Here is a 144,179-nt window from a genome sequence, read left to right as displayed (position 1 = left end):
TTTATTAAGTACCATTGAGACCGCAAGTTCTGTTGCAAAAAGGGCAGAGCAAGTGGCTGACCAGTAATGGAGTGCTCAGTTATATTCATGGGCAGATTGGGCATTACTTATTTTTTTTTAACTCTGACAGTCTGCATCCACAGTGTCAGAGCTGCACTGGATCTTCAGCTTGAGGGCCGCCCTTTCCAGCAATACAGCTGCACATGGGCGCCTCCTCATAGGGGGCGCAGTGCGGCCATAGCCGGCATCCAGGTTCTGCCTTTGCCCTGCCTGTGTGGCTGCATCATTCCCTAACAAAGGAATGGTCCTACAGGGCTCCCGTAGTCATGAGAGAACTGAGGGAGCAGAGCAATGCTATGTAAGTAAAGTTCACAGTCAGGGCTCTATTTATTAACATTATTTTTACTAAAATAAAGTGAAAAAGGGTGTTTTCACACCCTTTTCACATTATTTTAATTTCACCTGTAGTTATTACAGGGCAATTGGAGTAGAATTAGTAAAATTCTACTCCAACCCCCAGTATCACTTATTTTTAGTAAAGCAGATCGCATTTCCCATAATTGTAATGGGAAATGTGATCCGACCATAGTTACTAAAAATAAATTGTAAAAAAATACCGGGGGAAGCCCTGTGATAATAGGTGGAGGTGGCGTTCTCCAGGGTCTCCCCCGGTTACCGGGCTCCCACTCTGCTCTAACGGGGAGAGCAGAGGCGGGAGCCGGTACCAGTAATCAGCTATGTGGTCTAAGCAGACCGCAAGCTGATTGCTGTAAAAAAAAGAAAAAAAAAATTAAACATTTTTTTTTTTTACTTACCTGAATCCAGGGACCAGTGATCGGGCCTCCGGTGATGGCTCCTCTCCGGTCAGCTGGTCTCCCATAGTACACTGGGGCCCGGTCATCAGGTGATCGGACCCCAGTGCAGTATGGGAGATCACCTGATCGGGAAGCCCGGAGAAGATCACCGGAGGCCAGGAGGATGCAGGTAAGTGTAATGAAGGGAGGGGGGGTCGCGGGGGGTCCGCGATCGCGGGGGGTCCGCGATCGCGGGGGGCGGGGCTTAGCCGGGGGGGGCTTAGCATCGGTGGGGGGGTAGTAGCGGTGGTCGGTCAGCGCATGCGCGGGCTCTTAGTCACTGTATTTTTTCCGAAAATACCGCGACTAGAGTGCGGATGGGATCCGCAGGGACAGAGCTTTATCGCAAGCTCTGTCCCTGCAAGGGATTTATAGTAAATCCCTGTGATATTGCCTTAATTCGCAATGCGAATTCACTCGGTAATATCACACTACAATCCGCATTCAATATGCGGATTGTAGTAAATAGAGCCCTCAGTGTCCAATTCACCCACCTAGCTTCCAATGGAATCCCATGTGAACCCTGCTGCTCAAAAATCCTGGTCCCTATCCTAAAACAGTGAGAGCAGAATTTCGTACTGCAGGGGTAGAGGCAGCTGGCAACTAATGACGTCATCCTACTGTCAGTGCTCAGAGGAGCAGGGAGGAAAGAGAGAGGGTGAAGGCACTAAGGCCCTGATTCAGAGCCGGACGCTCTGACCAAAGCGCTCGCTCTGAATCAGGGCCCTCCTCCATTAAAATGGAGCGTCCTCCTGGACGCTCGTATAGCTGTGGGTCACCACCCACAGCATATACGAGCGTCCAACAAGATGGTCGCAATGGTCTTGACCATCGCGACCATCGGACTTGCGAGTGAAACCCTGTGGTCGGGTTTCTCAACCACAAGCCCTGGAGTGATTTTGGCTCTATCAGAGCTAAAATCACTCCCACTGACATCACTAGTGATGTCAGTGGGGCCGGCTTCAGACGGTAGGCGTTCCCATGGGAACGCCACCGTCTGGCCGCCACGCCCCCGGCACGCCCACCAAAGGGGGCGTGCTGTCAATCAACATCGACAGCACGTCCCCTTTGGTGCGAGACCTGGAGCGATGGAAAGTCCTTCGCTCGCCGGGTCTCGCGCATGCGCACGACGGAGCTCCCTCCGTCGTGCGCATGCGCAGTGGGGAACATCGACCCACTTGCGAGCGTACTGCCGCTCGCGAGTGGGTCTGAATGACCCCCTAAGAAGAGAGGAGGGCAGAAGCATTAGAAAAGCCCTAATGTACAGTAAGTACATTAAAGCAGGAGACATACCAGGGATTAATAACAACCTGAGTGGGTTGGGTGTGTGTGTGTGTGGGGGGGTTTGTGGTGTTGGAGTATAGGTATAGTGGAGAGTACAGAGGCAACTTTTATATGAATAGATATGAAGAGGACAAGTAAAGGTGGACATTATTAGAGACATTGTAAAAATAATAGTAAATCCTGTCTTTGTGTGTATATAAAAATAAATATATATATATATATATATATATATACATTTTTGAGGATGGGCTGAAGCGCAAGGATGATTAGAAACACTGTGACAATAGTAGTCATCTATACTGTACTTTTACCCATGGGCTGCCTATGCACAGGTATGCAGGGGGTATACTGGTGTGTAGAAATGTGCAAAAATGTAAATAAGTAAATGAACGTTTCACATAACAAGAAGAGTGATTGTATTTAATGCGTAAAAATTGGAGGGGGGACTCCAGAAATGATCGCACACAGTGGTAGACCTGGGGCCGGCCCTGTGTATCAGGGGGATGGGTGGGGGGTATTCTGTGCTAGAGGGAGATGATAAACTGTCTGAGGTGGATCTTCTGTGCTAGGGGGAGATGATGATCTGACGGGGAGGGGGATCTTCTGTGCTAGGGGGAGATGATGATCTGACGGGGAGGGGGATCTTCTGTGCTAGGGGGAGATGATGATCTGACGGGGAGGTGGATCTTCTGTGCTACGGGGAGAAGATGATCTGTCTGGGGGGGAGGGCCTCCTGTTAAAGGTACAGCAACATCAAGGACGGACAGCACACCTTATTTTAAAAATAAAGTAACTTTTAAAAAGGGAAAAATATATTCTTGTCTGATATCCCTATCATGACTACCCAACCTCCCTTGTGTATTGGTGAAGAAGACCCTCTGCTTCCTATCTCTACTACAGAGTTGCAGTTTGCTGAAACATGTACAGTACTTCTGTTGTATGAACAAGGATATATGCGATATGTAGCTGTTGCACAATTATAGCCAACCTTCTTTATTTAACTCAGCTAGCAAGGTTTCTGTAGATATGTAGTTGCATAGTTATATACATATGTGAGCATGCTTTAGGTATGTGTACGGCTTTTCCCACGGGACCACGCCCCCTTAATATTTTTAGTTTCAGCGAGCACAACAGGACCCCTAGGGGCGCCCCAAAAAATATTCGCTTACCTAAAAAATTGGTCTCGGGCCGGCCCTGCCCAGCTGGCTCCTGTGTGTTTTACACAAGCAGCCTGGCTGCCTATCAGTACTGCCTGGCCACGCCTTAGCCTCTCTCATGAGAAGAGAGGCCAGCGGCCAGCATCCTATCAAGGCTCCACTCAGCGTACAGTCAGAGTGAGGTGAAGTGGCGCAGGACCGCAGGTGACAGCGTGGCCGCGGTGAGGGTAAGTTGCGGCGGGGATGGGGGACGGTCAGAGCAGTCTTTCAGCCTGATCACATCCTCTCCACTCTCCACTCCCCAGGCTGTGAAGTGTCATGTTTAAGTTTCATTTCACAGCCTGGGGAGGGGGCAGAGTGGAGAGGAGACAATCGGGTCTGGCTGCAGTCTAGGGGGTGGTGATCTGTCTGTGGGGGAGGGGGGGTCTGATATACTAGGGGTGGGGCTGGAGAGATGATGATCTGTCTGTGGGGGAGGGGGGGGTCTGATATATTAGGGGCGGGGGAGATGATCTGTCTGGGGAGGGGGGGTCTGCTATATTAGGGGCGGGGAGATTATCTGTCTGTGGGGAGGGGGTGCTCTGCTATACTATGGGTGGGGGAGATGATGATCTGTCTGGGGGAGGGGGGGTCTGCTATACTAAGGGCGGGGGAGATGATCTGTCTGTGGGAAGGGGGGTCTGCTATACTAGGGGTGAGGGAGATGATCTGTCTGGGAAGGGGGGTCTGCTATACTAGGGTGGGGGAGATGATGATCTATCTGGGGAAGGGGAGGTCTGCTATACTAAGGGCGGGGGAGATGATCTGTCTGTGAGGAGGGGGTCTGCTATACTAGGGGTGGGGGAGATGATGATCTGTCTGGGGGAGGGGGGGGTCTGCTATACTAAGGGCTGGGGAGATGATGATCTGTCTGGGGATGGGGGTCTACTACCTTAGGGGTGGGGGAGATGGTCTGTCTGGGGGACGGGGGTCTGCTATACTAAGGACGGGGGAGATGATGATCTGTCTGGGGATGGGGGTCTGCTACATTAGGGGTGGGGGAGATGATCTGTGTGGGGGAGGGGAGGTCTGCTATACTAAGGGCGGGGGAAATTATCTGTCTGTGGGGATGGGGGGGTATTCTGTGCTAAGGGGAGATGATCTGTGTGTGAGAAAGAAGGGCTATTCTGTGCTAGGGCAGGAGGATGCCACTGAGGAGACGCAGGAGGATGGCACTCGGGAGACGCAGGAGGATGGCACTGTGGGTGGATGGTGCCGGAGAGAATTGGGGGTGGCACTGGAGAGGCATAGGGAGATAGTGCTGAAGAAACACACGAGAGGGGATAGGTTGGAGACACACCAAAGCGGTGGTGCTGGAGACACACATATAGCACGGTAGGAACGCTGATACTATTAGAAGAAAACATTGGGGCACAGTAATCATCAGTAAGATAACAATTCTAATGAAACCATATTACTGATGCAAATGGTACCAAAAGAGCAAATATATTTTATTGATATAAAATTGTTTGATATGGTAAACCCACATTTATTATCTGGTTGAACCTTTGTTGCATGATAATTACATTGGTTTTATTGGGACACATACAGGCGGCTTCCAGACCATGGGATCTCGTGCGTGAATAGCAAATACCAACTCAAGACACTGCCTGTCCAGGGAGGATCAATTTCTTCAGAAATTCCCCATTGCAGAGAAATCATATAGGTAAGAAACTGTCATTCACATGCTCGCTGTGCTTATTCACTGGAGAGAGGGACTGTGGGCATGGCTATCAGCTCCTGGAGCGGTAGGCATGCCCCCAGTATGACTATGACTGACACAGGGGGATTGGCTTGCAGACATGGTGTTTCACATAAGGCCCACCCCTTTCCACAAGGCCACACCCACTTTTTCGGTGCGCGCCTTAGGCGCGCACACCGAGGGCCACTTTCACGTTTTTTTCCAGGGCCACTTTCATTTCCCAATCCGCCCCTGGTTATATTATATATAAACAGGACGTTGTCAATCTTGAATTGCAAAGGCAGATGTTCATTGTGCATGGACTTGATAGCTATTTTGAATGTTTGTGGCTGGATGGTGTGGAGCTGATGTAAAATGTTTAATGCCATTGTCTCGCTTTAACTTTTTGAATTCCGTGAACACAAATTGTGGCCCATTGTCACTGCATACTTGCTCTGGTAGACCATTTCTGGCAAAGATGATTTGCAGAACAGCAAATGTAGTGGATTCATCTTTATTACCTCTGGCCATTTTGAATGAGCGTCCACTGCAAAAAGAAACATACAATCCATGAATGGACCAGCAAAGTCAATATGTACCTGCTACCATGGAGATGATGGCCATTCCCAGGGCTAAGGGAATGGCCATGGTGTAACGGGGCTAAGGGCGGTGAATTTTGAACACTTTGGCATCCTTCACATCCTTTTGTCAATGTTTCGATTTGACTATCGATTCCTGACCACCACACGTGGCTTCTAGCAAGACTCATTTTCACTGTGCCCAGTTGACCCTCATGTAAATTTTTCAAAACTATGTTTCACAGTTTAGGTGATATTACCACTCTGGAATCACACATTAGAGTTCCTTGATAAACAGAAAGTTGATCTCTCCTGGCCGAATATCCATAATATTGAGTATTGCCATGTTTTGACAAACTTTTGATAGTTAAGTCCATTACTTTAGATAGCACCGCGTCTTTCCATGTTTCCCGATTGATCATGTCATTGGTAATAGGTAGCTGTTCTATTAACATATTGTGATACACTTCCAGTGGGTCCCTTCCATTGTCCTCCCCACTTTGGGACAATGGGGAAGGTGATAGACCATCAGCATTGCCATGTTGTTTTGTTCCTTTAAACTCAACATTATATGTGTGTAATACTTGTCTACCTTTGTTTTTCTCTCCCAGGGAGAAGCAGGAGGGTGGTGACGGGGGCGGGGCCTAACGATTTGCATCATTAAGCCCTGCCCCCTCACTGCAAATTGTCGGAATTGCCCTAAATTTAAATAGGGGACGGGGCCAAATGACACGATTCATGAAGAATCGCGTCATTAAGCCCCGATCCCTACCTGCGATCGTCACAGAAATTCTCCCCATTCTGCCCACTTCACTAGGACGTGGGCAGAATGCGGGAGAAATGCCTACTCTACCGGGGGGTTACCAGAAAAATCGGGAGCCTCCCGTGACTCCGGGAGAGTAGGCATGCATGATGTGTGTGCACCCAGGAATAATGACCAACGTTGAAGACGAGCAGCCATCATGGCTGGGACTCCCTTTTGAGGGTTAAAAATCGATAGCAATGGTTGATGATCAGTTTTAAGTGTAAACCTTTGTCCATACCAATATTGGTGACATTTCTTTACTCCCCACACTAGACTTAAGGCCTCTCAATCAATTTGAGCATAATTCTTCTCTGCTACTGTCAAGGATCGTGAAGCAAATGCTATTGGTTTCTCGCTTCCATCTCTCAGTTGATGTGACAACACTGCTCCAATGCCATATGGTGAGGCATCACATGCCAGTCTGATGGGCAGTTTTGTGTCAAACTGAGTAAGGACTTTGGCCCTAATTCAGAGCCGCTCGTAAGCGGCCGCTCGTTCATTCTGACCGATGTTCGCACATCTGCGCATGCGTACGGATTTTAATACGCATGCGCGAACCAGTCAGTGCGGCCGAAAACCGTTTGTTCGCTATATAGCGAATGCCTGCTATTTTGAGTGACAGAGGGAGGCGTATGTGGGTGGTAACAGGGGAAGGTGCTTGAAAACGGGGGAGTGAAATTAGATCGCAGGCGTGCTTAAAGGTCAAAACGGGCGTTTTAAGGGAGTGCATAATTAATACAGCAGCGTCATTGACCACGTCACTTGTTTTTTTTTTACCCCGAACTGCTCGCAAAATAGCGGTTGAAAAAACCAGCCACAAGAATAGCGAGCAGTTCATACGCTGTTCGATGTACTCGATTAATCTAATAAATAGCGGACATGACGTAGGATGTGAGCGGCCAGGGGGCGTATTTTTCAAAATTACAACCGCAAGTTTTGCTCGCTCGTTCAGACTTAGAGGCGTGAACAGACCGCAATTAGCGAACGGTTCATTTGAATAGCCACCCCTTGTTTTAGAACGAACGACCGCAAATAGCGAGCGGCTCTGAATGAGGGCCTTTATCAGATGTAATCAATCTTTTTGTTTTTGAGAATGCTTTCTCACAGTCTTTTGTCCACTTTCAACTTGCATTTTTCTGTAGTAGGGCATTCAGTGGGTATAGTACTGTGGAGATGTCTGGTAAGAACTTGTTATAATAATTCACTAGGCCCAAGTAAGATTTCAGTTGTGACACAGACTGGAGTCAGGGTGCTTGTAGTACTGCCTCAATTTTATCAGTCGACTTGTGCAGGCCCTCTTTATCAATTATATGTCCACAATAAGAAATGCTTTCTTGGAAAAATGCACATTTGTCTTTATTACTCCATATTCCTGTAGTCAGGTTAAAACTCCAAATTATTTAAATGGTCCACGTCATCTTTGTCTGTTACAATTATGTCATCCAGGTAACATTGTGTGCCTGGTATTCCTTGTAGGACTTGATCCATTGCTCTCTGCTATAGTGCTGGGGCGGAAGATGTCCAAACACAATATGGTTATATTGTAATAAGCCTTTGTGTGTATTGATGCTTAGATATTTCTTGGATGCATCCTCTATTTCCATCTGTAAGTATGCTTGAGCTAGGTCAATTTTTGAGAAGCTGTCGCCCCCTGAGAGAGCTGCAAAGATGTCCTCTATTTTAGGCAAAGGATACAGGCCCTGATTCAGAGCCGGACGCTCTGACAGAGCGCTCGCTCTGAATCAGGGCCGTCCCTCCTAGTTTTTGGAGCGGCCTCCTGGCCGCTCGCATAGCTGTGGGTGACCACCCACAGCTATAGCAAGCGGCCAAAATGATGGTCGCGGTGGTCAAGACCATCGCGACCATCGGGCTTGCGAGGAGACCCTGCGGTAGGGTCTCGCTGCCGCAAGCCGTGGAGTGCTTTTGGCTCTATCAGAGCCAAAAGCACTCCCACTGACATCACTAGTGATGTCAGTGGGGCCGACCCCAGACGGTAGGTGTCCCATGGGAACGCCTCCGTCTGGGCAGCCACGCCCCCCTCACGCCCACCAAAGGAGGCGTGCTGTCAATCACCATCGACAGCACGCCCCCTTTGGTGCGAGACCCATAACGACGGCTTGGCCGTCGTTATTCGGACCTCGCGCATGCGCACTTGGGCAACATCGACCCACTTGCGAGCGGTCAGCGCTCGCGAGTGGGTCTGAATCAGGCCCACTGTAAAGTGTGTAGTACTGAATTTATTGTCATTTTGAAATCTCCGCAAATCCTGCTTTGTCTTTCTTTACTACCGGAACTTTAGGCTTAGCCCATTCACTCCATTCTACAGGGGAGAGTATACCAGAGTCTTCCAGTTTCCCTAATTCCTCCTAAACCCCTGGTCGGATAGCATATGGTACTGTTCGAGCTTTATGAAACTTTGGAACGGCATGTGGATCCAACTCTATACTGGCCTTAATGCCCTTTAACATTCCTATCCCTTGTTGGAAGATGGGTTGTGCAGCAGCTAACAATTTTGAAAGTCCTTTAGTAGCTGCGTCACTTTTGGATACGTAAGTTGTGGTAGGCTGAATCATGTGAATGGACTGCCAATCAAGTTGAATTTTCCTTATCCATTCGCGACCCAATAGCGATTGGTCCACCCTGTGGAAGTACGTATAAATGCAGCTTATGGGTATTGCTTTTGTATTTCACAAACACTTTTATTTTTCCCAACGGGGACACAGGTTCGCCTGTGTATGTGCGGAGTGCTACTGATGTTTTCTTTAAAGGAATCGCAGCAAACAGGCATTTGTAATCACTCGCATTTATCACTGACAGAGCAGAGCCTGTGTCTAATTCCATTTTTAAGTCAATACCTGCTACTTCTAAGGTGACCCAAATCACTTGGAGCTCTATTGTTGCTATAGAGTGCACCTCTAGGCTGCCTAAACCTTTTTCTGTCCCAGTACTATCAGTAGAATCTGACTCATTGTCGGCTATCTGTTATGAATCTCTGGGAAGATCCACAGTAGAATGGTTTATCAGGAATAGAATGCTCATAATATAGAGGTGTGAATCGATTGATAAAGAAGCTTTGAAGAGTCAATTGATAAGGAAGCTTTGAAGAATTGATTGATGAGGAGTCAATTGTTAAAGAAGATTTGAGGACTGGAGTGTACTAGATTGGAATGTGACCTGAAGACCAAGTTGCAGCCATGAGAGCTGAAGTGCACTTGGCTGAAGTTGTGACCTTGTGGCCAAGTTGCAGCCTTGAGGGCTGATATGAGCTTGGCTGGGATGTGGCCTTGTGGCCAAGTTGCAGCCTTGAGGGTCGATATGAGCTTGGCTGGGATGTGGCCTTGTGGTCAATTTGCAGACTTGATGGCTGATGTGTACTTGGCTGGGATGTGGCCTTGTGGCCAAGTTGTAGCCTTGAGGGCTGATGTGTACTTGGCTAGGATGTGGCTTTATGGCTAAGTTGCAGCCTTAATGGCTGATATGTACTTGGCTGGGAAGCGACTGAGACAGCCTTGATGAAATAACTAAAGTTCACTCAGACTCAGCAGTGTGACTAAAACAGTAGTAAAGGTAGGTAACAAGAGTCCACTCAGATGCAGCAGTGTGACTGACACAGCAGTTAGGTTGAGAACAAGTATTCCAGTCAGACATGGCAGTGCGACTGAGACAGCTGTAAGTTAGTAACAAATGGTCCACTTGAGCACTGCAGTGAGGCTGAGACTGTCGTGATGAAATAGATACAAAGTTCCCTCAGATGCCACATTTCGGTAGAGAATGGCAAGAAACACGCTAGACAGGAGAGACTGGAACACACCACGAGGATGATACCACTCACGGAACCGGAAGCTACGTAATGAACGCTATAGCCGGCATAGGTAAAATAGGAGAGGGATCCAATCCAGACAGGACAGAGATGATGGAGCAGCCAGGTAGAGTGACAGCTCGGCATCCCGGTCTCTTAGCAACGGGGCTGAGAGAACTGCCCGAAGCACTATTGTCAGACAAGACGCAGCGGTGGCTTGTGACACTACCTTATGCACCTGGGGTGTATATTTTCTCCCATATTTGCGGAGAGTTGGGAGTTTTCCCCAACTGGCACACCCTTTCAATATGGCCTCTTTGTCTACATTTTCTACACACTTTGGACCTCATTCAGAGTCGGTCGAAGCGGCCGCACGGTCGTACGGGAAAAGGGGCCGGATATGCAAATGATTCCCTAGCAAGTTGTGTCCCTAAGTTCGGATCGGTACCTGGCCGACCAAGGGGAGGAAGCGGTCGGAAGACAAAAAAATACGCCCCCTTCTCGTACGCATTGCACGTCATCTCCGGGCATATAAGGATTAATCGAGACCATCGGAAACCATCGGAACTGGTCGTAGAGCTTAAGGTTGACCATACCCTCTCTTAAGCTCTACGATCATGTCAGTGTAAAAACCTCCCATGTCACATGTGCCATGACGCTACTTTGTTAATTATGCACTCCCATAAACCGTATGCACTCCCATAAAACGCCGTTCGCATAATTAGGCACGCCTGCGTTTGTATCTCCACTCCCCCGTTTTCAAGCACCTTCCCCTGTTACCACCCACAAATGCCTCAATCTGTCACTCAAACTACCGACCTGGCTGTGTTCAAGGAGAGAGAAATTTCTGATTGTAGCGGCTAGTTTGCGCACGCGCATTGCGAACTTTACGCATGCGCAGTATAGCGAACATCGGTGGCGTACGACCGTGCGGACACTTCGACCGACTCTGAATGAGGTCCATTGTCTTTAAACCATCACTGACTGGCATCATGTGAGGACTTCCCACAGCAGACACAGGACTGTCTCTGATTCTAATGAATTGGATTAGTGGTACATTCTGGTCCCATTTGTTGTCATTTTGATGCATCCATGGTTGCAATCTCCATTGAAATAGCTATGGATAGTGCCCACTCTAAGGTCAGTTTATGCTCAGCCAGCAATTTCTTTTGTATACTTGCACTTGTCACCCCACAAACTAAACGGTATCTGATAACAATGCTCCAAACTCACAGTGCTCAGATAACTTTCTTAGTTCAGTAACGTAATCTGACACACTTTCACTTTGAGTTTGATTTCTTCTATGAAACCTTAATCTTTTAGCAATAACTAATGGTTTAGGATGTAAATGCCTTTGTAAAATGTCCACAATGTCAGTGATACCCCTTTTACACCCACTTCAAAATCCCGGATTGATGCACATGAACGCGCATCAACCCGGGAATTTTGTTGGTGGAAACGGATCAACCCAGGTCCAGTGATCCAGGGATCCGACCCAGCTGCCTTGCAGGGTTGAGCACGGGTCATTCCGTGTCACCCTGCAGTGTAAACAGCGCAAACCAGGTCATGATGATCCGGGTCGAGCTGCATGCCACCTAATTGGATGGCTTCAGTGGTGCTTGGAGATTACATCATCTCCAAGCATCCACTGCTGGGCCGACCAGAACGGAGCAGTGCACCCCTCCCACCCTCTGTGCCTCTGGACCACTTCGGAGTAAGGTAAGGGGGTTGCAGAGGGGGAGGGAGGGTAAGAAACTCTGCTCAACTGCACCGGAGAGCCGATCTCCAAGCGTCCACTGCCAGGCCGACCAGAACGGAGTAGCGAACCCCTCCCACCCTCTGTGCCTCTGGACCGCTTCGGAGTAAGGTAAGGGGGTCACGGAGGGGGAGGGAGGGTAAGAAACTCTGCTCACCTGCACCGGAGAGCCGATCTCCAAGCGTCCACTGCCAGGCCGACCAGAACGGAGCAGCGAACCCCTCCCACCCTCTGTGCCTCTGGACCGCTTCGGAGTAAGGTAAGGGGGTCATGGAGGGGGAGGTAGGGTAAGAAGCGCTGCTCACCTGCACCGGAGAGCCGATCTCCAAGCGTCCACTGCCGGGCCGACCAGAACGGAGCAGCGAACCCCTCCCACCCTCTGTGCCTCTGGACCGCTTCGGAGTAAGGTAAGGGGGTCACGGAGGGGGAGGAGGGTAAGAAACTCTGCTCACCTGCACCGGAGAGCCGATCTCCAAGCATCCACTGCCAGGCCGACCCGAACGGAGCAGCGAACCCCTCCCACCCTCTGGACCGCTTCGGAGTAAGGTAAGGGGGTCACGGAGGGGGAGGGAGGGTAAGAAGCGCTGCTCACCTGCACCGGAGAGCCGATCTCCAAGCGTCCACTGCCGGGCCGACCAGAACGGAGCAGCGAACCCCTCCCACCCTCTGTGCCTCTGGACCGCTTCGGAGTAAGGTAAGGGGGTCACGGAGGGGGAGGGAGGGTAAGAAACTCTGCTCACCTGCACCGGAGAGCCGATCTCCAAGCATCCACTGCCAGGCCGACCCGAACGGAGCAGCGAACCCCTCCCACCCTCTGTGCCTCTGGACCGCTTCGGAGTAAGGTAAGGGGGTCACGGAGGGGGAGGGAGGGTAAGAAGCGCTGCTCACCTGCACCGGAGAGCCGATCTCCAAGCGTCCACTGCCGGGCCGACCAGAACGGAGCAGCGAACCCCTCCCACCCTCTGTGCCTCTGGACCGCTTCGGAGTAAGGTAAGGGGGTCACGGAGGGGGAGGGAGGGTAAGAAACTCTGCTCACCTGCACCGGAGAGCCGATCTCCAAGCATCCACTGCCAGGCCGACCCGAACGGAGCAGCGAACCCCTCCCACCCTCTGTGCCTCTGGACCGCTTCGGAGTAAGGTAAGGGGGTCACGGAGGGGGAGGGAGGGTAAGAAGCGCTGCTCACCTGCACCGGAGAGCCGATCTCCAAGCGTCCACTGCCGGGCCGACCAGAACGGAGCAGTGCACCCCTCCCACCCTCTGTGCCTCTGGACCGCTTCGGAGTAAGGTAAGGGGGTTGCGGAGGGGGAGGGAGGGTAAGAAACTCTGCTCACCTGCACTGAGAGCCGATCTCCAAGCGTCCACTGCCAGGCCGACCAGAACGGAGCAGCGAACCCCTCCCACCCTCTGTGCCTCTGGACCGCTTCAGAGTAAGGTAAGGGGTCACGGAGGGGGAGGGAGGATAAGAAGCGCTGCTCACCTGCACCGGAGAGCCGATCTCCAAGCGTCCACTGCCGGGCCGACCAGAACGGAGCAGCGAACCCCTCCCACCCTCTGTGCCTCTGGACCGCTTCGGAGTAAGGTAAGGGGGTCACGGAGGGGGAGGGAGGGTAAGAAACTCTGCTCACCTGCACCGGAGAGCCGATCTCCAAGCGTCAGACCCAGGACTTTGGTGTAAAAGGGGTATGAATGACTTGCTCACTGGCTTCTCAGGTGTTGTTAGACTGTATGTTTTGGCACCCATTACACTGAGTAAGACTGCTACTTTCCTGTCTCCCTGCACAGAATTTGCATTACAGTAAAGTTCCATTCTCTCAATATATATAGCACAGTCCTCTATAGTACTATCAAAAGCAGCTATTGTGCCAATATATCCTGACATTTTGCCTTTATGTCCTTTTTCCACCCTTCCTTAGAGAAAGAATGATATAACTCAGGGCTTGACAATTTTTTCTAAAATCTAGGAGCTAGGATCAAATTGTAGGAGCCAGACCACCGCCCCCCCAAAACAAATTACAGGAGTGAATAAGGAGCACTGCTCTGTGTGTTATACACACTATACTAGTCCACTAAATGGTCACAGTTGAATGGATACAGTAAAATAGAGGCCTCTCACTGCTCTGCACAGCTCCCCTGCTCCACCCTCCAGTAATAATAGACCACATTTCACATACAAAAATGGTGCCAGAAAGTACAACAAAACCCCCCTCCCCTCATGGTCACACCACTATCCCTCTGAAGCCGCTCCGCAATCCCTGGCAACGCATAGACCCTACTACCGGAGAGCTTTATGCAGCCGAAGATAGAAGACAGTAGACAGCCGGGATGTACAGGAGGATCAGCGTAGACTGGGACAGACAGCAGGGATCAGAGCAGGCCAGGATGGACAGGAGTCAGCAGGGGCCAGGATGGACACAGGCACAGCAGTCACCGCAGGCAACACTCAGCACATGCACTCCTGTGCATGATATGAACACCGCAATACTATAGGCACGAATCAGTGTTAGGTGACTCGATACACCCACCTCCCTAGCCTCTCTGTCAGTGGCAACTAGAGTGAGTGACAGCTCCGCCCCCTACACTGCTGATCCGACCTGATTATACTTCTCCTCTGAGTCAGATCAGCAGTGTAGGGGGCGGAGCTGTCAGTGACTCACTCTGAGTCACACAGCTACAGCCAGGGCTCGAGGAGTGCACTGACTCAGGAGGAGAGTCAGTGAGAGCCCTGAGCTGTAGTGCGGGGCTGCAGGGGGCGGAGCTGTCAGCGACTTACTCTGAGTTGCTGGCTCCCCTGCTGGCTACAGCACTGCACTACCTAAAGAGTCGTGTCTCGAGACACTGACTCGAGACACTTCACTGAGTTGAGCCATGTGGCTCAACTCAGTGTAGTGAATCGTTCTGCCCATCCCTAAACCAAAGACAAAGACACAGAATAGAGATTCATACGCCAACTAATACACACAAAACATAATATCCATTGTAACCTTCCACCGGAATTCATACACAGCAATGAGAACTATATACACCACGCCGCCCACCTGAATCTCATCTCCGGGGCTTCTTTCAGAGAGGACACTACAAAAGTAGAAATGTATGAAGTACAGGTGAGGCAGAGTCGTACATATTATAGCATCTACATTTACAATCAAAGCATACCTCCCAACTTCTCGGTATGGTAAGGAGGGACAGGGCGCACGCGTCCGAAAAAGGGGTGTGGCTTCCAAAAAGGGGTGGAGCCGACTGAAAACGGGGTGGAGCCTCGCGGCTTCCCCCCCGTTTTCGTCACTATAGGGGGTGTGCTCAGAGATGCTGGACAGCCCCCCCCAGGCTCTCAATACGCTAGTGAACAGATGCCGTGCGATACGCACGCCATCTGTTCACCTTCTGCACACCCGCTGCCCTGCTAGGCAGAGCAGCGGACGTGCTCTCCCCAACTTCCCCCCCACCGCGGGACACTGCGACCCGTGGGCGGGACACCGGGACAGTCCCAGAAAAACGGGAAGCTGGAAGCGGGACAGTTGGGAGGTATGATCAAAGAGTCGACTCTGGGTTTTATGGGGGCATTCTCACTGATGCAAAGTTCAATGAGGGCGTGTCAATGTAACTGTTCACTATGGTCGTAAGCATAAATACGTCTGTTTCCAGGCGCATCTTTTGCACCTAACGTAGGGATAAGCGAGTGTGTTCTGAGAAGGGTGATGACTAACAGCAAAAACATTCATACATCTTAAGATAGCACATCTTTGTAAAGGATGACTCTAAGGCACAGGTTCTCAAACTCGGTCCTCAGGACCCCACACAGTGCATGTTTTTCAGGTATCCTCACATAATCACAAGTGGAATAATTAGCTCCACCTGTGAATCTTTTAAAATGTGTCAGCCAGTAATGAATGCACCTGTGCTCCTGCTGGGTGATCTGGAAAATGTGACCTGTGTGGGGTCCCGAGGACCGAGTTTGAGAACCTCTGCTCTAAGGCAAGCCTGGCCAACCTGTGGCTCTCCAACTGTTGTGAAACTACACATCCCAGCATGCCCTGCCAAAGTTTTAGCATTACCTAATAGCAAAACTGAGGCAAGGCATGCTGGGACATATAGTTTCACAACAGCTGGAGAGCCAAAGGTTGTCCAGGCCTGTTCTAGGGGATAAATTTACTAAGATTTGAGTCTGATCAAATTTTATTTTTTTTAAACTCGATTTGCATCCCCTAAACTCGGGTGATTTCCCCGTTTTTAAACTCGCAAATTTACTAAGAAGTAAGCTTAGCTGAAAGTGAGTTGACTCCGGCTCCTGACAGTTCCCACATGGGCTGGTCAGTGAGTCAGGAGCCGGAGACAATCAGTGGCCGCTCTACAGGTAGTGGCCACTGATTGGCTGCCGGCTCCTGACAGTTCACACTGATCAGTCAGGAGCCGCTAATGTAAGTAAGTATCTGGATCGGGTGGTGTTTTTTTTTTTTGCCAAGACCCCTGGATGCTACGGAGACCAGCGCGAGGACGGAGGGGAGTATAACATTTTTTTTCAGGTACTCCAAACGGGTTCGACCGGACAAGTGGATGTGACCAGCTGGCACAGGTAAGTATGTATGTGAGTGAGTGAGGTAGATAGGTGTGTAATAAAGTTTTACTTTAAATGGTGTGTGTGTACTGTGTTTATTTTTAACTATTTAATTTACAGTGGGGTAAGGGGTGCCAGCAGCCAGCTGGTACTTGTACTTCCACAAGTGCCAAAGGGCAGGCATGCCAGCACCTGTAGTTTCACTGTAAATTACAATAGTTTTGAACTCTATAACACATTATTACCCCCCCATACCCACCGCTCCAGGGGTGTGGGAAAGAGCCCCGGGCTTCCGCCTAGGCCTGGGGTTTTAGGGAAAGGGGGAACCCTTCTTGCGGGGTCCCTTCCTCCCCTGAGATCCCCGGCTTGGGCTGACCGACTTGGAGTGTTAATGCTTTGGCCCTGGAGACCTGGTGATAGGGTCTCCTGGCTGTGGCATTACACCCCGGTCGGTTTGGGTCTGGTGCTGGTTTTAAATATAGGGGGACCCCTACGCATTTTTTTTCATCCTATATTTAAAACTAGTATTGGCCCTGCAGCCAGGTGCTGGTTCCTAAATTATGGGGAACCCTACTCATTTTGTTCCCTGTAATTTTAGTAACCAGCACTGGCTGAACAGTCCGGATGGTGGTTATGCTTTTTTTTTTTTGGGGGGGGGTCCTACGTAATTTTTTTCTAGAAGATAATAGCTAAAATCTGATTGGTTGCTAAGGGCTACATCTCCACTTCTAAAAACTCACACTTCATTCCAGAGCAGTTGACCTTTCACGTGGGAGGAATTATCACAGTAGTATTTCAATAGTGTCCTTGTATTACTGGGTGACGTCTTCTCAATTTTTCATCAGAAAGCTCTTAGGGAGCCTATTTATTAAATGTTTTTGCAGAAAATCTTCTGAAAACTGCAATTTTCAGAGGATTTTCATTTTTTTTTTAGTACACCCATTATGAATTAATAGGGTACCGCAGCAAATATTGGAGATGTCCATCTAGCTTTGGCCACCAGAGCTGTCCCCACAGGTTTTTATTGGGACTGTGATATTGCCAAATGTATCCAGCTCCAATCAGTAATACTTTTAAGTTTTAGCCTACACATTTGCATTATTTAGGAGAAGGATCAATAACTGATCAATTGTACATGATGGCCACAGACGAGCCATAAGTCCTCCAGGTCTGAACCCGGAAGTAAAGTGATTACGTAAATGATCACTTTTTAATACTTTGCCATGAAGAATAATTTCTTATTGCTGCGAAATGCAGTGGTAAGAAATTACATTTATCTTGGTTAAAGTGTGGCTAATGATTAATCAGCCCCCTAGGATTCATCAATCCTGATGAAGTAAATAGAGTGATGGGAACCATAGACTTAAGTGTGGAGCAACATGTGTATTCCATAATTCACGTGAAACTGAAGAACATGACATGTGAATGGCCCTGCAGATTTCATGAGAGGATAAAGGGCCCATGAGGAGAATAAACCTGAGGCGCATACTGTACGGTACTAAATTGAGTGAATTCAGAGACATGAACGAGTGTATTGATAAGATGCTGTCTATATTTCAGCAATTGACATCTGTAGGAGTTTAAGTTAATGACAAGGAAGTCGCAATGGTGATGTTACAGAATGTAATGCCTGACTTCGATTTCTTAGTAGTGGCTTTTGAATAAAGTGTGACTAAGCTATCAACAGAGATCATGAGGGCTAAACTATTGCAGTTCCAGGAATGCATACCAGTTGAAACAAATGCTGAGAGTTCTGCATTACAGACAAGGAATACCAATAGAACCACAGAAAACAGACAGAAAATAACCTGCAAGATTTTAAATCCTGCTGCCAAAAGTCCACCTCAGGATCACCACACCTCTTACACTTTTTAAACAAACAAAATGAGATGGCCAAAAGGCGCCGAATATGTGTCTCTACACCCTCTTTCAAAAAAGAGAAAAAGACATAGACAACATGGTGTATAATTCCACTACGACATCTGTTTTTAGGCTGTTTTTGATGATTCCTCACCTGAATACAGTGAGGGAGTGTACATGTAAAGGTATCTTTACTTTTGTCTTCTTCCGATCCCCTTTGTTTTACCCACTGGATCTTCTCCATATGTAACCAAAGAAAACTGATCATGGTGTTTAAAAGTTTCAACATTTATTAACAAACAACAGATAATAAAAAATTACTTTGTACTAGGGGTGAGCGGGTTCGGATTTCTGAAATCCGAACCCCCCCGAGCCCCCCCGATCCGAGTCCGATCCGAGTCAGGCTCGACTTTTCCCGCCTGACTCGGATTCTGAAATCGAGGCAAAACGTCATCTTCCCGCCTTCCGAGTCTCGCGGGTTTTGGATCCTATATAAGGTACCCACGTCGGCGCCATTTTCTCACTCGGCTGTGGACAGTGAAGAGGGAGGGTGGGAGTTAGGGCTGTGTAGTGTAGTGTAGTGTAGTGCTGCTGTTGTCCACTACTTCAAAGTCCATAGGGGCTGGCTGTGTTGTGCTGTGCTGCTGTTGTTAATAGGGGCTGTGTCCACTACTTCAAAGTCCATAGGGGCTGGCTGGACTGTGTTGTGCAGTCAGTTCTCCATAGGGGCTGTGTCCACTCCAAAGTCCTGTGCAGTGTCCCAGTCCTAAAGAGGTGCTGTAGTGTTGTCCACGGGGTGCTCTGTCCATCAGGGGTGCTCCCCCCAAGTGCTAAAAATATAATATATTTTCTGTGTTTGTGAATTGTGTGCGCAGTAGCCGCACGTGCATCAACAAAGTAGTGCCAAGCGTGCGCCTGTGTCATAAGTAAAGGGCCGGCTGGCTTGACCGTTAAAGGGTGCTGTAACCCCCGAAAATACACTCCAGTCCAAACCAAAAAAAAATTATTTTCTGTGTTTGTGAATTGTGTGCGCAGTAGCCGCACGTGCATCAACAAAGTAGTGCCAAGCGTGCGCCTGTGTCATAAGTAAAGGGCCGGCTGGCTTGACCGTTAAGGGTGCTGTAACCCCCGAAAGTACACTCCAGTCCAAACCAAAAAAAAAAAAATTTTCTGTGTTTGTGAATTGTGTGCGCAGTAGCCGCACGTGCATCAACAAAGTAGTGCCAAGCGTGCGCCTGTGTCATAAGTAAAGGGCCGGCTGGCTTGACCGTTAAGGGTGCTGTAACCCCCGAAAGTACACTCCAGTCCAAACCAAAAAAAAAATTATTTTCTGTGTTTGTGAATTGTGTGCGCAGTAGCCGCACGTGCATCAACAAAGTAGTGCCAAGCGTGCGCCTGTGTCATAAGTAAAGGGCCGGCTGGCTTGACCGTTAAGGGTGCTGTAATCCCCGAAAGTACACTCCAGTCCAAACCAAAAAAAAAATTATTTTCTGTGTTTGTGAATTGTGTGCGCAGTAGCCACACGTGCATCAACAAAGTAGTGCCAAGCGTGCGCCTGTGTCATAAGTAAAGGGCCGGCTGGCTTGACCGTTAAAGGGTGCTGTAACCCCCAAAGTACACTCCAGTCCAAACCCAAAAAAAAATTATTTTCTGTGTTTGTGAATTGTGTGCGCAGTAGCCGCATGTGCATCAACAAAGTAGTGCCAAGCGTGCGCCTGTGTCATAAGTAAAGGGCCAGCTGGCTTGACCGTTAAAGGGTGCTGTAACCCCCAAAGTACACTCCAGTCCAAACCAAAAAAAAATTTATTTTCTGTGTTTGTGAATTGTGTGCGCAGTAGCCGCACGTGTATCAACAAAGTAGTGCCAAGCGTGCGCCTGTGTCATAAGTAAAGGGCCGGCTGGCTTGACCGTTAAAGGGTGCTGTAACCCCCGAAAGTACACTCCAGTCCAAACCAAAAAAAAAATTATTTTCTGTGTTTGTGAATTGTGTGCGCAGTAGCCGCACGTGCATCAACAAAGTAGTGCCAAGCGTGCGCCTGTGTCATAAGTAAAGGGCCGGCTGGCTTGACCGTTAAAGGGTGCTGTAACCCCCGAAAGTACACTCCAGTCCAAACCAAAAAAAAAATTATTTTCTGTGTTTGTGAATTGTGTGCGCAGTAGCCGCACGTGCATCAACAAAGTAGTGCCAAGCGTGCGCCTGTGTCATAAGTAAAGGGCCGGCTGGCTTGACCGTTAAAGGGTGCTGTAACCCCCAAAGTACACTCCAGTCCAAACCGAAAAAAAATTATTTTCTGTGTTTGTGAATTGTGTGCGCAGTAGCCGCACGTGCATCAACAAAGTAGTGCCAAGTGTGCGCCTGTGTCATAAGTAAAGGGCCGGCTGGCTTGACCGTTAAAGGGTGCTGTAACCCCCGAAAGTACACTCCAGTCCAAACCAAAAAAAAAATAATTTTCTGTGTTTGTGAATTGTGTGCGCAGTAGCCGCACGTGCATCAACAAAGTAGTGCCAAGCGTGCGCCTGTGTCATAAGTAAAGGGCCGGCTGGCTTGACCGTTAAAGGGTTCTGTAACCCCCAAAGTACACTCCAAACCAAAAAAATATATATTTTCTGTGTTTGTGACTTGTGTGCACTGTGGCTGCACGTGCATCAACAAAGGAGCAGCGCCAAGCGTGCGCCTGTGTCCCATAAGTAAAGAGCCGGCTGGCTCATTTCTTAAAGGGTGGTGTAACCCACAAAGTGCACTACTCTCCAGCAAAAATAAAAAAATATTTTCTGTGTTTGTGTGCGCTTTAGCCGCACGTATATATATCAATATAACATAAATGGAGGACCAAACTTTCTCTGATAAAAATAAAATAGGGAAAGATCAAGAACCACTTCCTACTAGTGCTGTTGCTGCTGCTGGGAGTTGTTCATCATCCCAGAGAGGAAGTAGGAACATCACTACTTTTACTAAACAATTGACCCTCCAACAGTCCCTAGCGATGAGGATGAAGTACGACAGCAGTCATCCTGAAGCAAAACGTATAACTGAGGCCTTGACTGCTATGTTGGTGTTAGACGTGCGTCCGGTATCCGACATTAGTGCAGTGGGATTTAGACAATTGATGGAGGTAGTGTGTCCTCGGTTCCAAATCCCGTCTAGATTCCACCTGCATCCTCAAAGCAGCAGCGACAAGCGTGCGTCTGTCTGTTAAAGGGTGGTGACACCCTCAAAGTGTGCTACACAAACAATTAAAATATTGTTCTTTTTTTTTCTGTCTTTGTGAAATGTGTGGGCTGTAGCCGCACCTGCATCCTTAAAGCAGCAGCGACAAGCGTGCGTCTGTCTGTTAAAGGGTGGTGACACCCTCAAAGTGTGCTACACAAACAATTAAAATATTGTTCTTTTTTTTCTGTCTTTGTGAAATGTGTGGGCTGTAGCCGCACCTGCATCCTTAAAGCAGCAGCGACAAGCGTGCGTCTGTCTGTTAAAGGGTGGTGACACCCTCAAAGTGTGCTACACAAACAATTAAAATATTGTTCTTTTTTTTTCTGTCTTTGTGAGTTGTGTGGGCTGTAGCCGCACTTGCATCCTCAAAGCAGCAGCGACAAGCGTGCGTCTGTCTGTTAAAGGGTGGTGACACCCTCAAAGTGTGCTACACAAACAATAAAAATATTCTTCTTTTTTCTGTCTTTGTGAATTGTGTGGGCTGTAGCCGCACCTGCATCCTTAAAGCAGCAGCGACAAGCGTGCGTCTGTCTGTTAAAGGGTGGTGACACCCTCAAAGTGTGCTACACAAACAATTAAAATATTGTTCTTTTTTTTTCGGTCTTTGTGAAATGTGTGGGCTGTAGCCGCACCTGCATCCTTAAAGCAGCAGCGACAAGCGTGCGTCTGTCTGTTAAAGGGTGGTGACACCCTCAAAGTGTGCTACACAAAGAATAAAAATATTCTTCTTCTTTTTTCTGTCTTTGTGAATTGTGTGGGCTGTAGCCGCACTTGCATCCTCAAAGCAGCAGCGACAAGCGTGCGTCTGTCTGTTAGAGGGTGGTGTAACCCTCAAAGTGTGCTCCACAAACAATAAAAATATTCTTTTTTTTTTTCTGTCTTTGTGAATTGTGTGGGCTGTAGCCGCACTTGAATCCTCAAAGCAGCAGCGACAAGCGTGCGTCTGTCTGTTAAAGGATTACATCGGTGACAGCATCCAAGTAGGCATGTCAGACAGTCCGTACCTGTACTGGCAGGAAAAAGAAGCAATTTGGAGGTCCCTGTACAAACTGGCTCTATTTTACCTGAGTTGCCCCCCCTCCAGTGTGTACTCCGAAAGAGTGTTTAGTGCAGCCGGGAACCTTGTTAGCGAAAGGCGTAGGAGGTTGCTTCCACAAAATGTGGAGAAGATGATGTTCATAAAATGAATGATCAACTCTTCCAGGGAGACCAGCCTCCAGAACGTACAGAGGGACCTGTGGTTCCAGCAGGGACGAATTAATACTCTGTGAGGATGAGGATGTACATAACACTGAAGAGGGTGAGGAATCTGTGGATGAGGAGGATGAGGACGACTTCTTGCCTCCGTAGAGCCAGTTTGTGCAGGGACAGATTAATTGCCAGCTTGTTTTGTGGGGGCCCAAACGAACCAATCATTTCAGCCACAGTTGTGTGGCAGACCCTGGCGCTGAAATGATTGGTTTGTTAAAGTGTGCATGTCCTGTTTATACAACATAAGGGTGGGTGGGAGGGCCCAAGGACAATTCCATCTTGCACCTCTTTTTTTTCTTTGCATTATGTACAGTTTGGGGCCTAGTTTTTCAATGCCATCCTGTCTGCCACTGCAGTTTCACGCCTAGATGGGTCACGTGTTTGTGCCGCCCACTCGTGTCGCTTAGCATAGTCATCCAGCTACCTCGGTGCAACCTTTTGGACATAAAAACACTATTGTGAGGTGTGAGGTATTCAGAATAGACTGGAAATGAGTGGAAATTAAGGTTATTGAGGTTAATAATAGCATAGGAGCAGAAAAACCTACAAATTCTGTGATTTTAGCTGTTTTTATGCTTTTTTTCAAAAAAATACAGATCCAAAACACAAAACCCAGAACCCAAAACACGGAAGGGTGGTTTTGGCAAAACCAATCCAGATCCAAAACACGAAGAAAGATCCAGATCCAAAACCAAAACACAAAACACGAAAAGTGGCCGGTGCACACCCCTACTTTGTACCATAAAAGGCCTTTCCAGAAAGGCATGGTATAAGATGTAATGCATACAGCAGAGAATGATACCCAGGTAAATCACCTCACTGCTACCGTCCTCTTCACTGGAAAAGGTCACAGAAGATTCCAAACAGCACTCCTCCCCCACCAACGCGTTCAGACACACTGGACCTCATTCAGAGCCGGTCGCACAGAGCGTGCGGTCGGTCTGAATGAGGGGAGGACGTCTTGAATTTTCAAGACATCCTCCTTTGCGGTGGTAAGGCTGTGGGTTAACACCCACAGCCTTACGACCACCTAAGGTGATGGTCGCGATGGTCAAGACCATCGCAACCATCTGGGCTTACGACGAGACCCTAGGGTAGGGTCTCCCTTGTCGTAAGCCCCGGAGAGCTTTCGGCTCTGTCTGAGCCGGAAGCTCTCCGCTGACATCACTAGTGATGTCAGTGGGACCGCCCCCAAACGGTAGGCGTTCCCATGGGAACGCCCCCGTTTGGGCTGCCACCCCCCCGGCCCGCCTTCCAAACAGGGCGAGCTGTCAATCAACATCGACAGCTCGCCCCCTTTGGATCGAGACCCGCTACGACCGGCGCTGTCGGTCGTAGCGGGTCTCACGCATGCGCACGCCGGCACCGTCATGCGCATGCTCTGTGGGGGGCCATCGACCCGGTCTGAGCGCATCGGCGCTAACGACCGGGTCTGAATAACCCCCACTGTCCTTTACTAAAAGGCCCAAGTACAGATATTTCGTATTTCACAAAGTGGGACACGAGTCCTCTGAATGCAAGCTGGAATATACAAATTCCACGCAGCAAAAGAAGCGTGAATCGGCCTTATGTGTCATAGACAGTCGTAAGAAAGATTGCTGGTACATGGACTAGGGTGTCACAAGGCATTTAATTTGCAATCAAGAATGGTTTACATCGTTAAGCACATGCAACCATATAACAGTAGGGACTGGAGACCAAGTCCTTACAGTGAAACCATAGTCACAGACATCCAATATGTGTTATTCTTACCAGTTATGGGGACAAACCTCATTGCCATGGAAGAAAGGATTCAAGGTCAAGTTCGCAGAGGGCAAGTGTGTTGTGTGAAATAAAAGTGAGACTGTGATGGCAACAGCAACCCAATGCCAGCAACTGTACATCCTAAATAAAGAGCAGTGTTGTGTGTGATGGTGGCCTCTAACTCAAGCCAATCTATGGAGCTGTGGCACAGTCAGCTAGGCCATGGGGGGTATGATGACATTCAGAAACTCCTTGATGAAATGGTAATGGGAATAACCATGAGTGACACAGAGAGACTGGCATGTGAAAGTTGTATAATGGGTAAGCAAGCCCTCCATTCTTTTAATTCAATAATTTTTTATTGAAATTTTTTAACATACATCCAAAACAAAAACAGAATATACAGCAATTAAGCAGGATTAAATATGGAAAATAAATATAGATACAATGAGCAAGTGTGTAATATTGCACATAATAGTATATTATGGTATTGAATAACAGGTTATATGGAATACTCCTTATCATATATATTTAGAACAAAAGGGACTTGAAGGCGCCATTCGAGCACATAAATCTGGAGATGAGAGAAATACAGTATTCAAAATCAAGTGATACATACAACCTGCCGCAACTAGCTTAAACATAAAATTGCATATCAAAATACTGAGTAAGATCAAAATAATAAAACATCCACATCTACCCAAATATCAAAATAAAACCTATATCCCTAAAAAATAAAAATAATTATTAAAACAACCCCTTCCCTGGACCCCCCACCCTGTATAACCTAACCCCAACTCAGGCATACTTGGATCCCTAAATACCCCCCAAACACACTAAGCTACACTAACTACCTAACCCTCCCCTCCATCCAGAAATACAGGATAACAGAAACCCATATATCTGATGAGAGCAATAAACTAATGACCATAAACTAGGTTCTGCCCAGCTCTCCCACATTGTAAAGGAATGGTGTTTCTTCCATATAAAATATGTAGCATTATACTTCTATATATGAAAACCAAATTAGCAGAGTAATTAAGTAATTCAAACAAGTGGATACATAATAATAAACAAAAATAAAATATCCAAAAGACCTTAGAGCAAAATATTAGGTTTCAAAATATTAATCTTAATCTGGGCAGGCCTCAGCCTCTTGTAGGATTATATAAATAACCCCGTCTCCATCTCCCCAAGAACACACTATGGAGCATGGAAGCAATAAGTACTGTAAACTTTCTGCCAGCGGAGAGTAGATAAAAAGGGTCATGGAGTACTGCAAGGATAAGTCCCGGAAGAATGGATCTCTGTAAAAACCTCATCAAATTGGAAACATCCATAAGCTGAGAGGGCATCAGAATCAGAGGTAAACACAGACCTTGGACAGGATATATCCAAATGTTGCACTGTTGCAGGAGACATGCGGACAGCAGCTGCAGAACTCACAGACAGTCACGATCATCACATCCTCAAGCTTGGTAAGCAGCCTCACATATTTTGCTGCATAGAACTAGCCATCTTTGAGGTACGTAGCCACCGGGGTAGTAGTCTCAGCAAGACAGAATAACCTGAGCAGCAGCCAGGAGGGAAATCAGTGGCAAGGGTATGGCGGCTAGCACACCACCAGAGCTTACCAGCACACAGCCACAAGGAGGTCAACAGCTTGGGAGGTACAGTATCAGACAGCAGGTATAAAGGAGAAATCATCAGATGACCGCTGAAGTCTGGAACAACGGGGCAGATCAGGATAGAGTCCACAGGTAAGTATAATAACAGGAGTCAGCCCAGGGAGCTGGAGACAGGAAAAATAGGCCCCAGTGAGAGAGGACCTGGCTGCTGCAAACTCCTAGAAATAAACTGGGAAACACTGCTTGCAAACTTCCACCTCGGAGCCCAGTAAGTCTGGAGAAGGTAACACACTGAAATATCCAGTTTGGGGGAGAAACAACCAGAAAAAACAGGATAATTAAAGGATATATGCAGGAGAGCTGGCAAAATGCTTCTTTCTCCTAGCTACTCCAGGCCACGCCCCAAGCCCTCCATTCTTTACAAAGATCAGCAGCCAGAACTGAAGCACCCTGAGCAATGGTGCATACTGATGTGTGTGGCCTGATGGAAGTGAAATCGATAAGTGGATACCGATATATCCTAATATTTATCGATGACTTCACAAGAATGACACATATTTACATAATCAAAGCAAACAGTGAAGTAATAAGTAAGATTGCAGATTACAAGAGATCAGTGGAAACTCCAACTGGTCAGAATCTAAAGTCCTTGAGATCTGACAATGGTGGAAAATACGAAAATGGATATGTAGCAGCCTTCCTAAAGAAGTATGGCATTGAGCACCAACTAACAGTTGCATACACACCTGAGCAAAATTGTGTCAGTGAACGTGCCAACCGCACAATTGTGGAAAGAGCACAAACTATGCTAAGCGACCCGGGCAGTATACCTAGAGCCGTGAACCCACAGTTGCTGTGAAGCAAAACACCATTAGTGGCGTGATCTGGAAGTAAACCAAGCATCAATCATCTCAGAGTGTTTGGACGCAAAGTATATGCTCACATACCTAAAAAAAAAAGATCTGTCAGGGTAAGGACAGTGCCGCAAGGTGTGAGACGTTTATTTCTAAACAACTTTATGTCCAACATATCTCTCAGTCAGATGCCAAATACTATGTTTGAGTAGTTACCTATTTAGATATTATCAACATCTTATTATGACCTCTGATAGTTCCAAAGTCACTTAAGAATATCAATTATGTGCAATATATGATTATTCCACAGTGGATAAGGAACTTATCGGTTTTTCCACGTGTGGTTTACCAACAGTGTGTGATCTGTTTATTACCTGCTGCTATTTACAACAGATGGCCGTATTTGACTTTATGTTTTTTAATTTTTATTTTATGCAATATGTTGTGAGATATTTTTATGTGGGATCTCCCTGATTTTTATCAGCTAATAATGTTTAATTAAACCATATATAATAATTAGTTTTCTATTTTGTGGGGCTTAGCACCTCACATTAGGTAGCTGCGATCCACACTTATTTATGTATCTATTTTTTACGTTATTGTTTATTCATTTTTGAAGATACTGGTCACGTTTAGCGCCGAAGTGTGTACCTTGGTACTTTGGATAAGTTATTTCATACGTTACGTCCACTGTCAGCCTGACGCTGCCGGGAATCGAACTGCTGGCCATGCGGCTGGCGGTATTTCATACTGATTCCGAATTGTCCTTGCACCTGTCAACCCTTTGAAGTAAAGCAGGCTAAAAAAAAACCTTTTCTTTCATAGGACTAACTTATTTATATTGAAGATATAACACTATTGTTGGTTTCTTTTTTTATTGCATCTTTGTTGCATTAAAAGGGACCATGCATGGTGTCTATATGCTATTTTTGAAAGTGGTTATTTGCTGTTATTTTCCATTGTTTTATTACGTATGAGATCCAGTTCAGTGCCTGGTGTAGATTTGATACATATTACTCAATAATTGTACTTCTATATATTCTGGTCTGACCAAGAGTGAAGGGAGATAAGATTGGCAAGAGGTGAGGAGGTATTCTGATGGCAAAGCTGCATGGATGCAATGGAAAACGTTAGTGGACTTCCTGTTCTATTTGCAACTTGTCACTTTACAACTAAGCACCTTACAAGCTATTGGGACACTGGGGGTCATTCAGACCCCGTAGCAAGCGCTGAGCGCTCGCAACCCGGTCGCTGTTTCCCCACTGGGCATGCGCACGTCGGAGCGGGCTCCGACGTGTGCATGCGCGAGATCCGGCTAGCGATGGGCGCTCCGTTGCTACAGGTCTCGCACCAAAGAGGGCGAGCTGTCGATGGTGAGTGACAGCTTGCCCCGTTTGGGAGGCGGGCAGGGGGCGTGGCCGGCCAAAAGGAGGTGTTCCCGACAGAACGCTTGCCGTTTGGGGGCGGCCCCACTGACATCAGCAATGATGTCAGTGGGGAGCTTCCTGCTCGATCAGAGCAGGAAGCTCCCTGGGGCTTGCGGTTGACGAGACCCAACTTTAGGGTCTCGTCGCAAGCCCCGATGGTCGCGAAGGTCTTGACCATCGTGACCATAACGCAGGTCGATCGCAAGAGCTGTGGGTGGTAACCCACAGCCTAGCGATCGACCAGGAGGCGGCACTTAAAAAAGTAAGCAGCCGCCCTCATTCAGAGCGATCACTTGCAGCAAGCGATCGACTCTGAATGAGGTCCACTGTCTGAACTTGGGATGCTGTGCAATATTTCCAGCCACTGGCTATCAGCTATTACAAAGATCCGTTTGCCTGTGTTGAACTAAAGCCTCAATGTGAGACCATGGCTAATTAAGGATACCTTTGAGACTATTTCACAACCTGGTAAACTACAAAAACAATTTTCTTGCTGGACATTTGCTATCCAAAGACTTTTGTCTGGTGCTTTAAATTGTTTTATGCTATATTGCGGTGCCTATAGGCAGGGGAGTAGAGAGGGTGGTTCCAGTGGAGCATGAGCTCCGAGCTCCAAAATGGACAGAGGGCGCCATCCAGGGTTCCCAAATTCATGGGGCGCTACACAGTATGATGGCCGCCTGTTAGTTTTATCTTGGTTTGTTTGCTCTATATCCTAAATAAGTTATGGATCTGAGATCCGTTTATACATTTCATGCTCCCTCAAGCTGCCCAAATTGCCTCCCCTCCTGCCCTCACTCCTCTGTGATCATCTACTGTCACCTCCCCTTTCCTGTCAGATTGATTACAGTCACATCTCACCTCTTTAATTATCTCCCCTGTCTACCCTGTGATCGTCTCTTTGCCCCTGTTCATTCCTTTCTTATGGACTTCTGTCACCACCCCTCTGAATGACTCCCCCCTCTTCCTTACTTATTTGCATCTGTCACCACCCCTTTTTGATCAGCTCTTTGCCCCTCCCCTCTTCCCTCCTTTCTTACTGGCTTCTGTCACCACCCCTCTACTCTTCTTTTCTTATTGGCTTGTGTCACTGGCCGTCACTGATTGGCTTTGCCCTTCCCCTCTCCTTTCTTATTGGCTTCTGTCACCTCCCCTCTCTGATCAGCAATTTCCTCTCCCCTCTGATCCCCTCCCTCCTTCTCTCCTCATTCATTCATTGTGCTTCAAAGGACTTAAAAGTTACACATCTGAGGTAAAGTCCACTTCGATTATAAAAGAAAAGAGTGGAGAAGTGTGCCAGTGAAGAAGTTACCCCTGGCAACCAATCAGCTTCTACCTATCATTTTATAAACTGTACTTGATAAATGCAACCTCAAAGCTGATTGGTTGCCATGGGCAACTTCTCCACTGGCACACTTCTCTACTCTTTTTTCACTGCTTCATACATCTACCACAATGTCCATTCCCTCAATGGGACATCCATACCCCAGCGTGATACTGTCACTGTTTGCTGTTTTTCTCTTCACTTCAGTATTCCACCTGCAGGCTGGCCATACCCCACTGGCACCATTCAGTACAGGGAGGGGGGCGCTATGACATGTACTTTCTCTGGGCGCCATGGTTCCATGCCACTCCTCTGCCTACAGTATGTATATTATGTATGCCTTTATATGATTCTATATACTGCGGTTTAGATACATGTATCTAATTTACTTTTCTTAAAAGTGCTAATTTTAGTAGTGATTTTATATGATCTACATTATTACATTTTATGTATATTATTTACATTCTATATATGCTATCTATTTCTAGCGCTGTATATTATCTTTTGTATTGTGCTATTTTTGAAAGTGGTTATTTGCTGTTATTTTCCATTGTTTTATTACGTATCAGATCCAGTTCAGTGCCTGGTGTAGATCTGATACATACCGTGTTTCCCCGATAATAAGACACTGTCTTATTTTTTTTTTTGTTCCAAAAAACACCATAGGGCTTATTTTCGGGGTAGGTCTTATTTTAATTAGCAGTGACAGCAGTGCCCCTTATGCAGGCCCCCTTGCAGAAGTGCCCCTTATGCAGACCCCCCCCTTGCAGGCCCCCTTGTAGAAATGCCCCTTATGCAGGCCCCCCCCTGTAGCAGTGTCCCTTATGCAGCCTCCCTTATTGCAGTGCCGCTTATGCAGCCCCCCCCCTGTAGCAGTGTCCCTTGTGCAGCCTCCCTTATTGCAGTGCAAGTCCCCCTCTAATTGATCCCCCACCCACCAGTACAGTATGGTACTTACCTGACTCGCCGCCGCCCGGGATGTCCCTCTCACTTGCGCACTGACTCGATCTAACATGATCCAGCAGGCGTGGTCGCACAGGATCCTCAGCGCGCGGGTGACGTCATGATGTCACCCACGCACTGCATGACTGGGAACGCTGGCCTCTGAAGCGTTCCCAGCTCAAAATGGGATTTTGGTAGGTCTTATTTTCGGGGTAGGGCTTAATTTGGACTGGATTACAAAAGTAAGGGTAGGGCTTATTTTCGGGGTAGGTCTTATTATCGGGGAAACATGGTATTACTCGACAATTGTACTTCAATGTATTCTGGTCTGACCAAGAGGGAAGGGTGATAAGATTGGCAAGAGGTGGGTAAACACACAAGGGTGGGTAAACACACATAGAGGGTCGACACACATCATCCCACCAACAGCAGACCAGCAACAGAACACCATACTTTACACAGAACACCTACACCCGTCCCAGGACACCAGCACCAAATCAAACAACCAAGAAAACGAATGGGCACTCCATTTTTTAGAACTGGAGGCAGGCAGCCGCACCTGCCAAAACACAACAAGCACCACTGCAACATGAATGAAAAGAAAACTAGACCAACGAGACGAGGCTGCAGAGGAGGTCAAACAACCAAACCCAAACCCCCCCTCGTCTCACACACCACCACTACCGACACCGAAGGAATCTTCAATTTAAGCAGCCAGACACTTACAGATAGTGACAAGTTACTACTGAACAAAGGCCTCAAATTTGCCCCCAACAACAAACTCAACAAATTCGAATCTTATTTAGAGCTAAACAGGTTTGTCCGCAAGTTGACCCTCAAAAAATTCTTCGCGAACAACCCCCCCATACAGGACACCACAACAGACCACTTCAAACACACCACACTTAGACCACCTTCCAAATTTTTCCCTAGCCACCTCAAGGGACACTTAATACATACCTTTGAACACCTAGTGATGGAAGACATCAACAAACTGAACACCCCCACTAAACACCATAACAATAACCTCACCAAAAAAGAGCTAGCTTCACTCAACAACCTAAGAAACAACCATGATCTCATCATTAAACCCGCAGACAAGGGAGGAGGAATAGTACTACTGGACAAAGCAGACTACATAACAGAATCCCTCCGCATCCTCAGAGACTCCAATACCTACAAAGTTCTACGCACAGACCCCACACACAACTTCAACCAAGAACTCTCACGCATTCTGACAACCGGTAGCACTTCAGGCATCCTCTCCAAACAGGAACACAACTATCTACACAACCCTCACCCAGTCATCCCCGTTTTCTACTATCTCCCCAAAATCCATAAAAACACAACTCACCCACCCGGCAGACCCATCATCTCAGGCATTAACTCCATTTCCTCTAACCTTTCTGAATACATCGATCACTTCCTCCAACCATATGTCAAACAACAACAATCACATCTGAAAGACACAACGGACATCCTCAAGACACTAGAAAAGACACCCTGGGGCGATGACTACTGGCTCGTCACCAGTGGCGTCACCTCACTTTACACCATCATAGACCACCAACACGGATTGGACAGCACCCGACACTACCTCCAACAAGATGACTCCATGGACCCACTACAAACAGCATTCATCCTGCAAGGCATAGACTACATCCTCACACATAATTACTTTTGGTTCAACAATAACTTCTACCTTCAGCAAACAGGGACCGCAATGGGGACCAAGTTTTCCCCCAGTTATGCTAACCTGTTCATGAGCCGGTGGGAGGATTCCCACATATGGACAGGTCATGACTGGCAGGCAAACTTGGTCCTCTGGAGGAGATACATAGACGACATCATTTGCATATGGAAAGGACCAGAATCCACACTGCTAGAATTCATCAACTACATTAACAATAACGACAAAAATCTCCGATTCACCACAGACTATAGCAAAACCTCGGTAAACTTTCTAGACCTACAGATATTCATACACAACGGACAAATACACACAAAGACCTTCCAAAAACCAGTCGACGTCAATAGCTACATCTTATCGAGTAGCGGTCACCACCCCAACTGGCTCAACAACATCCCCATAGGACAATTCAAAAGACTCAGAAGAAACTGCACCAGACTAACAGACTACATATCACAGGGAGAAACTCTTAAACAACAATTTGCAGATAAAGCTTATCACATACCCACACTACAAGACACAATGGATAAAGTAGCAGAAGAATCAAGGGCACCACTTCTCGAATACAAACCCCACACTTCAACGACACATGACCACCCTGCTTTCATCACACAATATAACACCCACGCCCACGACATCAAGAAAATAATAAACAAACATTGGCACCTTCTACAAAAAGACGAAACACTAACACATATACTACCACCCAGAGCCAGAGTAATCTACAAGAAAGCACCGAACATACACAAAAAGCTAGTCACGAACCACATTCCCCCAACAATACACACACAGACCACAATAGACAAAGGTACACTGAAGGGAGGCTTTTACCACTGCGGGACATGCTCCAATTGCACCAATCTAAACTATAGAAGTACAAAACCCACCACATCCTTTACCTCCACACAGACGGGCACCACCTACAAGATATGGGAACACATCACATGTCACACTAAAAATGTGATCTACCTCATACAGTGCCCATGCAACAAGCAGTATGTAGGGAGAACCATCAGACCATTACATACCAGAATCAAGGAACACCTCAGAAATATCATTAACAAAGCAGACAGTCATAACATACCGGTACACTTCCTCGAACATCACCAGAGCAACATCACTGGTCTACAATTCATAGGGATCAGACACATACAAAGGAACTGGAGAGGAGAGGACCACACAAGAATACTCAACAAGGAAGAACTCAAATGGATAATCACACTTCGTACCCTGGCACCCAGTGGTCTGAACATCGACAACGAGATCAAGTCTGTCATTAGTAAATAATACCCCCGAACCCCCCCCCCCTCCTCTTGCTATATCACACACCTCCTCTCGTTTCTGACCCACTTCCAGCACCCCTCCCCCTTCACACGCCGTTTACACCCCAAAAACCACACTTAGCCCCCTTTCGACACCCATATCACACACACACACGTCCCCACAACCATACCACCCAGTCACCAGCCCCCCTTCACTACCGCACCGACCCGCTACATCCCCAACACCCCCCCCAGCCCATCCACTCGACAGTGACACCTGCACCATCCAGAACCACCTCCGCACTATAGCAACTTACCCACATGTCAATATACCACCCTGTATCCGCATGACTGTCCACAACCTCATTTCCCAATGAATTCCCCCAGTCCAGTTATCCTCCTCCAACACCACACAACCACACCAAGTGCAACACACACACATATACAGTACCCGTTGAGCCCATACACTAACACACAATCACACCGGAACGCAGCACACCACACACACCCATCACCACCTACCACGACCCACCCGCACTCCCCTCCACCAGCCACCCCCCGTGTGACCAGCTGAACCCCCGGCACCATCATCCCACACATCCACCACACTTCACTACCCCTACATCCCCACGTTACCCCTTAACCCTTGCACACCCAGATAACACCCATTTGATACACGACTTCGCCCTTATCGTCACAGCAACTCCCCAGACCATGTCCGATCACCCCCTGCTATTAACCTTTACCACCACGTCATTTAACCCCGTCACCCTTACACACCCAGGCTACACCCAGTGGTCACATGACATCGCCCATATCGCCACACCAACTTTCCCTATCATGTCCGATCACCCTCTGTTATTAACCATTGCCACCACGCTACACTCCGCTCCCCAGAGCGTCACCTCCCACAGACCTGCACACTCGTCATTAAGCCCGCCCACACACCTGTCATTACCCTTTTCCATCCGGCAATATCCCATTGGCCTCCAACAACAGAACACCTCCAGATTGCCATCAACTCCTGACCACGCCCAGTGCACACACACCTCCCCCCCATTGGCCAATTCCGTACACACCCACCTCCACACCAACCTTTAAAACACTGCTGCACCATGTAACAGTAACCTCCATGATTAAGGCACAGCCGAAACGCGTTGGAGACACACACCTACCATCACGTCCTGGAAACCTTCTTTCCTGCTGAAGAACCCCCCTGCTGTCCCAGCGACCGCTGATCACAAGGAGCTGCCAGCACCTCCGGCGAGCGGCACCCCCGCCTTGTGACCGTGACAGGCCCGGCTCTCAGCCTCCCCGCCCCTGCCCCACATTGGGCGCCAACAGCCGCAGGAACCACGAGGAGCCGGCGTTCACTGCACACACACGGCATCCCTCACCCGAACAGCCTCACCCGGCCGTCCCGCTGCACGACGTGGCACACACGCAGGTACCGGCCCACATCCCAAACACGGAGACGCCGACCTGCCGCAGCCTGCGCATCTAGCCAGGCTCCATCCACCACGCTGACCCACCCTGCCAGCGCAAACAAGACCAACTGTGCCACCATCACGGGGCACAGCCGCACCAGTAGCTGCAGCACAACAAGAACGGCCATCTAACCTGCCGCTGTATACCATCAGAGACTGCCGACCACCACCCCCAAATCGCAACGCCTACACAGGCACCTACCGGTATGTAAGTTGTACAAATTGCGGGACGCCACCACATCATCTATCCTTACCAGACTTCCACCTACACTGTGCCGGGCGTTAAGACTGTCGACCAAAGGTCCAGCAGGGACAACGTGCTGGTCCAGAACTGCACGGAAAAGGAGCCCCCTAAAAGGGTCTACCCACCTTCCCCCCCGTGCACCCATCCTGCTCTTCCCCCCACTGCTCCTGGGTCAATTACCCTCTAGTAGCATTGTGCCTACCTACCTTAAACCAATAAAATTACCTTGACCCAACACCACCGTCTACGTCTCTCTGTCATACAGATCACTCTTACCCAAGCACTTTACACACTGCCCCACCATATAGAGAGCGCGCCTTACCCAGCTTTTACAAGAGGTGAGGAGGTACTCTGATGGCAGTATACTGTACATGGTATGAAGTGGGATAGCTGGGTAAGCATGAAGAGGTTGACTGAGCACACAGTGGCGGAACTCCCGGAGACAATGGAGTCATTTGCCGCCGAGCGTCAGCCCTGAAGGGGGCACCTGGCTCCATTTTCCCCGGGAGCTGCATGGAGAAGGAGCACCGCTGATCGGCGCTCCACCTCCATTGGCGCAACTACGGAGGGTGCAAGGGGTGCGGTCGCACCCCTGCACCCTCCAGTCGCAGGGCACCCTTTGAGTGTGTTACCAGCGGGCGCCCGGCTCCTATCCTCCTGGCGGTAGCCGGAGGACGGAGCTCCCTCTGTCTTCTGGGTCCCGCAGTGTACTATGGGAGTGATGTCATAACGTCACTCCCATAGTGCCGAGGAGCGGACGCCGGGGACGGAGCTCAGTAGTGAGCTCCGTCTTCCGGGTCCCGCAGTGCACTATGGGAGTGACGTAATGACGTCACTCCCATAGTGCCGAGGAGCAGACACCAGGGATGGACGGCAGCAGCACTGGAGCGGGGATAAAGGTAAGTGTTTTTTTGTTGTTGTTTTTTTGTGTGTGGGCGCACGGTGGGGGCCATCACTACTGGGGGCAACTACAGGGGCCTACTACTGGGGGCAACTACAGGGGCCCACTACTGGGGGCAACTACAGGGGCCTACTACTGGGGGCAACTACAAGGGCCTACTACTGGGGGCAACTACAGGGGCCTACTACTGGGGGCAACTACAGGGGCTCACTACTGGGGGTAACTACAGGGGCCTCACTACTGGGGGTAACTACAGGGGCCTACTACTGGGGGCAACTACAGGGTGCTCACTACTGGGAGCAACTACAAGGGCCTCACTACTGGGGGTAACTACAAGGGCCTCATTACTGGGGGTAACTACAGGGGCCTCACTACTGGGGGTAACTACAGGGGCCTCACTACTGGGGGTAACTACAGGGGCCTCACTACTGGGGGCAACTACAGGGGCCTCACTACTGGGGGCAACTACAGGGGCCTCACTACTGGGGGCTCACTACTGGGGGCAAGTACAGGGGCCTCACTACTGCGGGCAACTACAAGGGGCCTCACTAATGGGGGCAACTACCGGGGGCTCACTACTGGGGGCAACTACAAGGGGCCTCACTACTGGGGGCAACTACAGGGGGCTCACTACTGGATGTACTGCATAGGGGGACCATTACTGGAGAGCACTACATAGGCGGACCACTACTGGGGGCATTATATAAAAGGAACTGCATAAGGGGGGCGGCGGCAGCAGGGGCTGGCATAGGTGCTGGGGGGTGGTACATTTTGGTTTGGGGGGGCACCAACATTTATCTTGCCTCCGGGCACCTGGGATGAAGTTACGCCACTGTGAGTACATACTAGTACACCGTGTGTAAATGATTGTGAGTAATGCCTATGAGGGAGAAGATGAAGGAGGACTGTTAATGTTATGGGTGCAGTTCTCCACTGCAGTGTTATGGCGGAGATGGTGGCAAGTAGATGCCGGCCAATTGTACAACTATCACCACGGCAGGGGCATGCAGCCATTATGGGGACCAGCATTGCTTGGTCAACACAACTTCTCCTAGCGACTCCCTGCTAGGATCCCACTATGCTCTCACAAGATCACAGTAGAGGTCTCTTCTGAGCACACGTGGTTCTGACACATGTGCAGTAAATCTGCAGATTGGGGTTATACTGGCATCACCCTTCCCTTACCCAGAATTTGATATAGGGTCCTGGGATACAGTGTTCTGTCCCTGATGCTGGCAGTATGTCCAATCTCTTAAAAGTGTGCAACAGGTCATACTAAAAATGAACAGGCTGACAGAGATGGCCTAGACCAGTGGCTCTCAAACTCGGTCCTCATGACCCCACACAGTTCACTTTTTCCAGGTCGCCCAGCAGGTGCATAGGTGTATTTGTTACTCACTGACACGTTTTAAAAGGTTAACAGGTGCAGCTAACTATTTCACTTGTAATTATGCGAGGAGACCTACAAAACATGCACTGTTTAAGGTCCTGAGGACCGAGTTTGAGAACCTGTGACCTAGACATATTGGGGCTCATGAAGAGTTTTAAGTACGTAATTGCAGAAGATAAGCATTTCCAAACAGCGTACAAATACCACTAAAAATGTATGTATCTATCAGTGTACAGATTTTGGCACATCTTATGCTGGGCATACACTGCCAGATAAAATGTCTGTCAGACCGACAGACATTTTATCTGGCTGCCTGCCAGCCGCAGATATCGCCGGCATACACTGTGAGAGAAATCTCACAGTGTATAGCCCGACATCCGCGCTCCGCCCCCGGGGGAGGAGACATTTCCCTGTTCCTTCCGTAGGAAGGAACACAGGAAATGTCTGTCTGTCGGCCGCGCTGGGCATACACTGCCCGATGCGGCCGACAGTTTCCCGGGTAAATATCGCATCGGACGGGCATGCTGGATAATCCAGCATGCCCAACCGAGCAATATTTAACCCTCGGTCGTCCGCATACACGCTGCAATTATTGCGGCGATCCGCCGATATCGGGCGAATCGTCCCGATAATTGCAGAGTGTATGGCCAGCATAAGACTTAGGGCTCTATTTACTACAATCCGCATATTGAATGCGGATTGTAGTGTGATATTACCGAGTGAATTCGCATTGCGAATTCAGGCAATATCACAGGGATTTACTATAAATCCCTTGCAGGGACAGAGCTTGCGATAAAGCTCTGTCCCTGCGGATCCCATCCGCACTCTAGTTGTGGTATTTTCGGAAAAAAAACAGCGACTAAGAGCCCGCGCATGCGCCGACCGACCACCGCTAAGCCCCGCCCCCGGTGCTAAGCCCCGCCCCCGCGATCGCGGACTCCCGCGACCCCCCCTCCCCCCCCCCGCGACCCCCCCTCCCTTCATTACACTTACCTGCATCCTCCTGGCCTCCGGTGATCTTCTCCGGGCTTCCCGATCAGGTGATCTCCCATACTGCACTGGGACCCGATCACCTGATGACCGGGCCCCAGTGCACTGTGGGAGACCAGCTGACCGGAGAGGAGCCATCACCGGAGGCCCGATCACCGGTCCCTGGATTCAGGTAAGGAAAAAAAAAAATGTTTAATTTTTTTTTCTTTTTTTTACAGTAATCAGCTTGCGGTCTACTTAGACCACATAGCTGATTACTGGTACCGGCTCCCGCCTCTGCTCTCCCCGTTAGAGCAGAGTGGGAGCCCGGTAACCGGGGGAGACCCTGGATTACGCCACCTCCAGGTGGCGTTATTATCACAGGGCTTCCCCCGGTATTTTTTTACAATTTATTTTTAGTAACTTGCACACAGATCACATTACAATTATGGGAAATGCGATCTGCTTTACTAAAAATAAGTGATACTGGGGGTTGGAGTAGAATTTTACTAATTCTACTCCAATTGCCCTGTAATAAATACAGGTGAAACTAAAATAATGTGAAAAGGGTGTGAAAACACCTTTTTTCACTTTATTTTAGTAAAAATAATGTTAATAAATAGAGCCCTTAGACTTATAACTCCTTATACTTGAAGAGGTGGGAAGGGAAGGGGTGATCATGCTTAGGTCAAGTGCAGTAAGGATGTGCTCATGTATTTGCAACTCAAGTAGACATGTACACAGATGATGATTGGATGAGGCGTCTCTTCTGGGAGCTGTAGGGCTGGTGCTAAGAAATGACAGTTCATTGCATTATTATATTTTGTACAAAGGGTAATGCAACTCTAGCATTTTCTACTAACACAGATAGCACATTTATCTACACTTTTCATACTTTTATCGTAGGACACAACTTGTGCAGCACAAATATACACACTTGAAAGCCTAATGTACACCTGGGGCAAATCCTACTGTTTTACAACTGGACACATCTTAGCATGTGTCTGGCAGTGCATATGAAAGTGAATGTGTTTTTCCTGTGTGGGCCTTTTCCTGAAAAGGTTGGTTGTTGGTGAACTGCAAAGATTTCAGGCATTAATAAAGTGTTTGCTGTGCAGGCACCCCAGAAGACATTGGTTATGTGGGTTTCTGTGGTTAGTAATTCCAGTCGCATGGATAGGGAACTCTCCAAAATCAAAGTCTGCGGAATTGATGGTGTCCAAGTGACTATGCTCTCCAGTAGACAAATGGTGGCTTGGGCCAGTTCATGTCATAGTAAAGATAGAACCCTGATGCCCCCACACAGTTGTGGCAGTTAGTGGTGAGAAAGCAATGGTAAGTAAGATTAAGGACCTGATTCAGACCCGCTCGCTAGATGCATTTACACGCTAGATGCTTATGTAAATTCAGCAAGCAGGCAATCACACGGCAAGGCATTAGCATGCCCACTATGTCTTAGCATGCGATTGCATTGTGTATGCATGCGCCCACCAGCTTGTCTTAAGATGCCCACTTGCGCAAGTCATCTCCAGGAAGTGTATGCAACCATCAGTAACATCGCAGCACTTGTGGTTGATCATACCCTGCCGCAAGCACTGCGAGTGCTTCAGTATGAAATACTACCAAGTGACGTGTACAATGGCGCTGCCTCTTAATTATGCACGCCTCTGAAACGGCGTTAAGACGCTCAGGCACGCCTGCGTTCGCACCTCCACTCCCCCATTTCTAGCAGCCATCCCGTCACCACCCACAAACGGCTTCTCCTGTCTCTCATTCTGCCAGGCAGTCTAGGCGCAGCGAGCGAACGCTTTCCGATCGCTCGCACTGGTTTCATGCGCAGAATGCAAACAATCGGCTGGCTGCGTGCGAACACATCCTAGCAAGCGGGTCTGAATCAGGTTCTAAGTTCTAAAGGGGTGATGTAAGTTTCACTGAAGGCTATTTATATAGTGCATAATTATGGTTATAAACATGTGATGCTGATGGCTTTCTCCACTAATGTTATCAGTAATAGCTGTGGCCATGTTGCATCCCTGCAGGTGCTGATATGAGATGTTAATGCATTGCAGGTATAACATTGTATTGAGTCATACTTGCCGACATTTATTATCTGCTCACCAGGAGAAGCCTGGAGAGTAGACACAGCAGGCCACTTTGGGGGCGGGGCCAGGTTTCTATGTCATTAGTCCCCGCCCCTGTGAAATGCCGTGAATCGCGGGGGCCGGGCTAAATTACGTGTTTTATGCATCTATGCCGCAATTCCCGCCAATCCTCTCCCTATCCTGCCCACTTCACTATGAAGTGGGCAGCATGCGGGAGATCTAGATACTCTTCCAGGGGTGCGGAGAGCTCCCCGAAAATTCAATGCAACTTCCAGGAGAGTAGGCAAGTATGTATTGAGTAGAACAGAATTGAAGTTACATCTCCATGTACTGATAAACACCAAGGTGGCCGATGTAGCATTGAATACAAGTCGTCCTTAATTGCTCCTACATTGCATGCATTAAATTGATATATTCTCTTGTATACCGAGTTGTGTGCATCTTTGTAACTGGACTGACCCAGCCTCAGGAGCTGTGAGGACATATCTGCGTTAATATGCAGACCCTGTATTTTAACGCGCACAGGGAAACCCATAGATTCCAGCACTTTACATTTTCCCACGCAGCAAACCCCGTGCCTAACTGAATTGCCCCCACATTGAGGCAATAAGGATTTTTTTTTTTTTGGGAGAATTTACCAATCACATTCGCTGGGACAAAGGCTCTGATAAGAGCACATTATAGTGATCGGTAAGAAGCTTGGTGATGGTATACGCAATCACTGTACTGTCGGGATCAGACCCCAGCTGATGCGCCGGTTTCCAGCTACACATGCCCTATGCAAAAATATCACAACTGAAGTTGAAAACAGCTCCAGCCCACTGGAGACTGAACATAAGAACCTATCCGGCAGGGCTGCCGCATTGAAGGTGTCGAAGCTGGATAATTGGCTGAGACAAGATCAGCTTAAAATTAGATCGAAATGATGCCATCCTGCGAATGGAAACCAGACTCCATCTTAAAAATAAGAATCTGCACGACGCCATTTTGCGAATGGCCACTCAGCGCCATTTTAAGTTACAATTCACGAGCTCAATACATATGGCAATTGTAATATGGCCCAGACACTTGAATTTGACTGAATGAACAATGGTAAGAAATCTGCTTGAAAAGAACTGACACAGGTATCCTAATTAGGCAGAAGAAAGCTTTTAAACTCACTCTCAGACAGAATGGCACCAGCAATCGGTGGGGGGTCTCCACCATGTTTGAGAGTGAAGCTCACTGCCCATAACACATTGCATTGCAGTTTAAAAATGTTAGTAAGGAATGATATATATATCATCGGGGTGTGCACCGGCCACTTTTCGTGTTTTGTGTTTTGGTTTTGGATCTGGATCTTTCTTCGTGTTTTGGATCTGGATTGGTTTTGCCAAAACCACCCTTCCGTGTTTTGGGTTCTGGGTTTTGGATCTGTATTTTTTTGAAAAAAAGCATAAAAACAGCTAAAATCACAGAATTTGTAGGTTTTTCTGCTCCTATGCTATTATTAACCTCAATAACCTTAATTTCCACTCATTTCCAGTCTATTCTGAACACCTCACACCTCACAATAGTGTTTTTATGTCCAAAAGGTTGCACCGAGGTAGCTGGATGACTATGCTAAGCGACACGAGTGGGCGGCACAAACACGTGACCCATCTAGGCGTGAAACTGCAGTGGCAGACAGGATGGCAGTTTGAAAAACTAGGCCCCAAACTGTACATAATGCAAAGAAAAAAAAGAGGTGCAAGATGGAATTGTCCTTGGGCCCTCCCACACACCCTTATGTTGTATAAACAGGACATGCACACTTTAACAAACCAATCATTTCAGCGCCAGGGTCTGCCACACAACTGTGGCTGAAATTATTGGTTCGTTTGGGCCCCCACAAAACAAGCTGGCAATTAATCTGTCCCTGCACAAACTGGCTCTACGGAGGCAAGATGTCATCCTCATCCTCCTCATCCACCGATTCCTCACCCTCTTCAGTGTGTACATCCTCATCCTCACAGAGTATTAATTCGTCCCAGCTGGAATCCACAACCACAGGTCCCTCTGTACGTTCTGGAGGCTGGTCTCCCTGGAAGAGTTGATAATTCATTTTATGAACATCATCTTCTCCACATTTTGTGGAAGCAACCTCCTACGCCTTTCGCTGACAAGGTTCCCGGCTGCACTAAACACTCTTTCGGAGTACACACTGGAGGGGGGGCAACTCAGGTAAAATAGAGCCAGTTTGTACAGGGACCTCCAAATTGCTTCTTTTTCCTGCCAGTACAGGTACAGACTGTCTGACATGCCTACTTGGATGCTGTCACCGATGTAATCCTTTAACAGACAGACGCACGCTTGTCGCTGCTGCTTTGAGGATGCAAGTGCGGCTACAGCCCACACAATTCACAAAGACAGAAAAAAAAAGAAGAATATTTTTATTGTTTGTGGAGCGCACTTTGAGGGTTACACCACCCTTTAACAGACAGATGCACGCTTGTCGCTGCTGCTTTGAGGATGCAGGTGGAATCTAGACGGGATTTGGAACCGGGGACACACTACCTCCATCAATTGTCTAAATCCCACTGCACTAATGGCGGATACCGGACGCACGTCTAACACCAACATAGCAGTCAAGGCCTCAATTATACGTTTTGCTTCAGGATGACTGCTGTCGTACTTCATCCTCATCGCTAGGGACTGTTGGAGGGTCAATTGTTTAGTAAAAGTAGTGATGTTCCTACTTCCTCTCTGGGATGATGAACAACTCCCAGCAGCAGCAACAGCACTAGGAGGAAGTGGTTCTTGATCTTTCCCTATTTTATTTTTATCGGAGAAAGTTTGGTCCTCCATTTATGTTATATTGATATATACGTGCGGCTAAAGCGCACACAAACACAGAAAATATTTTTTTATTTTTGCTGGAGAGTAGTGCACTTTGTGGGTTACACCACCCTTTAAGAAATGAGCCAGCCGGCTCTTTACTTATGGGACACAGGCGCACGCTTGGCGCTGCTCCTTTGTTGATGCACGTGCAGCCACAGTGTACACAATTCACAAACACAGAAAATATATATTTTTTTGGTTTGGACTGGAGTGTACTTTGGGGGTTACAGCAACCTTTAACGGTCAAGCCAGCTGGCCCATTACTTATGACACAGGCGCACGCTTGGCACTACTTTGTTGATGCACGTGCGGCTACTGCGCACACAATTCACAAACACAGAAAATATATATTTTTTTTGGTTTGGAGTGGAGTGTACATTGGGGGTTACAGCACCCTTTAACGGTCAAGCCAGCCGGCCCTTTACTTATGACACAGGCGCACGCTTGGCACTACTTTGCTGATGCATGTGCGGCTACTGCGCACACAATTCACAAACACAGAAAATAATTTTTTTTGGGTTTGGACTGGAGTGTACTTTGGGGGTTACAGCACCCTTTAACGGTCAAGCCAGCCGGCCCTTTACTTATGACACAGGCGCACGCTTGGCACTACTTTGTTGATGCACGTGCGGCTACTGCGCACACAATTCACAAACACAGAAATATTTTTTTTTTTGGTTTGGACTGGAGTGTACTTTGGGGGTTACAGCACCCTTTAACGGTCAAGCCAGCCGGCCCTTTACTTATGACACAGGCGCACGCTTGGCACTACTTTGTTGATGCACGTGCGGCTACTGCGCACACAATTCACAAACACAGAAAATATATATTTTTTTGGTTTGGACTGGAGTGTACTTTGGGGGTTACAGCACCCTTTAACGGTCAAGCCAGCCGGCCCTTTACTTATGACACAGGCGCACGCTTGGCACTACTTTGTTGATGCACGTGCGGCTACTGCGCACACAATTCACAAACACAGAAAATATATTTTTTTTTGGTTTGGACTGGAGTGTACTTTGCGGGTTACAGCACCCTTTAACGGTCAAGCCAGCCGACCCTTTACTTATGACACAGGCGCACGCTTGGCACTACTTTGTTGATGCACGTGCGGCTACTGCGCACACAATTCACAAACACACAAAAAATATTATTTTTTTAGCACTTGGGGGGAGCACCCCTGATGGACAGAGCACCCCCTGGACAACACTACAGCACCCCTTTAGGACTGGGACACTGCACAGGACTTTGGAGTGGACACAGCCCCTATGGAGAACTGACTGCACAACACAGTCCAGCCAGCCCCTATGGACTTTGAAGTAGTGGACACAGCCCCTATTAACAACAGCAGCACAGCACAACACAGCCAGCCCCTATGGACTTTGAAGTAGTGGACAACAGCAGCACAGCGCAGCACAACACTACTCTGCACTACACTACACTACACTACACAGCCCAGCCAGCCCTAACTCCCACCCTCCCTCTTCACTGTCCACAGCCGAGTGAGAAAATGGCGCCGACGCGGGTACCTTATATAGGTTCCAAAACCCGCGAGACTCGGAAGGCGGGATGATGACGTTTTGCCTCGATTTCAGATCCGAGTCAGGCGGGAAAAGTCGAGCCTGACTTGGATCGGCCTCGGATCGGGGGGGCTCGGGGGGATTCGGATTTCAGAAATCCGAACCCACTCACCCCTAATATATATATATATAGTCAGGTCCATAAATATTGGGACATTGACAGAATTTTCAGATTTTGGCCTCTATTCACCACCACAATGGCTTTGAAATGAAACAAAAAAGATGTGATTTAACTGCAGACTTTCAGATTTAATTTGAGGGTAATTACATCCAAATCAGGTGAACGGTGTAGGAATTACAACGGTTTCTATATGTGCCTCCCACTTTTTAAGGGGCCAAAAGTAATGGGACAAACTAAACAATCTTAAATCTAATATTCACTTTTTAATACTTTGTTGCAAATCCTTTGCAGGCAATTACAGCCTGAAGTCTGGAACGCATAGACATCACCAGACGCTGGGTTTCATCCCTGGTGATGCTCTGCCAGGCCTTTACTGCAAATTTCTTCAGTTCCTGCTTATTCTTGGGGCATTTTCCCTTCAGTTTTGTCTTCATCAAGTGAAATGCATGCTCAATCGGATTCAGGTCAGGGGATTGACTTGGCCATTGCATAACATTCCACTTTATAGCCTTAAAAAACTCTTTGGTTGCTTTTGCAGTATGCTTCGGGTCATTGTCCATCTGCACTGTGAAGCGCCATCCAATGAGTTCTGAAGCATTTGACTGAATACGAGCATATAATATTGCCCGAAACACTTCAGAATTCATTCTGCTGCTTTTGTCAGCAGTCACATCATCAATAAATACAAGGGAACCAGTTCCATTGGCAGCCATACATGACCACGCCATGACACTACCACCACCATGCTTCACTGATGAGGTGGTATGTTTTGGATCATGAGCAGTCCTTTCCTTCTCTTCTGTTCCCATCACTCTGGTACAAGTTGATCTTTGTCTCATCTGTCCATAGGATGTTGTTCCAGAACTGTAATGGTTTTTTTTAGATGTTGTTTGGCAAACTCTAATCTGGTCTTCCTGTTTTTGTGGCTCACCAATGGTTTGCATCTTGTGGTGAACCCTCTATATTCACTCTTGTGAACTCTTCTCTTCATTGTTGACTTTGACACATATACATCTACCTCCTGGAGAGTGTTCTTGAATTGGCCAACTGTCGTGAAGGGGTTTTTCTTCACCAGATAAATAATTCTTTTGTCATCCACCACAGTTGTTTTCCATGGTCTTCCGGGTCTTTTGGTGTTGCTGAGCTCTCCGGTGCGTTCTTTCTTTTTAAGAATGTTCCAAACAGTTGATTTGGCCACACCTAATGTGTTTGCTATCTCTCTGATGGGTTTGTTTTGATTTTTCAGCCTAATGATGGCTTTCTTCACTGATAGTGACAGCTCTTTGGATCTCATATTGAGAGTCGACAGCAACTGATTCCAAATGCAAATGTCACACCTAGAATCAATTCCAGACCCTTTACCTGCTTAATTGATAATGAAATAACGAGGGAATAGCCCACACCTGTCCATGAAATAGATTTTGAGTTGATAGTCCCATTACTTTTGGCCCCTTAAAAAGTGGGAGGCACATATTGAAACTGTTGTAATTCCTACACCGTTCACCCGATTTGGATGTAATTACCCTCAAATTAAATCTGAAAGTCTGCAGTTAAAGCACATCTTGTTTGTTTCATTTCAAAACCATTGTGGTGGTGAATAGAGGCTAAAATCTGAAAATTCTGTCAATGTCCCAATATTTATGGACCTGACTGTATATATATATATATATATATATATATGTATATATTAAATCCATCATAAATAGAATCACATGCATAAACACTGCACATTATGCACAGTTGTGCTGCTAACATGTCGCACATTAGCGAATACATAATACCCCGCATGCGAACACTGTTTATTAGCTTTGTGCGTAAGCATCTGCCCCAAGTTAACTAGCGTCTTTTCCCAAACCCCTAATACTTACACACTGCACATTCACGTAAAAGGTTCCATAGCTTCAAAGTATAAGATTCAAAAAAGTTTTATCCATTTATTACTAATGTTGTGAAATAAAAGATTATTTGGTATCTAAGGTTTAGTACATGATAAGCAAACAGTGTTTGGTGTTGTACTGATCGACTCTTTCTCAACAGCTTTCCGGTATCATCGGTGAGAAGATCGCAACCTGCATTCTCAACTTCTGAACAGTAGAGAGTTAAAACACTAAAATGTACTTTGTAAAATTAACAGCTTAGATTTGCATGCAGGGGGAATAGAGGAGACAATAGGCTGTTGGAGGCTGACCTGTGTCCATTTGAATCAACCTGTTAAATATCCTGTAACAGATGCACCTGCACTGGGAACCAATGAAACCATGCCAAACTTTTCTATTGTATAGCCTATTTCTGTAAGGGTATATATGTGTGTTCTGACCCCAATCTGGAGTCTTCATGCTGATGCTGTTGATGGAGGTTTCTTGTTGATGCCGGAATCTGGTCCCAGAGCACGTGCGTATGTATAACTGTACCTTGGGTCTGTATAATTTCTTTGCGTTAAATTGTACTTAGATCACAGTATGTAACTATCTGTACTTTGCTTGAATAATACTTTGTGCTTTGGAAACACATGTTCAAGGTCTGAAGTCTTTATTTTACTGTATGACTGCGTACGCAAATAGCGTCAATTTGAGAAGGTATAGGCAGGTTTTTAGAAGGTATAGGCAGGAGCGTATAGGGGGCTCATCGAGTGAGGTCACTTACCTATTCACACGATAAACATACGGTTATCCATCTCTCACCAAAGGGTGGAGTGGCCACACGCAGGGTTTACCTGCAACCACTTGATGCTGAGAGATCGCTATCCGTTATCGTGTGAGTCAAGGTACGCTGACTAGAATCCATGGACAAGAAAGGAAAAAGTTTGTTTTCCTTTGATGTTAGAATTTCACGCTAAAAAGGGTGCCGCAGTATTGCGCATCGGCTGAGTCGCATTTTTGCACGCGCAGCAGAGACGCAAGATTGCGTACGCATCTAAGGGTAAGTCATACGGTTGTGTAGTAGTCGCATTATTGTGTATGCGACTAGTTGCACAATAGCGTATTCGTATTTCCGGTTGTGCTGCCACGTGTTTAAACAAAGCCGTGCAAGCGATGCAAACTAGCATTGCGAATGCATTGCCATATAGTACACCCGCGACGCTAAATTGCAATGCGTGTGAGCCGCAAAACAGCGCGCACGTGTGGCAAGGTAGCGTTGCAGAAGGTATTGTCAGTAGTTCATGCGCACCGCCACCACCTTATGTGGATGGGGGTGCAGGTACAGTTATTGAAAAAACCCATAAAAACGTAACAAGCAATTTGTACCCTCTCTTAAGTAACCATAAGGAAAATGTTTATGATGTGGATAATGAGCCTATTGTCATGTCTGCCATTTCCAATGCTGTACACATGTTAGATGCTGCACCACGACAAGCACAAATGGTGCCGCCATCTCCATCAGTAACAGCACGGGAAGTGTTATCATCCTCTGCACCCGTAGAGGAAGTTGTTAATACTATACGTTGCAGCAACAGACTAAACCCCCAGCCAGGTAATAAGGTCAAAGGTAGCAGTGCGGCCGGTCTGCATCCCATCCGGACAATAACTGTTCCGAATGGGAATGCGGATCCGAACGGAGTAGTGCCCACAAGGGAAGTAGTAATGCACTGTCCTTGGACAAGAGCGGAGCTAAATTCCATAATGAATGATTTCCCCGATCCCAAAAAGGAATTAGCCAAATGACAAAGGGCCTGATTCAGACCCACTCGCGAGCGGCTGTCCGCTCGCAAGTGGGTCGATGGTCTGCACTGAGCATGCGCACGACGGAGGGAGCTCCGTCGTGCGCATGCGCCAGACACGACGAGCGAAGGACTTTCCTTCGCTCGTTGTGTCCGAACAAAGGGGGCGTGCTGTCAATGTTGATTGACAGCACGCCCCCTTTGGTGGGCGTGCCGGGGGCGTGCCTCCCTGACGGGGGCGTTCCCACGGGAACGCCTCCCGTCAGAAGCCGGCCCACTGACATCACTAGTGATGTCAGTGGGAGTGATTTTGGCTCTGATAGAGCCAAAATCACTCCGGAGCTTGCGGTTGAAAACCTCAACCGCAGGCTTCGGCTCGCAATTTCGATGGTCGCGATGGTCACGACCATCGCGGCCATCAAAATGCACGCTCGTATAGCCTGTGGGTGGTGACCCACAGCTATACGAGCGTCCAGGAGGACGCTCAATGAAAATGGAGCCCGGCCCTCATGCAGAGCGTGCGCTCTGCTCAGAGCGTACGGCTCTGAATGAGGGCCAAAGATTTTTGAGAAATTTGGGTAGTTCCCACGAGCCAACTAACAAAGATTGGCGAGTAGTGTTAAGGGCTTGTCTTCCACGCAATATCGACGTGACAAAATTTATCACGGATTGTGTATTGGATGGAGGCGTTCCCTTAACAGACCGAATTAATCAAGATAACATTTCCCGCATTGTAACTCAATTGGGTATATATTTTCCAGTAGTAGTTAACTGGAACAAAATCTTCACCACAAAACAAAAAGAAAGTGAATCTGCAGAAGATTATTGCGATCGGGCTCTGCAGGCTGTCACCCAGTACACTGGGTTAGAACATATTAAAGATAACACTCACCACAGGGGAATGATTGTCACTGTACTCATGGATGGTCTCAAAGAGAATCTAAAGACCTGGGTTCAGACCTCACAGCCTGGCTAGAGGGGAGTCAATAGATACCCTCATAGAATCCGCCATAGAACACGACAAAAACATCTCTAAAAAGAGAGAGACCCAGAGCGAGAAACTAATGGCTGTCAGTATTCAAGCTCTAGGAGGAATGACGGTAACATCACAGCCAGCAGACACACCTGCATCCACACCTGCACCTGAACAGTTACACGTCCTCACTAATCCTACACCACTGCAAACACAGCCCTACCCCACTTATCACACACAACCACAATTCCCATACTATCCTCTCCCTCAATATCCTTACCCATACCCACCACCTTTCCCTCCTGCTCAACCCCCACAACAATCCTTTCATCCACCCCGCTCACAAAAATGTTTTAACTGCAACCAAGTGTGACACCTAAGTAAGTACTGCAAAGTGAAGAATGTAGGACTCCCAAACCAGACAGTACCTGTATACCCTCATAAGGAATATACACAGAATACAGGAAACCTCCAACAGGCACCAGCTCCAATTGTGGCCATTAATGCTTTATTGGAGAGTGGGAGCCAACGCTAGGAGTCGGGTCATACCTGTGGTCTACAGATAGACAGGTTGACGGGAAGTACTAGGGAAAACCGGTAATGGTAATTGACGTAACTGATAACCCAATCTCTGTTCTGCTTTCTTCCCTGTGTCCTAACACCCTGACTGTCAGTATCTTTTTGCTTTCACATAGGGGGAGGTGTACACTACACATGGACACGGGCCTTATACGACTGTTTACAATCTTTCCAACCTGCCAATAGATCTGTGCTCTGATACAATATGTGGACAATTTATTGTTATGCCCTGTTCATTTATACCATGTTTAAATGATACTAAACTGTTTTGCTTCATCTCTCACACACAGGACACAAGGTTGCTAAGGACAAATTGCAGCCATGGCAGACTAAGGTCAAGTACTTGGGAAACTGTCCAAACCCAGGGGCTGAGACACTACCTAGAGCAGAAGCTATTAATAGCAGGGTTTAATTGTACAGAAGGTTGTATGATACGGTATCCCTAGAGTATAGGGATACTCATTTCACAGGTGTGGTCATCCAGAAGCATGTGTAAGTTGATGAGTAATAGTAGCACCATGATCACCCCCAGGGCCCCTCTAAATCTGTCCCCCTTTGAAATACTGTTTGGTAGACAAACTCATTTGATTATAAGTCCGCAGGAAGATTCGAAAGGTAACAACGAGGTAACTGTAAAGTATCTTATATCAATGAATAAGCAGTTAAAACAGCAGCAGAAGAAACTGAAATTGTTGTCACCTGATATGCCAGAAGCAAGTTGTCAGGATGTGAAACCTGGAGAATTTGTTATGATCCAAAATTTCTTACACTCAGGTTGTCCGGTAGATCGGTGGGAAAGTCCGTATCAGGTGTTGCTGGAGGTGGCCGAGAGAGATACCTGGGTCCATTCCACTCACTGTAGAAAGGTCAACCAACCGGTGGAGATACGGGGTGGAGTCGAGGCAGATAACGTGAACCTGTCGACTGCGATCCTGTTCCGGGAGGGTTAAAAGGTGCGGTGAGATACCTGAGCTAAAGAAATGTGTAGATCAGTGCTTCCAGCAATGGAGTGGTCTGCTGTGGTCATCCTAGTTCTTTCTTCCAGAGTTTCTGTCGTGATGATCTGTTCGGGAATTTCCGGTTTCTGTGACAGGGGACCGATAGAGGAGATGGGAGCTGATGGCAGTGCTGATGGAGTGGAGTCAGGAGGAGGAGTGCTATGCCCATCAGTTGAGTATCTGACCAATCTTAGTACTGTAATTGTTAAGAGAGCTGCTATTCCGGATACTCTGGGACGGTGTGGAGGGTTATCGTCTGAAGTTTCCTGTATTTGTGAGCTTTGTGGGTCCCTAGTTGATGAGAACTGTATCCAACGGTACCAGCCTAAATATAACCCGTACTGGGGTGGGTATCCTTTAGAGGATTATCATAGCATGGTAGGCAAAGTATTAAACCAGACCGATTGTTGGGTGTGCTCACACGTGCCACAGGGTCAGCATAATGTAGGGTTGGTGCCATTTCCGCTGAATATTACGGAAATTTTAGAATCGCAAAAAGGGAAAACGCTGGATGGAAAATTTCTCTCATCCAAACCACCTCATTTCAAACTCTATTAATTCCAAGTAGATAGATAACTTTTGTGTTTAAACATAACCAGCCCCAATAAACCAGGGAGTTGGGAAGTGATGGGGAATAATCAGACGATGACCTTCTCACTGAGAGCTGATAATGAGTCTATGAATCATGATCTGGTATGCTCAATTAGATCTAATGGGAGACACTTTATGTATCGGTATACATTAAGTTCCACCAAAGAAATTATTGGTAAGGTACCAGATGGATATTGTGCTAAGATAATACAACCAGAAACTTACATGTACCAGATGGAAGAGCCTGAGATAGGATTATTTGCAAGGGAAATGTGTTTAATGATAATGATGCATACTATTCCTTATGTTCTCCCCGATAATGTATATTTTATATGTGGAAGAAAAGCGTATAAGTGGCTCTCCCCAAGTTCCGAAGGTTTGTGTTACCTGGGAAGAGTAGTCCCAGAGGTTATGACCCTCACACATGTTGAAATGCTTGGTATTCATAAAAACACACCATCACCATATCTTCACATGCAGTATGAACACAGAGGCAAAAGAAATATGATACCTGGTGACGTGCATAAAGCCACTCAGTTAATTAGTGAGACAACTGGCTTTCAAGTTTTAGTAGCACTGGATCCCACCAGGATCGCTCGGGGTACATTAAATTTTAGATATATTCAGGATCTTGCTAAATTGATAGATAATATCACCGAGATGTATGATGACACCTTCAGGTATACAGGTAGGGAATTGCAAGCGTACAAGAAAGAACTGGTGCAACACAGACTAGTGTTGAATTATTTAACCGCTGTCACTGGAGGGTACAGCATAACTTTGGCCACCCAATTTGGAGTGAAGTGTTGCACCTATGTCACCAATGATACCAGCGACCCCAAGGAGGTGATAGACTGAAAGATGGATGAAATTTTGCAGCTAAAATGGGAATTTCGGAAGAACCATAATGCTTCAGTAGCTGAAGTGGAGGAGAAGGTAGAGGAGTGGGTTTCATGGTTGAACCCAGCTAAATGGTTCTCAGGCCTAGGGAAATGGGTCCAGGAAATGATCACAAGCATAGGTAAACTCCTGATCCTCATACTGGTTGTCATCATAGTAATTGGCATATGTGTCCGTGTGTTCCTACTGTGGTGAAGTGTGTAAAATGTAAAGATAAGGTAAAACGAAAGAACAAAATTATGATGGTGGTCAGCAATGACAATATGAATACTGGGGTGAATATAGAACTGCATTACAACCCTGAACTAGGAAATACCATCAAATAATGTATTATATTGAGACGTGCATAAAATGTATTAAAATTATATTTTAAAAACATCTCAAACAATGTAAGTCCCTATTCCCCCTCAATACTGCCTTTATAGGATTGATGCATCCCCACATCACTCCCATGATCTTCCAAGATCCGCGGTGTGCATATAATGGTAGTTTTATGTCCCCTCCCAGAGACACATTATTGATGGATTAAGAACCACCTTGTGCCATCCCATAATAGCATTAAATAATATATCAAAATGTAAGCCTAAATATTTTTAAAACCAGAATGTGATAGCATGTTGTTCGCTATCAAAGGGTGGACTGTCGAAGCTGGATAATTGGCTGAGACAAGATCAACTTAAAATTAGATCAAAACGACGCCATCTTGCGAATGGAATCCAGACCATCTTAAAAATAAGAATCTGCATGACGCCATTTTGCGAATGGCCGCCCAGCGCCATTTTAAGTTACAATTCACGAGCTCAGTACATATGGCAATGTTTTAATAATCCTTTCAGAAACCATACCCTGATGTATCTTAGGACAACCTTGCATAAAAAATACAATAACAAACACAGTATTCACGCAGAGTCTAGAAAAACAGCTTCCTGAGAAAAGTAATTTGAAAAGACAATACACCAGGAACTGTGGGTGTTTTTGCATATAAAGGGAGAGACCCCACATGTGGACAGGTGTAGCTGTGGCAATTGTAATATGGCCCAGACACTTGAATTTGACTGAATGAACAATGGTAAGAAATCTGCTTGAAAAGAACTGACACAGGTATCCTAATTAGACAGAAGAAAGCTTTTAAACTCACTCAGGCAGGATGTCACCAGCAATCGGCGGGGGGTCTCCTCCCTGTTTGAGAGTGAAGCTCACTGCCCATAACACATTGCATTGCAGTTTAAAAATGTTAGTAAGGAATGATATATATATATATCTCCTTTTACTACTACCGCTTCCTGGATTGTTTGTATGAGAACCCTTTGGTTTCTATTTTTATGAGCACTGTGGTGAATTTTGCAAGCTGATTACCAACTGCAGCTGTTTTTTAAGTTTGTGGATGTTACATTTGACCGCTGCTTTATCTTTTTTACATTTTTTGTGGAGTGATCGTGACCAGATTTTCCAGCAGCATGGCTGAAAAGGTGGTCACAGATTCAGAATTGCCATTTAACCCTTTATTGTTCCCTGCTGGGGACATTTTTAGTTATTCAGAGTCTGATGCTGATAATATCCTTGAAAAGGAGTGCATGTCTGAACAAACTGAAGCTTTATCTACTGATGTCATTTATAGGGATTTGCTGAAGTTGAAAAAACGAGAGATTGACTTTCAGTACCATGGGATATCACTGAGCGATTATTTTCGTGCTAAAATGATTCCAAGAGGTTTCAGAATGAATAACTGTCCCACCATCGGTCGATATGACCCACAGTTTTGCAAAAAATGGATTGCAATCCTCAATAAATGCTCATTCGACCTAATACTATTAGTTATTGAGCAATCCAGAAAGGAGTTAACTATAGTTAAAGAGCGGATTGAATCCTTTGAAAATCAATACATGCCCATTCTGAGCAATGATCATGATACCGACTGGGTTAATAAGATGAATAACCAGATCGCCATATACAGACGTGATCTAATTAAATTTAAAAGAGAGAAATTAAATAGGGTTGAGTTAGATTACGAACAGCACAGAGTGTACCAATGGCTAAGTGGTGGACGCCAGAACTTAACTAAACGTCCTTTTTTTAGACGGGGATATGCGAAAACTCGTACTGATATCGATTCCCCTGTCGAGACTACAAGTACAGCCAGTGATTCAGAACCAAACACTAGTAAAAGTGTCCCTTTAGCCAAAAACACTCGGTCCATGGTTGCCGATATACCCGTGGCTTTACAAGGAGAGGCGGTCAAAACAAAAGGCAAGGCACGTGGAAGACCACCCGTGCTAAGGAGGAAATAATTTTTAATTTTTCCTCATATGAATTATCAAATTCAGAATATTCTTTATTGAATAAAGGACTTTCCTTTGTGCCTAACTGACCATTTGACGATTTTCGATGGCAAATTGAGACTCACCAACTGAATCGCCAGCTTAAACTTAGGGAATTTTTTGCTAAATCGACCTCATTGTCTACCCCTGATATGGTTCCTCCTCAGCTCAAAAAAATTCAGCAACGTTCTACTTTTGAGCCTACCTCATTAAACCCCAGCATTAAAACCTTTATGAGACTTCTTGACCAGGAGGTTAAGGAAACAGTTAAGGCTTCTAATATTCTTCATCCTAATCTGACTCCTCAGGAACGATTAGCCCTTAAAACATTATCAAGCAATAAGGAACTAATTATCCGTCCAGCGGATAAAGGCGGATCAATTGTGTTGCAGGACCGTAATGACTACATAACTGAAATTCTGCGACAATTAAGTGATACATCTACATATTGCAGGTTATCATGTGACCCCACGGCAGCATTTAAACAAGAACTATTGGATCTTCTCATTACGGCCCGTGACAATGGTACCATCGATGGTCCTTTATTTTCAGCATTGGTTCCTGAATTCCCGATTATACCATTGCTATATACCCTTCCTAAGGTGCACAAGGGCATTATCCCGCCTCCAGGACGTCCCATTATTAGTGCCAGAGGCTCTCTGATTCAACCTGCTTCGATCTTTATTGATTCGATTATGCAACCATTAGTACAGTCACATCCGCATTTCCTATTAGATACAACGATGTTTCTAAACAAATTGAGGGATTTAGGGTCAATCCCGGCAGAAGCTTGGATGATTTGTGCTGATGTTACGAGCCTTTACACTGTGATACCTCATAATGCTGGGCTTGCTAATATGAGGCAGTTACTATTTCAAAGTGCCTTGTATGATGTTGATTTCATCGATTTTTGTGTAAAACTTGCTGAATTTGTATTAACTAGGAATTTTTTCATGTTCAATGGAAGTTTTTACTTACAGCAAACCGGGTGTGCAATGGGCTCTGCTATGGCCCCGGTTTATGCTAATAATTATATGTTTAACATTGAACATGAATTATTCTTTAGTAATTTGTCTGTGGCTTCCAATATTCTATTTTATACAAGATTCATAGATGATGTGTTCCGGGTCTGGAATGACAGTGACACATCATTCATGAGTCTGATTAGTCAGCATAATGATACTAATTGCCCTGTCAAGTTCACTGTAAGGATGAGCCAGGATAACATTGATTTTCTCGATGTTCAACTTCAGAAGCAGAATAATATTTTGTCTACATCTGTATTTACCAAGGCTACTGACCGTAACACATTATTACACATGTCCAGTTGTCATCCTCCGGGCCTTAAGTTGGGCCTTCCATATTCTCAGATGCTGAGAATTATGAGGATCAACAGTGATATTGATATGGCTGGTACTCAAATTGATCTGTTGATCAATAAGTTTTTGTCTCGTGGATATGATCATGCCAATCTGTTACATACTAAAAATAGAGTTGTAGCACTGGATAGACACACATTATTGAATAAGAATCAGAAATTGATGACTAGCAATGTGTTACCCTGGGTCAAACGTTACAATACCAAATCTACTGACATTAATAATATTATGCAAAAACATTGGCCGATCGTTAGCAGGGACGATGCCCTGCCCCTGTCTGATGTAAGAATAATGTCTTGTTATTCTAGGGGGAGTAACTTGCGTGACCTCCTAGTTAAGGCAGACATTTCCATCGATAAACCTCAGAAACATTTTTTAGCAACTCAAAAACCAGGCTGTTTTAAGTGTTCATGTGTCACTTGCAGGTATCTCATTACGGGAAATAGTTTTTATCACCCACATTCCGGGAAAAAATATGAGATATTGTTCCATTTGACCTGCAACAGTACACATGTCATTTACCAAATTTTGTGCCCATGCGGGTTGTCATATATTGGCAAAACCCAGCGTAAATTCAAAGAGCGTATGGCTCTGCGTCGCTCTAATATTAGAACAGCGCTGGCTAATGGCGTGAGTGAACAACCCGTAGCACGTCACTTTCTCGAATTTGGGCACAATCTCGCTAGCCTGCGCTATCGCATGATTGACCACATCCCACCGCCTAAGAGGGGGGGTGATCGTGGTCGTCTTTTATTACAACGCGAAGCGAGGTGGATTCACCGCCTGGATGTTATTTCCCCTAGAGGTTTAAATGATGCTATTTCATTATCTTGTTTTTAACTAATATTTAACCTTGCCATGGTTTATACCTTCGATATTTTGCTAAGCTTTCTTACATATATGATATATGTTTGGCTGTGCCTTATGTAGACATGTCATGTTTAGATATGCTATCCACTAAAATTATGCTGCTTCTCAATCTTTAGATATTTGATGCATGTCCTTATATTTTTTATGTAGATATGCCATTTTTTATCTGTCCGCTTTGTTTACATCATTATTTCAGCGCTGTTTGGATTTGTTTGCTTTGGTTGCCTGGTGATGGGTGCGCACTGCGTCACACACCCGCGACAGTGCGGACGTGATGACGTCATTTGTAGCCGACTCCGGACGGGTGGCTGGTCCCGTTTCCGGCGCGGTCCACGAGTGGTGATAGTATTTAAGGTAAGAAATCACTGTATATATCTGTATCCTGAAGATAGTACGCCAAATGTACTGAAACGTTGATCTTTGAAGACACAGTTGTCGTGTTTTATTTACTGAGAGTGCCGCACCCTTGCATGGCTATATATATGTATATATATATATTAAATCCTTCATAAATAGAATCACATGCATAAACACCACACATTATGCACAGTTGTGCTGTTAACATGGCGCACATTAGCGAATGCATAATACCCCACATGCGAACACTGTTTATTAGCTTCGTGCGTACGCATCTGCCCCAAGTTAACTAGCGTCTTTTCCCAAACCCCTAATACTTACACACTGCACATTCACGTAAAAGGTTCCATAGCTTCAAAGTATAAGATTCAAGTTTTATCCATTTATTACTAATGTTGTGAAATAAAAGATTATTTGGTATCTAAGGTTTAGTACATGATAAGCAAACAGTGTTTGGTGTTGTACTGATCGACTCTTTCTCAACAGCCTTCCGGTATCATCAGTGAGAAGATCGCAACCTGCATTCTCAACTTATGAACAGTAGAGAGTAAAAACACTAAAATGTATTTTGTAAAATTAACAGCTTAGATTTGCATGCAGGGGGAATAGAGGAGACAATAGGCTGTCGGAGGCTGACCTGTGTCCATTTGAATCAACCTGTTTAATATCCTGTAACAGATGCACTCGCACTGGGAACCAATGAAACCATGCCAAACTTAGTCTTTATTTTACTGTATGACTGCGTACGCAAATAGCGTCAATTTTAGAAGGTATAGGCAGGAGCGTATAGAGGTTTAAATTCAGTATCCTTAAAGGTAACGCTCGCCTACACATGCAGGATCTGGAAAGCTACGCCTTGTGGATCTTGTTAAATACTGTACCCTGCTTTCTGTCTTCTTACATTTAAGAGATTCTTAATTTTGCCCTTAAACATGCGGAAACATTAGTTTCCGCTTATTTTATGTTACAATTCGCCGACACGACTTGTCACTCTCTGACACTGCGGGCATCGCTTCCACTGCATCCGACTGCCATGCGAGTACTGCACCACCGGTTTCTAGGCAACCTGGACGCTGAACGACGTCACACATTACTGGGAACATGGGATGATCATCCATCAATCTTATTGGTTCCTCATCCTTTTTATACCAGACAGCGTCCTCATGGCTTTGCCTGCTATAGCGTCTCTGTACATGCCTTTCCGGTTCCTGTTGCTAGACTCAGAGTTTCCTGTGATTATCTCCCAGCCTTGCTGCATGGTCCACGAGTGTCCCAGAACCTGTTGTTTCGAGTGGATTTCCTCTTTCCAGCTACCACGTTACTCTCTGGTTCCCTAAGCCACATCTCATCACCGGCTCTCAAGTCACACTATTGGCATACTGTTGCACCTCCGGCTCCCAAAGCCGCATCTCATCACCGGCTCAAAGCCATACCACCAGCACTCAGCCGCACCTCCGGCTCTCAAAGCCTCATCACATCACCGGCTCTCAAGCCACACTATTGGCATACAGCTTCACCTCCAGCTCCCAAAGATGCATCTCATCACTGGCTCTTAAGCCATAACACCGGCATACAGCCGCACCTCCAGCTCCCAAAGAAGCATCTCATCACCAGCTCACAAGCCATACCATCGGCACTCAGCCTCACCTCCGACTCTCAAAGCCTCATCACATGACCGGCTCTCAAGCCACACTATTGGCAAACAGCTTCACCTCAAGCTCCCAAAGACGCATCTCATCACTGGCTCTCAAGCCATACCACTGGCACTCAGCCGCACTTCCGGCTCTCAAATCCTCATCACACCGGCTCTCAAGCCACACTACCGGCATACAGTCGTACCTCCGGCTCCCAAAGCCACCTCTCATCACCGGCTCTCAAGCCATATCACCAGCACACAGCCGCATCTCCAGCTCTCTAGCCGCACCATTGGCTGGACTTACTTGCATTCTAGGGGTTTACATGAGGTACCCTAGGTAACCGTAACATTTTAAGAGTAGAATTGCTCGATAACTAGACCCCAGAATCCTTAGAGAGAGGTAGCAGTGGCTATGAAAGCATCAGACATGCTTTGAGTAGTGAATAATATCTTCAACGTGTTAAATGCAACTAGTATCGGGATGTAGTCAGCATCCCGGCTGATGGGATGCTGACGGTCTAAATACCGGCGCAGGAACCCCGACAGCAGTTGGGATCCCGGGTCTAGAATACCAACCATCGGCATCCCAAAGGTAAATATCGTGGGTTAGGGGGAGGGTTCGGGTACGGTGTTAGGGATAGGCACTAGGGGGAGGGTTAGGCTCTAAGGGGTGAGAGTTAGGATTAGGGTGCGGGGAGGGGGTTAGGTTCAGACACTAGGGTGAGTATCCACCATTTATTCTGAAACTGTGTGCCAGGAACAGAGAGAACATGGAGGGAGGAGCTATATTCAACAATAATAGGGGTCATTGATAAGGCTGATCAACTGATAAGAGACATACACTGTATAATAAATGCATGCACCATGGGCGCACTAATTATTCAGTTTAATGTGATTATCTCTTGCTGGAGGTATATTAACATTTTTTTTTTTTTGCAAAGTAATCAGTTGATCTGGTCAGTCTGTCATGGATTAGATCCCTACCAGAAGAAAAAGCATCCAAAGTACATGTGATGCCTGTTTTCTAGCACATGTGTACATCCTGGCCTGTTCCTGTTATTATTTCCTACCTTCATGTATGCTCTCTACAGCCAAACGGCCAGACATACTCAAGAAGAGGAAATGTAATTATATAACCCCACAGATTAGATTTGTTTTGCTGTATGTTGCAGAGAAGAGATGCCAGTAATCAGATATTCCCATTGTTATGAAGACCGTCCTCTGGCAGCAGACTGAAGGGCATGAGAAATAGGTTACACAGTCTCTGCTCTGCACATTGCGCAGTCAGGCGAGCATCAGAGTCCGAGTCCCAGCAATCCTCCAATGTTTCACACAATGTCTTGTAGAGCTGAGAGCAAAAATACAACATAAAGGGAATAAGTGTACTACCTTATAGTCGTAGCAATGGTGTAATTTTATACAGACCATATTCTCTTGATATTTGCATTTACAAGCTACAGTATCTGCAGTGGAACCAGCTATAGATGCCAGTGAATCAATGCCCCATGTCACTTAAAGAGATATGTATAAAAAGACATGGCTAATCCCTGAGGCTATCTGGCAAACATTGTATAAATTATATTTCCGCTGGAATTAGAAAACGAAAAATGCGATTAACTGTGCATGCTCTGATCAGAGCCGTAACTGGACTTTTTGGTGCCCTGTGCCAGAAAGAGCATTGGTGCCCCCCCCCCAAAAAAAAATTTCAAATAGGAACATAAGACGCACACCCGAAAAGGGCCATGGCAGAGATAGGGGAGGCCAGGAGATGCTGGGGATAAAAGAAGAGGAAGCTACAAATGAGAATGATAATAAACAAGAAAATTGAGAGGCCCAAATAGCGCCCCCTGCCCTGCGGTGCCCTGTGCCATGGTATTGGTCGAACTACCCTAGTAACGGCCAGGGGCGCCGAGAGGGGGGGGGAGCAGGTACAGTTTACCCGGGCCCGGGCTTCCAGAGGGGCCTGGCGGGGGCCCAGGTCTGGCGCCGCCCCCCCCTCACTTCCTCCCTCCCTCCCTCTGCAGCAGACCAGCACACAGTGTGTGCTGGGCTGCAGTGGGAGATTGCTTGCGGCTGCTAAGCAGCAGCCACAGCAATCTCCTATGCCTGAAGGGGGGAGCGATTACACTGATCGCGCCCCCCACTGGCTTTGCGCCGGGCTGAGGGACTCACAGCGCCCCCTGCCCGATGCGCAGCGCCGCTTCACGGCGCTGCAAAACTCTACATTTTTTTTGAAGGGGGCATGGCCACGCCTGCTGCAATTAGGCCACGCCCTCTCTTTACCGGGGCCCCGCGTGGCTCTCTACGCCCCTGGTAACGGCCCTGGCTCTGATTGTGTGTTGAACATGCGCAGTGCATAGATGTCGGCGTCCTACGCATGTTAGAAAGGGTACTGATTATCAAATAGGATTCTGATCATTACTTACTTCCCCTTTCAGTGTATTCTTGATTTTCCCTCCAATTACCCATTTATTCTTGGTAACAAGGTAAGTGCTATAGTTCCTGTACTTCACCATGGAAACAACCTTATTTTGTGAACTCTTTCATCAGATATTAAAAGCTAATGATCATTTAATTATTATTAATACAGATCACCTGATTGGCTGTGTGGGACTGTCAACTTGCAACTAGAAGTACAGAATGAAACTCAATCTTTGCCAACTTTGAGCATAATCCATAGTTGGCAAATAGGAAGATACAATTACCTGGGAGATAAGTTATACAGTCTGCTCTCCCAAGTAAAAGGCCCAGAGCTGTAATTTAATAGCTGTGGGCAATTTACCTGGGAGAACAGGCTGTGCAACTCTACCGGGGTAATAGAATATGCCCAAAAAAACTCATTCCACCCAATTGCTCGCATTGGCCAGTGCCAACTTGTGCTTCTCCGTAAATGCCACAATCTCGCTCCACAATTTCAAAAGCTTTTGCAGAGATGTAGACACAGCAGCGCAGATTGAGGCAATACCAAAAAGAGTCTTACACTGAGCCTCAGCCATATTGTAAATGTGGGAGTGACTATTGTGCACTAAATATGGTGCGGGTTTCGCTGGCAATGCCTTGCAGGGGTCCATGTAACAGTGTTTTATCACCTGGAGATTTTTGCTCCAATTCTTGGGGAGTTGTGGTCGTCGTTTGTTCTCCACTACCAGTGATCGCAGCTCGTCCAGGCTAGGGTTTGGACCCAGCTCATCCAAGAAGGCAACCCGAAACTCCGGAGACTGATGATCTGAAAAAGACATAGAAAGCCAAATATGAGCCGAAGGTGCAGTGTCAGTCATAACATCACAAACATGTATGTGCGAATCTTGTACCCATTTTGGGCCTGATACAGAGGTGCACGCTATCTCGATGCTGCATGCTAGCGGCCTAAGTTTTTAGACTGTGCATGCGTCTCGATGATTACCGCTGGGGGCCGCAGAACGAATTTAGCCTCAGAGGGCTTGATTCAGAGATGTATACAATGCCCGATGCTGCTGTGATCCCGTACCCAGCGGACTACTGAAAATAGACATCTGATACAGGGCATAGAGCCCTGCTCCAGCCCTGTATCAGATGGCTCATCATAGCATGATAGCGGCTGGCTTTCAAGCTGTGCCTCTTCCATTTAATTGCAGTACAACAGTGAACGTTCAATTTGTGCCTGTATGAATAAGGGATCTATTCATTATCACTAAATTTCTACAAAAGCAGGCGAAAATGAAGAAGTATTCGGGCCATTCATCAAAGAGGTAATGCAGGAGATATCACAGATATCTCCTGCATACTTTCACTTCTGATGTGGCCCACTGTCCCCATACACTAGTATGGGGACAAAAATTCATCAAGCTCCGAACATACAATATATAATATTTTCGGATCTCGACTGTGGGAGCATTCACCATCTTCATATGGCGTTTGCGACTTCACTCGGCACTCACCCCGCTCCTTCCCCATGGGAAGGAGTCCTGGGTTGGAAAGAGGGATACTTTCGGATCCCTCGGCCCCTGTCCGGCTCCTTCCACCGGAGGCCAGGGCTTTGTGTGCCTGCGTGACCTCTAGTTCACACAAGCGCACTAGCATTGCCGAGTCAGAAAGGAGTAGTGAAGCCGTTCGGGGAGACAGCTGATTTTCGGATTAGCTGTCTCTGCGCTTGAGCACTAATGAACTGCTCCATCACTTGCCGTGAGTAAGAATGTTAATTATCGGGGTCCGATCCTTCCGCCGGACGCTGGCGTACTAGTCCAAAAGGAACAGTGAAAAGACTCGGGGAAAAGGCTGATTTTCGGATCAGCTGTCTCCATGCCTGAGCAATGATGAATTGCTCCGCCACTCGCGTCAAGTTTGAATGTTAATTATCGAGGTCCGTTTGGGCCCCAATAATTAACAAAATGAATAGACCCCTTAATCTTAATTAGCAATGCTGATACACAACATGAATGCAGATGATGCATATAATAAAGAAATATTATAAAATTACAAGCTATCTTTTCAAATACATGGGGCTCTATTCATTATGTTAATTATCAGGGTTCGAAAGGACCCCGATAATTAACAATCCAACTCAACGCGAGCAATGATGAATTGCTACGGCGCAGAGGCAGCTGATCCGAAAATCATCTATCTCCCCTTTCGCACTAGTTTTGCAGTGAAACTAGTGCGCCTGCGTGACCTACAGGTCACGCAGGCACACAAAAGCCCCGGCGTCCGGCAGAAGAAGACGGACAGGGGTGGAGGGATCCAAAAGGATCCCTCTTCGCAACCCGGGACTTTTTCCTCATCTAAAGACGGCGAAAGCTCCCGCAGTCAAGCTCTGTAAATATTGTATTTTCGGAGCCTGATGAATTCTGTCCCCATTCTTGTGCTATCTGTAATATATCCTGCATTACCTTTCTGATGAATGGCCCGAAAACTTAATTTTTACAAAAGCAGGCAAAAATGTTCATTTTCACCTGCTTTTGGAGAAATTAAATGAAGACAAATAGAGAACATACAAATATTACAGATATACTGTTGCTCTAAATACTTGGCATTTTCTCCTACAAAAGTGTTAGCGGCAATGAGACTCGAGGAACTTATTTATCACTCAAAACTGTGGAAATGCTCACATTCATAAACATGGATAAAGAAGGTATAAAACTGAAATTCATCTCCCTGTTCCTTAAAGATTCATAGAAAAAAGAAGTGCAGGTATATTCTGAAAAGTCAATAAATTGTTGGGGGCTCCTTACGTTTCCCCTAGCCAAGAAAATGTGTCTTCTCTTCCACAATCCTCAGCCCAGCTCAAATTCTCTGAAGCGTCTTCAAGTATGTCCACAGTAGAGAGTTATAGATGGTTATTGTGGATTAGATTAATGTAACTATGGAAACTTGTAAAGTTCTTTATCTTTTGTTCCCTAAAAGCTACCAAATTAGGAAAACAAAATAGGATGCAGAAACGTGATTGTTAATTCCAATTCAATAGAGTATAAAGTGTTTAAACATCTTTAAAAATATGTAATGGATTTCAGAGATTTGATTGCATAATTGTGGAGATGTACTCCACTGTAGCATCCAGCGCTGGGATCAAGTGTCTGATCCCAGTGCCAGAAGTCCTGTAGCACGGTGAGAAGGTGTGTCCCCTTTGGGACACATCAGTGGCAGGTGCTGGGACAGTGTGTCTATTCCCAGTGCCAGTCTGTGAGCAGCGGTGGACGATCTTTGAGCAGCGGTAAAAAGAAAGAAGCTGCGGACCAGAGAGTGCTGCTAGTGGGAGAAGCAAAAGAGCTAACAAAGCTCCCCACTGCAGCCTCTCCCAGCGTACAGGTAGGCCCTCTGTGAGGGCTTTCTGTAATTAACCCTTCCTAGACCACAAGGGTAGTCAGACACTAGGTCCATGGGTGTAAGTCAAGCCTCAGGCTTGTGCCACTGATAAGCGGGCATTAGACCCGTGCCATTGATAAGGTGACCCTGGGCACTAGGTCCAGGTCACTTATTCTGCACAATGTTGTGTGTCTGATCCCTGGAATAAAGTGGCTCTGGGGATTATGCCCAGCCACATAACCTATGCCCCTGAGTAGGCAGGCACTAGGCCTAAGCCCCAATATATAAAGAGGCCCTGGGCATTAGGCCCAGGCCACTAAACTGCCCAAAGTCCTGAACCATCTGTATGTGGCCTTGGGCATTAGGCCCAAGTCACTATAAATATATGTAGATAATTGGGTAGGAAGCCCCTGCAATGAAGTGACTGGGCAGTAGGCTCAGATCACTGAAGGTGTATAAGTTAAATAGGCTGATGCTCTGCATAATCTGGGCAGTAGGCCCAGTTAAAGGGATCCGTATTTGAGTGTGGGAAGCTGTGCGGTTCTCACCCCCTGGTTGTATCTCTTTACCCTCAAGTGGAGTGCTGTCTGGCCCCCACTGCTTAGGTCTATCTTCCTACCAAAAGTATATTCTAGAGAGAAAAGACAGGAGCCAGCCGGCTGTAGGTAAGGACAAGGAGAATAGGAAGGTATATTCATCAAATATTGTGATGCTGTGATTTGTGTGCTTTATCTGTGTGTCTCAATGCAGCAGCGCAAAGGTAAAATGTAGGAATTGTTTATGTTTTAGACAGTGCACCACATCTGTGAGTAGGATTGTTACTTGTTTGATTAGGCCTGTGAGTTTAGGGTACTGTTTGTGTAGTTAGTTTTGTGTGGCACGCATTTAGAATAGTAGAGAGCTCCGACGTGGTTGTCTTTTCTTACAGGGCGCTGTAATATCTATGGAGTAGCTAGCGGTGAGAACCTTCCATATTTGTGTGTCCATCTTTTCTTTCTATCTTTCTTCGCAAGGTCGAGTTGTTATCTGGTGCGTGAGTACCCATAGGTGAAACTCGGGATCTGAGGCCAAAAGTGTCCAAATTCCTGTTTTTGGAGCAGTTCTCATTTTGGTAGGGTGTGTCGGTCACCTTGAGGAAGGATCTCTCTTACTTCCTGTCTTTCTCATAGACCTCCTCCTTTGTGTCTAAAAGCCCCATACACAGTGAGATTCGGAGTTGGTAAGATCAGTTGTACGATTTCCCTTGAAATACTTCCCTTGAAATTCTTCATAAGATGTGGTCAAATGTTGTACGATTGATCATTAAGATCATAGGATAAGATGCATAGAAGTGTATCACATCGTACACGATCAGTTGAGATCTCTCTGCAAAACCATCTGATGTGCGATCCAACTAGACAACAGTGTCAGGGTCGCAGTAGACTCAAAATACAACTATTTGCAAACTGTTGGTCTTTCCAACCTGTAGAAACTGCCAAAATCGTGTTAAAAATCATCCCGTGTATGGCCAGCTTATGTCCAGTCTGCATACCAGCACCGTCAGTTACCCAACGGCCTGAAGGTGAGAAGGTGCGACTCAAGGTAAGCCACGGGAGTACACCTCTCTTACATTCGGGCATATAAACAGCCAGCTGAGACATTAAGCATGGGTGGAGCCATTCAGAATACATCATAGCTCAGCCTCATATTCCGTACCCTGAATTCATTCATGGTGAGCACTTTGCATGTGTTCTGCCTGAATGTACAGCAGCGTGTTTGGATCCCGTTCAACAAAAGACACTTTTGGAATAGTCAAAGCAATCAGGTGCAGGGACCTACTCTGTCTATAAATTTGCCCTATCCTTGAAATTGCATCCGGCTGCTCAGGTCTTGGTTTGGGTTGCATGAATGGTGCATAAGTCACCAATTGTGCAGGACTGGCAAAGGCACTTGTAGCAGTCATTAGATGCATGCATTTGCCACTGACTACTTTTTAAGAGATTCCTTCCTCTCTGTTAGGGTAGTGCTGGACAACCCATGGCTCTATAAGTGTTGTGAAACTGCAAAACTCAGCATACTATGCCAGATAGCTGATAGCTGGCACAATATGTTGGGAATTGTAGTTTCACAACACATGGAGAACCACAGAATGTCCAGGCCTGTGTCAGAGACTCCACTGCTACTGGTAGGTGCCCCAGTGTGCAGGTAAGAACCCTTGTAGTTGCCACTGAGCTTATCCCATCCTTTCCTAGATCAAACAGAATTGTTGGTGGAGGAAGTAAGTGCCCACATGCTGCAGTGTTCCACTCACAACTGCACAGATTCCAGACAACCATCACCAAGTTCTTCATGGAGAATAAATTAAATTACTACCAAAGCAGAGACAACTGCTACAGAGCTCTGGGCTACCCAAATCTTAGACACTGGAGACTTTAATATCTGTGGTCTCCTGGCACTTTCCTGCACCAGATGATTCCTGGAATGGATACAACAGTCCTATAATAACTTCTGAGGAGGCAACTGTCTGTAGCTGGGCACTTCAGAGGTGAAAGTCCAACTGAAGAAACAAATAAACAAAATCTGCAGCTATATCTGCCCATTAACACAGCACAGATAAATTATGCAGCAAGTCTGTCTCAGGCAAGGCTTGCAGCATCATGTGTATTTGGTAAGGCAAAAAAAAATGCTACTACACAACAGGTCTAGAAAGCCAACTGTGAATGCTCATCACATGTTACAGTAGTCCTGCTGCTGGGGGCTATCAGTGATAGGTGCTAGTGTCCTCTGTGCTCCAGAGGTGCTAGTGTCCCCTGTGCTCCAGAGATGCTAGTGTCCCAGTGCTCCAGAGGTGCTAGTGTCCTCTGTGCTCCAGAGGTGCTAGTGTCCACTGTGCTCCCAAGGTGCTAGTGTCCCCTGTGCTCCCAAGGTGCTAGTGTCCCCTGTGCTCCAGCGGTGCTAGTGTCCCCGTTCTCCAGAGGTGCTAGTGTCCCCTGTGCTCCAGCGGTGCTAGTGTCCTCTGTGCTCCAGAGGTGCTAGTGTCCCCTGTGCTCCAGCGGTGCTAGTGTCCCCTGTGCTCCAGCGGTGCTAGTGTCCCAGTGCTCCAGAAGTGCAAGTGTCTCCTGTGCTCCAAAGGTGCTAGTGTCCCCTGTGCTCCAGAGGTGCTAGTGTCCACTGTGCTCCAGAGGTGCTAGTGTCCCCTGTGCTCCACAGGTGCTGGTGTCCCAGTGCTCCAGAGGTGCTAGTGTCCCCTGTGCTCCAGCGGTGCTAGTGTCCTCTGTGCTCAAGAGGTGCTAGTGTCCTCTGTGCTCCAGAGGTGCTAGTGTCCCCTGTGCTCCACAGGTGCTGGTGTCCCAGTGCTCCAGAAGTGCTAGTGTCTCCTGTGCTCCAAAGGTGCTAGTGTCCCCTGTGCTCCAGAGGTGCTAGTGTCCACTGTGCTCCAGAGGTGCTAGTGTCCCCTGTGCTCCACAGGTGCTGGTGTCCCAGTGCTCCAGAGGTGCTAGTGTCCCCTGTGCTCCAGCGGTGCTAGTGTCCTCTGTGCTCCAGAGGTGCTAGTGTCCTCTGTGCTCCAGAGGTGCTAGTTCCCCTGTGCTCCAGAGGTGATAGTGTCCCAGTGCTCCAGAAGTGCTAGTGTCTCCTGTGCTCCAAAGGTGCTAGTGTCCCCTGTGCTCCAGAGGTGCTAGTGTGCACTGTGCTCCAGAGGTGCTAGTGTCCCCTGTGCTCCACAGGTGCTGGTGTCCCAGTGCTCCAGAGGTGCTAGTGTCCCCTGTGCTCCAGCGGTGCTAGTGTCCTCTGTGCTCCAGAGGTGCTAGTGTCCTCTGTGCTCCAGAGGTGCTAGTTCCCCTGTGCTCCAGAGGTGATAGTGTCCCAGTGCTCCAGAAGTGCTAGTATCTCCTGTCCTCCAAAGGTGCTAGTGGGCCCTGTGCTCCAGAGGTGCTAGTGTCCCCTGTGCTCCAGAGGTGATAGTGTCCCCTGTGCTCCACAGATGATAGTGTCCCCTGTGCTTCAGAGGTGATAATGCCCTCTGTGCTCCAGAGCTGCTAGTGTCCCTTGTGCTCTACATGTGCTGGTGTCCCAGTGCTCCAGAGGTGCTAATGTCCCCTGTGCTCCACCGATGCTACTGTCCCCTGTGCTCCAGCGCTGCTAGTGTCCCCATTTTCCAGAGGTGCTAGTGTCCACTGTGCTCCAGAGGTGCTAGTGTCCCCGTTCTCCAGAGATGCTAGTGTCCCCTGTGCTCCAGCGCTGCTAGTGTCCCTGTGCTCCAGAGGTGCTAATGTCTCCTGTGCTCCAGAGGTGCTAGTGTCCCCTGTGCTTCAGAGGTGCTAATGTCTCCTGTGCTCCAGAGGTGATAGTGTCCCCTGTGCTCCAGAGCTGCTAGTATCCCTAATCTGAGAGCGCTGTCTATCATTTGCCCATTTGTCTTTATATAGGTTTTAGAGCATACACCTATACCTTGACAGAAGCTGTAGATTAAGGAATTCATTATCATTGTCCCTATTATTAATTCATATTGAGCGCTTGATCCTTTTTTTGCTTGTATTATATAAAGAAAAAGTAAAAAAAAACCCTAAAATCAGCCAAAAATTTATTACTTAATAGAATCTGGTTTCAACAATTCCTATCTACCAGTTGGACTCACATAAAGCATCTAGTGCTACAAGCACATTACGTTTTTCAAATGATAATCGTTTTCCCGCACTTGACATGCCTCCTGCTGGACAGTGAACCATATACATACAGTATACCCTCAACACCTGGTTATCCTTGGGCTCCTACAGGGGCGGATAAAGAGAGGGGAGGGCCCGTGTGCAGCCTTCATGCAGGTCCCCCTCTCTCGCTGGCTTGAAATCCTCAGTAGACTGTGGCACTGTGCCAGAGCTTATAGCGCATGCGCCAATCTCTGTAATGATTTCTGTAGTGCACATGTGCAGATCTCCGGAAACATGGAGCCTGCACTCTGTTTACAGTGATATCTGCGGCGCAGATCTCCTGGAAACATGGTGCTTGTGCCATGTTCCCGGTGATATCTACAACACTGACGGAGAGGTAAGTATTGTGAATGGGTGCAGGGTGTGCGGTGTGGGCCCTCCTGGACCCAGGGGTCCGTGTGCACAGTACACTCTGCACTCATTATATTCCCACTTAGACCACTAATATATATATATATATATATATATATATATATTAGGGGTGAGCGGGTTCGGATTTCTGAAATCCGAACCCCCCCGAGCCCCCCCGATCCGAGTCCGATCCGAGTCAGGCTCGACTTTTCCCACCTGACTCGGATCTGAAATCGAGGCAAAACGTCATCTTCCCGCCTTCCGAGTCTCGCGGGTTTTGGATCCTATATAAGGTACACACGTCGGCGCCATTTTCTCACTCGGCTGTGGACAGTGAAGAGGGAGGGTGGGAGTTAGGGCTGTGTAGTGTAGTGTAGTGTAGTGCTGCTGTTGTCCACTACTTCAAAGTCCATAGGGGCTGGCTGTGTTGTGCTGTGCTGCTGTTGTTAATAGGGGCTGTGTCCACTACTTCAAAGTCCATAGGGGCTGGCTGGACTGTGTTGTGCAGTCAGTTCTCCATAGGGGCTGTGTCCACTCCAAAGTCCTGTGCAGTGTCCCAGTACTAAAGGGGTGCTGAAGTGTTGTCCAGGGGGTGCTCTGTCCATCAGGGGTGCTCCCCCCAAGTGCTAAAAAAATAATATATTTTCTGTGTTTGTGAATTGTGTGCGCAGTAGCCGCACGTGCATCAACAAAGTAGTGCCAAGCGTGCGCCTGTGTCATAAGTAAAGGGCCGGCTGGCTTGACCGTTAAGGGTGCTGTAACCCCCGAAAGTACACTCCAGTCCAAACCAAAAAAAAAATTATTTTCTGTGTTTGTGAATTGTGTGCGCAGTAGCCGCACGTGCATCAACAAAGTAGTGCCAAGCGTGCGCCTGTGTCATAAGTAAAGGGCCGGCTGGCTTGACCGTTAAGGGTGCTGTAACCCCCGAAAGTACACTCCAGTCCAAACCAAAAAAAAAATTATTTTCTGTGTTTGTGAATTGTGTGCGCAGTAGCCGCACGTGCATCAACAAAGTAGTGCCAAGCGTGCGCCTGTGTCATAAGTAAAGGGCCGGCTGGCTTGACCGTTAAGGGTGCTGTAACCCCCGAAAGTACACTCCAGTCCAAACCAAAAAAAGCCAGCCGGCCCTTTACTTATGACACAGGCGCACGCTTGGCACTACTTTGTTGATGTACGTGCGGCTACTGCGCACACAATTCACAAACACAGAAAATAATTTTTTTTTTGGTTTGGACTGGAGTGTACTTTCGGGGGTTACAGCACCCTTAACGGTCAAGCCAGCCGGCCCTTTACTTATGACACAGGCGCACGCTTGGCACTACTTTGTTGATGCACGTGCGGCTACTGCGCACACAATTCACAAACACAGTAGCCGCACGTGCATCAACAAAGTAGTGTGAAGCGTGCGCCTGTGTCATAAGTAAAGGGCCGGCTGGCTTGACCGTTAAGGGTGCTGTAACCCCCGAAAGTACACTCCAGTCCAAACCAAAAAAAAAATTATTTTCTGTGTTTGTGAATTGTGTGCGCAGTAGCCGCACGTGCATCAACAAAGTAGTGCCAAGCGTGCGCCTGTGTCTTAAGTAAAGGGCCGGCTGGCTTGACCGTTAAGGGTGCTGTAACCCCCGAAAGTACACTCCAGTCCAAACCAAAAAAAAAATTATTTTCTGTGTTTGTGAATTGTGTGCGCAGTAGCCGCACGTGCATCAACAAAGTAGTGCCAAGCGTGCGCCTGTGTCATAAGTAAAGGGCCGGCTGGCTTGACCGTTAAGGGTGCTGTAACCCCCGAAAGTACACTCCAGTCCAAACCAAAAAAAAAATTATTTTCTGTGTTTAGCCGCACGTATATATCAAATCGATATAACATAAATGGAGGACCAAACTTTCTCCGATAAAAATAAAATAGAGAAAGATCAAGAACCACTTCCTCCTAGTGCTGAAGCTGCTGCCACTAGTCATGACATAGACGATAACATGCCATCAACGTCGTCTGCCAAGGCCGATGCCCAATGTCATAGTAGAGGGCACATACAATCCCAAATGGCAAAGTTCAGGAAAATGACCTTGAAAAAGACATTTAAATCAGCTGAAGAGAAACGTAAACTTGCCAATATGCCATTTACGACACGGAGTGGCAAGGAACGGCTAAGGTCGATCCCTAGTATGTTCATGACTAGTGGTTCAGCTTCACATGACGATGGAAGCCCTCCTCCCACTAAAAAAATCAAAAGAGTTAAGCTGGCAAAAGCACAGCGAAGAACTGTGCTTTCTAAGAAGATATCACAAATCCCCAAGGAGAGTCCAAGTGTGGTGGTGGTTGCGATGCCTGACCTTCCCAGCACTGGACGGGAAGAGGTGGCTCTTTCCACCATTTGCACGCCCCCTGCAAGTGCTGAAAGGAGCACCCACAGTCCACTTGCTGATATGCAAATTGAAGATGTCACTGTTGAAGTACAACAGGATGAGGATACTGGTGTAGCTGGCGCTGAGGAGGAAGTTGGCGAGGAGGATTCTGATGGTGATGTGGTTTGTTTAAATCAGGCTCCGGGGGAGACAGTTGTTGTCCGTGGGATGAAAAAGCCCATCACGGTCATGCCTGGGCAGAAGACCAAACATTCCACCTCTTTGGTCTGGCAATATTTCTATCCAAATCCGGACAACAACTGTCTTGCCATATGTACCATATGTAAAGGTGAAATAAGTAGGGGTAGGGACGTCAACCACCTAGGAACATCCTCCCTTATACGGCACCTGCAGCGCGTTCATAAAAAGTTACTGTCAAGTTCAGAAACTTTGGCTAAGACCGTAAGCAGTCCAGGGACACCTAAATCCCGTTGTCCTGTTGTATCCAAGCGCCTGCAAACCACACCGTCAACTCCCTCCTCGTCAATTTCCTCCTTAGTCAGGATCGGAAGTAGTCCTGCAGGCCATGTCACTGGCATGACTGACTCTCCTATCCGGGATTCCTCTGGAGGATCCTGCATTGCTACGCCTACTGCTGCCGCTGCTGCTGTTGCTGCTGCTGGGAGTCGTTCATCATCCCAGAGAGGAAGTAGGAACACCACTACTTTTACTAAACAATTGACCCTCCAACAGTCCTTAGCGAGGAGGATGAAGTACGACAGCAGTCATCCTGAAGCAAAACGTATAACTGAGGCCTTGACTGCTATGTTGGTGTTAGACGTGCGTCCGGTATCCGCCATTAGTGCAGTGGGATTTAGACAATTGATGGAGGTAGTGTGTCCCCGGTTCCAAATCCCGTTTAGATTCCACTTCACTAGGCAGGCGATACCGAGACTGTACAGAAACGTCAGAAAAAGTGTCCTCAGTGTCCTGAAAAATGCCGTTGTACACAATGTCCACTTAACCACGGACATGTGGACAAGTGGAACAGGGCAGACTAAGGACTATATGACTGTGACAGCCCACTGGGTAGATGTATCACCTTACGCAGCAACAGCAGCAGCGTCACCAGTAGCAGCATCTCAGAAATGCCAGCTCGTTACAAGGCAGGCTACGCTGTGTATCACCGGTTTCAGTAAGAGGCACACCGCCGACAACCTCTTAGAGAAACTGAGGGAAATCATCGCCCAGTGGCTTACCCCACTTAGACTCTCCTGGGGATTTGTGATATCTGACAACGCCACCAATATTGTGCGGGCATTACATCTGGGCAAATTCCAGCACGTCCCATGTTTTGCTCACACAATAAACTTGGTGGTGCAGAATTTTCTGAAAAGCGACAGGGGCGTGCAGGAGACGCTTTGGGTGGCCCGAAAAATTTCTGGCCACTTTCGCCATTCAGCGACTGCGTGCCGAAGACTGGAGCGCCAGCAAACACTCTTGAACCTGCCCCGCCATCACCTGAAGCAAGAGGTTGTGACGCGGTGGAACTCAACCCTCTATATGCTTCAGAGGATGGAGGAGCAGCAAAAGGCCATACAAGCCTATACATCCACCTATGACATAGGCAAAGGAGGGGGTATGCACCTGACTCAAGCGCAGTGGAGAATGATTTCCGTGTTGTGCAAGGTTCTCCAGCCCTTCGAACTTGCCACACGTGAAGTCAGTTCAGACACTGCCAGCTTGAGTCAGGTCATTCCCCTCATCAGGCTTTTGCAGAAGCAGCTGGAGAAAGTGAAGGAGGAGCTAAGACGGAGCGATTCCGCTCGGCATGTGGGACTTGTGGATGAAGCCCTTCATTCGCTTTGCCAGGATTCCAGGGTGGTCAATCTGTTGAAATCAGACCACTACGTTTTGGCCACCGTGCTCGATCCTAGGTTTAAAGCCTATGTAGTGTCTCTCTTTCCGGCCGACACAAGCCTGCAGAGGTGCAAAGACCTGCTGGTGAACACACTGTCAGCTGAAGCGGAACGTGACACGTCAACGGCTCCTTCTTCATTTTCTCCCGCAACTGGGGCTGCCAGGAAAAAACTTAGGTATCCTAAGCAACCCGCTGGCGGTGATGCAGGGCAGGCAGGACCAAGTTTGGACATCTGGTCCGGACTGAAGGACCTGGCAACAATTTCTGACATGTCTACTGTCACTGCATATGATACTGTCACCATTGACAGAATGGTGGAGGATTACATCGGTGACAGCATCCAAGTAGGCATGTCAGACAGTCCATACCTGTACTGGCAGGAAAAAGAGGCAATTTGGAGGCCCCTGTACAAACTGGCTCTATTTTACCTGAGTTGCCCCCCCTCCAGTGTGTACTCCGAAAGAGTGTTTAGTGCAGCCGGGAACCTTGTCAGCGAAAGGCGTAGGAGGTTGCTTCCACAGAATGTGGAGAAGATGATGTTCATCAAAATGAATTATCAGCTCTTCCAGGGAGACCAGCCTCCAGAAGGTACAGAGGGACCTGTGGTGGTGGATTCAAGTGGGGACGAGTTAATACTTTGTGAGGATGAGGATGTACACACTGAAGAGGGTGAGGAATCGGTGGATGAGGAGGATGAGGATGACATCTTGCCTCCGTAGAGCCAGTTTGTGCAGGGACAGATTAATTGCCAGCTTGTTTTGTGGGGGCCCAAACGAACCAATCATTTCAGCCACAGTTGTGTGGCAGACCCTGGCGCTGAAATGATTGATTTGTTAAAGTGTGCATGTCCTGTTTATACAACATAAGGGTGGGTGGGAGGGCCCAAGGACAATTCCATCTTGCACCTCTTTTTTTTCTTTGCATTATGTACAGTTTGGGGCCTAGTTTTTCTAACTGCCATCCTGTCTGCCACTGCAGTGTCACTCCTAGATGGGTCACGTGTTTGTGCCGCCCACTCGTGTCGCTTAGCATAGTCATCCAGCTACCTCGGTGCAACCTTTTGGACATAAAAACACTATTGTGAGGTGTGAGGTGTTCAGAATAGACTGGAAATGAGTGGAAATTAAGGTTATTGAGGTTAATAATAGCATAGGAGCAGAAAAACCTACAAATTCTGTGATTTTAGCTGTTTTTATGCTTTTTTTCAAAAAAATACAGATCCAAAACACAAAACCCAGAACCCAAAACACGGAAGGGTGGTTTTGGCAAAACCAATCCAGATCCAAAACACGAAGAAAGATCCAGATCCAAAACCAAAACACAAAACACGAAAAGTGGCCGGTGCACACCCCTAATATATATACATACACACACGCAGTATATATACAATAGGCCCAGATCGCAAACCTTGCACTCATGTTCTTCATTATTTGCCTCACCCAAAAAAATTATGCAGTAGCCATTTTCTCTTCAATTTGCGCATGTACAGAAAAAAATCACCAGGAAAATGACTTCCACACCATACTCCCAGAGATCTACATATGCACATACACCCAAACTCCCATATCACACTTAAAAAACAACTAATCCTCCACAGATACTTACAGTATTTGATTGCAGGAGGTTGTGGTCTCTTCATATTCCCAAGGTTCACCCCTAGGAGCTGGCTGGGCTGGAATAAGATTATAGGAACAGGAGCAGGAATGGGCAGAGCTTGTGGGGAGTTGCAGAGCCTCAGGAGGGGAGGGAAAAGGACAGATAGACAGCAGCACATTGGTGGCTGGTCCTGGGGGAGGGAGCAGTCACCATGCAGAGAGGTGAGCCTCTTCAGGTGGGGGTGAGCCTCTTCAGGTGCTGGCATCCTTAGGCAGCTGCCAAATGGTAGCACTGGCCCTGAACCCATCACCTCATACTTTGCAGTCAGACACCTTTCACATGAAGCTATTTGCTCATGCGAAGGAAGCCTATGAATTCTAACTATATGAAGCTACTTGTAATTGTCAGTATAATATAAAGCAAGCTGAGCAGTTCTGTTGCATCAGGCTGCAGGGGATTGGATGTGTGGCTGTACACTAAATACATCTACCTAGTTGCAAAGGTTTTAAACTAAAAATTACAAGCTGCTTTATATAGTTAGAATTCACAGATTTCTAATGCAGGAGCAAATAGCTCCATGTGTAAGGTGTCTGACTGCAATGTATGAGGTGATGGGTTTGAATCACAGGAGATCTGATACCACTTTTTCTGCCTGATGGAATATTGCCACTTTTTACACTGTCCTAGAGGGAACGCAAGCTTGTACCAAATGTGGTTTTACAGTATTGTGGACACAGATTTCAAACACCAAACGCGTTTAATAGTTGTCAATTTCATCCGAAAAGGTGCAAGATAGGGAAGTATGGTAACCTCCAAAAATATTTTAAATTATAAATGAATGGCACACCATATGGCAGGGAATCAATCACTGGTGGTTAAAGTATCAGACTACTTCCAGCTCTTTTTTAAGTATCAAAATATACATCATGCGGTATAATCGGTTTTTAAACAAAGTGCAAATCCCCAGCATGCAGGTCAGGAAACAAGTGGTATCAGATCTCCAGGTATTGGTGTGTATATAATAATTGTGATTTGTACTGTAAAAAGATTTTATATGGAAACATTGTTTTAATAAATGTTGTAATATTTTTATTATATGTCAAAATGTTTCACTATTGGGTACATTTGAATGAATGATATCAATATTCATGAGACTAAAACATCACTATTAAGTTAGACCACATATGTGACATACTAAGAGATAGCCATCACACTGTGTCTACCAAAGCGCCCTTTTGATTCAAATTAGGTTTTTACATTGTTAAACAGAACTTTTGCTGTTGGGTTCTTTTCAAGAGGTGCGGCTAAGATTTAAGTTATGATTACACTTCTGGTTGATAATATTTTAGTATTCTAATTGAAGAGCAGGAATGTATATATATATATATATATATATGTATATATATATATATATATGACCGGCACTCCATATAAAATATACCTTATACCTGGGTGCCCTCCCAGGAATCATTCAGGCTCCAATAGTACAAAACTTCCACCATAGGGCGGCACTCCCCGGATTTGAAAAAAGTTCAGACAAACACCAACTGTATCATCAACGTTTCAGATGTATTGTCACATCTATTGTCAGTATCCTGTATCTCGGAGCTGCTGGGCACGCCCCTTAGTGATGTAAACGGGGGGTACGATCAGGCCACGCCCCCTTTTCGGGGCGGAGGCGCGCATAAGTCCCGACACTCCTGGAGCAAAAATTGGGAGGTATGTAAAGAGTATTAGGCTGTGTTGTTTTTAATTACCAAGTACCTATATACAATGTAGAACAATGAGAATTTTGCTCCACTTCTGTATAAATAAAATACATCCAACTGTTAAACATATAATATAACCACTAGTGTTGTGGAGATCAATTATGCATATACTATACTGCCATCTTGTGGGGAGAAGTGGAAAAGTAAGAATTCCATTGAATTAATATTATATGTACAGTACTCTCACGTCATGATCAATATCTGGATGACTCAACAATAGAGAATTTCCAATATGGAATAAAATATACAACATATGTTTTTTTTTCATAATTTCACACCTAATTCACAAGTTAGTAATGTATTTTCTGTATATCTCACTAATTTAATATGATAGTGGCAGCACGATACAATTGAGAGATTAAATGACCGTGATGTTTTGAAAACCAAAAGTGTAATTTTCATTAGATAATATGATTGCTGCACTGACTGCAAGCTAAACGGGGCAGGGGCTAATATGAACAATTACATATTCTCTGTACAATGCAGTGTGATGGTGCTATATAAACAGAGTATAATAAATAAGATAGCAATGCAGTTTTGTTCTACGTCCACAGTTTGTTCATAATATTCATATTCATGAATTTCTAAAAAAAACCTACTCTATTAATGTCTCTAGTAACCATCCTACATATCTCTTATCAGTTATTTTTCCTTCTGGAATTTCTACTGTGGAACCATCTCTGATTTTTTAAATGTCTTTCCTATGGGCCTCTTTCAGGGTATCAGAACAGAGGTAACTGACACTTGGGGGTCACATAACAGTGGCACACTGGCACCTGGGGTTACAGAACAGTGGCTCATGGTCATTTGAGGTCATAGAACGCTGACACATGGGACTCCAGGACACTGGTGCACTGACACCTTCAGGTTACAGAACACTGGCGCACTGACACCTTCAGGTTCCAGGACACTGGCACACTGACACTTGGCATCCCACAACAGTCATGCACTGACACTTGGGGACCCAGGATACTGGCACACTGACACTTGTGGCTCCAGAATAGCAGCACACTGACACGTTGTGTCCCAGAACACTGGCACACAACACTTGGGATGACAGAACAGTGGCACACTGACATTTAGAATGCCAGAACAGTGGGAGCCAGGAGAAAGGTATGGGAGGCTGGCACCAGAAATGATTGATCTCACTGTCCGGTCTGAAGTAAGTTTCTTTTTGAACGTCCATAGCACAATTACATTTTGATCGCACGCAGCATTAATAATTGGATCTCACCTGCATACAAGTCATTGCAGCGACTGAATATTTCCCAGAGGAGAAGGCCAAGGGAATACACGTCAGCTTGAGTAAGGGCCAGCTCCCAGGACTTAAGATTCAGGGACCCATCCAGCATCTCTGGGGACATATAGCGCAGTGTTCCTGTCTATAGAAATCAAATGTTACTCAGTTCAGTGCTACAAACAAACAGGGAAGGCTCCCTGTGTTACCTCTTACATACCATGTTTAGCAGAACTGGATCCTGTGGCTTCTTCTTTATTTGGTAATCCTCTAGCACCACAGACAGACCAAAGTCTGATATTACACAAGAAGAATCTGCGTTCACCAAGATGTTGTCACTGCTGAGGTCTCGGTGAGCAATTGCCGGTTTGCATATGTCTATCAATGAGACAAAGCCACAATGGCTCAGAAATCAGGCATGTTACTGCACTTCTACAAGTGATATCAGAAATGACATTGGAACCCATTTATCAACAATTGCGTACTCAGGGTCTCATTCAGACCCACTTGCAAGCACTGAGCGCTCGCAAGCGGGTCGATGCTGAGGCCCTGCGCACACGCAGCGGCCGCACTGCGCGTGCGCAAGCCCCGGAGCAAGAGAGAAATTGGTGATCGACAGCTCGCACCGTTTTGTAGGAGGGGTGGGGGGGTGGCTTGCCAAACGGAGGCGTTCCCTAAGGAAAGCCTGCCGTTTGGGGGCGGCCACACTGACATCACTCGTGATGTCAGTGGTGAGCTTCCGGCTCTATTAGAGCCGAAAGCTCACTGGGGCTTGCGTCAGATGAGACCCTACCACAAGGGTCTCGTCGCAAGCCCTGATGGTCGCGATGGTCTTGACTATCGCGACCATCAACCTGGCTGCTTGCTAAAGCTGTGGGTGGTCAACCACAGCTTAGCGAGCGGCCAGGAGGCCGGCTCATTATAGAGAAGCGGCCGCCCTCATTCAGAGCGAGCGCTCGCATTTTGCAAGTGGCTCTGAATGAGGTCCTCAATGCGATCTGGGCACCAAAATCGCATTGCCGTATGTGGTAATAATGCCGCGATGCAGTATGTGATAATAATGCTGCGATGTAGTATGTGATAATAATGCCGCAATGCAGAATGTGATAATAATGTCGCGATGCAGTATGTGATAATAATGCCACGATGCAGTATGTGATAATAATGCCACGATGCAGTATGTGATAATAATGCCGTGATGCAGTATGTGATAATAATGCCGCGATGCAGTATGTGATAATAATGCCGCGATGCAGTATGTGATAATAATGCCGCGATGCAGTATGTGATAATAATGCCGCGATGCAGTATGTGATAATAATGCCGCGATGCAGTATGTGATAATAATGCCGCGATGCAGTATGTGATAATAATGCCGTGATGCAGTATGTGATAATAATGCCGTGATGCAGTATGTGATAATGATGCTGTGATGCAGTATGTGATAATAATGCCGTGATGCAGTATGTGATAATAATGCCGTGATGCAGTATGTGATAATAATGCTGTGATGCAGTATGTGATAATAATGCCGTGATGCAGTATGTGATAATGATGCTGTGATGCAGTATGTGATAATGATGCCGTGATGCAGTATGTGATAATGATGCTGTGATGCAGTATGTGATAATGATGCCGTGATGCAGTATGTGATAATGATGCCGTGATGCAGTATGTGATAATGATGCTGTGATGCAGTATGTGATAATAATGCTGCGATGCAGTATGTGATAATAATGCCGTGATGCAGTATGTGATAATGATGCTGTGATGCAGTATGATGCCGTGATGCAGTATGTGATAATAATGCTGCGATGCAGTAAGCGTACTTAATATTTGCAGATATCCCTTGATTACTGGTGTTTTCTGGAAATATGCCGCAAAAATTTAAAGATAAATAAACCCCATTATCTTACCCGGAGCTGCTCTTACACTTTGATAAGAAAGGGGCTCATCTACAGTTGAAAGCATTTATGTAATGAATTTACGTAGGTAAAGGCAGGGAAGGCCTGAATGAGGAGGGGGTCCGTGTGCATACTCCACGTGGACTCCCTCCTCTCTGTGGGGCAACAGAACCTGTCATTGTGCGAGAGTCTACTGCACATGCGCAGGTCTCCAGTAACATGGTGTAAAGGGCACTATGGGTGAAAGGCCCAAGGGTAAATGTGTACTTAAGCATCAAAAACAAACAGCAGTGTGTCAGACGCACAAGTGTGATTACTTCCACATCACAACTGAACAGAGATGTGGCTTAGCAGTGTTACTAATAATTACCCAATATGTACAAAATACTGTATAATAAAGTAATGGCGTGTCATATATACAAGATGGGATAATGTCTTGTCATTAAATTTAACAGAAAAAATGAATAAGCAGAATTATATCCTCTCCTTCCGCTACAGTGTAGCATTACTTATTCCGAATGTTTCTTTTCCAATCACATTCAATTATTTCTCCTTAAATTTCTTTAACATTTAAATTATTTTTCTTTGGTCTGAAAAACGGTTTCTTCCTTATCCGGATTTGAATAATGCGAGGCACTACAGTTGATAACTAATTGCGCTAATAATTATGAATAATTGACAGAATTATCTTTAAACTGTGCACTATAGGATCATTCATATATTAAAACATAATATATTTTATTTTGTGAAAATTACTTTACTCTAATGAGATAATATATTAATTAAAATAACAACAAGAAAAATATGTAATATATAGCTAAGTGATATAGAAAGATAAGTGTATTCTGGAGATCAATCATTTCTCAAAGGCAAATACACCAAGAAATTGAGTCATGTAGGCAATTATGTAGTAATGTTCACGTAGTCGACCGTTTTTTTTTTCAAATGCGCATGTGGGAAAATTTCAAAAACTTCCAAAAGCATTATATAAGGGGCACTGCAAAGTACAGACCACTGCTTAAGGGGGACTACTACTGGGGCACTGCCTAGGGGGGACTACTACTGGGGGCATTATATAAGGGGCACTGCATAGGACAGACCACTGCACATGGGGGACTATTACTGCTAGCACTATATAAGGGGCACTGCAAAGGGCAGACCACGGCATAGGGGGGACTACTACTGGGAGCACTGCATAGGGGGGGCTACTACTGGGGACATTATATAAGGGGCACTGCATAGGACGGACCACTGCATAGGGGGGACTACTACTAGGGGCACTGCATAGGGGGTACTACTACTAGGGGCGTTATATAAGGGCACTGCATAGGGGGGACTACTACTGGGGGCATTATATAAGGGGCACTGCTTAGGGGGATCACTGCATAGGGGGGCTACTACTAGGGGCACTGCATAGGGGGTACTACTACTAGGGGTATTATATAAGGGGCACTACTGGGAGCACTGCATAGGGGGTACCGCTACTGGGGACACTGCATAAGGGGGACTACTACTGGGGGCACTATATAAGGGGCACTGCATTGGGGGTGAACACTGCTGGGGGCACTGTATAAAGGGGCACTACTGGGAGCACTACTGGGAGCACTGCATAGGGTGGACCACTACTGGGGGCACTGTATAAGGGGCACTGCATTGGGGGCAACACTACTGGGAGCACTGCATGCGGGGGACCACTACTGGGGGCACTGTATAAGGGGCACTGCATTGGGGGGAACACTGCTGGGGGCACTGTATAAAGGGGCACTACTGGGAGCACTGCATAGGGTGGACCACTACTGGGGGCACTGTATAAGGGGCACTGCATTGGGGGCAACACTACTGGGGGCACTGTATAAGGGGCACTACTGGGAGCACTGCATATGGGGGAACACTACTGGGAGCACTGCATATGGGGGACCAATACTGGGAGCACTGCATTGGGGGGAACACTACTGGGAGCACTGCATATGGGGGACCACTACTGGGGGCACTGTATAAGGGGCACTGCATTGGGGGCAACACTACTGGGGGCACTGTATAAGGGGCACTACTGGGAGAACTGCATAAGGGGGAACACTACTGGGAGCACTGCATAAGGGGGACCACTACTAGCGGCACTGCATAAGGGGCATTACTGGGGGCACTGTATAAGTGGTACTACTAGGGGCACTGTATAAGGGGCACTACTGGGGGCACTGTATAAGGGGCACTACTGGGGGCACTGTATAAGGGGCACTGTATAAGGGTGCACTACTGGAGGCACTGTATAAGGGACACTACTACAGGTGGCACAGTATAGGGGCACTACTACAGGGGGCACTGCTACTTACTGGGGACATTGCATAAGGGGCACTACTACAGTGGGCATTGCAAGAGGGGCAATGCTACTTGGAGCATTAAGATGCATATGAAATGGAAAGGAATGTTCCCAGAGTGATGTGAAACGGTGGTGTCATGTTGCCATGCTCCATTTTCCAGTGGCTACGCCCCTTGTGACACATGACCATGCCCACTTTTTCATTGCGCAGGGGGGGGGGGGGGCTCTGTTTCTTAATTTGCCCTGGGCTCCAAAAACCCTAGTTACGCCACTGGTTTGCATTCGCAAATGCTGGACCATTCACATGGAAAGCCATACCCTGATGGGGAATCTGCACCTGCCATAGGTCTGGTGCTGGTGCGACCAATGATTTTCACAGTTCAATTGCCTGAGGAAGTAGCTGGATGCTGTGAAATGCTTTGCAACTTAAGTTACTTTTTTGTCTTTTTTATGCTTTATTTTTAGGTATATCAATTATTATGTCCTATTTTATCATGTGGTACTGTTTTATATTTATTTGGTTTTAATTGTTTTTGTTTTTTTTAATTTTGTAAGTTTTTCATTAAATAATGTCTGCATTAGAGAGAACACTTATGCAATTTGTTTATCCAGGACAGCAGTTGTATGTTTTTTAAATAAATATGCACTATTCATTTACATTTATACTTGGTCACTCTGGGGGTCATTCAGACCCGCTCGCGAGCACAGGACGCTCGCAAGGGGGTCGATGGTGCCCTACTGCGCATGCGCACGACGGAGGGAGCTCCGTCGTGCGCATGCGCGAGACCCAGCTAGCGACGGGATAGCCGTCGCTCCGGATCTCGCACCAAAGGGGGCGTGCTGTCGATGTTGATTCACAGCACGCCCCCTTTGGTGGGCATGCCGGGGGCGTGGCTGCCAGACGGAGGCGTTCCCATGGGAACGCCTACCGTCTGAAGCCGGCCCCACTGACATCAGTAGTGATGTCAGTGGGAGTGCTTTTGGCTCTGATAGAGCCAAAATCACTCCAGGGCTTGCGGTCACCGAGACCCTACCGCAGGGTCTCTGTCGCAAGCCAGATGGTCGCGATGGTCTTGACCATCGCGACCATCATCATGGACGCTCGCTATAGCTGTGGGTGGTCACCCACAGCTATGCGAGTGTCCAAGAGGACGCTCCATTTTCATGTAGGAAGGCCCTGATTCAGAGCGAGCGCTCTGGTCAGAGCGTCCGGCTCTGAATCAGGCCCTCTCTTCTGTTCATTACTACTTTATTATATAGCTCACTATGGGCCTTATTTATCAACGAGTTTTATCATTCACACCGGGTGATAAAACTTGTTGCGTATGATAAAGGGTGCTCCAACCAATCAGCTCCCAACTGTAATATTTCAAACAGATGACAGTTGGGAGCTGATTGGCTGGAGCACCATAATCATACGCAACAAGTTTTATCACTCGGTGTGAATGATAAAACTCATTGATAAATTAGACCCCCTGGGCCCCATTTATAAACAAATGAAAATACCAGCAGCAATTTTCATTTAGTATCACTGTGATACAAACGCAAATGCCACTAGTATTTATTAATACTTACTCCCCGGCGAGGTCCTCCCCTGGGCTGCTGGCAGCCTAACACTACCAGCAACGAGGCTCCAGTGTTATGCGCATGCGCGACGGTCCATCTGTGCATGACACGGGGACCCGGCAGTAACGGGAAGGCTTTGCTGAAGCCGGAAAGGCACCGCCGGGTCTCCATTGCCGGCAATGGGGACTGCATCGCTCTCGCCATATAAAAGATGGTGAGAACGATGCTGTGAAAACAACGATAATCTTAGATTACTGCTGTTTATTAAATGCAGAAAGGTGGCATAACCCCTGTAGTGAGCACTAAAGGAATTATGTTTTGTTAGTAAATGGAGCCCTCAGTGAGTGAAAGGTTGATCATTACATTGGTTGAACCTGAGACAATTTTCAGGACAGTCTCAGAACACTGTATAGCTCTCTTTTTAGGAGAGTAAAACAGTCTCATCACAGCACTTTGTCACAGACACTTTTTATTAGGTTAGAACCAAGATGGTTGTGATACTCTCCTCCAGCGCCAGATATAGTCCTCCTTTTTCCTGATATTCTATGGGGTTTGATGGGAATCCCTTTTCTCTCCTTAGGCTGCAGGAGTAAGGGTATCCTATTGGGCGCTACCCAGACATCCCCCATTCCTTACTCTTATAAAGGGCCCCATACTTCAGGCAGCTGTTTCCTCGAGTCCCCGAAAATTACCAGAACCGCTGGTCCGCGACCCTTAATGATCGCCGATCCGTCAGGGAATAGGGGAAATTCTTAATGATAAAGAATCCCTGATTTGCCGATCCTGATAATATTTTGGTAGGGATTGCCAAATTAGCGAAATCCAACAAGTTCGGATTTCACCGATGCTCAGGCCCCGGTGTCTGGGGATTGGGGAATTGCAAAAATCCATCACTGATGTATGGATGTATGTCTGCATAGCCTACAGTTCCATCTACTAGCCATCACTAAACTTTGTCGTCAAGGGAACGCCTCATTACATTCCTGATTATATAATTATGGGCAATTATTTATATAGCACACACATATTCCACAGAAAATCTTTCAGTCATTGACATCAGTCCCTGTCCCAGTGGAGCTTACAATCTATGGGCCCGATTCATTACGGAACGCTATTGCGATAGCAGCTGCAATTACGCACACAGTCCCACTGTGAAAATATGCTAATGATTGCTATTGCAATACCATTGCAGCCTAACATGAGGACGCCCACTTTACCTTACACACATCTATAATACTTTGTAAGCCTGCAAAACTATCGGTAACATCGAGTACCATTGGAGCCTCACACACACTTGCACAAGGTCTGAGAAATTGCTAACCTCATCGCACGCTGTGAAAGCCCAAGCTGCATAGGGCATCGCAATGGCTAATTTATGCACGCCCCTGTAACATTGTTCAAACGCACTGACACGCCTGCGTTTTGCTGACCACCCCCCATCACCACCCCCAAACGCTCACTTCCTGTCAATCACTCTGCGATGTGTCTGCGTGGACACTGCGATCGCAGTGGAGCTTTCACGCATGTACATTACGATGCATACGTGATCAATACGCAACAATCAGCCGATTGCATGCGTAATTCCAGTTGCGATCGGTAATGAATCAGGCCCTATATTCCTTATCACATGTACATACATATATACTACGTACTACACCAGTGGTTTTCAACCCTCAAATTTTCCCATCAGGTCATGTTTTGGGGACTTCGGTCTGTGGAAGCAGCCGAGATAATTACTGACCCAGCAAAATAGATTAACTCACCTGTGCATGATTAAACAAATTCACAAAACATGACCTGCTGGTGGTACTTGAAAACTGGAGTTGAAAACCGCTACATTAGGGTTAATATTTTTTTGTCAGATGCCAATTAACCTACCAGTATGTTTTTGGATTGTGTAAGGAAGCTAGAGCACAAAAAGGAAACCCACGCAAGCACGAGTACATACAAACTCCACACAAATAGTGCCATGGTCAGGAATTGAACTCACAACCTCAGCACTGTAAGGCAGTAATGCCAACCACTACGCCAATCGAGCCAGCTCCTCAGAGGTAAGTGTAGATGGAAATGAAATGCATACAACTGCATCGCCTGTTCCGGAGTATGCACACGCAAAATATGCTCCACCCACAGAAGTGCGTTCCACTCTGCATCAGTCCCTTCATAGTTACACCTTCTACAAAGTATTGGGGATCATCACACCTAGAGGAGCACCACAAAAGGTCTAGGTTTTGCACCAGTGCAACTCGATTGCCTGTCCAGTGCGTTTCTAGGTACTGTATAGCGTGCCCTCCTCTGCTCTCTCTGCAATGTACAGGAGCCTCTCGTGTGCCGAGAGGCAGAAATACATATAGAGGAAAAGTGTAAACATCACAACAAAGGCCCTCATTCAGAGCCGTACACTCTGAGCAGAGCGCACGCTCTGAATGAGGGCCGCCCTCCATAAACATGGAGCGTCCTCCTGGACGCTCGTATAGCTGTGGGTCACCACCCACAGCCTATACGAGCGTGCAGTTTGATGGCCGCGATGGTCGTGACCATCGCGACCATCGAAACTGCGAGCCGGAGCCTGCGGTTGAGGTTTTCAACCGCAAGGCCCGGAGTGATTTTGGCTCTATCAGAGCCAAACTCACTCCCACTGACATCACTAGTGATGTCAGTGGGCCGGCTTCTGACGGTAGGCGTTCCCTTGGGAACGCTCCCGTCAGGGAGGCACGCCCCCGGCACGCCCACCAAAGGGGGCGTGCTGTCAATCAACATCGACAGCACGCCCCCTTTGATCAGACACAACGAGCGAAGGACTTTCCTTCGCTCGTCGCGTCTGGCGCATGCACACGACGGAGCTCCCTCGCGAGTGGGTCTGAAGCAGGCCCAAAGTCCAGCTGACCAATTTATTACCTCTCCTGTCAACCCAGAAAACTTTATTACTCCTAACATAGGGCCTGATGCATCACGGATCGCAACTGCAATGGCGCACGCAGATCGGTTGATGGTGCGTACTGCGCATCCGTATGCATCAGTGCACATGTGTGAGTTAGCATTGCGATCGCTTTGCGGTCACTCACGCAGAAAGAAAGCTATCGCATAGTGATTGACAGGAGGTGAGCGTTTGGGGGGTTGGAGCTGGTTGGAGAAATGCAGGTATGCCTGTCCGTTTGAACACTGTTGCATGGGCGTGCATAAATTATCCACTGCGATGGCATACGTCACTGCGTACAATGAGGCTAGCCATTTTTGAGTAAGGTCAGAACTGCTGTAATTCTGGGCCTGATTCAGAGCCGGACGCTCTGACCAGAGCGCTCGCTCTGAATCAGGGCCCTCCTACATGAAAATGGAGCTGCCTTATGGACGCTCGCATAGCTGTGGGTTACCACCCACAGCTTATGCGAGCGTCCATGATGATGGTCGCGATGGTCAAGACCATCGCGACCATCGGGCTTGCGACGGAGACCCTCCCACTCAAAATCACTCCCACTAGTGATGTCAGTGGGGCCCGCTTCAGACGGTAGGCATTCCCATGGGAACGCCCCCGTCTGGCAGCCACGCCCCCGGCACACCCACCGAAGGGGGCGTGCTGTCAATCAACATCGACAGCACGTCCCCTTTGGTGCGAGACCCGGAGCGACGGAGAGCCCGTCGCTATCCAGGTCTCGCACATGCGCACGACGGAGCTCCCTCCGTTGTGCGCATGCGCAGTGGGGCAACATCGACCCGCTTGCGAGCGTCCTGTGCTCGCGAGTGGGTCTGAATGACCCCCTCTGTGCGAGGGGCCGATGTTGCCAATGTATATGCAGGACTGCAGGGCAGGGGCATATCTACAATGGCTGCAGGTCCAGGGGGACCCTGCACTGCACACCCTACACCCATAGATTTACTTACCTCTCCGGAGTGCCACGTCGGCGCGAGCGTCCGGCATTGTAAAACGACTGGAAAATGGCTGCGGTGGCCATTTTCCCATCGTTTGTGCATGCGCAGTACAGGGAAAATGGCCGCCGTGGCCATTTTCCCAGTGACCCGTGCATAGACTATAGACTCTGGGCACACTCTAGTGCCCAGAGTCTATAACTCCGGTGCTGGCCGCGCACAGCTCAGTGCACTGCTGGCCGCTGGGCGGAGAGGAGGGGGCCCATGTTGGAGACTGCGCACGGGCCCCCTCCGCTCTAGAAACGCCCCTGCCGCAGGGTATTACGAATGTGAGATAACGGTAGCGGGCGTCTCTATGCTGGCTGTGTGACGGCTTTGCAATTGCATTCATTAGCATATTTTCGCAGCAGACCTGGGTGCGTAATCGCAGCTGCGATCGCAATAGCGATCCATAGTGAATCATGCCCATTATGCACTCTATATGGGCCCCTATGTGGTTAAATCTGGCTCTGTGATGGAGGGGACTGAAATCAGGAGAGAATATTGTTTGTATCAAGTAAAGGTCCTTCAAAACAGTAATAAACTGTAAGAGAACATAACTAAGCACTATGTGCTGACAGATGAAGTTAGGTTTATCGTTTGTTAATTGAAGGAAAAGAGTGGAAGAACTGCAGATAACAGTAAGCTGTGTGGGGGAAGGACTTCACAGTCAGCACTTGCAATATATTCGCTGTGGTATTTCGATCTAAAGCTTTCTCTGCATTTCCACAGCTGTGCCGCGTGATCCAGCCCGGCCTTGGAGAAACAGCTTTATTTAGTCTTCTGAGTCTTAACCATTTTTTTCCTCTAACTGGAAAGGTAAAATGAGGCAGTAGGGCCCAGTATAACGAAGATAAAGCTTCAGATGAGAAACTGCACCTGCTTTTATATTTTTCCAAACAATTTTCTTTTCTGTAATTAAAATGTGTGAGAAGAAAGGAAGTGTTTCAGGCAAAACTTCTCTATCTCTATGTTACTTATGTATTCTATACTGGACAAAAGACCACCCCTTCCCCCAACAAAACGAAACATGGCAATACGTGCCATCCTTAATAGGATCATGGCCCTTTTTCCCTTTCCTCGGATGAGAGGATCCACTCAGAGCTCCAACCCTGGCTGAGGCTGTGCCTGGAGGGTAATATTTTCAGCTGAACATGGTGGGAATTATGGGGGTGCTGGGGAGGCGTTTGAGTCCAAGGGGGGAGAGAGAAAGGACGAAATGGGAATGGAGGGGGAAGAAGGGAAGAACATATACAGTGGGAGGGGAGAAGGGCACAGAGCTGGTCCCAGAGGAGGGGCCAGCCCATAGTTACTAGCCAAAAAAGGTAGGGGTTGGAGCTAGGTGGAGTGGAGAGGATGGAGGAGTTGGGCAGAGAAGGGCTGTCGGGAGGGAGGAGGTAAAGCAGCCAGAAAGGGGATCATTTTTGTGCCTGTGGTAACCCTAGATAGTAGTCGCACTGCGCCCCATGACCCAGAAAATTGAATGGCGCCTCTCAAATGTTCAGAGTCGCCTCCTTGCCCCCCCCTCCCACCCTTGTTCACACTTATAGTCGAGATGCCGGCAGACAGGATGCTTGCATCAGGATTCTGACTGGTGTTGGCATTCCGGCGGCATTGTGAGTGCCTGCATCCTGGCTGTCAGGATATCAACTACCTCCCCAAATAACTAGGTGCAGGCTCACAACCTAGAATTTACTTATCCATATCTCCCAATAGTTTGGATGCACAAATTAGGACACAGGGGCATGGGAGGTGCATGCTGTGAGTATGGCTATGTTATAGTGGTCTTGTCTATGCCCCCAATGTCTCCCACAACAGCAATAATTAACTCATGTGATACAGGGGATGGGAATGCACAATGGAAATTGGCGCACACCACTATAACGCAGCGCTGCAGGTCCCTGTATTCTGGAAGTCTTCCACACTTTGCAAGAACCCCACGTGGTGCCTGGAGGCAACTATTTCAGATTGCCTCTAGGAGTTATACCACTGCACACAGGAGACCCTCTTCATTCACAGAACAAGTCCCTGTATCAATTGGATATTGGACCAAGCTTGGACCCTAAATATTGATATTTCTGATAGGCACCAGTTCACTATGGACATGTCTACCAACTGGCCGACATGGGTTGGGTATGAAATAATGGCAGTCGGGATGTCACTGTCAAAATTCTGACAGTATCCCGGACAGGGGTTGGGTAAGTATACTAACCCTCCCCCTTTTCCCCCTAACCCTCCCTCTAGTGCCTAAACCTAACCCTCCCCTATTAGTGCCTAACCCTAACTCCTTTCCAGTGGTGCCTAACCCTAACCTCCCACCCCCCAAAGCCTAACCCTAAACCCGCTGTGGTGCCTAAACCTAAGCCCCATCCCCCCATGGCTAATGGCTAAGACACCCCGGTGTACCTTCAATCGGGGTGGCAGCTGTCGAGATTCCGGCATCAGGATTTAGATAGGCGTCGGGATTTCGATGCCTGCCTTTAGTCTTGAGTCGGGCTTTCAACGTCGGGGTTTCAACGGCCGGCATCCCATCCGACGACATACTCACTACATCCCGACCAACATGACCAACTGACCAACATAACTGGCTACATCAGAGCTGTCATATATATTTATATATATATATATATATATATATATATATATATATATATATATATATATTTGTTATAGCCATTATAGCATGGTAATGCAGCACATGCATGATGAGAGCTGGGCGGTGGCGTGTGCTCACAGCTTCCATCGCCACCAATGATAGGTAAAATAAGGTAAGCCCAAAATGAAATAAATTATTGGCCAGCTTGGTCTGTACATGCAGATACTTTCTATTTGCATGTGTCCACCAAGTTGTTTGCTGACATCTGTGATGACGGGCACTAGACATGCATGTCCATGCTGATACCAATATGTCAATAGAAAAAGAAAACAGCTTGAAGGAAGAAAAAGGGGGGAGGGGGGGAATGTGAGCCCCAAATATGCCAGAGAGTGAAGTATTATGCAGGGGCAGATAATAAGGGGTTATTGTTGAAATGAAGCTTGATCCTCCTCTGCTGTCAGGAATACAAAGTGAGTGGTGAGTGTGACTCCAGACCTAAGGTTTGTGCTCTTCAGTCCAGCACAAGAGCCCCCAGCAGCCTGCTCTATATTTCCCCAACCCACACTCTAGACCTTTACGTCCCCCCAACCCAGCACAGGAGAAGCTTACCCCCTTTCCAACAGCCAGCCCTCTGGCCAAAACCCACACACAGCACTTCACCACAACAGGCTACCTCAATTACCCCTAGCCCACAAACAGGAGCCCCCCAAACGCCAGTCCCCTGTCCCCCGAACCTCCACATAGAGGCCACCCCCTCCCAACAGCATGCCATCTCTGTGCTATAATTAAAGAAGTGGACACAGAAAAGTGCAGAGACAGATAAAAACAGGGATAAAAAAGGGGAAGAGAGCAAAGAAGGAGAGTGAGAGATAAAAAAGGGGAAGAGAGAAAAAGTGTGGGAGAGGGAAAACCAGGGAGACAAAAGAGAGGAGGTGACAGAAAAAGTGGTGGAGAGTAAACAAGCGGAGGGAGTCAAAGGGCAAAATTTATCAAGAGTCAATTTATTGGTGTTTTTTCTGCAATATTTTATCAATTTTGCAAATCTGAGATTTACTTAAGGCAAAACCAATTTTAGATGGCAATATACCATTGGAGCAAACATCAAATCCTTTTCATAGACACCAATACAAATCCCAGATTTACTAAACATTGTGTTAGTAAACCAGATAGAAGCCAGAGAAACATCACAGCTGCATAGTAAGGAAACAAAACCTGGCTGTGATCAGCGTGTTTGCCTGCAACACTGCATGGATCAGTATGATCTGTGCAGGCTTTGTTGTGTAAAACAGTAAATAAATGATTGATTAAAATAAAACAAAACCATAAGCAGCCCCAGATGTGTCAGCCTGGTCTGGTACTGAAAAATTGGGGGGCTAACGCTATGGCAGGGAGACACACAGCATGGAGTCCCCTGCCATAATGCAAAACAGTCCCAAACTGGTCAGCCGAGGTCTGGAATTTCCCGCACCCCTGGTGGCGGTGGGTGGGGGGTTAATATTATTTTCAGTGGGATTACAGGCCCAAGCATGGGCCTGTAATCCCACTGGGATTACAGGACAACAAGTGCCAGCATGCCTGGATATTAAGGGCCTGCAAGCAATTGCAGTCCACCTGATGGAGAAGATGGCGAGGGAGAGATGGAGGAGAGAGATGATAGCAGAGGATAGGAGTGAGACAGGATAAGAGAGAGAAGGGAGGAAGAATAGGAAGATGGAGCAGTACATGCCCTAGATGTTGTTTTCATAAACTCCGTTTTAGAAAAGGCTAATATGATTTACAAGGTGCAGACTGACAGCCTGGTTAAATGGTTGGAAGCTGCCCCTCTAATGCTACAAGCAGTACTCTGTGCAAATCACAAACCTGGGGCTGTCCCAAAGTAATTTACACACCCTTTCTGTGCCCCTGCAGGTGCTCCCCCCAGACTTCCATTGCCTCCGGGAGTTACATGATTTTGTCCAGCACAAATCAGGATGGTTGGGAGTTATGTATACATTCTGTAGACAGTTTCTGCAAATTTTATTAAATGTGTTACTGAAAAGCAAATGTCACCTCAAAGTTCTGTCCATGATCACACTCAGGTTTGAACAGATGTGGGTGAGGCGTGATGCAATTTGTAAGCCTTCAGATGCACACAAATCAAAATACACATGCACTATTTTTTATGCTAACTCCCCTAGCCCAACCCTCCCACAAAAAAAACTATTTAATTCATTCAGTCTGGGTCCAAAATACATGAAACTCATATCAGGACATAATTAAGCAACATACATTACTATTGAACATACCTGCCCACTACACAGGCCTCCAGAGAGAATTAGCTGCTTACCAGGGAGCCCAAGAGGTCTCCCAGACATTCCGGGGGAGAGTAGGCTACTGATACAGCGGTGAGAGGATGAACATAAAGGTTTAAAGAAGTGGAAAGAATCCGCACTGATCCTTATAGTTCAGATGATTCCTTATATCACCCTTTCTTTTTATTTTCTATTTTTGGTGTAAGTATTCACCAATCGATAATCGTACTTATCTTCCCATTATTAATGGGACAGAATAAAGTGAATGGTGCTACCCTGATCACAAAGTACAGTATATACTGGTTAAAGAAAAGAAAAAAATGTGTGAGACTCAAGGGTGCACTCTCGGGTGATAATGGGAAAGTGCTGGGCTCTATTTATGTTAGTATTACAATAGCAAAATGGTTAATTAAAAAATAACTTTTATTTGTTTATTAAAAATCTAAATGTGTATCATAACATCATGAGTTAAAATAAAATAATTATTGTATAAAGTAGGAAAAGTATAATGGTGCATACACACGGTCAGATTTTTCTTCAGATCTGAACGATAATGATTTAAAAAATCGTTCAATCGTTCATATCTGAAGGAAAATCTGACATATCTGACATGTATGAACGATGAACGATGCGCATTCCCGATGGTCAGATAACGATATCTGACATCTGATGTGTTTGCAGTCAGATTTGGATGATTCCATTCATTTTAATGCAGTCGAAAATCGTTCATAGTTCAAATCGTTCAAATCGTTGGTCAAATCGTTCATCAAATCGTTCAGATCGTTCAATCGTTCATCTGACACATCTGACAAATCTGACCATGTGTATGCTCCATAAGGTTAAAAAATTCCTGATAAGGCCGCTGGGTCACTTACTAGTGATCTCAATATTTTTTCTGAGTTAAATACAGCACAGGGTATACGTCTCTGCTTACTTGTTCTAAAACTTCGGTATTGCTATTTATCAGAGCCGAGCTGATTCACTGTATCATGAGTCAGTGGCAACATTTGTTGACTTGTTGATACAATATGGTTATCCTTTTTATGGTGAATGCTGTAGTTGTATAAAAATTCTTTTCTCAGCAGTAATTAATATCCTGCCTTTGAGTTTACTAAACAGTCAATATATATTAAAGTTGGCTTCACCATTTATTTGGTGTTCTATTCACTGTTATTAGTATTATCATACAGTTAACCCTGTACTGAATATATTCACTTAATGCTATTCTTTATTGCTAGAAGTATATTTATTCTTAATGAGTAGATCTCTTATAGTCCGTTTATTATTCATGTGATGCTGGTATTTAGTTGAAACACTGATTGCTGTATCGTCTGATATATTAGTCAAATCTATTGCAGAATGGCAGTGTTCTGTGTCTAATATCTGTAATTGGTACACAGTGTTCGTTATCAGAGTGTAAATCATATATATCCAACATTAGTCATATTCAGTTGTGATAAAGCTGTGCCTGTATTTATAATGTCTGTCTGTAATGCTGATCGTTATATAACTTGATTATTAGTCCTCTGCTAATACATTATTGCAGATACATAGCAGACCTTTAATAACACGGCTTAATATGGAGCTGTAGATATCAGCAATAAATGTAGATAAGTGGGCGCGTTAATGCGCTTATATTATACAATGTGTAATTTCTACACAGTGTATATCACCACAGTATTGATCAAATATACCCATCGTTAATACCATTTGGTTAGGGTGAGGCTGAGCCTATGTCTTTAATATCTGTCTGTTATGCTGATCATTATGTAGTTTGATTATTTTTCCCTGTTAATGCATTATTGCAGACATATAGCAGATTCTTCTTAACACAGCTCGATGTAGGACTGTTAATAACAGTGTTTAATGTTGTTAGGCGCGTTAGGGCGCTTGTTTCATGCAATATTGATTGGACACATTTCTTCTGGTGCACTGGTAATCTCTGGCGTTTTTATAATGGCACTAATTGCCGCGGCTTTAATGCAGCTCGCTCCCAGAGTTTGTGTCAGTGCAGTATTGTAATGTGCAGCGGATCTTTATTATAGCATTTTAATTAAAGTGTCTCAGAGTGGACATATGCGTCTTTCTGACCCTTAACTACAGTTGCCTAGGAACGGCTATTTAAACTGAGTAAGGCAAAGCGCTCAGCATGCCCTGAGGAAGCCGGACATCCAGCGAAATGCGCTTTGGCACCTGAGACCGCAATAATGCACTAACAGAGAAATTATAATAATATTAACAGTCCTACATCGAGCTGTGTTAAGAAGGATCTGCTATATGTCTGCAATAATGCATTAACAGGGAAATTATAATAATATTAACAGTCCTACATCGAGCTGTGTTAAGAAGGATCTGCTGTATGTCTGCAATAATGCATTAACAGGGAAAAATAATCAAACTACATAATGATCAGCATAACAGACAGATATTAAAGACATAGGCCCTCATTCAGAGCCGCTCGTTAGCGGCAGTACGCTCGTTCCGAGCGATGTTTGCACATCTGCGCATGCGTACGCTTTTTAGTACGCATGCGCGAACCAGTCAGTGCGGCCGAAAATCGTTTGTACGCTATATAGCGAGTGCCTGCTATTTTGAGTGACAGAATGAGGCGTATGTGGGTGGTAACAGGGGAAGGTGCTTGAAAATGGGGAGTGGAGATCCGAACGCAGGCGTGCTTAAAGGTCAAAACGGGCGTTTTATGGGTGTGCATATTTAAAACAGCAGCGTCATTGACCACGTCACTGGGTTATTTTAGAGCCAGAACTGCTCGCAAATTTGTGGTAGCAAACACCAACCACAAGAATAGCGAGCAGTTCATACGCTGGTCGATGTACTCGATTAATCTAATAAATAGCGGACATGACGTAGGATGCGTGCGGCCAGGGGGCGTTTTTAACAAATAAACGAGCGTATGTTTTGATCGTTCGTTCAGACTTAGAGGTGTGAACAGACTGCAATGTGCGTACGGATCATTTGAATAGCCACCCCTTGTTTTTAAACGAACGACCGCAAATAGCGAACGGCTCTGAATGAGGGCCATAGGCTCAGCCTCACCCTAACCAAATGGTATTAACATTGGGTATATTTGATCAATACTGTGGTGATATACAGATATACACTGTGTAGAAATTACACATTGTATAATATAAACACATTAACGCGCCCACTTATCTATATTTATTGCTGATATCTACAGCTCCATATTAAGCCGTGTTATTAAAGATCTGCTATATATCTGCAATATTGTAGTAGCAGAGGATTAATAATCAAGTTATATAATGATTAGCATTTCAGGCAGACATTATAAATACAGGCACAGCTTTATCACAACTGAATATGACTAATGTTGGATATATATGATTTACACTCTGATGACGAACACTGTGTACCAATTACACAATTACAGATATTAGACACAGAACACTGCCATTTTGCAACTAAATACCAGCATCACATGCATAATAAACGGACTATAAGGGACCTACTCATTAAGAATAAATAAACTTCTAGCAATAAATAGCATTAAGTGAATATATTCAGTACAGAGAGGGAGCAGCCAGATCGGCAGGGCAGGGTGGCGTGGCTGGCAAAAGAGGGCGTGGCCGGGTGGATGACTGCTGTTTGTGGGTGTGACGGGGCGGGGGCACGCGATCGCGTCATTTTGGCCCCGCCCCTGCTACACAATGCTGATTATACAGGTATTGTGATGCAGGGGGTGGGGGAAATATGATGACTCGCTCCCGCTGCGGGGGTTTAACAGTTAATCGCAGGGGGGGGGTCGGGGGGATCGGCAGCCATCAGGAGGCTTGCCTGCCTCTCCGGGGGGCCGAGAGCTGCTCCAGGCCGAACCGGGAGAGTAGGCAACCCTGATATAACAGCTACATCATGGGGCTAAGGTGCAATCAGGGAGATTGCTAGACTCTTCAGGGAGATTACTACTATTTCAGGGAGTCTCCCTTACAATCAGGGTGAGTTGGCAAGTATGCACCATAATCAATTACATCAGTTAATTTTCAGTATGAGTTTAAAATGCTTGAGTGTCCAAGTTACATCTGCATTAAGAGCCAGACAGTGGCTAGGAAACTGGTTGAGGCCACTATGTTAATGGAATTCCTTTAGATGTGGTTCACTAAAATTGGAAAACACATGCAGCTAGCACAAGCAAAACCCATCATGTTGGCAAGAAAAAGCTAAGCCAGCAAAAAGACTCGGACAACCCCAGTACCAGAAATAAGAGGTTATTGCGCTCAAACCCTTATGTGGTAGGGTGTGGAATTAGCAGAATACGTCTGTATGGATTTAGAATGAATGTTTTACTGATCAGGATAAAGTGGGAAGGAATCGGTATGAAATACCGCCGGCCGACCAAAGCAGAGTTCCCGGCAGCGGAAGCCCGACAGTGCTGGAAATCCCGATCATCGATAGGTAAGTACTGACTAACCTAACCTAACCCCCTAACCCTAACCCTCCTTAGGAGTGCCTAACCCTAACCTCCCCCCAAGTGCCTAACCCTAATCTCCCCTCTAAGTGCCTAACCCTAACCCCCCCCTTCCCAGCTGCCTAAACCTAAGTCCCCCAGGGGGGGTGCCTAGCCCTAACCCTCCCTCCCCCTAGCCTAACCCTAAGTCCCCCCGGGTGCCCTAAACCTAACCCCCCCCCCCCCCGCGGCTGTCCACTCGCGGCGCCTGGCATCCCTTCAATGCCGGGCGCCAGTCTCCCGGCATCGGGGAAATGTCAGGTGTCTACATCTAGACGCCCGGCATTTCACCCTCGCCGGGATATGACAGTCGGGAAGCCGGCTGCCGGTATTAAGGCAGCTGGCTTCCCGATTGTATACCAGTGGGAACATGTACATATTAACAAACAATACAATACAATAAATTATACACCTGTGCACAAATAATACAATACAAAATAATGTATGTTTTTGCATAACAAATCTACTGATAAAGATTCTGCAAGGTTGCACTCCCATAAATGTGTGTACAGTCTTAATATGGATGGATGTGATCACTGTGTGGTATAAACGTCAATGTCCAGATGTTGTTAAGTTTGATGTGCCCAGAGATCATCACGCTGTGTTTCTATTTGCTCCAAGAGGGTGGAGTGGGACTACTTACCTGGGCTGGTTGGAGGAGCCCGGCAGGGCCTGGGTCAACTGTTGAGGGGGACATTGTCGCCTTTTGCAGCACTGCTGTGGCACAGGCCGCCACCTGTAACACTTCTCCCATGCCCACTACTGCTGGCCGCTGTATAGCAATACTGCTGCGGTGGCACATCGGGCAGTGAGAGAGAGAAGACTGCTGTCGTTGAGCGGCAGCAACAGCCCCCCCCCCATTCTAGTACCTGGGCCCATATGAGCTCTATACGGCCAAGGGTGCAGGTATGACAGAAGCATTGCTGTTACACTGCAGCTTATAATATCATTAATAAATTATAATAAATACAGCAAACACAGTTTTATAATGAGTAAAATTCAGCTAACCTTCACGCAGTATGTTGGCATGGAGGAAGGCCAGGCCTCTGGCTAAGGAAATGGCCATTCTGCAAGCTGTATCCCAGTCAGTAGTGCGACCAGTCAAGTAACGCCTCAAAGAACCCTCAGGTTAAAAAGAAGAACAGATAAGATTTATTTAATGAATATTTGTACATTAATAGTAAATTATAATTATATTTAAGTAAGTAACAAATCAGGGGTGTATTTATAATGGGTCCAGGGGGGGCACTGCACACCTTGCACGCATATTATACTTACCTTTCCGGAATCCCACATCGGCGTCAGCGCTGTAAAAACGGCTGGAAAATGGCTGCCGCCATTTTCCCTTCGTTTTGCGCATGCGCGGTACAGAGAGAATGGCCGCCGCGGCCATTTTCCCAGTGACCTGTTCATGCGCTATAGACTCTGGGAACACTCTAATGCCCACAGTCTATGAGTCCGGCCGTCGGACTGAGAGGAGGGGGCCCGTGACAGAGACTGCACATGGGCCCCCTCCTATCTTGAATCGCTCCTGCAAAGATATACCATCAGGACTCTGCTCTCCTAGTCACAATGACGGATTAAGGGCCACAAGGGTCTATTGTGAGAAGCGGAGAAGCTATAACCAGTGATGTGTATGGGTGTGTACACCCCCCAAACTATCAGCCCCAATGTCTCCCTAAATAAGTAAAAATAGAAAATTGGACAAATTTGTTAGAAAATAGAAATACAATTTTAATATTTAAGGAGGGAAGTACTGAGCATCGCATCTGCGATGTGGTACATCCCATCACTTATCGGGTACATACTGCCATTACTTACGTCGGTATGTACCTAGAAATGCGATTAAAATCACAAAGGACAGCTCTCACAAAAAGAGTTGTCCTTGGCAATAGACTCGGATAGAGGGACTTTACCCAGAAGTACCTCTGCGCATGCGCAGAATGTCGCTCACCTCCATGGGGAACACTGGGAGGGGTCCGATTGGATCCCTCCGAGAAGAATTGCGAATAGAGGCCCATAGGCTTCTATTGGGTAATAAAGATGGCGTTACCCATACATTCCGGAGCTTGGTACATACAAGAAATGTGGTCAAAGCCCCCAAAAACTGAATTTTTGAGGATTTGACTGCATTTATGTCTATAGTACATCCCGCCCTTATGATTTATGTTCAACTGTGTGACAGGCTGGCCATCATTACGCTGTCAAAATTATGGGCCTATTTTTATGTGGAGGCTTGGACTGTAGTCTCATCCTCCCCATTGTTAGTCTATTTTAATATTTAAGGAGGGAAGTACTGAGCATCGCATCTGCGATGTGGTACATCCCATCACTTATCGGGTACATACTGCCATTACTTACGTCGGTATGTACCTAGAAATGCGATTAAAATCACAAAGGACAGCTCTCACAAAAAGAGTTGTCCTTGGCAATAGACTCGGATAGAGGGACTTTACCCAGAAGTACCTCTGCGCATGCGCAGAATGTCGCTCACCTCCATGGGGAACACTGGGAGGGGTCCGATTGGATCCCTCCGAGAAGAATTGCGAATAGAGGCCCATAGGCTTCTATTGGGTAATAAAGATGGCGTTACCCATACATTCCGGAGCTTGGTACATACAAGAAATGTGGTCAAAGCCCCCAAAAACTGAATTTTTGAGGATTTGACTGCATTTATGTCTATAGTACATCCCGCCCTTATGATTTATGTTCAACTGTGTGACAAGCTGGCCATCATTACGCTGTCAAAATTATGGGCCTATTTTTATGTGGAGGCTTGGACTGTAGTCTCATCCTCCCCATTGTTAGTCTATTTTAATATTTAAGGAGGGAAGTACTGAGCATCGCATCTGCGATGTGGTACATCCCATCACTTATCGGGTACATACTGCCATTACTTACGTCGGTATGTACCTAGAAATGCGATTAAAATCACAAAGGACAGCTCTCACAAAAAGAGTTGTCCTTGGCAATAGACTCGGATAGAGGGACTTTACCCAGAAGTACCTCTGCGCATGCGCAGAATGTCGCTCACCTCCATGGGGAACACTGGGAGGGGTCCGATTGGATCCCTCCGAGAAGAATTGCGAATAGAGGCCCATAGGCTTCTATTGGGTAATAAAGATGGCGTTACCCATACATTCCGGAGCTTGGTACATACAAGAAATGTGGTCAAAGCCCCCAAAAACTGAATTTTTGAGGATTTGACTGCATTTATGTCTATAGTACATCCCGCCCTTATGATTTATGTTCAACTGTGTGACAAGCTGGCCATCATTACGCTGTCAAAATTATGGGCCTATTTTTATGTGGAGGCTTGGACTGTAGTCTCATCCTCCCCATTGTTAGTCTATCCCTGTCTGGTTATGCTCAGGGGCAAAGCTCCTGCCTAGGTTCCAGAGAGCATTTGGGGGGCCTAGATTATCCTAATACATTTTAACGGGGTTTCTTTTGTTGTGGGTGAAATGAGGTAGCTCAATCCATTTTCATGTCCTGGGCCTCATACCCTGGGGAAGATGTATCAAACCTTGAAGAGAGAGGATCTTAATCCAGCTCTGGTTTGGAGTTTTGTATGTGCAGTGAAGCCCTGTTTTAATTTCAATGTGCACGCTGTGTGGTGATAGGAGTTAAAAGTTGTTGCCACTAGTGGCTGAACTACCACCATTGCAGGGGACAGAGCAGCTGTGGAACCCCACTCATCTCCAGGTCCTGTAGCCACTACACTCCCCGTAACAATGGCAGTTCCTAAAATCAAAGATTTGATTATAAGGATGCTAGAAGCGACATTGGAATGATCCATAAACAGCTGATGCCATTTTATATACGTGCAGAATTTAGAAGTATTACCTCAGGATAATGCAGCAGGACTAAAAACTGGTGGTTTTCCAGTATCCCTGCAGTACCGGTACCAGCTGCCAGGAAGCAAACAATGTTCTCATGCTGCAGAGGCGTCAAAAGGCTGAGGATCCTCCACTCCTGGCTGTAAAGCTTTCTCAATGTTGGTGGAAAGCATTTTATTATAACACCCCTCCCATACAGAGCACCAAGCCAGAGATGTGCAGCCAAATCCTCCTCTCGAAGCGCCTGGGAACAAAAAGATTGGCATCATTATATTGCTACTGATAATGGTCTCATATTTCTATCATGCGCACCATAATGCCGGTATGCATGAAAAAAGAATAACAAAGGACAACTCTCCCAGTAAGAGCTGTCCTTTGCGATAGAAGGACTTCCCGGTTTCTGACCCAGAAGTCCTTCTGCGTCGAGTGCCGCAAGTGCCACGGGGTGTTGGGAGGGATCTGATTGGATCCCTCTCACAGCACTTTGCGAAAAGAAGCCTATAGGCTTCTATTGGCAATGCCATCTAAAGATGATGTTGCTCACCGTATCCAAGCCTCGGAATGTATCGCATTCTGGAGCTTGGTGCATATGCGGTAAGTGGCCAAACCTCCGAAAATATCATTTTCGGAGGTTTGACTGAAAAAAACAGTATTGAAGCATCCTGCCCTGTATGTCTGACTCTGATGGAATCTTCATTAGAGATGTGTGGCTTGGTTTACCTAAAAACTGAATACACCCAAACTTTGGGGTTCAGAGTCGAATCGAGTCCTGGCTCGGATCACTTTTGGGGTTCTGAGTAGAACCGAGTGCTGGCTAGGGTCTGCTGTAAGTTTGGAACTCAAAATTAATAACCGAATCTCGGTTTTGGATTGCATGTAAATCGGTCCAAATTACATGATGTTAGCTGTTTTTATAAATTTTTGAGAAATCCTAAACAGAAAAGAACCAAAACACTTAATGGTGGTTTTGCCAAAATTAAAATTATAAAATTGTGATTTTGCCATAACCAAAACCAAAACACGAGGAACTGCGCACATCTCTAATCTTCATATAGGGTGGGATGCATGACGCATCGCACTCGCGATGCATTCTGCCAGTCATCGCATGCAACGCTGGCATGTATTACGGTCCCCGGTAAGAACGGCCCTTTGCGGTGGAGGGACTTCCAGGTCTATGACCTAGAAGCCCCTCCGGGGTCCTTCTGCACATGCGGAGATGGCCGCATGTGCTACAGGGGGTACTGGGAGGGATCCAATTGGATCCTTCTATCAGCACTCGGGGGGGTAAGCCCATAGACTTCCATGGGTAATGCCATCAGGAAGGTAGCGTTACCCACCGCAAATAAGTGCATATGAAAAATGTGGTCAAACCCGCATTTTCCAATCGGATCCCTCCCAGCACCCCTCACGGTGCATGTGTCACCAGAGGGACATCTGGGTCATAGACCTGGAAGTCCCTCATTCGCGAAGGACATCTCTTACCAAGGGAGCTGTCCTTTGTGATTTTGTTCATGCATAGTGGTGTAACTAACGCTGGCATGCATGTGAAGAGTGGCGGGATTCTTCAGTTCCCGAATGCCTTGCATCAGGCATTTTGTGTGACTATAATACCAGGCAGGTTATACAAACTATACAGCCTCTCTGGGCTTGATTCTGAGCTGGACTCTGCAGCGTCTCTGTGTACGCCTCTGTGTACGCCTCTGTGTATGCCTTTTGACAGTCTTGCGTCTGTGACTTTATGTGAATGACGCTACACAGCCCTGCCCTGGTATACAGCCGTGTGTCCGAATGTGCAAGGACAGACACCCACTCTCAGCATTCGTAGTCTGTAGTCACACCATTGAAGCTTGCCCCTGCCCTATGGTAGATGCAGATTCTCCTTCTGTTTATGGCCTCTTATGTGAGCAACCACCATCCGCGACAGAGATGTAGTTATAATCCCGACAGTCAGGATGCCGGTGCTTAGAATGCAGGTACCGGAATCCCGACACCTGTCATAATCCCGGCGCTGGCATCCTGACAACTCCCTGTCACAGCCCAATACATTTTCCAAACATTTCTGAGACCGCACGACCCCCATGCACCTCAATCGCAACTCCGACTCTGGGCCTGATTCGAAACTGTGATTGCAATAAGGATTACACACACAGCATCACTGCGATAGTATGCTAATCCACTGCAATCGCTCAGCCACCGCAGCACTACATAAGGACGCCCACTTAACCTTACTCACATCCGGAATGTTTAGCAAGACTGCGAAACCATCGGTACAACTGAGTACTATCGTAGCCTCACGCACACAGCTCTGACCTTACTCAGGAATTGCTAACTTCATCGCGTGCTATGAGTACTCAAGCTGTGTACAGCATCGCAGTGGATAATTTATGCACGCCCCTGCAACGGCGTTCAAACACATTGGCACGCCTGCTTTCGGCTGACCACCACCCGTCACCTCCCACAAACAGCACTTCCTGTCAATCACTCTGCGATGGGTCTACGTAGTCACTGCGATCGCAGTGCCGTTCGCAGTGGCTGGTTCTCGCATTCGCAGAAAGCAACAATCGGCCGATTGCGTGCGTAATCGCAGTTGCGATCGGTAATGAATCAGGCACGCTGTCTTGAAGCATGAACAGAAGAAAAAAATAATCAATCCACTGTCCGACATCGCCGCTGCGTCAGACTCAGAATCGGATCCCTCTATTTCTAGATGTATCTATTCACACTATTCATACCGATGAAGAGCAAACCTGGTGCAGAATGAGTCCCTCCACTGGCAGTGTAGGGGGACTGCTCTCCTCTTGTGTTGGCGTTTCCTGGTGGGGCAGCGAGTCCTCCCGTCTGACCAGCAGGGACAGTTTCACTTTCCTCACAACAGGAACTAAAGGATTGAAAAGGGGGGGTATCAGAAGCTAATATAATGTTTTACTATAGATGTGTTTAGAACTATTATACTATTATTTATTCTTTTAATTTATTTCAACAAGTTCATATCAACTTACCCATGATGACACACAACACCAGCAAAATGATAGCCACGTATACAGCCACGTGATCACCTGGAAATCACACACAGCACATCAGAAGCTGGTCTCATTTTACATCAGAGTCAAATAAATGTCCGTTTAAAGTCAGTTGGCAAACACTTACCCTAAGATGGCTCTATCCCTATGGCCTAAATCCATACATGCCGACTTTCCGAGGGGGCAGCTAGGTCTGGGATGCAAATGGTGAGCAGTGCGGGGGCGTAGCAGCGCGATCACATCATTGTGGCCCCACCTACACAATGCCGAGATTTCTGGCATTGTAAAGCAGAGGGCGGGGCTATGATGACGATATTCAGGGCGATTTGCGTCATCAGCCTGCTCCGGACCACCCACTTTTGGCAGGTGAGTGGGAGGGGATGCGGGGGAGGGGGGAGTGGAGAAGGTGCAGGGGGTGGCAGCCAGTCCGGTAGTCTTGCCCTCTCTTGTGGGCGGCCGGGTGCACTACACGGTTCTGGAGCCTCCTGGCCGTTGCGGGAAAGTCAGCAAGCTTGCCTAAATCCAGTCTGTTATACTACATCTGTCATGTCCTCTTTCTGCCAAACCAAGGGGCTCGCGCAGAGATGTATGTTAATTCGATGTTGTCAACACACATCTCCAATATTTTAAGATCTGCACATGTGCAGGAGTCGCACTACACATGTGCAGCTCTGTATCTGCGATGTTGCTCGCAGTGCCCCAAAAGCCGAAGCATGATTGACCTGCTGCCGGCGATGCCAGTGACGTGTTGGCCCCGTTTTCTGGCCATGCGGAAGCCAGTGGCTGTGTACTTGGATGCAGCTTCACTGGCCCCAGCAGCGTGATTTCACCAGACATCCTGAGTAACGTGAGGATTACTCAGATGTCCGATGGTCACATGAGTTGATAAGATGGCTGCGTCTTCGGATGCAGCATCAGCTCAGAGAAGCCGGTAGTGGGCGTCTTCTCTATAATTTCACACAGCCGCTGTGTGAATAGCGTCCATCTCTGAATCAGCCCCTAACATATATGATAGAGAGTGGGTGGGATGCACCAATGTCAGAAATGCGGTCAACCCCCCCGAAAATGCAATTTTCGGGGGTTTGACCACATTTGTCATATGCACCAATCCCTGGAATGAGATACACTCCAGGGCTTGGATGGCATTGCCCAATAGAAGCCTATGGGTTTCTATTCACAGCTCTTCCCTGGAAGGGATCCAATCGGATACTTCCCAGCACCCCCCACGGCACACGCGTCCTTCTGCGCATGCACAGAAGAACGCCAGAGGAACTTCTGGGTCATAGACCTGGAAGTCCCTCACTCACAAAAGACAACTCTTTCCGAGAGAGCTGTTCTTTGCGTTTTCCTTCATGCATACCGGAGATGTAGGTTACGGTAATCATACTGGGGGCGGGGCCAGGCTCTTTGCATCATTAGGCCCTGCAAATCACAGGTCCGTAAGTAGGCCTAAAACTACACTATTCTCCTCCTCCCTACAGACCCACAATTCCCTGTATTATATCCCAATCCTGCCCGGCTCACTACGAAGTTGGCTGGATGCGAAAGATCCACCCAGTATTCTGGGGTCTCCCGCACCTTCCAGGAGAGTAGGTAAGTATGGAGTACTGTGTATTGTATTGTTATTGCTTCCATTCAATAAGTCTGAATCTACTTAGAATAATTACAGGGCATCTATTCAGACCCGCTCGCTTGATGCGTTCGCACAAAGTGAAAGTATGCAAATCTGCGATCACAAGGCATTAGCACGGCCACTATGTTTTGGCGTGCGATCGCAGTGTGTATGCAGACGCCCACCAGCTTGTCTTAAGACACCCACTTATGCACGTCATCTCCAGGATGTTTATGCAACCATCGGTAACATCAAGTACCTTCGGAAGCGAACACAGCACTTGTGGTTGACCATACCCTACCGCAAGCATTGCGAGTGCTTCACTGTGTAAAACAACCAGGTGACGTGTACTATGACGCTGCGTCTTAATTATGCACGCCTCTGAAACGGCGTTAAGATGCTCAGGCACGCCAGCTTTTGCACAACCAAGAACAGAGAAAACGTAAGGGCGCTAATCAATAGGAAATAGGTTTAATTGTTAAAACATGAAACATGTAATGATCACGTCAACACTACAGGATCAGGAGACAACACAAAATACATAAAATAAATGAAAATAAATAAATGTGAAAATAAATATATAAATTAAAATAAAAATAATTTATAAATGATAACTAAAATGGTAAAATGACAGAATAGAATGTAACTAACTATTACATGAACACAGAAATCAGTATGCACCACATAGAATGAATTTTGCACAACCACTCCCCCATTTCCATCGACCATCACGTCACCACCCACAAACGGCTTGAACAGTCACTCACTAGTGAGCTGGCTATGCGCAGCGAGTGAACGTTACCCGATCGCATGGACTAGTTCGCTCACGCGCACTGCGATGCAGATTGCAAACATCAGCAGGCTTGCGTACAAACACAGCCTAGCGAGCAGGTCTGAATCGGGCCCTAATTTCCAACCAGGGCCCCATCTGTGTGAAGTTTGCTTGTTCTCCCCATGTTTGCATGGGTTTCATCTGGGTGCTCCAGTTTCATCCCACAATAAAAAAACATACTGAAAGGTTAATTGTCAAAACATTAACTCTAGTGTGTGTGTGTATCTATATGGCAAGGAATATAGAATGTAAGCTCCACTGGGGCAGGGACTGATGTGAATGGTAAAATATTCTCTATTAAGTGCTGTGTGCTCCATGTAAACAACCATTAATAAATATGACCAGCCTGGAACGAGTATTTAAAAATGTAAACAGTGTCTGAAAATTAGGGACAGTTGGCTGCTATACATAAACATTTTGCACAATAGCAGCGATGCCAAGATCTAGGCCATGTCACATCTCTGAAGCAATGCTAGCACTTTAGTCATTAATGCCACACGTTTAAGCCAAAGAAAGTCTGAACACTCCCACACGTCCCTGACAGTCTGTGGTCATTGCCTTACTGAAACTGCGTGCATTCCATGGTTGCTCCCTCGCAGCTCTCAGCCAATCACAGGAGAGGTTCCAGGGCGCACATCTCTCTAATTCAGTTGATAAGAAACCCAGTCAGAGAAACATATTTCCTCCCCCAACACCACCTGTGTTTCCCAAGTGATAAGCCTCCCAGTCTGTGTGATCATACCCAGAAATTAGGAATTAGGAGACCACCATTTATCTGAAACTTGGATTTGTGACTTTCATTCACAACAACAAACACTCTGGAAGTTCTTGAATATACACATACAACATTTGCTGGGGAATTTTAGGTGTCAGCTATGGATGGATAGTAATCAGTTACCTGTATTGAACTAGTTAATTGATGAGAAGGGCGCCTTTAACACAGATGCCTCCTCCTGAAACCCCTGCGTGATGGGTGCCAGGGTGCTTAAATGTTAGTTACATTTGTGGAACTATATGTTTCAGCATGTTCCAGCATGCTGGTACTTCTAGTTCTACAAGCACCAGCATTCCCTGAGCAGTCAAAGACTCCAGTGCTTGCATGGATTTGTAGTTCCACAAACACACTTAAAGATTTGAACAATTTAAAACAATATCTTGGCACCCACTGTCCAGGGATAGAAGGACAAGCCCCAGTGCTTTTCAGCACAGGCAGAGCCGTAACTAGACTTTTTGGTGCCCTGTGCCAGAGAGAGCATTGGCGTCCCCCTCCCCCAAGTTTTAAATAGGGACATAGGGCCTGATTCAGACCCACTCGCAAGCGGCTGTCCGCTCGCAAGTGGGTCGATGTTGTGCTCTGCGCATGCGCACGACGGCGGGAGCTCCGTCGTGCGCATGCGCCAGACGCGACGAGCGAAGGACTTTCCTTCGCTCGTTGTGTCTGATCAAAGGGGGCGTGCTGTCGATGTTGATTGACAGCACGCCCCCTTTGGTGGGCGTGCCGGGGGCGTGCCTCCCTGACGGGGGCGTTCCCACGGGAACGCCTCCCGTCAGAAGCCGGCCCACTGACATCACTAGTGATGTCAGTGGGAGTGATTTTGGCTCTGATAGAGCCAAAATCACTCCGGGGCTTGCGGTTGAAAACCTCAACCGCAGGCTCCGGCTCGCAGCTTCGATGGTCGTGATGGTCAAGACCATCGCGGCCATCAAACTGCACGCTCGTATAGGCTGTGGGTGGTGACCCACAGCTATACGAGCGTCCAGGAGGACGCTCCATTTTTATGGAGGGCGGCCCTCATTCAGAGCGTGCGCTCTGCTCAGAACGTACGGCTCTGAATGAGGGCCATAGTGCATCTGAAAAAGGGCCATGGCCTCATGGGGAAGGGCCAGGGAAGAGATAGGGGCGGCCAGTAGATGCTGGGGATAAAAGAAGAGGAAGCTACAAGTGAGAAGGATAATAAACAGGAAAATTGACAGGCCCAAACAGCGCCCCCTACCCTGCGGTGCTCTGTGCCATGGCACAGGTCGCACTACCTCATACTTGCCGACACTCAGCTCCCTCCTTCCAGGAGGGAGCTGAATGCCTGCATACAGCGGGGGGCATGGGCGGGCAATGACTCCACATTGGGGGCGGGGCATGACCGCACAATCGCGTCATCATGGCCCCGCCCCTCTTCACAATGCCGAAATTAAAGGCAGTGTAAAGCAGGGGGCGGGGCCACGAAGGCGCGATTCAGCGCAAATTACGTCATCTCCCCCCCTGCTTCGGGGGTTTCTATTAGTAGTCTAGGGGGGCAGGCGGCAGCCGGGAGGGGACAGGAATGGCACTCGATATTGGGGAGGCTCCCGACCAAATAGGGAGGATAGGCAAGCCTGCACTACCCTGAGCACAGGCATATATTTTTTTTTCTTTTTGGGGGGGAGTGGGGCTCATTTTTTCATGGGTCTGATTCCTTTAGAGAGTATAGTCCCATGTTAATCAGGCTGGACCTATAGTATTATAGGAGGACCTCATACTGCGAGTTTCCCCATACTGTGGCAAGAAGCCATTAGGGGCTGGTTGCCTTTTTGGCAAGGGACCCCATGCTTATGTCTTCCTTGCGTAACCAGCTGGAGTTTATAGCAAATGTGTTTTCTTTTTTTTCAGGAGGGAGGCGAGCTCTCAACCAGATACTTTAATTATCTAACTCACATTAGAGCAGAGGTTCCCAAACGCAGTCCTCAAAGCACCCCAACAGTTCAGGTTTTAGAGCTATCCATTGTTGAGCACAGGTAGTTATATCAAATTGACTGAGGTACTAATTAAGTCACCTGTGGTCAAGCATGGATATCCTTAAAACCTGGACTGTTAGAGTGCCTTGAGGACAGAGTTTGGGAACCTCTGCTTTAGAGAAAAGAATGAATTGCCAATTGGCAAGTAAATGAGCCCTAATATATCCAATAAAGTGTTTAATCAGAATCTACAGTATTTATATATTATTATAAGACAGCTAACCAGTGGGATGGCTTCCCTAGGATGAGGGAGAAGCTTTTCTTTAGTAAAACTCTCGTTTAGGTGTAAATCACACTTTGGGCCTGATTCAGAGCTGCTCGCAGTGTTGATGCCACACGCAAACAGTGAATGTTTTCAGTCTGGGCCACACTGGGCATGTGTCCCGATGGTTGGTGCTCTAAGACTCAGAACAAATTTGGACACAGAGAGAGGCAGTTTTGGTGGGCATTTCTGGGTGGTAACGACGGTGACTAGTCAGATGCTGGCATTTATAAGACGCAGTTAAACTGACACAGATGGCCACATTCAGATAAAGATTCTACAACACCATAGGGCTGGTGTGACCGATGCATCCGATGGTGCTTCTTTATATGCACGACCGGTGGGCATCTCAGTACGAAAACCATTGGCTGCAGCATCAGCATATAGACGCAGTTGCTCTGTGGCCTGTAGGGACCAGGGGATGCCTGGAAAGACACAGGGGGAGCCTGGAGAGACAGATGAGGCCTGCAGGGACACAGGATGTCCCTGCAGTGACACAGCGTTGGCCTTGAGTGACACAGGAAGTGCCTACAGTGACACAGGGGAAGCCTTGTGTTACACAGATGAGCCTGGATTGATACAGGCTTGCCTACTCTCCCGATTTGGTCGGGAGCCTTCCGAATATCGGGTGCCGCTACCGACCCCCCGGAAAGGCAGGCAAGCCTCCCGGCTGCCACCTGACCCCCCCTCAACTACAACAAGAAACTCCCGTAGAGGGGGCCCGATGACGCGATTTGTGCTGAATCGCGTCATCGTGGCTCCGCCCCCTGCTTCACAATGCCAATAGTTTCGGCATTGTGAAGAGGGGGCGAAGCCACGATGACGCGATCGTGTCGCTCCGCCCTGGCTCCACCCCTAAAACGGTGTCATCACCCGGCCACGCCCCCCGCTGTGCACAGACATCCAGCTCCATCCCGGAAGGAGGGAACTGAATGTCAGCATGTATGGATTGACATAGGGGGGGACGCGGTGGGCACCAGTCCTTTACTTTGCCATGGGCACTCGGACCCCTGCCTGCAGGCACTAGGTCCCACCATGGATCTCTCAGGTGGTCTCACCTCCAACATTAGTCTTCTCCTAGTGATGTTAATTGCGATTGGACGTGCCCCTGAGTACTCCATACTGTTTTACTGCCACAAGACTCCCAAGTCCACTGTATCACCGCTGCTTGACCCTGTAAGCACCTTGCAGTTACCGCAGTGCCAGAACAGGCTGTTGGTGCATTCCACACCTGGTGCACTACAATGCCCAGAATACCATGTATGCCCCAGGTTGCTATTAGGGTTATCCTATTAAGCTGTGCCTGCTATCAATCCTGTGTTACCACGTTGCCTGTATTTATCTGGTTAATAAACCAACAACCTGGTAAGCAGTCTGCTGTTTATAGTTATACTAGCCACCATCCGCACCCCCACTGCACATCCAGCCCTTCTGTATATTTGGCCAAACTCTGCTATTAGGTTTTGGGCTCAGTTCACTAGAGTACCTGGCACCAACCTGCACTGCACAGAACCCCAAAACTCTGCTAACGTTAACTGTCAGAAAACATTATGGTAGTTTTGAAAAGTGCGAAACGCGGAGGTAGGCCATGGTTATGGACAGATTAGAGATGTGGCCAATTGTGTCCCAACTGTTACATGTGGAGCATGAACATTTGTATCTGTGTGTTGTACAATAATGTAACTGTCAACTAAGCAGAAAACACCACATAAATCTCATTCTCCACCATAGCCTCCCTGTGGTATTATCCGATTTATTTATCACAGAAATTCTACAAATACATTTGTTTCCCTCTGCTTAAGTAATGCAATCATTTCCTTCCCATGTCGGTGGACACACTCTTCATGTGCCTCTAAATCAGTGTTTTCCAACCCCGGTCCTCAAGAGGTTCACTAACAGCCTTAATAAATATTTTGATTTGACCATCTGTGCTCAAGCATGGATATCCTTAAAACCTGGACTGCTAGTGTGCCTTGAGGAGCTAGGTTGGGAAACACTGCTCTATATCCACATATAAATGAAAAATATAAAAAGAACCTATTTGATTATGGCAGAGGCCTACTTTATACCTAACTGCCTCCATTCCTGGAACATCTGGGAGAGCAGGTCACCCTACTGCATCTTGCACCCTAGTAATAGGACGGGATGGGGGACACATGAGGATGCGATTATCAGCGAATGCATCGCCATGGCCCCTCCACCTCTGCATGATCATGTGATTTGCAGCATTGTACCACAGGGTGCAAATGCCACAATGAAGTGCTTCGCCCTACTTACCACAGTGGTCATCTGCCTCTCCCCTCCGAGAACTCCAGGAGGGGAGAAAAATAATAATAAGAAAGCATAAATATGTAAGAGAGCCTGGAGCTCCCCTGGCCTGCTTGTCAATCTCATACATAACTTTTAGTTAGTTTTAGTTAATACTCATCAGGCTATATGAACTCACTTTTGGTATTACTCTTCCTCCTTTTATACATCTATCCCAGAGAATTAGAGGTAACTATGAGGAAAGAAAACACTTTCTTACATTGCCATGATGTGGTTTCATGACCTAGGAAGCTGGTAAGTAACAAGTTGTGTTACCTTTACCACACTGGCCTCTCCTTTATACTGCATTTGTTGCCAATACATATCGGAGGCTAGGGCTGTAACTAAGGGGGGGCTAAGGGGGCACGTGACCCGGGTGCCGTACTTGAAGAGGTGCTGGGGAGAGGATGCTAGGAGGCTAGGTTGCTGCTCTTGTGGGTTTGGAGCCGCATCCCGGCCTTGAAAGGCATAGAGACACCGTCAGTCTAATGTGGTGCCGATCGCAAGCCAATCAGCGCTCGCGGACCGGCAGCCAATCAGCAAAGGCTGCCGGTACGTGAGCTCCAATTGGTTCATAACGGGCACCACATTACAATAACGGCAGTACTGACAGTTCCCCAGGAAAGGAAAAGGCCGTGAATACTTATGTACAGTTACTAAGGGCTCTATTTACTACAATCCGCATATGTAATGCAGATTGTAGTGTGATATTACTGACTGAATTCGCATTGCGAATTCAGGCAATATCACAGGGATTTACTACAAATCCCTTGCAGGGACAGAGCTTGCGAGAAAGCTCTGTCCCTGCAAATCCCCTCCGCACTCTAGTCACGATATTTTCGCAAAAAATACCGTGACTAGTGCCCTGCGCATGCGCCGACCGGGTGCCGCTGCTACCCCCCCCGGCGCTAAGCCCCGCCCCCCTGCAATCGCAGACCCCCCGCGACCCCCCTCCCTTAATAGCACTTACCTACAGTCATCGGTGCTCTGGTGATGTTTTCCATGCCTCCGGTCAGCTGATATCCCATACTGCACTGGGATATGATCACCTGATGACCGGGCCAAGGTGCAGCATGGGAGACCAGCTGACTGAAGGGGAGTCATCACCGGAGCCCCGACCACCGGTCCCTGGAGTCAGGTAAGTGAATTTTTTTTTTACTATTTTTTTTTTTGCAGTGATCAGCTTGCGGTCTGTGTAGACCACACAGCTGATCATTGGGACCGGCTACGGGCTCTGCTCTGCCTTTTAGAGCAGAGTAGGAGCCCGGTAACTGGGGGAGACCCTGGATAACGCCACCTCCAGGTGGCGTTATTATCACAGAGCTTTCCCCCAGTATTTTTTTACAATTTATTTTTAGTAACTTTGGTCGGATCACATTTCCCATTACAATTATGGGAAATGCAATCTGCTTACTAAAAATAAGTGATACTTAGGCATTGGAGTAGAATTTTACGAATTCTACTCCAATTGCCCTATAGTAACTGTAGGTGATACTAAAATAATGTGAAAAGGGTGTGAAAACACCCTTCTTCACTTTATTTTAGTAAAAATAATGTTAATAAATAGAGCTCTAAGTATTTCCTAGTGGGGTTTTATTATTAAATTTGCAAAAATCGCAAAAAAACTTTTTACACATTGTCATTATGGGGTATTGTGTATAGAATTTTGAGGGCAAAAATTAATTTATTCCATTTTGGATTAAAGCTGTAACAAAATGTGGAAAAAGTGAAGCGTTGTGAATACTTTCTGGATGCACTGTATTGTGTAAGGGGCCTTACTGTGGAATAATGTGTAAGGGGCCTTACTGTGGCATAATGTATATGGGGCATTACTGTGGCATAAATGTATAAGGGGCATTACTGTGGCATAATGCATAAGGGGCATTACTGTGGCTTAATGAATAAGGGGCATTACTGTGGCTTAATGTATAAGGGGCATTACTGTGGCATAATGTGTTAGGGGCATTACTGTGTTGCATAATGTGTTGTAAGGGACATTACTGTGGCATAATATGTTATAAGGGACATTACTGTGTGGCATAATGTGTTGTAAGGGGCATTACCGTGGCGTAATGTGTATTATAAGGGTCATTAATGTGTGGCATAATGTGTTATTATAATTGGCGCCAAATTATGGCCTTGCCCTGGGTGACAAAAATCCTAGTTTCGTCCCTGCAGAGGCAACCATTTTGTGAGCGGATTTAGGAGAATGCAGTCTATGAATTGTCTTGAAACCTGTTTTAAATGAACTGACAGGGTGCATTGTCATAACATTTGATCCTGCCATCAAGTGTCTGCCTTGCCCCACATTAGTGTCTTCTCCGATATACATTAAAATATACTCACGCGAAATGTGCTGGTGAGAAAGGCTGATGTTGTCATTACACATGTCTGAAGAACATAAGCAATGGTATGTGTCTTGCCTGTACACAGGAACACAGAGCTCAGACCTGCACACGGCATGTAAGGGAAAGCAACCTGAATATGAGAGAAGAGTGGGGCAGAATGGCAAAGAGTTCAGGAAGCAGCTTCACAGTACTGGCACATCCTGGTCCTGCATTGCATGCATGAGGCAGTATTCCATCTATACACCATTATAATCTCCCCCACAGCACACCCTGCACCCAGAACAGAGTCCAATGTGCATTTGTAGGGAATCGGTATGACATACTGCCGGCCGATTCCCGACAGCACCTGGCCGACAGATGAGCAGAGCCCGGCAGCGGAAGCCCGATAGCGCTGGAAATCCTGATCGTCCTAAGGTAAGTATAAACTAACCTAACCCCATAACCCTAACCCTCCCCTAGGGGTGCCTAACCCTAACCTCCCCCCCAAGTGCCTAACCCTAATCCCCCCTCTAAGTGCCTAACCCTAACCCCAACCCCCCCTTCCCTGCTGCCTAACCCTAGCCCTCCCGGGGGGGTGCCTAACCCTAAGTCCCCCATGGGTGCCCTAAACCTTAACCCTCCCCCCCCGTGGCTGTCCGGTTGCGGCGCCCGGCATCCCTTTGATCGGGATGCCGGGCGCCGGTCTCCCGGCATCAGGGAAATGTCAGGTGTCTACATCTAGATGCCCGGCATTTCACCCTCGCCGGGATATGACAGTCGGGAAGCCGGCTGTCGGTATTAAGGCAGCCGGTTTCCCCAATTGTATACCGTTTGTAGCAAGTTCCCCCTACTTAATCTTCCGGCAGCACCAACGTCCGATGAAGGGGTAGTTGTATCAAGCCTTGGAGAGAGATAAAGTGGAGAAGATGCTAAAAAGCAACCAATCAGCTTCTGTCATTTATCTAACACAGTCTTTGAAATGTCACTTAGAAGCTGATTGGTTGCTTTGGGCTTTATCTGTCTCCAAGGCTTGATACATCTCCCCTATATTCTGTAGCTTAGTTCCTTGATTTTGTGAATTATTTTAAATGGTTCTCAATCAGTGGGGCTCAGCTTCCTATCATCATTATGTTTGTGTTAATGTATCCCCAACTGGAAATTGTAGGGAAATTATAAGTCAATATAGAGTACCCTGAATTAAATCACAAGGCTGCTGCCTAAGAGTCAGGTCAGGTAAGTCTGAGGAGGCTTCTACTACCCATAATAATTTACAATAGTAATTTAGGGGGTCTATGTACTAAGCCTTGGAGAGAAAGAAAGTGGGTGGAGATAAAGTACAAACCAATCAGCTCCCATCTGTCACTTTACAGGCTGTGTTTGAAAAATGACAGTTAGGAGCTGAATGGTTGGTACTTTATCTCCATTCACTTTCTCCCTTTCCAAGGCTTAGTACATAGACCCTGTAATTCCTTACAATGCATATGTTTTTCTATTGACAGATACTGTATAAACTTTTCTATTATAATATTATCATGTTTATACTCTATAAGACAAGCTTGCATTAACAGCTGAAAAAAACAAAATCACAATGCAGATAATAATATTGCACAATAATGGGACATAGATTGCAGCAACATATGGAGCCTTATAATATGCCGGCATTCACCTGTAATGTTCTTCTGAGTGTCCTGGAATATGCAGCATATTCTTATTTCTTACCTAATACAACAGGCTGGAACACTCCGTTGCTTTTAATCCATATTCCCATACAACAGTTACTATCATTGCAGCGTATCTTTCCTGGCTCCTTCATGTCCCCCAGTTTAGCCATAGGTAACCCTACAGAGTCATTCTCACGCAGAGCACAGGATATTCCTTTAGGATGGACATCTAAGGGAGAAGTAGAGGTTGTGATCTATAAAAGTCCATTCACCACATCCTTCCATTTCCAACAATTACACTCACCTGGCAGAAGAATTGAAAATATGATCAAGTGAACAATGAAACTGAATTCTGTATGAGACATTCCTATCAGATGCAGAGGTAGTATGTATTTAATGATATTTGCCTGTCTTTCCCAGGATCCAATCATTTCCGGCACCTTCTCGTGACCTGAATTTATTTTACATACATAGATTTTTTTTTTCATAAATACCCTATTCTATCAGCCTATTCACATCCATTTCTCATCGCTAACTCCTATAGTCCTTCCCTTGTATTGCTGATCTCCTTTCTAAACCTATTCGGCAGGTCTGGGCAGAGGACAATAAAATCTCAAGGATACACAACACAGAACGTATCTTGCCTGTTACGATATCCTGGGGGAGTGTTGTTCTGGCTCGGAGCACCGAAGGAGGAAGGGATAAGTGGGCACAAAGTACAGAACTAAATTCAAATTTAATGAACAACTAAACCCTAAACTTGTAATTTTCAGATATTAGGTTTATAGTAAAACATATTGTTCAGTGTAGAAACATAGAATTTGAAATGAAAGATCCAACGGGTCCATCTAGTCTGTCCTTTTTTCTGTTTTTTTTTTTAATTTTTAAAAGTTTTCATTTATTTTTGTATTTTTATTTATTTTTCAGGGTCCATATGGTCCACAGAATCTACCTTGGGGTATGTAGTGGAACGATCCATTTCATCAAACAGCTCTAGCTTTGTCGCTCCCAGCATGCATCGGTCCTCCTCCCTATATACCCCGCCTCCAGCCAGTTTTTTTGTTTGGAGCGCTGCAAGTATCCAGGCGCGCCTGTTATTACAGCGGGACTGCCTAGGCAGTCCCAGGCTTTTTTATTTTATGATTTACTTAGTCTTTTGAACTACCGAGTTTAACAGTACCAGGCGCTGGTAAAGACGTAGGTACTGCGATTCCTACTACCTCTGCCAGGGCCGAAAACACCAGTACCGCTATATGCCCTGAGGCTCTCGGCAGGCCTCAGCGTGGCTTAGCTAGCGCCTATGCTGAGGTCCGGACTGCAGGTCTGGCATAGAGATGACAGGTAAGTGCACGGCAGTCCTAGTGTCCGATGTAGGAGACGCATCGGTGCAGCTGCGGGTGAAGGCCTCGTGTGACGTATCCTCACTAAGGCGGCCGGGTCCTTATCGTCTGTCACCAGGACGGGAGCAGACACACTAGAGCGCACTAGTAAGCGTCTACTACTATGAGGCCAGCGTACCCATGCCGTCAAAATCTCAGCTTAGGGGAGTTAAGGCGCTCCCCTGGCCGCTCCTCCCCCAACCCAGATGCAACTTCCAGGGTGGAGTTCAGCATCTGGTTTTCTATATTCGACCACCTCGTGGTGAGAGGCTTGCAGATCGCATTTGTATGTGTACTGCTGTAGCTGTTGGTCTCAGGAGTTGGTCGGTTTCCCTGTATACCTTTCTCTTGGGTCTGGTGTATAGCACTCAGGGCCTGATTCAGAGCCGCTCGTAAGCGGCCGCTCGTTCGTTCCGAGCGATGTTCACACATCTGCGCATGCGTATGGGTCGTAATGCGCATGCGCGAACCAGTCAGTGCGGTCGGAAATCGTGTGCTCGCAAAATAGCGAATGCCTGCTACTTTGAGTGACAGGATGAGGCGTTTGTGGAGATCCAAACGCAGGCGTGCCAAACGGTCAAAACTGCCGTTTTAAGGGTGTGCATAATTAACAAAGCAGCGTCATCGACCACGTCACTTGGTTGTCTTTTAGCCGGAACTGCTCGCATGATTGCGGTAGGAAAATCCAACCACAAGCACTGCGAGCAGTTCATACGCCGTTCGATGTACTCGATTAATCTAATAAATAGCGGAGATGACGTATGATGCGAGCGCCAGGGGGCGTTTTTTTTCAAAATAGCGAGCGCATGTTTCGTTCGCTCGTTCAGACATAGAGGCGTCAAAAGACCGCAAAGAGCGAGCGCTTAATTTAAATATCCGGCCCCTTTTTCAGAACGGCCGTCCGCAAATTGCGTACGGCTCTGAATCAGGCCCTCTATGGGGCCTATTCATCAACACTAAACTAACGTTTTTAAGGACATTTTCCTTAACTACCGTTATTTTAGTATTCATGATGACACTTAACACAGGAGATATCACTGATATCTCCTGGTTAAGTCCGCCTGCGTTAATTTCCACACTCCCCATACATTAGTATGGGCATATGGAAATTATGCTATTCATCAAATTCTGAAAATTATGTATTTTCGGAATTTGATGGTGTTACTTACTATACGCCACTCTGAGGTGGCGTACAGCGGGTTACACTTACCTGCTGTCAGCTGGGCAGGTCCTCCTCCGGCTCCTCTGACACTGTGTTCTCCCGGCAGAACACAGTAAAGTTTAGAAAAAAAACCCTTTTTTTTTTCCCCTAAACTTTACTGTGTTCTGCTGGGAGAACACAGTGTCAGAGCAGCAGCCAGAGCCGGAGGTGGCTGCAGCAGCCAGGTAAGTGGGGGACAGAGAGGTGAGCGGAGGGGTGGAGGGGGCGGGTTGGGGGACACACACAATTACTGCAGCTGTAGGCAGTGCTGCACATGCGCTGCTTTACGGATGTTACAGCGCATGCGCAGCACTGATTACAGCTGCGGTAAGGTAGAGTAGATAGGGAAAAGCATCTATTTCCTGAAAACCTGACAGCTTTTCGGAATAGATACTTATGGAGAGGAGGAATGATGAATTCCTCCGGTAATTAGGTAGAACTCCATGCGAGTTCTAAACCTAATTACCTCCATCAAATTTTTAGTAATGATGAATAGGCCCCTTTATCCTACCATTACCCCTCCAGGGCTGGCTAGTTGATTCAGAGTCCATTTGCAATAGCAATTGTGTGTATTTATGCCTTGTATGTGACTTTAATGCTAGCTGCTGTATTGTACTGCCTTTTTGTTTCAAACTGTCAGTTGTACCTTTCACGGTGTTTCTCCTCATCCCTCTGAAAGGTGTGGGGGGTTTCATTTGTCATGTCTAAAGGTGTATGTGAGAAGGATGATATGAGAGTACTCAGATCATGTCCGTCTTGTTTGGCAGGCCTATCTGAGCGGGATGTTAACCTGGATGGATTGTGTAGCCTCTGTTGTAAACAGCTACCTGTTCAAGCCAGTACATCTAAAGCTCAAGCTCTAGAACCACCTGGGTAGTATCAGGTTTTGTCGCACTTAGTGGACAAGGCCGCAGAAGCGAGGGCTCCGGCTGCGGTATTTCCCCATGCTATGGGGTATTCACAGCAGTTGCATCCTACTGCCCCCTATGAATTCCTGTTGGGTTAGTTCTACTGCTCACTCTAGTCAGAGTACGCCACCGTCTATATCTCTTCAGCAGCCAGATAGACAAGTGGCGGCAAAGCAGGGGCATAAGAGAGGTTCCTATCATTTACCTCATGATGACCTGCAATCCTCTTTAGACTCTGACTCTCAGAGTTCTCGGTCTTACTCAGTAGAAGACCATCAGTCTCTGGTGGATGTCCCCTCCCTGGTGAGAGCAGTTAGATCTGTCCTCAGTATAGAGGAAGAGGAGGCCCCACCAAAAGCCAAAGTGGTCTTTAGGAGTCAAAAGGTGGCTAAGGACTATTTTCCTCAGTCTGAACAGCTGATGAATTTTATGTCTGAGGCATGGAGTACTCCTGGGAAGCATTTCCATGCTACAGGATATATAACCTCTCGGTACCCATTTGCACTTGGGAAGTGTAACAAATGGGAAGTTCCCCCAATGATAGACACTCATGTCACGTTGTTGATTAGGAGTGCTACGTTACCCATTCCTGCAGCATCCTCTTTAAAAGAGGTTACAGATAAGAAACTTGATTTGAAATCAATGTTTTCATTATCTGGAGCTATTATCAGAACAGCTATGGCTGTAGCCTGGGTAGTGAAAGTTATGGAGGAATGGACGACAGCTCTGGACGGGTACTATACCTGATGCTACCAGAGAACAGCAGTCTTTTCTCTATCTAATGCGAGAAGCAGCTGTGTATATGGGGGAAGCGGTCATTGACGCAGGTATTTTGGCTTCTAGGGTCTCGCCAACTTCGGTTGCAGCCCAAAGATCCCTTTGGCTAAAGACCTGGAAGGTGGATGGAGGATCCAAGAAGGGTCTTGAATCTTTGCCTTTTGCGGGGAAGGTACTGTGTGGACCAGAGCTGGATGACATAATGACTTCTCTGGCAGCACCGAAGTCAGCTGAATTGCCATCCGCAACTACCCCTAAATTTAGGCAGTTGGCAGCTCGGTAGGGCGAAGGGTCAGTCCTTCTTTATACAGAGTCATACCTGCATGACACGTCATCCCAAGAAATCTTCATCAGGCAAACATCCTGCCTCCAAGCCAGATAGTAAATCTACTGTGTGATGGGACGGGCCTCCCCCTGGGGGGTCTCAGGGTTGGATGCTGACTCTTACAGTTCTCCCAGGCCTGGTATCAGACAACTACGGATGCCTGGATTCGAGAGCTGGTTTCTAAAGGTTATGCCATGACATTCCTGAGGCATCCCCCTCAGAGGTTTGTGGATACAAACCTTCCTTTAGACCCGGTCAAGGCTTTGGCCTATCGGGACTCTATTGGGGCCTTCCTGAAGTCAGGAGTCATAGTCCCTGTCCCTGTGATGCAACAGGGAGAGGATTATTATTCAAATTTATTTTTGATTCAAAAACCAAATGGGTCACATCGCCCTATCCTGAATCTGAAGTCTCTCAACAGGTTCATCCATGTGCCAAAATTCCTTATGGAAACCCTACGATCAATTATGTTGGCGATGGAGCCTGGGGATTTCATGGTCTCCATGGATATCCAGGATGCAAATCTGCATGTGCCAATTGCTTGATCCCACCAAAGATTTTTGAGATTGGTGGTAGATCAACAACATTACCAATTTCAGGCTCTACCCTTCGGGCTGGCCACAGCTCCTTGGGTATTTACCAAGATAATGGCAGTCATGATAGCTCATCTCAGACGACAAGGAGTCAGGATACTGCCATATTTGGATGACCTCCTGATATTAGCACAATCTCAGGAAATGTTACAATGTCATCTCCAGACCTTTGTCTGCCTAGAAAAGCACGGCTGGATAATAAATTGAAAAAAGTCCTCTCTTTCTCCAACCCAGCAGATGGTGCACTTGGGGGCACTGCTGGACTCCCTGGGACAGAGGATTCTTCCACCAGAAGACAAGATTGTGGCACTACAATCTCGGGTGCGCAGTCTTCTCTGCAAGCAAAGAGTGTTGGTACACTTGGCAATGCAGGTGCTGGGCTCCATGGTATCCACATTGGAAATGGTGGCTTATGCCCAGTTACACTCCAGGTCCCTGAAGAATTGGATCCTGGTGCATTGGGATGGAGAGTATCATAGGATAAAATCCCAGATGATTTGCATCTCGCCAGAGGTTCAGCTCTCCCTCGCTTGGTGGCTGGAGACGACTCATTTAAACAAGTGTCGTCCGTTATGGTACCGGATTGGGTACTCCTCACCACAGATGCAAGTCTGCAAGGATGGGGAGCGGTGACAGGTCACCACACCTTCCAAGGAAGGTGGTCGATGCAGGAAAGTCACCTACCAATAAATATATTGGAGCTTCGTGCGATGCACAGAGCTCTCATACTGGAGCAGGACCTCCTACAGGGCAGGCCTGTCCAGGTTCAGTCCGACAGCGTGACAGCAGTGGCCTACATCAATCATAAAGGAGGCACACGAAGTCTGGCGGCCATGAGGGAAGTGGCAGAAATTCTGCGGTGGGCAGAATTCCATCTTCCAGCAATCTCGGCAATATTCATCCAAGGTGTTCTCAACTGGGAAGCAGACTTCCTAAGTCGCCAGGACATACACGTCGGAGAATGGGCTCTTCATCCGAAGGTATTTCAAATCCCGCTGGACAAGTGGGGATTACATTACCAGACGTGGACCTTATGGACCACAATCACAAAGTCCCCAGGTACGGGTCCAGAACGAGGGACCCTTCAGCCACCTTCATGGATGCTCTGGCGGTGAGATGGGATTTCAGGTTGGCATACCTGTTTCCTCCAATCTCCCTCCTCCCAAGGGTCATCAGAAAATTCAAGCAGGAAGGCGGCAGGAAAATACTAATAGCCCCTGCCTGGCCCAGAAGGCATTGGTTCTCAGACCTGACTTGTTTATCCATAGACAGGCCACTTCCACTGCCTCAACAGCCGGATCTGCTAGTGCAGGGTCCCTGCCTATATCAGGATTTACCTCGGCTGGCTTTGACGGCATGGCTGTTGAGTCTTCCATCTTCAAGGCCAAGGGGTTTTTGGCCTCGGTGATTCAGACGATGCTGAGGGCAAGGAAGCCTGCTTCCGCCCGCATCTATCACAAAATTTGCAATTCATCTTCCTTTGGTGTGCTCACAGAAAATATGACCCTAAGATTTTCAAGGTTGCAAGGATACTTGCTTTTCTTCAGGCAGGATTAAACTTAGGTCTTCGCCTGGCTACCTTTAGAGTTCAGATTTCTGCTTTACCAGTTTTGTTTCAATACAGAATTGCCCCTCTGCCGGATGTTAGAACATTCTTTCAGAGGGTTCTCCAGCTACAACCTCCATTTGTCCCTCTGATAGCTTCGTGGGATTTGACTTTGGTTCTCAGGGCGCTGCAGACTGGAACATTTCGATACGGTGGACTTTAGATGGTTGACAGGTTTTCTCCTCGCTATCACCTCGTAGAGTTTCTGACTTGGCAGCCCTGACATATCACTCTCTATATTTGATTTTCCATCAAAATAGAGCTGTCCTACGGACTAAGGCAGGTTACCTACCAAAGGTGGTTTCCCGTTTCCATATGAATGAGAAAATTGTAATTCCGGCCTTTCAGTATTCAGACCTGTCTACAGATGAAGCTTCCTTGGATGTGGTTCGAGCCCTTCGTATTTACGTGGATTGTACCAGCTCCATCAGGAAATCAGATATGCTCTTTGTGTTATATGGGTTTCACAAACGAGGCTGGCCAGCAAACAAACAGACTTTGGTTCGCTGGCTTCGTATGACTATTTCTCAGGTCTATACACAGGCTGGTCTCCCTGTCCCAAACAACGTGACAGCACATTCTACTTGGTCTGTGGGACCATCGTGGACGCCTCGGCTGAACAGCTATGCAAGGCAGCCACTTGGTCTTCCGTCAATACGTTGATCAAATTCTATGCATTTGATACTTTTGCCTCCCAGGATGCTTCCTTTGGGTGGCAGATCCTCCTCTCTGCGCAGGAGCGTCCCCTCCCTTAAGGGAACTGCTTTAGGACGTCCCCAAGGTAGATTCTGTGGACCCTATGGACCCTGAAGAAGAAAATCAGAGTTATGGTATAACATACCTTAGATAACTCCTTTTCTTCGAGGTCCATAGGGTCCATAGTGCACCCTCCCTGATGCACCTGGCCTCAGTTGGGATCTGTTCTTTTGATTTTTTTCGTATCACTGATTCCCTCTTCGTATGTAGAGTGTGTCTTGTGTGCGATGTACTTCCTTCTCCACTTTCCGTCTTTTGCCGTTAGGCTTATTAACAAACTGAATGCCTGTGGCTGAGGTGGGGTATACAAGGAGGAGGACCGATGCATGCTGGGAGCAACAAAGCTAGAGCTGTTTGGTGAAATGGATCGTTCCACTACATACAAAGGTAGATTCAGTGGACCCTATGGACCTTGAAGAAAAGAAGTTATCTAAGGTCTAAGTACCATAACTCTGATTATTTCAGATCTTAATAACCAGATGTTTGTCCCATGCATTCTTGAATTATTTTATTGTATGAGTCAGCTGCTCAGAGACTATTCCTTGGATCTCTCACCTTTGGGAAGATGTATTACACCTCGGAGAGATGAAGTGGAGAGAATTAAAGTACCATCCAATCATCTCCTAACATAGCCTGTAAGATGGCGGTTAGGGGCTGATAGGTTGGTACTTTATCTCTCTCCGAGGCTTGATACATCTCCCCCTTATGTTCTGTCGGCCTTCCTCCAGTTTCAAATTGTGTCCACTTACATAGAGTATGATGGCAGATAAGAACCACTTGGCCCATCTAGTCTGCCCTTTTTTAACCTTTTGGTAACCTCAAACCTATATGATCCTTAAGGGTCGATCCAATTAACCGTGAATGGTGACAGTTGCCGTTACAACAGCGATCAAACGCCGGCAACGGACCGGCACCTCGCACCCTTCGCAACCCGCTCTGAGGGCCTGATTCAGACCCGCTAGCTAGGTGCGGACGCGCGCTCCCAGCATATGCAAATTCAGCTAAGTGACATCAAGGCAGGCAATAGCACGGCAAGGCATAAGAACGCCCACAATGTCTTGGCGTGCGATCACTTTGTGTATGCAGACGCCCACCAGCCTGTCTTTAGCTGCCCACTAGCGAACGTCATCTCCAGGAAGTATATACAACCATCGGTACATCGGGTTCCATCGGAACTGACCGCAGTGCTTGCGGTTGACTGTACCCTACCGCAAGCACTGCGAGCACTTCAGTGTAAAATTCAACCAGGTGACGTGTACTAGGACGCTGCCTGTTAATTATGCACGCCTATGAAACGGCGTTGAAACACACAGGCACGCCTGCGTTCGTACCTCCACTCCCCCGTTTCTAGTGGCCTGCCCCTGTTACCACCCACAAACGGCCTCTTCTGTCACTCATTCAACTGGGCTGTCTATGCTGGGTGAGTGAGCTCTTCCCGATTTGACGCAGTGGTTCGCGCACGCGCATTGTGATGCATACGCAGAATGCAAATATCGGCCAGCTACGAGCGATCACATCCTTGCGAGCAGGTCTGAATCAGGTCCTGAGCCTGAATTTGCAGAATTTTGCTTGCAGCCCAACAGGGCTGCGAACAAAATTCCGCGAATCCAGGCTGCCGTAAAAGGCAGTCATTGCTGCGACGACTCGCGCCGGCAAGATCATCGCGGTTAAATGGATTGACCCCTATGTTCTTTGTAAGGATATTCTTTTAGAATAGCCTTATATTTAATAATGCTGCTATCCTAAGGCCTACTAATACTTTTGACTAGAGATGAGTGGTTCAGATTCGACTCGGTTCTTCCTATTATGTTCAGATATGAAAACGAGGCAAAATGTTTTGGATCTCGTATTATACATTAAAAATCAGATCTGCTCCTTCTCTCCTGTAAGGTGTTTAGCTCTTTAAGGGGTCTATTTATCATTGATGGCAGTGTGGACCAGAAAACTCTGGGCCTGATTCAGACCCGGTCGCAACCGGGTCTGGTGGCCCAGATGCATGTGCACGAGGGAGCCGGCTCCATCGTGCGCATGCGCGAGACCCGGATAGCGACAGACAATCCGTCGCTCTGGGTCTCGTACCAAAGGGGGCGTGCTGTCGATGTTGAGTGACAGCATGCCCCCCTTTGGTGGGCGGGCCGGGGGGGTGGCTGCCCAAACGGAGGCGCTCCCATGTGAACGCCTCCGTTTGGGGGAGGCCCCACTGACATCACGAGTGATGTCAGTGGGAGAGATTTCGGCTCTGTTAGAACCGAAATCTCTCTGGGGCTTGCGGCGACGAGACCCTACCACAAGGGTCTCGTCGCAAGCCCGATGGTCAAGACCATCGCGACCATCTTCCTGGCCACTTGCTATAGCTGTGGGTGGTCCAGCTCTGAATCAGGGCCTCTAAACGCTGAGAATCACAGCAATAAGGAATGATTTTTCATGGTTATTTAACAAAATTCTCCACCTTGGACAGTGGCTAAAATAGGAGCCTGTCCCGATAAAAAGGTACAGCCTGATCTGACAATGCTCCTGTGCAGTCATAAGGTCTCGATGTGCCAACATGGGAAGAGCATGGAGACTTCCAGATGGGATCAGACAATATATTGCTTTCCAATCTGTAACAATGCATTTTGCTGCTAAAGTGTTGAATAATGGCAAAATATATCTTATTCATACCTCTAGGCTTTTGAGATAAGAATGCAAGCCAGGGACCGCGGGTTAGTTTAGCAACTTAGGACCTCATTCAGATGCGCTCGCAAGCGGGTCAATGGTGAGGCCCTGCGCACGCGCAGCGGCTGCAGTTCGTGTGAGCAAGCCCAGGAGCGAGTGACAAATTTACTCACTCCGGGGCTCACTAGAAAAGGGGCGGCTGTCGATGTTGATCGACAGCTCGCCCCATTTTGTAGGTGGGGAGGGGGGGTGGCCGGACAAACGGAGCCGTTCCTAAAGGAACGTCTGCCGTTTGTAGGCGGCCCTACTGACATCAGCAGTGTTGTCAGTAGGTAGCTTCCTGCACTGTTAGAGCAGGAAGCTACCTGGGGCTTGCGGGAGACGAGACCCTACCCCAAGGGTCTCGTTGCAAGCCCCGATGGTCTCAATGGTCTCGACCATCGCGACCATTACCTGGTCACTCGCTAAAGCTGTCTGTGGTCACCCACAGCTTAGCAAGCAGCCAGGAGGCTGGCTTTTAGAGAAGAAGCGGCCGCCCTCATTCAGAGCGAGCGCTCGCATTTTGCGAGCGGCTCTGAATGAGGTCTCAATGGTCTTGACCATCGCGACCATCATTTTGGCTGCTCGTTATAGCTGTGGGTGGCCACCCACAGCTATGCGAGCGGCCAGGAGGCCGCTCCAAAAAGGAGGAGGGACGGCCCTGATTCAGCGGCTCTGAATCAGGGCCTATGTCCATTAGCACCATGCAACCGTTTTCTTTGAGGGCTATCCTTAATTGTTCAGAACTTAGCTGTTGATCCAATAATCATTCATTTTCAAACCTTGAGAAATAAGGAGTCATTGAACAAACATTCCTACTTAAGAATATGGAGAGTTTGTGTATTTTGTATTGTGTATTTTGGCCCTCATTCAGAGGCGGTCACAAGAAGCGAGCGCTCGCTCTGAATGAGGGCGGCCGGTTGTGGTTTGAAGTGCGGCCTCCTGCTAAGCTGTGGGTTACCACCCACAGCTTTAGCGACCGACCAGGTTGATGGTCACGATGGTCAAGACCATCACGTCCATCGGGGCTTGCGACGAGACCCTAAGGTTGGGTCTCGACAACCGCAAGCCCAGGGAGCTTCCTGCTCTGATTGAGCAGGAAGCTCCCCACTTACATCACTGCTGATGTCAATGAGGCCGCCCACAAAATGGCAGGCGTTCCTTAAGGAATGCCTCTGTTTGTGAAACCACCCCTCCCGCCACGCCTACAAAACGGGCCGAGCTGTCGATCAACATCGACAGCCGGCCCTTTTGTAGTGAGCTCTGGAGCGTGAGAATTTCTCTCTCACTCTGGGGCTTGCGCACGTGCAGTGCGCCCGCTGCACGTGCGCAGGGCCTAAACATTGACCCGGTTGCGAGTGCTCAGCGCTCGCGACTGGGTCTGAATGAGGGCCTTTGTTCTCTACAACAAGATATGTAATAATAGTTTTTGATAGAGGGTGATTGAAGAGGGATATAAGGCCGGCCATACACGGGAAGATTTTTTACACGATGTGTACGATTTAGATCGATAGTACCGATCGATTGTACACATCGTATGTTGGTTTGGTGTACATACGATGGCGATACATGTCCCCGCAACTGTATAATCGGATCGCCTCTTGTACTGGAAAACCGTACGAGGGCGACCTATCTTGCCACGATGTGACACACATCGTATCACTTTTGGCAGGTAATACAATCCGATGTCTGATTACGAGGTGTATACCACTATGCCACCAATGCATATGACCCCTGGCACTGCCATTGTTTATATACCACTATGCCACCAATGTGTGTCCCCCCCACATGGCCCTGCATTGTTTATATACCACTATGCCACCAATGCATATGTCCCCTGGCACTGCCATTGTTTATATACCACTATGCCACTGATTTATGTACACAGATAAATATTTCAAACATTTTATTAAAGTCAACTTAAAACTCAACTATTAACTAAAAACTCAACCATAAACATTATAACACAATCAATGATCAACAATAAAGTTTTCAAACTTTTAAAAATAAACATATTATATTTACAGATGTTTCTGATTTTTATTTCCACAGAAATGAATAGCCCTCGAGAATGCCAGTTAATAAGTGGATTCCTCGAGCGTTATCGCGCTCACGAGTGCCTGTGGAAGGTGAAGTCCAAGGACTATAAAAACAAACCGCAGGGCGACGGTGATAGATAACATGGTCACCTTTTCCCTCCCCTTCCATGATGAGGCTTGTCCGGATTGGGTGAGAAGACGCATCCAAATGCTCCGCACAGTGTATGTTAAAGAGCGGAGGAAGGAGACCGAGTCGCGGTTGTCAGGCGCAGGGACGGATGACGTATATAACAGTACACTCTGGTACTACCCACTTCTTGAATTTCTCCACGAGGAAGAGCCCCAGAGATCTTCACAAAGTCTACTTGTAGATACAGGCCCGGAAGAAGAGGCTGTACCAGTGGCTGTATACCAGTGGAGAACCCAGAGGATGAGCCGGCGTCTACTATGGATGTGGTAACTGGTAAGTGCATACAAGTTCATTATCTGATACTGTCCTCCTGCCATGGTACAGTGCCCACTCCATTAAAGTAGGCCAGGTATTGCTCCCTGACCTCTTTTGCCCGCGCACTTGCTACTGTCTCCCTCACTGTGAGTGTGGCGACAGAGGGCATTTGTAAACCCTCGTGTGTTTGCTCCTGCTCGTCGATGGCCATCCCCATAGTCCGCAGTTGTAAGGTACGTTTTTTCCTCAAAAAACTGTGCCGAAGCTGCTGCACATTATCCCAAATGCATTTTCAAATATTTGCCAGGCCCTAGATAGGCGATAATTGAAAATGCGTTTCTCTCTGGTCAGTCCCCTTTGTCCATACGGCTTTAATAAATGTTCATGTAGAGCAAATGCCTCGTCAGCCACGAACACATAGTTGAGGCCGTGCTTCATAACTGCTGAAGATGGCAAATTGAGACGGTTGGTGGAGAGTCTGTTATAAAATTCCGTATCTTTGAAGGATCCACCATCTGAAGCACGCCCATTTTTTTCCATGTCCACATAAATTCATAGTTGGCATTGACCACCTCTATCAGCACGATACTGTGAAAGCCCTTGTAGTTAAAGTAAAATGAGCCGCTGTGGGCAGGTGGAATAATACGTATGTGTTTCCGATCAATGGCTCCTCCGCAATTTGGGAAATTCCACCGGCAATCAAATTCATCACCTATGGTCTGCCAGTCCTCCACCGTTGTAGGAAACTAAAATAAAGATAAATTATAAATTAGACTTTACTGTACATTAACATTAATCTCTCTCTACTCCTACAGTCTTTCCCGGCTGACTTGGACCTGAGAGCGTTGCAGAGGCACCACAGCTTCCCCGCCGAGCTAGAAGACAGGCACGCAGGAGTCTGCCAAACCCAATCCATTAATGCAGCAAGTCAGACAGGCACTCTGCAAACCCCCAGACCAGTTTGACAGCCTGGGGTCACACGTTACAAGTAGCATCCGTGTGATGGAGGAGGAGCTTCATGCTGAAAGAATAAGTTACCAGGTCATTATGCAGGGTAAATTAAAGAAGCTGACAGGTACCTCCATGCTTCACCTAGACCCTGTAACCCCGTCCCCTCTACTTCCACCTGCAGGTCCTCTACTCCTGTCGCCTCCACTTCCTTACGCAGCACCATCCTACCATGGTCGCCCACCACCAACCTACCTGGCCACAGAACGAATGGGGCCATCCCCATCCATTCCTACACCCCCTCCCACTTACAATAGGCCCTGAGAGGACCTACCCCACCACATCCACCTCTACGGAGGTTTTACATAGTGCCATGTTGGCTGAGAATCCCGAATTTTATAACTTTGGGTGCTGTTGGAAAAAGTTTTATGCTCTTTTTTTATACTCTATCAGCCATTTTGTTCTCTCCCAATACCTGCTGCAGGGTATGGGGTGTGGATGATGCGGATTGGGCAGGGCCACTAAAACGCATGGCGCAAGGGCAGATTGTGGTTCGCCGCCGCCTCTATCTGCACTTGCGCCATGTGCTTCTTGGCCTGTTCAATCCGTCACCTGACAGAGCATATACCATGCAGCCGGTATTGGGCGACAAAGAAATGTGTGACAATATTTATATGTGTGTTCCTGTAAAGGGAAAAGTTATGCTCCAGCGGTATGGGGCGACAAAACTAGCTAATATGTTGTGTAATAAACAAACCATGTTGGCTTGATTAAGCATTGTTTATATTTTACTATGTTGATTACAACGTAATATGTTGTAATTAACGTTACGTTAATTAACCAAACGTTTGATTGCAAACAGGTTACAAAAAAAATAAAATAAATATTTTTTTTTACACCAAAAAAAAAAGTGTTGTGTTTTTACTCATCTTAAAATACTGGTACTTCAGGACTTTTACAATGGCATCACAGGTTTCGGGTATGATGCGCCCCAACGCCTGGGCGGAAATGAGGATCCCAAACCAGGTCTTCGAAAGACCATCCTGTAGCCAGATATCGCAGGGTAGCCACCAACCTCTCCTCAGCCGGAATGGCCATCCTCATGCTGGTGTCCTGCCTCTGAATATAGGGAGTCACCAGACGCAGCAACTTCTGGAAGGTGTCGTCATCCATACGCAGGTAGTTGCGATAATCGTCTGGGTTGTTCTCCCTAATCTCCATCAGCAGGGGCATATGGGAACGACTTTCCCTCCTCGTCAGCCACTCTTTAGTTCAGCACGACCGCGTCCTCCTCCTCCTTGTCTCCTCAGCTTCCTCACCTTTCAGCTTCAAGTAGCCATAGGCTAGCAGAAGCTTATGGCGATAGGAATCCATCAGAAGATGATAAAAATCAGAAGAAATACAACACTTTGTACAAGGCAAGCCTTTAACAAAGCACACTAGCACTGCACAGCGTTCAGCAGGTATACAGCCAAGTTTCACTAGTCACAGAGCGGAGTATAACATACCTAAAATGGTGGCTGCCATTTATACCCCCTAGATAAGCCCTCCCCTATTCACATTGCAGCAGATTCATCGTAATGGTTATGTGCACAACTGATCAATCGTTTACGATTTGTAATTGTGAAACGAAGCATCGGATCGTATGATTGTATGAAAAATCGTACACCTTTTGAACACATCGTATCCAAAATTTCAAGGGAAATCTTATAAGACAGGTTGTACGTTTTTTTATCGCACCATGTAAGGGCCACATAACTCTGACCCCTATTTTCAGTCAGGGCAAATTGCAAGATGGGAACAGCTGTTGCTTAAAGGATAGATCTGTAGCATAGTCCAGTGGTTCCAAACTTTTTTGAATAACGGCACCCTAGAGTAACAGCATTGTTTTCAAGGCACCCCTAGGCCAAAAGTTTGTTAATGAAAAATTAAAAAAATAAATAATAATAAGTAAATTGTGGTTACCTGTCATCTCAGGCTCAGTTATGTGGTGGTGGACAGGTTTGTGCTTCTGTTTTTCCACATATTTACATTACATTGACCATAAATAATTTGAATTGATGTTGGTCCACCAAGCTGAGGCACCCCTGCAAGTGTCCCGAGGCACCCCAGGGTGCCACGGCGCACAGTTTGGGAACCACTTGCATAGTCAATGATGTGGCTGCCAAAATATTGGCACAAGATCCAGTCACACCAACTGTGGCAGCACCAATGGCCATCAGCTTAATAGCAGGATCAATATCCCTGCTGACTGCACCTCACTAGTCTGAAATTCCCTCAGTGCCACTCATAGTAGTTCTCAGGATGTAGTACAGGAGAAAATTGCTGACTGTCCCTACAGACAGTGCTGTGGACGAGGCAGGGAGTAGTCCCAGCAGTGATGGGCAGTTCAGGCAGACTGCAGTATTGATTTGAGGTAGTATGTAGTGGGTAACTGACTGGTTATAGAAACCTTATAGGCTGTTGAAGTACAAATCACATGTCTGGATGTGACTCCCCAGAGACTCTCCCTAATAGTGTGTAAAATGGGAGCATGGATGGGAATCAAATGATGAATCTGTGGAACAATCAATGTTTTGGTTCAGATGTTCAATGTTTTTTTTTTTATTATTATTTTACCATTGATGGTGATTTTGCAATATTTACTCACCATCAGAGAATTTGTTCCGATGCTCTGCAATTGTCTGCTGATTGACTTGACCCACCTACCACTTCCTGTTGAGCCATTAAAATGCACAGAGGTAGTTTCTGGGTAATAGGTTTAAGCACAGGTTCTCAAACTCGGTCCACAGGACCCCAAACAGTGCATGTTTTCCAGGTCTCCTCACAGAATCACAAGGGGAAAAATTAGCTCCACCTGTGGATCTTTTTAAACGTGTAAGCGAGTAATGAATACACCTGTGCACCAGCTAGGTGACCTACAAAACGTGAACTGTGTGGGGTCCTGAGGACTGAGTTTGAGGACCACTTCGTTTAAGCAATCCTGTGCGTTTATGTGATAAAGCTGTACTCTTACTGCCCCTGCGTGACATTTACATTCATCAGAGACTATATACACCGACCACTGCTCTGGAGATGCATCTCTAAGGGGGGTATCCAAATAGCTGTGAACGTCGAAAAACTTGGATTTTTTGCCAACATTTTTTCTCCCTATCCTATTATTTTGTACTAAATAATAGGATATTTTGGCTAAAAACACAAAGGATCCGTGATAAGTTCACGGACCAATATGTTTTCGCCTTTGCGATGGCAAAAAACTGCACTTTTCGTACATTCTATCTCGGGAAACACCATATCCCGAAAAAAGCCTGCGATAAGTGACGGAGTCGGGCAGCACTATAGGGATAATTGGATAGCCCCGGGGGATCCATTAGCTCCCCAACAATGTTCGGAGCTAATTGGATACCGCCCTAAGTAGGAGTAGTAGCAACAGAAAGCACTCGGAAGAAAAGGAACAGACCAGATTTTAATACTGAAAGGATTTTTTTTCCATTTAATTCTGTCTCATGAAAGAGACTTTTGGGGGTATTGTAATAAGTTCTGTTTTTTTGCAAAATGTTATTAATGACAAGTCTCATCTTCAAATGAAAATTCTGCCAAAATCGTGAAGATTGGGGATTTTACAATATAGAACCTACTGTGTCAGAGACTGGTAGTTTCTCTAGACTTCATATACATATTACCTCCAACATTTCCTTACACTATATTACACGTGGTTGCAGGTATTAATAAACAAATAACGTTACCACAACTAGTGTTCAAGGCAACTGATGCAATATTGTCCTACTGTTAGAGGCGTATCTATAATGGGTGCAGGATGACCTTGTACTGCACACCCTAGACTTGTAACTAACTTTACACATACTTGACAACATTGGCAAGTCCCTCTCCGGGAAAGGTAGGCCCAGGTGTGCAAGTTGGGAGCGTGGCGTGGCAAATTGCATCATACCGACCCGATCCCCCCCCCCATGTGCCAAGTTTTGCAGCATCTTTCAGCAAAACATCACTGGGGCCAGGCCCCGATTAATAGCGAATCATGTCATCAGGGACCTTGCCACACCCACCAGGGACGTAGGACGTATCTACCCATTGGCCAGGATGGCACTTGCCAGGGGCGCCGGCCAAAGGGGGGATGCCATCCGGCAGTGCCACCAGCAGCCAATGGGTGGACTACCCCAGGTTCTTGAACTAGCCTCACTAGTCCCCCGGGCCCCACAAGTGTAGGGCAGACTGCAGTGAGAGCGGTCTGCCCTACACAGTAACAAACAAAGCCGCCAGCGGTGCCATGTGCGTTTGTTTATAGCAGCCAGCCAATGAGAGTCAGACAGACTCATTGGCTGCTGCGTCCACGGAGGAACCAGGCTGGAGCTCACTCATGAGTTCCGCCTTCTGGTCCCCCTGCAGCGGGTGATGGGAGAGCCGTCATGATGTCTCTCCCATCCCATAGTGCAGAGCGAGAGTGGGCCCGGAGGAGTGGACAGCTGCGGACGTCGGCAGGTGCGGAGATCAGGTAAGTTGCTTTTATTTTTATTTTCTGTGTGTGTTTTTTTTTCTGACACAGCACGGGGGGGGCGGGGGGGATTACTGTATAGGGGGGACTACTACTGGGGGCACTGCATAGGGTGGACTACTACTGGGGGCACTTCCTGAAATTATAGGGGGCACCAGTCCATTACCTTGCCAGGGGCGCTCGGATCCCTAGATACACCCCTGACGCCCACTTTACCAGGAAAGCATCAGGATGTGGGAGACTTTTCCAGGGGCGCTCGGATCCCTAGATACACCCCTGACGTCCACTTTACCAGGAAAGCATCAGGATGTGGGAGACTTTTCCAGGGGCGCTCGGATCCCTAGATACACCCCTGACGCCCACTTTACCAGGAAAGCATCAGGATGTGGGAGACTTTTCCAGGGGCCGCGAGATTCTCCCTTAATTACAGAAGTCTTCTGGAAATTCTGGGAGAACGAGCAAGCATGATGACCTTATAGGTTCCATGCTGCAGGTCCCCCTTCCTATGTAAAGTGTCGGCAGCACCAACTTTTGGGTGATATATTCTGAAAGATGACACCGCCCAGTCATAGCTAAGCTTTTTGTTATCTTCTTTGCAAGCTCATCTCCCCAATTATCTCTGGAAAGATGATTCCACGGTAGAAGGTAAGGAAAGAGGCCTCACTGCACACAGGCCCCCATGAGCGTTACTAAGCCACTGCATACTGTGCGTTACTGTTTGCAATTAATCTATTGCCTGCTGATGTTACTTTAAACAAGGTTACCATTGCAATAGTTATAGTGCACCCCTCTGCATTTATTGCTAGTACATTCTAGTATCTGCTTTGTTCATTGTTGCTGTTGTGGCAATTTATTAGCTTCGCTATCCATTTCCTATTGTACTGTATTGTCTATGGACAACTCAAGTCATCCCATTTCCCCGTCCCTTTAATAAAATAAATGAACCAGTGAAGTCATTTGTGTCAGTATGGTCAAGTAGAGAAAGCGGAACTTGTGTAAGCTCCAAGGGGGTCTCCCAAGCCACCCATGGTGGAAGAATCCACACCCTCACATGTCAGAGAAAAAGCTTCTGCTGAAGTCATTCTGTCAATCAAGTGGCAGAATGCATCAAGGATCACATTTTGCTTAAGCATGGATATCCTTAAAAACTGGAATGTACTGGCGGAGTTTGGGAAACTGATATAATGTTATGGCCTCTTTTGTCATTTTCCCTATTACAGAGTTTGCCAAACGCCGCCTTAATAGTCCAGGTTTTAAGAATATCCATGCTTGAGTCCAGATGGTTACATCAAATTGACTGAGGTACTAACTAAAGGGCCTATTCATCATGGGAGGCCGTGAAAAGCAGTTGTCCCCGTGGTTAGTTACTTACCTGCTCCCCGTCGTCCTGGCTACGCATGTGTGACCTCAGATCACGCATGCGCAAAGCCGCTGGGGAGGTAGTGAAAAGGCAGCGGAGGGATCCTCCCTCTTCACATCCCCAGAACTCCTTCCCACAGGATGGAGCGGGATCCGAGAACAAGCGCCGTCTGAAGATGGCGCTTGTTCTCGGAAGCAAACTCCGAAAACTTTCAGTTTTTGGAGTTTGCTGAATATCAGGGGGTCCTATCGGACCCCTGATGATGAATAGCCCGGTAACCTAAATATGCAGAAACAAGCGTTTCCGCATATTTAGGTTACTGCATTTATCGTATGATGAATAGGCTCCTAAGTCACCTGTGCTCAGTCATGGATATCCTTAAAATGTGGACCGTAATAGCTGAGTTTGGGAACCTCTGCCCTATGATATAGGAAAGATAACAAAAAGGTCCATAACATTAACATTATATCAGGGTTTCCCACATTACGCAATTACAGTCCACGTTTTAAGGCTATCCATGCTTGAGCACAGGTGACTTAGGGCCTGATTCAGACCCGCTCGCGAGCGCTGAGCACTCGCAAGCGGGTCGATGGTGCCCTAGCGCACATGCGCACGACGGAGGGAGCTCCGTCGTGCGCATGCGCGAGACCCGGGGAGCGACGGGGAAGCCGTCGCTCCAGGTCTCGCACCAAAGGGTGCGTGCTGTCGATGTCGATAGACAGCATACCCCCTTTGGTGGGCGTGCCGGGGGCGTGGCTGCCAGACGGAGGCGTTCCCATGGGAACGCTTACCGTCTGGGTCCGGCCCCACTGACATCACTAGTGATGTCAGTGGGAGTGATTTTGGCTCTGATAGAGCCAAAATCACTCCAGGGCTTGCGGTCACCGAGACCTACCGCAGGGTCTCGTCGCAAGCCTGATAGTCGCGATGGTCTTGACCATTGCGACCATCATCATGGACGCTCGCATAAGCTGTGGGTGGTAACCCACAGCTATGCGAGCATCCAAGAGGCCGCTCCAAGTTTAGGTAGGGGGGCCCTGATTCAGAGCGAGCGCTCTGGTCAGAGCGTCCGGCTCTGAATCAGGCCCTTAGTTAGTACCTCAATCATTTTGATTTATCCACCTGGACTTAAGCATGGATATTCTTAAAACCTGGACTGTAATGGCAGACTTTGGGAACCTCTGTCCCATGTGAATGATGTCTGGCTCTGCTTGGGGTATCTCTAAAAGGTCCCTTTGTCTCTTACCATACAGAAGTTCAATTGCCCTCAGCAAGACACCTACGTTAGAATTAATGTATTTGGAGTTTATTGCATAGATCGCAGGTTCTCAAACTCGGTCTTCAGGACCCCAAGCAGTGCATGCTTTCCAGGTCTCCTCACAGAATCACAAGTGAAATAATTATATCCACCTGTAGAGCTTATAAAATGTGTCAGTGAGTAATGAGTACACCTGTGCACCTACTGGGTGGCCTGTAAAACGTGAACTGTGTGGGCTCCTGAGGACCGAGTTTGAGAACCACTGGCATAGATGTTAAAAAATTTTAAATTCTGTTTACATATTATCCTGAAGAGATTTTTCACAAGCAATACAACCGTTATGCAATAGTACCCATACCCAGTCCAGTTTTAAAGATGGTTAATTCAACATATGTCCCCAACCATGCTAGAACACTGGTCATTGTTCATGTTAGCCATAAATAACGTGTACACTAATTGGCTGTTAGAAAACCCCAAATCCATGCAAATAGCAACGTTTATGTCTTGGCCTGTGACATCTAACTGCGTTTGAACGTCTTTAATGAACGTAACAAAGTTATTAGATATCCTAATTAAATCACAACTTAAAACTATTCCAGCCTAGCAAGAAATATAGCAATATAGGCCGGTGCTGCCACCTAGTGTCTATTTTGCAAAATGCCAGTCGGGATTGTTAATAAGGAAAGAAAGACTCAGCTGTTTTCAATACAGCAGTTCTCTTAAATGGGCGAATTCAGGAATTGTGCATAAAAATAACCTGTGCGAAATAGCTGCATCGCAGGTCCGGACCATACCCCATCTGTTATTCCTTAATGCAAGGTGTTTGCAGAGAGAATCAAGTGGGTGTCAGTCTAAAGAAGCAATTTTACTGTATGTACGTTCATTTGTATCATAGTGTAGAGCCTTTTATGAGGAGTTATAATGTTAGTGGTAACACGCGTCCTAAAGTAAGTGCTTGTTGATTTTTGGCGTTTTATACAACCTCAAATCATTGTAATTACAATGCAGATCAGTGTGAAGTACGAAGGTAGGTATGGATCAATCGCTCTTGTGCCTTGGTACCCTTCATAGCTGGTAATGGTGCTGTACCCACTTTGGGCTTATGCAACTGGTGCTGTACCCTCTGCTAGCAGCTGTTTTGTCCCTCTTTTTCTCTATTGTAGTTTCTCTTGCTGAAATTGACGTTTCAGTCAAAATGATCAGGTTTGTATCCATCTTAGGACAACTGTGGTGTGTACTGGATTTGGTACCACAGGCTATCCTAATGTACATGTGATGGGCCCGTACAGGAATATCTGTCACAATATAAATAACCTTGGCTTGCATTTAATAAAACCCTTTTGGGAGTTGTTTTTAGATGGGTAAAGCTAATTCTGCTCAAAGAAGCGAACACACTGGGAAAGTAAGTCTCCTGGTATTGCATAAAGTATAGCAAACCATTTCTATGTATAAAATGACAAGAAGTGTGGTTCAGTAAGTATCCAAAGTAATGAAATGGGAGAGCATCTAAGCTGTTCACTATGGAAATACAATGAATAATGCTAAACATGTAGGGACTTATGTAATAGCTTGGTTTTGCCTTTAAAATGATTGCCACTTTATGGGAAGACTTGCAGGTGTTCCCACAGCAGCTGCTAGTTGGTGTGTGTCCTGCATTCGCAAATGAGAGATTAAACGGGTGCAGAATTAGCCCAATGTACAGCATTATTTGTCTAACAGTTACACGTGATCAAGAGATCTATTTACTAATAATTGTGGAACTGCCATGATTAAGGATCCATATTGCAGGGAATATTTTTTTAATGAAAATATCTCCGCTATGTACAAAGGGGAACTTGCAGGGACCGGTTGCAGTAACCACTGTCCCTGCGAGTTGTATTCCTGTGGAATTGTATGTCTCTCACGTTTGTGAAATACTTATCCCGTGTAAGCTGACACTGCACATGTGCACATTGTCAGCTTCTGTTGCCAGCTGGAAGCTGCGGGAGAGAGATTGAAAGATCTCTCTCCTGCTGCGAAGTCTCCCTATGCTTAAAGCCATTTACGCCATCTGAAGATGGCGTAAACTACTGGGGCCAAACTTCGCTTTTTGGAGTTTGATACATAACTGTTAGATTGGAGACTACTCTGCAGTGCTAATTAGTGCTCTGCTGGGTATTGCTGTGGAAAAAAAGCTTGATACATATTGTAGACCCCCAAGACTGATTAAGCACAAGGCCAAGATGACCTACACCCATGTGTACTGAAGTTCAGTCAATGATAGTCTGACATTTCTTATATCTATGGTCACTCATAACTGAGCCACAAGATCAGTGGACATTAGATCATCAGATACAAAATAAGTGGGGAGCCTTATGTATGTGGAGAAATTATCTGAAGGGATTTTGAGAGATGCGATTTCTAAAAACAATCTTAGCATATGTGTTTGCAATGATTTCATAAAAGGCAGCTCATACCTTTTTATAGTTATGAAATTTTTTTTTATTTTTTTACTGGGTCTTAACTTTTTTTGGGGTTTTTGTTCTCTCTCATAGGGGGAGATGTATCAAACCTTCTAAAGATAAACGTGAAGGTCCGCTTGTAGCTAATTATCTAGCAGTCTATAAAATGAGTTACAAGCTGATTAGTTGCTATTGGGAGCTTCACTTCTCTTCAGAAGATTTGATATATCTCTCCCCCCTACTGACATAAGTTTTAATATTGTAGTACATGATGCCCAGAACATCAGAAGCTTCAGTGCCACGAGAAAATGACCGATACTCCCTCAGGGCAACTATGAAACAAGTTAAGTACTTTTCGGATGCCAGTGACGAGTCTGGAGAAGATAATGGCAACTCCTCATCAGAGGTTGTACAGCCTGCAGTAATCCCATCAAGTGAATCTGAGGAGGAACCGCCAAATGAGTTCTTGCGCCGGAGAGCCAAAAACATCGAGGATAACAAAGCCATGGTTTGTGTCCATGCTGTTAATCTGGTATATGTGATTATGGAATGAGGGTCATGTCTCAGCTGACTGCAGATATTGTGCGTTACATGTTCTGTATGTAACTATGTCCTGTACATTGTGCCTTTAAGGCCCCCATACATCCGCAATTGAACAATTTGAACCACAATTGAACAATTTGAAGATTTATTGCCCGATATTAGGATTTCCTAATCTAGCAAACTGCGCCCATACATTAACTATCTTTTTCAGTGATTTGCAGATTGACAAATCTGTGTTTGCAGCAATCAATCTTGAAAGTAACTGTCTGCAAATCTGCTGGTGTGTACATATTCTTAAGGGGCCTATCCATTAGCAGATAAATTGAACGATCTATCGTTCATTCAATTTATCTGCTATGGCTAGGCCCTGAACGATGACAGATGCGCACTCCCGCGGCCGATAAATTGAATCTTTCATCTCTCCAACATGTTGGTCAATTATCGCATACCGCTGCCAGGTATTAGAAATATCTGGCAGTTTATATGCGGTGAACGACTAAATATATTATCAGCAGCTACGGAGCGCTGCGGAGAAAAAAATCCACTCCCTTTCATGCCACATCATTCGTCATTTGCCAAAATCTGTCATGTACATGACCTATATTGTTCAGCACAGCCACCAGAATTTTCAAGGGTTATCTTTTCTTTCATCGCTCAGAAAAACATCTGCTAATGGATAGGCCCCTTTAGAAATCGGAATGATCTGCTCTGATAGATCATGCTGGTTATATAAGGCTTGCTTATTTGCAGGTGAGGTAGGGCCAATAGCTGATATGCTGAAATAAGCAGGTTCAGTATGTGGAGTCAAAGGGTCCTGTTCCTGTTGAAAATTGTTTAAAGAAATAAGGTGCATACACACGTAACTATTTTTTTTGAACGATTTGTCATTAACTATGTGATTATCGTTCCAAAAATCATTCAGTTTCTGAGTTGTAACGATGAGCAATAATCGTTCAAGCGTGCTCCCATTTGTAGTTGTAGTTCATTGTCCATTTCAGACTGTCCAACATAACGATTTTCATTAAGGGAAGGAACATTTTTCGTTCATCTTTGTAAAAATTGTTCATTATACTTCCAAAAATTGTTCACTTTTTCAAGAGAAAATCTAACATAAAATGGTTACGTGTGTATGCACCTATAGTCTTCACCTATAACTGGCCAGCGTGTGCTATGTTGTCTGTCCTGCCTGTGATAAGTGGTAGCCAAAGACACTGGCCTTAATTATATATTTATGCAGCTCTTGTACATTGCACAGCTATGGGGCTCTTGAACCTTAAATCTGGGGAAACTATCTAACCAGCTTGGCAGCTGGCAAATGTTACCATCACCTACCTCCCGGCAAGCTTTCTCATGCAATGCATGGGGATGCCTATTGAAGGATTGTAGTTTTCTATTCTATTGCAGCAGTCCTTCTATCAATATCTTCTCATGGTGGCTATGGCAGGAAAAAAAAAAAGCTTTATTTAAAGAACTGCCCTAATTTTCTATTGCCTCAATGATGTATAGGGCAATATTTGTAATTCTGTGACTGCCAGATGTTGTGGTCACAACTGCTCCTCTGTTCTAATTTTCCTCAGCTGGCCAAGCTTATGGCAGAATTGAAGATCCCAGGAGACTTGAAGCCAGAATCCAGACCCAGTGGCAGTGCCAGGGTAAGTAGAATGTAACTTCTAGCTGCTGGGACTATAAATGCCAACCACCTCTGCCATAGCTGTTTTATATCCGGCAACCACTGGCCACCTAGTAGCTGTTGTGCTTACAATAAATTTATAGCCTATTTCTATATAGGGACACTTTAATTGCATTTTGTCAATCTTGTTGTCCTTCCTGTGGTTGGGCTCCCCCATGGCTTATTCAACCTGACATAACCCACACTGTTAATCTTCCTATTAATGTGGCGGTGTGTCTCTGTCCCACATGACCTTCATGCACCAATCTAATTTCAAGAATGTTGGCAGCTTGACAGCATGGGCTATGATAGTAACGCATCCTACTTGTTATAGCATAAAGATCTGTCCACTTCTCTCATTAAATTTACTTCTCAGAAGTTCAAGAGTCGTCCCAGTGAATCTTTCATGGCAATGGAACCAAGGAGAAACCCAGAGCGTGCCAGTCGTCGCAAGACCCGCTCCATGGGAGTCTCTCTGCCCTCATCACCAGACCAGGAGAAAACCCCTCGGTCACAAAAGGTAGGAAGGGCCTTGTAGGATAAGGGTAAGCTTCCTTGCATGCATTAGCTTTTCAGTTGACATGAATTGTCATGGGGTGTGATCTTGTCTAGTGGATGACTTCTGTGTGGATTAAGACTACTGTATTGGGGAGTTTAATAAAAATAATCACTGACCTGGTGGTTCTGCACATGGTGTGTCCAAATCTATTTGCCAGCTGGACGGTGCATGGGTTTGTTGTACATAATCAGTTATAGGATGGCAAAGTTAGTATTAAACTAAAAATTTGTTTACAATAGCATCAACAATACTTTGCTCTCATACACTTCCTAAAATGTCTACATTGCTTCCTGAATAGTGTATGTTAAATTTTTCTTTTTTTATGTATCAAAAGTAAACCCTAGTACTCTTAATATGCATTTCTAGGTTCATTGGCATACACCAGACATTCCCAAACTCTGCCAATACAGTCAAGGATTTATGGATATCCATGCTTGAGCACAGGTAACATAAGGGCTATGTACTAAGCCTTGAAATGAGAATAGCTGGAGATAAAGTGCCAACCAATCGGCTCCTAACTGGAATTTTTCAAACACTGCCTGTAAAGTGACAGGAACTGATTGGTTGGCACTTTCACTCTCTTCCCTCGGGTACACACTTGTACGACCGGCAATTGTGCCAATGTCCAGAGACTGTATAAAAGCGGGAAGCCGGCTTCCGGAATCCCGGCAGCCAGCTTCCCGACTGCTTTATCCCGCCGTGGGATAAATGACCAGCGTCTATATCTAGACACCACTCATTTCCCCGACGCCGGGAGACCGGCACCCCGATCGAGCGGGTGCCGCGAGCGGACAGCCGTGGGGAGGGTTAGGTTTAGGGCACCCGGGGAGGATTAGGGTTAGGCACCCCCCCCCCCTCCCGGAGGGTTAGGAACCCCCGGTTGGTGGTTAAGGTTAGGCACCCCCTCCGGGGGACTTAGGTTTAGGCAGCGGAGAATGGGGGGGAGTTAGGGTTAGGCACAGGAGGGGGAGGTTAGGGTTAGGCACCCCTACGGGGGGTTAGATTAGTAGATACTTACCTTACCACAATCGGGGTTTCCAGCACTGCTGGGCTTCCGCTGACTGGATTCGAGCTCCCGGCCATGCTGCAGCCGGGATATCATACAGATTCCCCAGAGACACCCTGTACATGGCATTATTGCCGCTACACACTGCAGCGATTAATTAAGGACTGAATGATCATTTGTTCCGTCCTTCGCTAA

General features: G+C 46.8%; 2 protein-coding genes across 5 annotated transcripts in view; one reads left to right on the top strand and one right to left on the bottom strand.

Annotated features, from left to right (window-relative positions):
• Positions 1-60,513: 60,513 nt before the first annotated feature.
• On the bottom strand, positions 60,514-134,330 carry AMHR2 (anti-Mullerian hormone receptor type 2). The gene is made up of 12 exons (XM_088469082.1): positions 134,322-134,330; positions 133,289-133,343; positions 117,026-117,196; positions 115,326-115,457; positions 105,177-105,233; positions 104,910-105,055; positions 102,190-102,421; positions 99,347-99,466; positions 79,505-79,662; positions 79,282-79,429; positions 62,697-62,833; positions 60,514-60,955 (listed from the first exon to the last, which is right to left on the bottom strand). The coding sequence occupies exons 1-12, from the start codon at positions 134,328-134,330 to the stop codon at positions 60,797-60,799; spliced, it is 1,524 nt and encodes a 507-aa protein (XP_088325208.1). The 3' UTR covers positions 60,514-60,796.
• Positions 134,331-138,498: 4,168 nt separating this feature from the next.
• LOC148527361 (cell division cycle-associated protein 7-like) overlaps positions 138,499-144,179 on the top strand; it is an 8,492-nt gene continuing 2,811 nt past the window's right edge. For 2 of the 4 annotated variants that reach the window (XM_088469279.1, XM_088469277.1), the window contains exons 1-4: positions 138,499-138,605; positions 140,473-140,715; positions 142,328-142,402; positions 142,796-142,939. In XM_088469279.1, coding sequence (XP_088325405.1) covers positions 138,579-138,605; positions 140,473-140,715; positions 142,328-142,402; positions 142,796-142,939 — 489 coding nt within the window. In that variant the 5' untranslated portion in view covers positions 138,499-138,578. Of the gene's footprint in view, positions 138,641-140,472; positions 140,716-142,327; positions 142,403-142,795; positions 142,940-144,179 lie in introns of all 4 variants that reach the window. The other 2 variants (XM_088469280.1, XM_088469281.1) reach the window with 2 other exon arrangements.

The sequence above is a fragment of the Taudactylus pleione genome, unplaced genomic scaffold (genome assembly GCF_031769625.1).
Source record: "Taudactylus pleione unplaced genomic scaffold, aTauple2 ptg000089l, whole genome shotgun sequence".
Taxonomy (NCBI): Eukaryota; Metazoa; Chordata; class Amphibia; order Anura; family Myobatrachidae; genus Taudactylus; species Taudactylus pleione.
The sequence above is the reverse complement of the archived record's forward strand: the minus strand, read 5'-3'. Positions and strand labels throughout refer to the sequence as shown.

What these genes read in the sequence shown, in the direction of transcription:
- AMHR2 (XM_088469082.1), bottom strand. An exon ending in TTTAGTCCTGCTGCATTATC is followed by an intron (nt 99,467 to 102,189) that starts CTGAGGTAATAC and finishes CTTCTTTTTAAC; the next exon opens with CTGAGGGTTCTTTGAGGCGT. An exon ending in ATTGGAGCAAAAATCTCCAG is followed by an intron (nt 60,956 to 62,696) that starts GTGATAAAACAC and finishes TTTTGCTCTCAG; the next exon opens with CTCTACAAGACATTGTGTGA.